This window comes from Bufo bufo, chromosome 7, assembly GCF_905171765.1.
Source record: "Bufo bufo chromosome 7, aBufBuf1.1, whole genome shotgun sequence".
Classification (NCBI taxonomy): Eukaryota; Metazoa; Chordata; class Amphibia; order Anura; family Bufonidae; genus Bufo; species Bufo bufo.
Window position 1 is genome coordinate 167565641 of NC_053395.1, and position 144179 is coordinate 167709819.

General features: G+C 41.7%; 1 protein-coding gene across 6 annotated transcripts; it reads left to right on the forward strand.

Annotated features, from left to right (window-relative positions):
- The first annotated feature begins 2257 nt into the window (after window positions 1-2257).
- COL6A3 (collagen type VI alpha 3 chain) lies at window positions 2258-109887 on the forward strand. Of its 6 annotated transcripts, XM_040439885.1 has the most exons (46): window positions 2258-2449; window positions 30388-30513; window positions 38473-39072; window positions 42310-42909; window positions 47101-47694; window positions 51571-52173; window positions 55045-55626; window positions 59077-59691; window positions 60134-60733; window positions 61172-61777; window positions 63219-63824; window positions 64374-64720; window positions 64940-65018; window positions 68302-68447; window positions 68558-68650; window positions 69340-69393; window positions 69509-69580; window positions 69677-69703; window positions 70029-70073; window positions 71499-71552; window positions 72068-72130; window positions 74081-74146; window positions 74934-74987; window positions 77751-77786; window positions 78342-78404; window positions 78494-78556; window positions 78908-78970; window positions 79379-79441; window positions 79614-79664; window positions 80047-80082; window positions 81041-81103; window positions 81243-81305; window positions 81393-81425; window positions 81507-81543; window positions 82099-82110; window positions 83003-83496; window positions 85079-85175; window positions 85446-86144; window positions 86268-86370; window positions 87501-87589; window positions 88613-88903; window positions 89379-89459; window positions 94695-94865; window positions 98608-98658; window positions 107115-107288; window positions 108901-109887. In XM_040439885.1, the coding sequence occupies exons 2-46, from the start codon at window positions 30417-30419 to the stop codon at window positions 108939-108941; spliced, it is 9477 nt and encodes a 3158-aa protein (XP_040295819.1). In that variant the 5' UTR covers window positions 2258-2449; window positions 30388-30416; the 3' UTR covers window positions 108942-109887. The 6 variants fall into 6 exon arrangements, with proteins under 6 accessions (XP_040295819.1, XP_040295820.1, XP_040295821.1 ...); XM_040439886.1 differs by lacking the exon at window positions 94695-94865; XM_040439887.1 differs by lacking the exon at window positions 55045-55626.
- Window positions 109888-144179: the final 34292 nt, after the last annotated feature.

Consider the following 144179-nt stretch of genomic DNA (forward strand, 5'->3'; position numbering starts at 1 on the left):
TATCGTACCGATAATAGCTTTGTGTGAAGGTACCTTTAGTAAAATAGATAAATAAACGGCGGATCGGCAGGGCTGCTGGGAGCGGGACACCAGTGAATCTGATATTGATGACTTATCATGAGGATAGGCCATCAATATTATATTGCTAGACAACCAATTAAACTACATGGGGACTAAAGATCATCGTAGCAATCATTTGTCCACATGCAGAGGGGATTATTGTGACATGCCACCAAATAGTAGGAGGAGCAGTCCAACAACTACATTATCTTATGTGTATTGCAATTAGAGATGAGCGAATTTCTAAAAAGTTCGATTCGGCTGATTCACCAAATTTCACAAAAAAATTTGCTTTGTGATGAATTACTTCGTCACAAAGCGCATTCTTTTGTAAGCAGCGGGTGCAATGACAGGGGGCTGCGATAGCGCCGTCCCCGTCATTGTACCTCTCAGATGTCACGTTCATACATGATCGCGGCATCTGAGTGTAAAATTAACAATAAAGAAAAATTAAATCAAACTTGCCGCCTCCATTTACTCGCGACGGGCCGCCAGCCTCCATTTTGCTTGAAGATCTCGACCGAAATCCCGTGTGGCGCGAGATTACATCATCACGCCGGCCCGGCATCATGACGTCATACGTCACCAGCCAGCGTGATGAAGTAATCTCGCGCCGCACAGGATCTTCAAGCAAGATGGTGACGGCCTGCCCATCGTAAGCCAATGGAGGCGGTAAGTTTGATTTAATTTTTCTTTATTGGTAATTTTACACTCAGATGCCGCGATCATGTATGAAGGCGACATCTGAGGGGTGCAATGACGGGGACGGCGCTATCTCAGCTCCCTGTCATTGCACCCGCTACTTACAAAAAAATGCGCTTTGTTACGAAGTCACAAAGCAAATTTTTTTGTGAAATTTGGCGAATCAGCCGAAACGAACTTTTAAGAAATTCGCTCATCTCTAATTGCCATACACATAAGATACTGTAGTTGTTGGACTGCTCCTCCTATACATATGCATGCTTGGATTGGTCAAGTATGCTTATGTAGTGAATGGGAAGAGGAGAGAAAGCTGCAGCCAGACACCTCCGTCAGTGGCTCCGTCATTTGGCGTGTTCGGATGATTATGTGTATGGCCAGCTTAAATGGTTTGTCCAGGATTGTGCTGTTGAAGGTCTACCTTCAAGGTAGGCCAGCAATATCTGATCTGTCGGGATCCGACATCGCACGCCCGGGTTGCTCCGGAAGCTGAAGCCACAACTACGCGGCTCTGTTCACGGTGTAGTGGATGTAGCTGGTTACTGCTCCGATTGGAGGGATTGAAAGCAGCTTCAGATTGAAAGTGATTCGGTAACCAGCTCCGTCCACTACACAATGTACACAGTTGTGTATTTCCAGCACTAGGGCTGCCCCAAACCATCTGATCAGTGGGGGAGGGGTGTGTCAGTCCCCTGCTGATCAGATACAGTATTTATGGGCTATCCTGGGCAGGGGCCATCAATAGTAAAATCCTGGACAACCCCTTTAAGGAGCGGAACCACATATAACAATGGAGGACACCAGAGATATTTTCTGAATGTATGTACCGTATCTTTTCGAATTCCTCAGAGTTCGCATGCATTTGAACATTTTTTTCACAGCAGTAGTCAAAATGTGCAAAGAAATAGTGTAATTGCCAAGTTTTGTGAGCTTCCTGCTGGACAATTTCAACTCATTCACTCTGAAGGGAAGACAGTGACTGCAGAATTAAAGCAGAGGGGGCTGGGAGAGGAACCCAGGACACTTAATACACAGCTTATCAGACAGATAACTCTTATCTCACTTCCATCTTGAGTGTCCATTGATGAGCAGTGAGGATATGTTCATGTGCCCTGGAGTTCTTGTCTGTAGGACCTCAGTGCTTACTTCTCATGGTCATTTGGCGCCGTGACTCTTGTACTGTTATGTTTTATTTGCAGAACCTAATTGCAGCATGTTAGCACATCTTCTCCAGTCTGGCCTGTTTATTTCCACCAACGGTTAGACAATTCTGTCCAGAACAGACCACCTTGGTTTTGCTTCATTTACGAAGTCAGGGGATTTGGTGGTGGTTATGATACATAAGTTCCAGAACGGTTTGAGGGTTAAACATAAAGCAATGACTTCAGCCTGTGATAGGAGCCAGATGGGGAAAGTTTTAAAAGAGGGGGCAGGTTAGAGGGAAGGTGGGGGGGCAGGTTCAGAGGGGGAGGGTATTTTGAACTGCTTCTCATTTGGGCAGGGATTGTGAGGGACTGGCTTTCTCTCTTTCAGTCCTGTGCTGCTTCCTTCAATCTCTGCAGCTGGACGCCTCTACTGTCCTTCCCATTACCCATAGGAGAAACTAGCATCAGAGGGATCCTGCCTGAGGAACATGACTGGCACACAAGTGTGAAGCTGACAAGTTATCTTCTATCGCTTCAGCTCAGGGGTATGATAAGAAAATGTATTCTAACTTATATAATATAGCCAATAACCATTTCAGAACATACGCATTTTCCTCAAGATGATGCATGTATTTTACTAGAATGAAGGCGCAGACTCAGCAGAGATGCTCCAATGCTGAGGTTGTCAGCTCATCCTTATATTGCAGGTATATCTAATGCATTATTTTAACTCAGGTATCAAAGTGTGCAGACTGTAGACATCAAGGAGCCACAGTGGGAGTGCAGGGAATGAGAAAGAGTCAGACAGTCAGACTGATATCAGTATAATGCAATATAGCACAATACAATAAAGAACAGTAAAGAGATTGTAATCATTGTAATCTAGTGTTGTATAAATTGATCATACACAAGTGTTCAAAGATCAGGTGTAGGTCCAATATCTGCTATAACAGGGCTTGTACCCAAGTGTAGTAAAACGTGGTATTTGATACTCTGTTACATTTGGCCAAATGAGGTTAGTTTTGCTATGAGCTGTGCAATGAGATGGTTAAAGATGACAAGATGCAGAGCCCGGGAGAGGGGAGGAATCCTGGAGACAGATGTCCGGCTGGCTTCCATTAGTTCCTCATTGCCATGTGGGTGTGTCTGCTCTTCTAGGAATCACTTTTGTAGGCTTTGAAATGCAATCTAAATGAGTATTTTCTCCTAATGCTCTGCATTTCGATGGTTTTGTCATCTGCCCTATATTAGGACTGGCTATATGTTGTAATTTATCATCATCATCTACCTGATTAATCATCGTCATGGCTTCCACACTTTTCTGCTTCTCTTCTCTAATTATTTGGAGGTGTTTTGTGTTTTACTGCTTGTCACCGATCAGTGTATCTTGCACATTTGGTCTATGCTGCTTTTGTTTATTTGTTTTTTTGTCATTTTTTTCTGATTGTCTTGTGCTCATGTTTGTGCTTGCATGTTAAGCTTGTTGCATTCAGTTACGGTATCTATCGCCTATATTTTTCATGTATCACATAACAGACCACTTTGGGACAATTTATGGTTCACCATATTACAGGACTACAATTTGCACCACTGCCTAACCACCAGATATATGTTTTATTTGCTAAAACACATAGTCTCACAGCAGTTGGTCAACCACAGACTGCCTACCTCAAGTCCACATAATTATACATCGGTACACTGTTAGTGTATGTGGTCCTTGATTGAAACTCTGTAGATATATATATATATATACTGTTTCTCAAGATCATAGGTCCCCATCCTTTTGTTGGTCATGAGCCACTTTCAAACACATTGGGTGGTGTTTGGCCACAATGAACATAAGAGAGGAACCTACGTGGTATAGGTCTTACCCTTGTGCCAAGTTCTAGTAATACTTTGGTATTCATGGTTCCAGTAGAGAACAATATTACCTGTAGGAACCACCAGTTGGCGAGCCACACCTAGGGGGACATGTGGCGTCGAGCCACTGATTGCTGAACACTGCTCTAGATAGATAGCTATATAACATATATAACATATGCATAGGGATTTTTTTTCTTTACAATGTCTTGAATCATTGCTTTGCAGCTGCTGCAATGTCTCTGCTTTTTCTTATTCTATTTCGGTGTGACTCCGTTTGACAGCACTCTTACATTGTTTACTATCTGGTTTTATTCATGTAAGTTCATGTTAACTGTTTGACTTTAGTGAAATCCACTACCTCATGCACATTCTACATGTTGATTGCGGTTTAATAAAATGTGAGATGGCCCCATGATACACACCCTTACTCTGTATACAGGGGTGTGTCTAACTAGTCCACTGCCTCATATGGAAAACGGTTTTAGCTCCCCTTCTGGCGGGAAAATGATCGTAACGTTTTAAGTTACCATCATAAGAGCCATGTATTAACATTGCATGCTTTTATGATACCAATGGACCAATATAAGTTAATGTCATATTACTTCTCACCATTCCCATTTCGACACTGTTGATATTAGAGTAGCCTGGGCATATCTTCTACAGCCTGGAGGTACCCCCACATGTCTAACACCTTATGGCACTGTTTTATTGGTCCCAGCTTGCTAAAAACCATTGGTACAGAACAGAATCTTTTTTTTTTATGGTCAGTGGCATCACATTTTGTTACCACTGTATCTGGTTGAACCTTGTCATAGGCTACTCAGAAGAACCCTGGCATCATAAATCATTGGTGGGATTGGAAATATGAAAAAGGTTGAAAGGGCAGTCCTATAAATGATGTGCGATGCTACTTTTTAAAGTTGTCATTGTAGGGTAAAATAACAGATCTCTGTAGATGCATTATTTTCTTAGGGTTTCTTATTGAACTTATGTCTATTTCTACATTTCTTGGCAAGTTGTATCAGGGTATTATAGTCAGTGAAATCAGGAGGATAGACGACTATAGACCAATGGTCCCTAACTTGTGGCTCTCCAGTTATAGCACGGCTACATCTCCCAGCATGCCTAGACAGCCTTCTGACGTATGGGATGACAAGGATATACGGTATATTACGTTATCTTCTTGGCCAGAATAGATTGGTTATTAAATATCTGGATCCATATGTGTCCTCTTTTATACATCTTTATCCATATGTTACATGCTTACACGTTATGTATGTTACTTATACTTTAAGGTGACATACTGATAGGGAACTTAGATTGCGAGCCTCATTTGCGGACAGCTTGATGCTAATGTCTGTAAAGCGCTGTGGAATATAGTAGCGTTATATAAGTGCATTAAATAAAATAACTATAAATAAAGTGGGCGGTTTGACATATGACATGACTACTGTCCATAAAAATGGAAGTCATAGTTATATTTTAAAATTCCCGCCTTACAAGTTGGCTCTTTTGACCAGCCGTGTAAACCAGGAGCTTCTGCCAACAAGACCGCACCCATGCTGGTGTAACGTCCTTCTGCTGATGTCATCATAGGGCTCTGGCAAAGCACAGACATTGCTATGTGGACAGCTAAAAGTACAAATTAAAGTAAATTACCAGGACCACTAAAGGAGGTGATAATAGGTAATGGTAGGTAATATAAATATTACTCATGCTCAGTAAGTAGTGAGAAAGGTAGGAGCACTGAACACTTTCCGTTTTTATATGGCAGTAGTATTGACCATATCTGAATCCTGTGAATCTGAGCCAAGGCTGAAAGTTTTCTCCAATACAGCGGTATGTACAGAACACAGGATTGGGTATACACATCACGCAGGATTGGATATACATAGAACACGGAAAGTGGCATAAATAGGACACAGGATTTAATATACATAGAACACGTTATTGGATATACAAAAAACACATAAGATATACATATCACAGGATTGGGTATACACAGAACACAGGATTCGACATAAATAGCGCACAGGATTGGGTATACATATCACACAGAATTGGGAATACACAGAACACAGAATTGGGCATAAATAGGGCACAGGATTGGGTATACATAGAATACAGAATAGAGTATACATAGAACACAGGATACGGAATTCATATCACACAGGATTGGGTATAAATATCACACAGGATTGGGTATACACAGAATACAGGATTGGCTGTACATATAATACATGATTGGAATACACGATACAGTATTGGGTCTACAAACACCTGATTGTGTAAATACAAAGCATAAATGGGTTTTACAAATACAGATGCTTTGACTGTAGGGATTTGTAATATAAATGAAAATTTTAAGTCACAACTGTCACTTTTTCCCTGGCCTGACCAATGTCTATGTCTCACCAGTAGACCGTGAGAGCGAGTACACCACACCCTGGTCCACAAACAGCATCATCCTACCTTACTCCCACTCTGGTGACTGCACCATCTCTTTTTACATCAAGGCCACAAGGTTTTAGGAATCCTTAAAATATGATTCATACAATAAATAGAAATATTTATAGCATATACTTCTTCTAAAATCCATGCGAGTCAGTGTCACAGGCTGACCACTATACTGAAGTATGAATTCATATTTGGAACTATTCCTTTACAGTAACAGTTTAGTTTTATGGTTTTTTATCCAGTTTTGTCTTGCTGGTTATGGGCAATTACAGACATCTAATTGTCCAGTGAAGGACAATTTGGGAACTGCTGTATGTCCATCATACAAACCTGTGTTGTTTGTCATTCATTCCAACAACTTCCTAACAGATTTATGGAGCTGAGAGTTTTTGGCATTAATAAGCAGAGTAGCTGCTGCCCTGGATTTACTAAATCAAACCATGAAATCCTTACACCCTTGGGCTTATTGGTCTTTCCATCACCTCAGTGACTGCCAGATTCACATTTCTTTTTATATTCATTACTCGATAGTTTGCGTAAAAGGAGGTTTCCTCTTACAGAATTTTATAAAGGGTTAATTGCTGATGAGTTAAATGTTGTGATTTGTTATATCTGTGTACCTGGTAGCATCATTTGGACAGTGAAGGTGCATTTACACAGCATTCCTTCCCGACAGACGGCTGCTCGTTCAGTGGAGGAGATCGCTGTATTTACACGCAGCGATCCCCTCCACAGTATGAGGCTGAGAGATCGCTCTTGCAATCGCTTGTCCTCATACAGCTGCATTGTTTCTGGGCAGCAGATCGCTTTTTAGACACCACGATCTGCTGCCCAGAAGCGATAGTTTATGTGCCTGCACTAACGTAATCATTTCAGCCAATGAACGAACATTGAACTCGTTCATCTGGAGATCTGCCGCACCTTTACGCAGATTGTTCGGAACGAGCGTTTGAAGGATTATTCCTGATAATCTAACTGATTGTCTGGACGTGTAAATCCACCTTAGGGGTTAACCACCTTGGCTCATCCTGTTAGATTGCCAGGAGATGTACCACGGTCCGCCCCCTGGTTAGTCAGAATAAAGAGTCTAGCTGTGCTACAGTGAAGACCTACATGTGCAAACGCCTCAGAACTTGTTGTGAGCTCAGAGAACCTTCAACTCAGAGACTTCTATAGCCAAAGAAGCAACTTTATTACCAAAAGTGCTCCAGATAAAAGGAAAAGTATTGTACACATTTATGGCAGAGAGACCTTATCACGGTGAGAGGGAGTATTGCTACATTACCCTTCCACATTTTGAGACAGTTTGGTCAACTGTATCTTAAGTCTGCATCAGTCCAGGAATTTGCAGTGGCATTTACCAAGCACCTCATTGCATGCCTCAGGTTCGGTAGAAAGACTTTAGAGAGACAGAGAGAAGGAGTACTACAACCTCCATCATTATTGCTGTCCATACACTGCTGTTGGGGATATGTGCCTTGTTGGATATACTACTCCTCCTATTATACACTTTAATAAAGAGAGACTTATTTATAAATACCAACTGGCCTGGTTAGTGACTCCACCATTTTCTGGCCATTGCACCTGCTTTCTGGCCCTGCACCCAGACCAACACCTAACATCAAGGGCACTCCAACTACCACTAGGCATAAGCCCCAATAGCAGGGTGTGCCCTCAGAGAAATAAGTGTGTGCCCTTCAGTCATTGCACGACCCCAGGGAGAGCTAGAGGGGAGATTGCCACTGTAATCTGCAAGTCGTACAACCACCCTCAGGGCCACAACCACCACTCCCTTCGTCTGCGCACTCCTCAGCATGCCGCTGCACATCCAAGATGGCTAAATGGCTTCTCAGACTACCTGATTCATAATGTGCATCGATTGTCCAAGACACGTCCTGCTTGTCCAGCTCTACTGTTCGCATCCCATGAGCAGTGCTGGCCACTCTGAGGGCATCAGGTAGTCTAAGAAGGAGTGCAGCCATCTTGGATGACAGAAGAGGAATTCAAGAATTATCACATCTGCAACTAAAAAAGGTGTAAAGGAGGTCACCATATAAGTGTTATACTGTGTTATACACCATATAGTGTTCGTTCCCCAGGTTGTCTGGATGATCACTTTTTAAGGGTCAGAGTGGCGTTATCAAACAAAAAAATTGTTACGTTCACTCACTGACGCAAAAGACCGGCCATATCTGCACTGTGTAAATGAAGCCTTGTAACGAGCTGTGCACCTGCCTGATCATCACATGACCAGGACTGAAGTAGACACTGAAGGTTTCAATTCATTAACAGCAAGCAGAGACATTGATAAGTGTAGGGATTTTATAAAGAAACCACGATAATTAATACATCTAGAGAAGATGTTCTACAATGTGTCCATTTTGTATCTTCTCTATATTAGTGCTGGAACATGTAGCCCATATATCTGTAAGGGTTAATCTTCTTCGTCGTTGGAGTATCGTGTGCGGGGAAGTCAGTAGCTTTCCATAAATGGAGAGTTTTTAAGGGCAGAGAAATGCTGGCATCAGAAGCAGACACATCAATTCTGTATCGCAGACACCCATGATAACTCCTTCTTCGCCAGACGTGTATAACAAAGCAGAGGATATGTATATGAGGCACCCATACCAATAGAAGCCATAGAAACACCTTGCTGCTACACTTCTATATGTGCAATTTTACATTATGTGTGCTACGGAACTATTCTGTGGCAATACTTACTGAGTAAAACCCTGTCTCCGTCAGCTTCGTATTCTTCTCGATAGTTTGTGACTGTAAAGGATTACGGGACGTTTTTTAGGTGATGATGTAATGGATCATGTCATCTAAAAGCTTGAGGGACCTATGTGCTTTATGTTGCAAACCATCTGGTTCCTGTTCATGTGCAGTTGTAGTTCCAATTTCAGTTCAGCAGGGGGCACAATTTCATTTCACAGTCTCTCTCTCTCTGTCAAGTCAGTGCCTGGTGGAAGTCTCAGCTTTTTTTATTATTTCACATCTGTTTTACCAACGTCATTAATAGAGGTGGTGGAAGCCACTGATGTAGGAATTAGGGCTCATGTACACAAACGTATTTATTTTTCGTGTCTGTTCCGTTTCTGTTCCGTTTCTTTTCTTTCTTTTTTAATACATAAGTTGCTCTGTGTGCATTCCATTTCCGTATGTCCATATTTCCGTTCCGCAAAAAAATAGAACACGCCCTATTATTGTCCGCATTATGGACAAGGATAGTACTGTTCTATTAGGGGCCAGCTGTTCCGTTCCGCAAAATATGGAATGCACACGGACGTCATCCGTATTTTTTGCGGCTCCGTTTTTGCAGACCGCAAAATACATACGGTCGTGTGCATGAGCCCTTACGGAGAGGAACCCACAGGGATGCTGCCTGTACAAGTATATGGAGTTGAATTCAGTCCTTGCAGAGTTTTCTTCTTTGTGTCCAAGAGCTTCTCCAGGTCCCTAATTTAATGTCACTTCAGGTGACACGATCGAGACGCTCTGTCCTGCTTCGTAGTCAGTCTAGTGCATGAAAATGGGTGGTAATCAGAGGAGCACTCTTCAGTTCTTGCTCATAACTGTTAAAGGGGTTGTCCTGGATTTTAGCCAAAATGGCTACAAGTAGGGGATGGGATAAAATAAAAAAAAGAATACTCATCTGTCCCCTGCAGCTCCAGCACCACCGCTCCAGTGGTACTTATTCTGCAGTGATAACGCCCACGTGGCCTCTACAGCTATTCAGTGACCTCTACCATCAAGAGAATGGGGACCGCGTGTTCCACCATTTGAATAGAGTAGTGGTCACCTCTGCAGGTAGCCGAGCACTTGTACTCCTCCGGAGTCCTGGGTTGAATGGAGCAGCGCAAAGCTGTGACCCCTGTATCCAAATGGTGGACATGAGACCAAGGTAGTACACAGATTTTATAGAGTCCCCTTGCCCCATCCAGTTTCGTAGTACGATTGTAACAATCACTCCCAGGCAAAGCAAAGCACAATGACCCAGACTCCTGATGAGTTTATGTTTTTTTTTTTATTAAGCATAAGAAATTTTAAGTTAAAATGTAATAAAAATGTCGAGCTCCACCTCACCAACTTTATCTAACTTCTTACATAGTTACATGGTTTAAAGGGGTTGTCTCACTTCAGTAAGTGGCATTGATCATGTAGAGAAAGTTAACACAAGGCACTTACTAATGTACTGTGATTGTCCATATTGCTTCCTTTGCTGGCTGGATTCATTTTTCTATCACATTATACACTGCTTGTTTCCATGGTTACAGACCACCCTGCAATCCATCAGTGGTGGTCGTGCTTGCAGACTATAGATAAAAGCACCAGCCTATGTGAGCTCCCATGGTCCCGGACACCAGAGAGGTTGATGTTTTTTCCTATAGTGTGCAAGCTTGACCACCACTGATGAATTACAGGGTGGTTGTAACCATGGAAATGAGCAGTGTAGAATGTGATGGAAAAATGAATCGGGCAGCAAAGGGAGCAATATGGGTAATAACAATACATTAGCAAGTGCCTTGTATTAACTTCCTCTACATCATAAATGCCATTTGTTGAGGTGAGACAACCCCTTTACTAAGGTTGAAAAATGACATAAGTCTATCAAGTTCAACCAAGGAGTAGGTGAGGATGTGAATTTTAGAAAAGGGGAATGAGACTCAGATTTCTACACATTTTCATAAGCATTAATGTCAGTTACTTTTAATAATTAATCTACGCCCTTTATGAAACTGTCCACCGTTCCTGCTGTGACCACGTCCTGAGATAGACTATTCCACAGGTTTACAGTTCTTACAGTAAAAAAGACTGAACTTATTCTTCAGTGCCCCCATCTTTTGGGGGGATTACATGGAATAGCTTTTCACCATCTTATTTGTACGAGTCATTTATATAGGTTAATTATGTCCCCCCTTTGATGTCTCTTGTACAAAAAAAGAGCAAGGATTTAACAAGGTAAAAAAATCTCATTTTATTCAATATAAATCACATAATCATTACAGGTGAGACTTAAAAGGGACAGAACATGGAGACTGGGCCACAAGAGGGCTCTGCAATGTGGAGAATCACAATGGGGGATAATGTGACCATATACAGCAGGTAACAGACAATTAATTAATAATTTGTCTGTTACCTGCTGTATATGGTCACATTATCCCCCATTGTGATTCTCCACATTGCAGAGCCCTCTTGTGGCCCAGTCTCCATGTTCTGTCCCTTTTAAGTCTCACCTGTAATGTTCATGTGATTTATAATAAATAAAATGAGATTTTTTTACCTTGTTAAATCCTTGCTCTTTTTTTGTACAAGTTGCAGTAAGTTGGGGAGTGAGGATCAGTTTTTGGGTTATTGTAGGCTCTAACCCCCTTTGATGTCTCTTATTTAGACTAAATAAATTGAATTCTTTTCTGTGGTGGAAAAAGTGGAAAAGTTGCTTCATAAATATGGCGCTCATTCTGACCACGGTATTTCTCAATGTGTTCATGCCAGACAACTGGAATGAATATATTGATCCATCTTCTTCCCTTCTATCATAAAGCTAACTGCCTGCAGCCACCACTAGGGGGAGCTCAGTGCTTAGGAATTTGTAATGTTCTCATTGACTTGCACTGAGCTGCCCCTAGTGGCAGCTGCATGAAAATACAGTGTTTTCTTAATGAAAAGATGTTATTCAGTGCTGCACGCACACCCACCTCCCCCTGGGACCCATAACAGTTGAGTGGTCAGCCTACATGGAAGGTACACCACCGCACAAGACCCCCATTCTTGTGATTGGTGGAGGCCCCAAGAGTTGGACCCCTGCCAACCAGACACATCCCTTATCCTGTGGATAGGAGATAAGCTTTTGTAATGAGTCAACCTCTTTAATGTCATGTGAATAGATTATGGGGGAAAAAAGACCCAATAGTGATAGATAACCTCAGATTTTTGCAGTCCATGGGAATACATTGGCACATATTTACTAATTTGAGAGCACCAACATTTTGGTGTAATTTGAGACAAAAGGTGGAACAAATTGACGCATCTGTGGAACAATTTGACGCATCTGGCTTCACAAGAAAAGGGCAGGGGCCAAGAGGTGAAATTTTGCGCCAAACTTGAGCCATAATTCTGGCGTAAAATTCTGTCTCGAAGTACACCAACCAATAATTGGTATGGTCAGAGAAAAAAGTCTATCCCTGCACCAGATGTATCATCCAGCCTGAGCCCCTGTGACAAAACTGGTGCAGGTCTAGACAACTTGTCTAAGCTTGCACCATCTGCAGGATTAGTAAAACTGCCCCATTGAGTCAAATTTAACTCATGACATTTGATTTGAACCTTCCCCCCCATATGTAATTTTATCATACAAGTGCAGTTACAGTAGCATATAACAAAAATCTGAGTGGAGCCAAAACCTCAAGTACAGTGTGTGCGTTTCAATTCTCATTTATCATGAGTTAAAGGGGTTTTCTGCAATTTTTTTATACTGATGACCTATCTTATCCTCAGGATAGGTCACCAGTATCTGACTGGTGGGGGTCCGACACCGGAGACCCCCACGATCAGCTGTTTAAGAAGGCACTGGTGCACCTGTAAGTGCCGCGGCCTTCTCTTTGCTCTTCCTAGGCAGAGTGACTATATGTTCATCGTTCACATGGCCTAAGAGCAGCTCAGCCCCATTCAAGGGAATAGAGCTGAGCGCTATACCAAGGACAGCCGCTATACAATTTATGCCGCTGTGCTTGGTGAGCAGAGAGAAGCCAGCAGCTTGAGGGCAACTGGAGCATATTTGATTTGTGCAAATTGATTCAGATACTACAAATAAACTTTTTTGAAAAATTCAATGAATGAGACACAAAACAAGAAGTTTGCTCATCCCTAATCCACAATGTGTGAACCTACGGGCCCTTGTATTTGTGTTATTATCTATTATGAAGACTAAAAATTCTTAATAATTTAACTGAGTCATGATAGAAAAAATTATAAAAAGTAATTTTAAAAAATTAGCAACTTTAGGTATGACTTTGGAAGCACCAACTGAACACAATATTCCCCTTGATTAATTCTACAGGTTGTAATACTCCAGGATATCTAGCAGCCACTTGACGTCCTGCTTGCATGAACACCATTTGACAGGAGCACAGTGCCTTCTTAAAACAGCTGATCGGTGGGGTTCCCAGGTGTCGGACCCCCACCGATCAAATCCTAAGGAAAGGTCATCAGTATAAAAATCTTGGAAAACCCTTTTAAGGGTTGACTGAAGCTCCATCCTATTCATACTGCATGCTACTGAAGCACAGAGATGGAATTGTTTCCACTATATCTTCTCTAAACATGGTACCAAGTCAATTATTACAGTATAAACCCGCACTACAGATAAAAGTAACATGCCGTTCCTTAGCTTTTCAGTACTTTGCTGATGCAGTACATTACTATTAGCTTTGGTCAAGCAGGCTGACTGATGACGTACTACACTACTGGACTTAGTGCAAGAATTTTGATGTCAGATGTGTCAAAAATTATTCTGGTAGTCATACCATTTAAACTTATTTATCAGTAATGAAGTACAATAAAAAATCATATTACTTGCAGATACATTACACAAGAGAAACACAGAAGGTACTTAATGCTAAAATGGCTAAACAGCCAAATCCTTTCCCCCCTAGAAGCTTGCAGATTGTAAAACTTGGACCAAGCGATTTATTCTAATTAAAAAAAAGACATGACTTGTCACCGACATTCCGTTTCCAGTGCTGAGCTTCCTTCTGCTCTGCTTCTGGTCCCCGCTGGACCGGAAGTGTGTTGTGCTGTCTACATGTATGTCACTAGGGCCAGCCAGTGTTTGTGAACTGTTAGGAAACTACAGATAAGAACTACAGATCCAAATGATTCAGTGTGAAGCAGAAACATGCCTGCTAGGGTTGACTGATACCTACATGTGCAATCTTTTTAAACCTGATGCCTGCTGTTGGAGCATCCACTCATGCACACGTGTGCTTTTTGACTGTAATATGGAGAAGAATATGGAACTGTATTGTATCACATGTAATATTGGTATACTGATATGGATCCATGTATCTATACCATATCCATGACACCTTTCTCTCAGGTCAGCTAGGATTAAATAAAGAAAAGTTTCTCCTATCCAAGAGCATAGCTATAAGGAGTGCAGAGATGGCAGCCACACTAGGCTCTAGTGCCAAAGGGGGCCTAAAGGCTGTTCTGTCATAGGAGAAGACTCCAGTATTATAAATCACACATGGTAAATGGCGGCCCTGTAACAGATTTTGTATTGGAGCACCGATGCTCTTATCACCTCTGGGAGGCGCTCATGAGTTACTCTGGACCACCATTACTCTCATTTATCACTTCTTAGTAAATTGGGGCTCAGTAGACTGTACTCAGGAGTTTACAACCATTGACTAAACTGTGCTGGGAGTGAAGGGGTTATCCCATCAGCTGGAGATGCCTTTGTTTAAGAAGCATTAATGCCCGGACAGATGTCTTTAATGTATGACTAATCCCTCTCGACTTCAAAATTAAATGTTTATTACAAACATTTTCACAAGCCAAATCCACTGAGACCCTTAACTCTATTAAATAAATCCCCCACATAGCACTGGTAACTGACAGTAACAAGTAATAGTAATAACATATGTATGTTCATTTACACGCAGGGGAACCTACACTATGGCACCAAAAATGTGAACAAAAATATTGTCCATATAATTATTGCAGAAATTTGGGGGGATTGTAATGAAACAGTTGGCATTACAGACATCGTCATCGCTGTCCCCAGTGGGACTCACCATCTCAGTATACCTTTGGAGTAAAGGGGGAAACTCGCATAAGCACAGGGAGAACATACAAACTCCATGCAGATGTTGTCCATGGTCAGAATTCAAACCTAGGACAGCAGGGCTGCACAGCACCAGTGATAACCACTGAGCCAGTAGGCTTTCCATCACTGGGGCAAAGTTTCAGTTCACTGCAATTACTCTGTATTTAAATACCTTGGCCCAGGCAAAGTGGCTTGTTGGCCTGATGACCAACCCTCATGGCACATGACCGATTGCCCCCATTCTCCTAGCTACACACTGGTACAATCTAAACATCACTCCAATTGGGCATGATGATCCTCCCTTATCAGGCTGATGAACGTCATGGTAAGGCCGATCTCTCTTACAGATGGTTTTATTCACATTTTCATCCTAGTTTCTGTTTGATGGAAACCATGGTGCAGTGCAGGAACTGTCCTATGACGGATACCACCGGTGTCTCCTGCAGGGCATTGACTTATTAAGGGTCTGCAGGGTTCTGTATGTCGTATTAAGGGTAAGAATAGCTATCCCCAACTTTTAATGACCAGAGAGAGTGGCATATTAGGAGGTTCCCATTTTTTTGTGGAGCCATGCCTCCAACCACATCCAATCTCTAAGTACACCTAGTCAAGCTCAGACCCTATTAGGTGTATTCTCACAGTGCTGAACATTTCAGTTGGTAAAATCGGGTCATATAAGCCCACCTCCAGGAACGCCCTGAAACCGCATGGAAATGCCCACTTATGGGTGGTGTTTGCATAAGCCCTGCACATTTTTGGCCCGGGTCAGCGCAAATTTGCCGAGATTGTCTCTAAAAATAAGGAACAGTCCTGGCAAATTCAGGACAGTTGGTAACTATGCATTCACACCATCTTATAAAGACATTAAACATAGGAAAAAAACACTGCATGACTATCTCAAATATCCTCTAGTCCTCGCTTGCCTCTGGAAGCCACATATCCAACCACTGGATATCATCTTGTTAGCAGTGCAGATAAGAGTGCCACATAGTCTCCCACCTGATATGACACTGAGCATGGAGAAAGGCAATAACGCACTGGATGGTACATCTGCCAACACAACAATCCAATGCCCAGCGAGTATTGTCCACAAATATCGAATAGGACTTGTGCATTTATTTTTTGCGGCTCACTGTATAGGAAAACACATCCACAGGATAGAGAATAACTAATAGATCGGTGGGGGTCCTACCTCTGGGACCCCCACCCTGTAACCTGTGGAGCCTCCAAAATAAATAGAGTGGCTGGTCAGGCATGGGCACGGCTGTTCCATTCATTTCTATGGGAGTTCTGGAGATACCCAGTATAGCGCTCAGCTGTTATCCTCTATAAATTAGGTGCATTTCTGGATTTCAGTTACAACACTGGGGCAGATCCAGATAGGCATAAATGAGACAAACTAGACAAATTAGATAGTTGTAATGGGGCAGATTTTAAATTACTGGTTTGTTCTTAGCTTGCTTATAAAATGGTTGTCATGGCTGTAGATATAGATGACGTATCCTCAGGATAGGTCATCAATATTAGATTGTATGGGGTCCAACACCCAGCACACCCAGTGATTAGCAGTTTTGGGCAGCTGCTGCACCTGAAACTATATAGTATACAGAGCATCTCCATACACTGTATAGTTTTTCAATGCGTGTCCCAGCTGTTAGACCCCGATGAATCTAATATTGATGACCCACCTGAAGATAGGTCATTAGTTTCTGTTGTATTGACAACCCGTCTAACATGCAAAAAGCTGTATTCTATAGATTAAAATTTTCTCTACGCCATCATATAAAATTTGGATGATCAGAACATTTGTCTCACTGCACAAGAACAGGGCCCGATTATTGGACCAACTAAGTGCTAGAAAATTAATAACAATAGGAAAAATATATAGAGAAAAATATAGAGAGATATGTTTAATGTATCAGTTGCAAAAATTGTGGTTGCTGAACTTGACATCTACTGTATGTGCAGCTGGATGCCGAAGGACAGCGCTCTATGCCACATGTCCTAAAAAGGAGAGAGGACTCTCCAAGGCCACCAGCAGTGTGTTTACTGGGAAATCCTCACAACTTTTCAGGAAAACTTACAGGAAGTGAAAAATATTTAAATAAAGATTTGTCAAAGTCAACATCTATGTGATGGGAAGGTTTACATTCACAAATTGTCACCATGTAAACATAAGGAACAGTTCTTATTATTATAGGGAGAACATGAACCTGGGGATGAACTTCATATGTTACGACCATAGAGTAATAGACCGTAGACATCGGCATAGATTGACATCATGGGGATGGGGTTAATGCTTGTGCTGGTTGACTCTAGCATGCCTTCCAACAATCCTAGCCCTAGTTTTGGCATAAGCTGAGCCCCAGAGTGTCTCAATTTGAGCAAAAATTCACCAAAAATAAAACATTAGATTTTTACACTCTACTCACCCTAAAGTGAACCTGTCAGGTGCTATCCTATTCGAGAGCAGGATATGATAGAGGGAGAGAAGCTGAGCTCTGTGATATATGGGTTGGTTATACAATTTGGAGTAGGATTATTGAGTAGAACGGAGAGTAAACCCCGACGGGACTCCTAGGAGAGACAGTAAGAGTCCTAATGACTAAGAGCTCTCTCTGCATCAGTGTGTGGACACAGAAGGCTGCCAATCATCCTGTCTGGGCAGAGTAATCAGGACTCTCACTGTCTCTCCTAGGAGTCATGCCACAGTTTACTCTGCCACAAATCATATAAACCTGTATATTACAGAGCTCAGCTTCGCTACCATATAGGGCAGCAGAAATCACTTTACAGCTTTGCTTTAAAGTGAATAAAAGTGGGACTGGTTTACTGGGGCAAGTTGTGGTTTACAATATACTTCTTTTTCACTACAGTAAAATAAAATACAGTAAAATAAAAAAACACTCTTTTGGTATACATTAGAGTGTACAACTGGATCTTTTTACTACTGACATAGCCCATAAATGTCATGGGAATGTCAGCAGTGTATATATTTGTATGTGATTGTATACTTCCACATAAGATTTTTCACACACTCCTCCTTGACTACACCTAGGTGGTCTCGCGTTCCCATTTCAGACTAGCTTGAAAGCTCTGGCTTGTGTTTTCTTTCAGCACCATACTAATAAATTAAACGACTACAGAAAGATTACCAAAGCAGCTGCTTCATTAAATACAGCAGTTACTAGATGACTAATGACACTTGGTATATGCTAGAGAATCACACACAAAGCTAAAAACTTTAGCTTGGGTTTCAGATTTCAGGCCCAAAAAGGTAAAATGCATTAATGGTCAAGCTCTGGTTGAAAGGTTTTCCCTTTTTGATGTAATATAACTGCTGGAGAACCTATGATGGCAAGAAGAGTGGCTCAACATCCCCCAATTGCAGAAGGGAGGTAATTGCACATATGGGGCACACACAGACCTCATATGGCCCTATAGAAAAACTTAGTATGGGCCCTCTTGCCCCATCTAGTTTCTCAGTATGCATGTGTCAATCACTCCCAGGCAATACAAAGTGCAACGCGCTAGATTTTAAAAAAAAATTAGTTTAGTTTTATTAAGGAGAAATTTCTATAACAAAAATGGTAATAAAAAAGTCACATGTGGCCTCACCCACTTTATCCAACTTCTATATCAGAAAAAGTGGAACAGTTACTTCACAAATATGGTACCATATTTCTCAGTGTATTTGAATCAGAGAACTGGCAAAAATACATAGATAAATCTCCTGCTTCCCATCTATTGCAAAACTGTCTGCCTGCCGTCACCACTAGGGGGTGCTCAGTGTATGGAAATGAATGCAGTTGCAAATGACTGAATTAGAAGCTGTAATAATCTGTTTGCACTGAGCTCTTCCTAGTGGCAGCCGCATGGGAAGGATAGAAGGAGTTCAGTGCTGGGCTCCCTCCCCCCTGTGGCCCCATAGCAGTTACGTGGTCTGCCCCCACTTATGGTACATCACTACCTTATAACCAGTAAAAAAAAAATCTACTAGGTCCTCCTTGCTGCCTCTGCTGCCTCTGTGTTCCGGTCCCCTTGCTCTTTACATCCGGTGGCTATGGGCATGGTCACATGCACCACTCCAGCCAATGACTGGCTTCAGCAGTGATGATTTAGCCACAAACCGCACATCACTTCTGAAGCCAAATGTAAACAGTGCAGGGAACGGAAGAGGGAGACAGCCGGGGCAGTGCGGGGGGCCAGAGTGACGTGAAGCAGGTAAGTAGGAATCTTCTGTTTCAGGGGGTATGCTGTGGATACTTGATAAAAAATAATTATTATGGGTTTACACATAGGTCTTTGAGGCAGTTTTTGAGCAAAATAAATGTAATGAGCCCAGCAGGAGATGGAGCAAAACAATGGTAGTGACAGTGGCTCTGGCTGTAATGGTCAATCACAGTGGATTTCCTCGCTCCCTAGGGATGTGCAGTGAAAGGAGGGCACACCCTTCCTTTCCTTTTGGTATACCCAGGTTCTGGGGCATCTTCCTGATGGTATTCGGGGTGCCCGTTATGTTAAGTGTTTGTATGGGTTCAAGTGAGGGCTTGGAGAGTCTATTGGCCAAGTGTATGATACAGGAGTCAGTAACCAGGCCAGAATTAATAGAATAAATGTCTCTCTTTTTGTAGTGCAAAATAGGAGCTTTAGTTTATCCAACGAAAAAACACAGTTCCCACAATATGCAGTGCAAATTTCCCCAGATGGCTTTGTATGGATTTGACAAGGATGGAAACTAGTGTATGCTTTCCTCTCTGTCTTTTATTATTATTATTATTTATTATTAAAGCGCCATTCATTCCATAGCGCTGTACATATGATAAGGGGTATACATACAAAATACAGACAAGTGCACAAAGCAGGAACAAGACGAGTTACAAACTGGTACAGAAGGAGAGAGGGCCCTGCCCCTGAGGGCTTACAAGCTACATGGTATGGGAGAAGGACACAGTCGGTGCGGGTTAAGTTGGTCATGGCAGTATAGAAGCAGCAGGGTCACTGGTTGTAGGCTTGTCTGAAGAGGTGGGTTTTCAGGTTTCTTTTGAAGGATTCCACTGTAGGTGAGAGTCTGATATGTTGGGGTAGCGAGTTCCAGAGTATGGGGGATGCACGGGAGAAATCTTGGAGTCGATTGTGGGAAGAGGCAATAAGAGGAGAGGAGAGAAGGAGGTCTTGTGAGGATCGGAGAGTGCGTGTGGGGGTGTATCGGGAAAGTAGCTCAGAGATGTAGGGAGGGGACAGGTTGTGGACTGCCTTGTATGTATTTGTTAGTACTTTGAAGTGAATTTGTTGGGCAATGGGGAGCCAGTGAGGGGATTGGCAGAGGGGAGAGGCAGAGGAGTAATAGGGTGAGAGGTGGATTAGTCGGGCAGCAGAGTTGAGGATAGATTGCGAGAGTGCTAGATGGAAGGCCACAGAGGAGAATGTTGCAGTAGTCTTTCTTAAGTCTTTACCTGCGGAATCCATGGCTGGCAATCCTACATTGTGCAATTGAGTCTGTAATTAGTAACTAAGACATACTGATTTATTAAAGCTACAAATGGTCATGTCCAAGTGTTAAGGGTGTCTTACTAGTATTCCCCTCACTGCACTAAAGTCTAAATAGCTAAGGTAGCAGGATACCTTATTGACTCCAATTCTCAGCCATGCAGATTTCTGAACTTTCTTGTTTCTTTCTGTCTTTTTTCCTTTCTGTAGAGAGATCAGTAAGTCTCTGTAGCTTTAGTCCAATCCGGTGGGGAATTTGGCACATGGAGTTCCTTGCTGGAGCTCTGTAGACTCAGCTGGGGGCATATCTAGGATCCACACCCAAGCTTTTTGCAGAGCTGAACCAGGATTGTTAAATCTGGCTGGTCCACCCATACACCACCATACTTTGTATACAGAACATAAAATGACATTTAATTAACATGACAAGCATTAAACTGTAAAAAAGAAGTTGGCTGGAAGGGAATGAAAGACTTCTCCCTCCTACTGGATCCACTTCTGGCTTTTGCTAAAAAAAAAAAAAAATACCAGAAAAAATGTGTAAAGTGAACCCATGAAAGAGGTCAATGGAATTCATCAAGATCAGTGAGAATACCTGTCATTGCTCTGGTAATAATGGAAACCATAAAGACAGAGCCTAACAAATCAACTTAGATGCTGTATTTTATGGTGGAGCTCCAATAGTAAAACATTCTTCTCATAAATCTTGATTTTCATTTTTGCACTTTGTGGTATTCAAGTTACTACAAGTTATCCCCCTTCGGCTGGATAAGGGATATCTAACTGACCACAGGAGTCCGACCGGCTGGATCACCACCAATCCTGAGAACGTGGTTCCCGTTTTCCTGTCCTAATGGAATAGTAGGTCAAGAGTGTGCCATGCACTCTGTTCATTCTCTATTGGACTGCTGGAGATAGTCAAGTTGCTGAACTTGGCTATCTCCAAAGTCACACAGAGAATAAATGGAGCCTCAGCACACATGCTTGACCTGGCGCTCCAGAGGAACAGAACATGTTCTGTTCCATTGATCAGGGGGGGCCCAGATGTCACATCCCCCATGGATCAGTTAATTATATCCTATAGGGAATAACTGTAGCAACTGGAATACTCCTTTAAGCTCAGGCTGAGAGGCAAATGGCCGAAAGTCCCATTTTCATAAAGCCAAATATTATAAACAGTAATAAAAGCAAAAATAGCATTTTTTCATTCATTCTTTTTACCACAGAACATTAAGTATTCATTAAAAAAATATACTAACATTGTGCGGGTTGGAATTTGTTCAAATAATTTGGCTTTTTGTCTTCTGGGAGCTTAGGATCACAATGTGCCCAAAAGGAGACAGCTTGAAGCACTGAGATCTGAAGCTGGCAGAAGGACAATCATAAAAAAAATATTCCAATAGCAGACTTCTCCCAGACCCTCACAAACACATGTGCAATGAATCAGCCGTCCTTGGGAACAGCTGGCTCTAGTTTGTCCCTTATCTCTTTGAATCTGACAAGCTTCTGATCTTCTCATCTGCTGAGCACATTGTATGAAAAGTATGTAGAAGACAAAGCGTGAACTTTGAACATATAGTCAGATCCTATGATTGGGATGTTTGGATCAAAGTAAACTAAGTTGCCAAGAAAATGATGAGACTGATTATTGAGCTAATGCCAAAGCTTTGCTGTTCCTTTTTTTTCAGTGACCATCAGACAAATTAAAGTACTTAATATTCATTAGGCTGTAATATGTCTATGTCTAGTATGGGCTGATTCACAAAACCATGCTTGGTCCGGGAAACATGGCCCATATGTCTGCCACATCTCCCAACTGACTGCATCATAGTGATTTATGATACAGTCAATTCCAACCCCTTTTAAGCACTGACATAGCTAAAAAGTCAATGAAGTCTCTAAACAGTGGAGGAGAAGTTGGGGCTAGAGTTGAGTGAATAGTTTTGCCAGTTTTTTTCCCTGATTTGCAATTTTTTTCAGTCCAGAGAATAGAGTATCAGAATCATTTCACCTGTTATTTTCTTAAAGGGCATCCGTCAGCAGATTTGTACCTATGAAACTGGCTGACCTGTTACATGGGCACTTGGCAGCTGAAGGCATCTGTGTTAGTCCCATGTTCATATGTGCCTGCATTTCTGAGAAAAATTAAGTTTTTATGTATGCAAATGAGCCTCTAGGAGCAACGGGGGGGGGGGTTGTTATTACTCCTACAGGCTCAGTATTTTCTACAACTGCCGCACTATCTCCACTTTGACTTTGGAGAAGTTAAGGTGAAGTTTGATCATGTTTACACTGCCTGGTCCTGTGAAAGTGTAGAGGACACAGCAGTTTCAGAGATAGCTGACCCTCTAGGAGTAACGGCAACGCCCCCGTTGCTCCTAGAGGCTCATTTGCATATTTTATTCAGCAATGCAGACACATATGAAGATGGGACCAAGACAGATGCCTTTAGCTGCCATTCGCACATGGAACAGCCACATGGTCAGACACATTAATAGGTACCAATCTGCTGACAGATGCTCTTTAAATTCACCAAAAGTGAATCTCTTACTCTTCCAATGGACCAAATTTTATTGGGCATAAAAATATACTCAAGTGTAGTTAGTGCCATAGATAGTTAGCAAACAGTACCTAGTAGCATGACCAGCAGAGCAGGCATTATATTAGGCATTAATTCAACGTGTAGGACAAAACATTAAAGTAGTTGTCCGGGCTATCCCCCGTTAAGTCATCAATATCAGATCAGCGGGGTCCGACACTTGGCACCCCCGCCGATCAGCTGTAAGATGAGATGGCACGCGCAGTGTGCACATGCCGTGTTCCATCTCTCTTCCTGCTCATTGCTGCTGTCTATGGCAAAGACCATAGACAGCAGCAGCAGACAGGAAGAGAGAAGGGAGATGGTACGTGCTCCATCTCCTCATACAGCTGATCGGCGGGGGTGCCGGGAGGCGGACCCCGCCGATCTGATATTGACACATCAATAGTAAAAGCCAAGACAACCCCTTTAAGTGCCCCCGTTGAAAAACCATTAGAAGAAGAAAAAATGTCCGGAGCCTTCTGATGATGAATGCATTACATACAGTAAATTTATATGATAAACTCATCCCGTGAACAAAACTGCAAAATAAGTTTGTAGCCAGACTATGGAATTTCAGAGTCACTTGGATGCTTCCCTTTGGATCAATCCAGCAGTTACTGTCCACACGACATAGAGTGTGTCATGGAAATGTGTGTTTGTACACAGTTTTTATATCCTCTGTGTAAATGTTTCCCATCTAGTCTAAATGTATTTAACAAAGCAGTAGAATTAAATCTTTGTTTATTGATTGAGGGATCCTGTGGTCAGAAGAAGAAATTAAGATTTAATTTCTTCCGTCTCTTATCAGCAGATGGTTTTTATTTGGGAACGTCACAAAAAAACTGAAAGAATTAGTAGGCTAAAAATGTACAGGCAATAGCCACTATGTAGCTCTGTCATTTCAATGTCTCCATCACCAGCTGTGACCTCCAGAAAACCAAGCACTTTGAGGCTACTTTCACACCTGGCGTGTATTCCGGCAGGCTGTTCCAGCAATGAACAACCTGCCAGAAATTCTCCTGATCCGCCACTACTGGATGGAACCCCAATACCCGCCAGCACCATTAAAGGGGTTGTCTCATTTCAGCAAGTGGCATTTATCATGTAGAGAAAGTTAATACAAGGCACTTACTAATGTATTATTATTATCCATGTTGCTTCCTTTGCTGGCTGGATTCATTTTTCTATCACATTATACACTGCTAGTTTCTATTTTTGCTAAAAGAGATTGATAGCAGGTTCTTAGATTATCTCCTCATCTAGACCAAAAAGTGGTGATTTATGTTTGCTGAAAAGGTCAAAGGCACTGGCTCCGCCTCTTATCCTATATCTCAACTTGGAAAATTGAGGGTCTGAATATCCCATTGAAAACAAATAATCTTTTTGGATGGCCCTTTTTCATCCAAGGCTATGGTCACGCCTGATTTGACATGGATAGACATGCATGAAATCTAGCCACATCAATGTGAGTTCCATCGATGTTAATGGGGTTTTGACAATCCTGCATACATGCATCATAACATTTCTGTGTGCATTCTTGGTGCCACTGTGGAAAAAGTATACAGTGGAAATAAGTAGCATGCTACTTATTTCTGCAGACTCTCCATGGAAGAGCAGAGGTTTAGCCCCGTAGAGTGACAATGAAGCTATTCCTTGTGTGGATCCACATCCGCAGCAGATATCTGAGGTTCAGCTTGACATTAAGGTTCAGATTTTAATCCAACCCATTTGAACATACCCTAAAGGCACTCCGTATCCAATTTCTCAAATACTACTACTCTAGTTTAACAAAACATGCAATGCAACAGCTCACTGCAAACCAAATAAAGTACAAAAATGCATAATAATTGCTAGTGCTATACTTATAAATTAGAGATGCTTGGCAAATCATTTTGTACAAAATTATTTGAGCCCGTCTGCCGCACGTCAAGGCGATCTCTGTAAGACGGGTTCCTAACACTAAATTCTACCTGTTATGTGCCATGACGGCTACCATACAATTCAGGGAGTGTTGGTTCCACATGCATGCTGGGCCTGCTTTAATTTCTCTCATTTTTGGTGCCAAAATGGCCTCCATTATATCCTACCGAGTAGTAGGATATACTGGTTAAGGGGTCAAGTAAAGTTGGTGTGTACCCTCCACAGCTATATTCTTTAAAATACATAGGTACTAACACACTCGATAAATAAATATCCCACAAAATCATGGCTAAGTGTTAGATCCCGGCTGCCCTCTACCTTGCTCTGGCGTATGGAGCTGGATATGTGCTATTGCAGTTAATACCACTGACAAGGCTTGATGTAGCAAGACTATGTGTCACCCATGAGCCACATCCAATCATGCTAGCAAGGGACTTGGACACATTTGTGGCTGCTTCTTAGCCAACAGGTCATCTGGATAATTATTGTGGAGACTGAAAAAAGTTTCCAATAATTACAGTGGGAAACACTGGACTTGTCCTTTAACTATCCAAAAAACTATGATGTTCTAAGACTCTTGGTACGACTCTCAAACAATATTTTATATCTTCTCTGAAGTTTTAAACCCCTATTCATCAACTGGATCCATTTCTGTTCCATAAAATGCAGGACGTAAGCCTAGAGTCAAAAATTCCATTTGCAACTTTTTATTAACTAATTTAGTTCATACTGTATTTGGCTCCTTACAGTTACTTTACAAGGACATTCTTGGGCAGGCGGATAGCATATGCTTTTAATGACACATACCAGCCATTAATTGTATTTTCCAAGGGTTGTAAATTAGATGTCCATATGGAAAGCAGGCCCACAGTCCCAACAATATGAAGACATTTCTAATTTTGAGACGTGTGAATGGTTTGCGTTGGCGGATGAGTAGGTTGAGGTAATGTCATATCCTGGCACAGAGGCAAGGAACAAGGCAAAGTGACTGAGCCAGAGCCATGGCACTTGTGGAAGAACAGATTTACTCCTACTGCATTTTTGTCACTATGACACGTCCATGTCAGAAACACCTCAGTTAATCAGGAGGATATGAAGTCTTCATGGAATATCTTCCATTTCTACTGGGCTTAAATTATGATGGAATTCCAGTTGTCAAGTTATGATACAAGTTACAATATGAGTGGTTAGCGGTTGAGATTGGGAAGTGTTGTAGGGTGCCTATAGAGCTTCAATATCTATTGGCAGAATGATTCCTCCCGATCCCCCTATACACACTCTACTCGACCAAGCGTGCATGTCTTCTGAATCCAGAGAGGGGAGTTAGCCGCTGACCTGACTTATCTGAGAACAAAAGAATACAGTGATGAAATTCAACATGCCCAATCCTTTCCTCCTGAAATCAGGAGGTCAGGAGGCCTCAATTCACATAAGATAGACGAAATTGGCAGGGTTTGTGGACTTTGCCCTAATGTGTATGAGTTGTTTCTCAGCAGGATGTTTTTCTGGAGTTTACTGGGAAAATGATTGGATATCCATTTCCTTTACTGTCCAGTTTTCTGAATGTTAGATGCATGATTATTTTGCACATCCATACAAAGATTAGGAAGGAAAATAAAATTAAAATACTTGATTTTTATATATACAATTTTACCTTTTAAAATTTTCATCAGTTTTGTATATTGAAGTTTCTACCATAGAAAAAAAAGGAAAACCTGCAACAAAGCTCCGAGACAAACCAGAGGGCAAGGGCATTCTGCTACTCTACTAAACTTTTTATTTTATTTTCAAGACTCTCTTAGGCTGATATCAGATGGTTGTAATAATGCCGTCACAGTATTTTAACCTTCTATTAGGGCCACAAGACCTGAACGGCTTCCTGCGGTTCTGCTGATTGCCATAGGGTTCCATATTAATCTAAGTTAGATTTCGAAGCTTTGTGGCCATGACACAAAGATTCAAATGCAGTAATATTGTGCCTACATGAAACTAACCTGTGCTAAGTTTACACTTCATAGGTTTAAACGGGTTGTCCGAGTTCCAATTATTCAATCTAGCGCCTCTGCTCCTTCCACTCTGCCGGGCAACAGCCATGATGTGATGCTTTGAGTGCAGCAGTGATATGTCGTATACTGCTGCAGCCAATCACTGACCTCAGTGGTGTATGGCACAAGACCCCTGAGGCCAGTGATTTGCTGCAGCGGTATATGGCATATCACTGCTGCACTCACAGCATTAAATCATTGCTGCAGTCCGAAGGTATCGCAGCTTGGCCCCATTCATTTCAATGGGACTGAGCTGCACATTGGCCAAGTGACTGATGAGTATGAGATCACTGGCCTAGGAAGAGGCAGCAGGGCTCAATGGAGATCCGTGGCCTCTTCAATCAGCTGATTGCCGTGGGTGTAGTGAGTTAGGGACTGAGGATAGTTCATCAATATTATGCTCCCGGAAAACAGCAAAAAACTTAGTGAGAGATGGAGGTTTGTGTTTGGTATGTCATCGCTGATGCTAACTACTGACATAAATCCATATTACTTATTTATTACTTCTTCTAAGTATCTGATTTTAAAAGACCTTCTTCTGTCTCTGGCCTGATATGTCCAGCATGTGCTATTACTCATAGATATTAGGAGCTTAGTAACAGTCAGTCTTCCATTCAATACTTTATATTCCTCTAATTAATACCAGGTGTTTATGACTTTTTATACATATGCAGATATTTTTAGCATGTGTTAGGTATAAAGAAAATCTTCCTTTTCTGGAAGGCTCCAGTTACCCGCTGAGTGAACATGTGGCAGATCTGTGGCCAAAAGAATTAGGCGGCTTAACTAATTGACGTCATCAAGACAGTCTTAACTCACCACGTAGCGTAGACAGGTTACAATATGGATGATTTATGTTTGTATTTCTGTTAGGTATTATAAATGTCAAGCATTTGTATTAAAGGGGTTATCCAATGCTAAAAAAAAAGCCCCCCATATGCCAGTGCCCGCCTGTGCCGCTTCTGGTCCCCGCACCACCGCTGCTCCTTCTCCCCGTGCCCGGATGAAGACATCCGGTGTTGGGAGGAGGAAGCCAATCGCAGGCAGGGACGGGGACGAGCCTCTCTAGTGTCACCCATGATGCTAGGGAGGCTGGTCCCCGTCCCCTCCTGCTATTGGCTGCCCCCTCCCCCAGACACCGGATGTTTTCATCTGGGCACGGGGAGAAGCAGCAGCGGCTGTGCGGGGACCAGGGAGCGGGGAGCGGGGTAAGTATATTCAGTGTGGGGGGCTCGGCATATGGGGGAGCTTTTTTTAGGATTGGATAACCACTTTGACCTGCCTGTCACGGGGTTTCGAAGGTGCACTCGGTCCCCCATCGCCCGCAGACCTGTTGCTTAGCTTTGGGAATGAGGATCTGTGTTTGACCTCATTCCCAGGGCGGCTTTACTAGCTGGGTGGCTCCCTGCTCCTAAGTCTGCCTTGAGCGCCGAGCTGATTACTCGGTGCTCGACTGGTTGGTCTGTCGGTCATGTGACGCTGGCCACGTCACATGACCCTCACTCCACACTATAAATACAGGCAGCCTGCTGGCTACAGGTTGCCTGTTCATTTCTAGGTTCCTGGCTATTTGTTGGACTACTGAATATTTACCTGATCCTGTTCCCTGACGATCCTCTGCCTGCTCCTCTTGTACTGCGCATACATCCTGGTATTGTGACCTCGGCTCCACCTGACTACTCTCTTAGGACTCCTCTTGTACTTCGCTACTCTCCTGGTATTTGACCCCGGCTTCTCCTGACCATTCTTTGCTTAATCCGTTGTACTGCGTAGCTCTCTTGGGTCTGACCCGGTCCGTTCATGTTCCGTATTTTGTCTTGTCTGTCTTCCCTGCACATATCCTAAGTTAGGGACTGCCGTCCAGTTGTCCCCTGTCATCAGGACTCGTGAGGCAAGTAGGCAGGGCCAGGGGTGAGGGTATAGCGCAGTGGTCACTACCCTTCCCCCTGTGTGTGTGTGGACGTGACCGTTACACCTGACATCAGGAAAATAATTTCCAGTCCACTAGCATCATGTTATAGAGCAGGAATAGCTGAGCAGATTGATATATGACATATAATCTGTATGATCCAGACAGAGGACATACAGAGGTAGTGGTCAATCACTTAGTAGGACCGCCCACCGGACTCCTAAGCATAGAAAGAGCAGGGATTTAAATGAATAAAATACAAGTTATACTAATGTTTTCCCCACAGAACTATATATCAATCTTCTCCTTTGGCTTTTAAACATGCTGCCTGTAGAATAAACCCCATGTTCAATGGACAGATTCTTATATCTTATAAAAGATGCCACTGGACAATTTGGGAAGTTGGATGTCAGCATGCCCAATGTTTTTGTTCTCAAGTAGATAAGCTTCTGCCAGAGGTGTCTGGCAATGGCTTTCTATCCTCTTCCTGCTGAAGACACATGCATGCACGACCGCCAGCAAACATCTGTGTAGACTATATGGCCAGCAATATGATTAGAAAAGTGAAGAATCTCCACGGTTGGATGGACTTTTGTGACCTATTCACTATTGTAGCAGACAAAGAAGTGCTGGGCAAAGGAATGTGGCTGGGCTGAGGGCCTATGCAAAGGAATATGTCTGGGCTCAGGAATTATGGAAGGGAATATGTCTGGGCTAAGGGCCTATGCAAGGAAATGTGTCTTGGCTCAGGAGATATGCAAGGGAATGTGTCTTGGCTCAGGACCTATGCAAGGGAATGTGTCTTGGCTCAGGACCTATGCAAGGGAATGTGTCTTGGCTCAGGACCTATGCAAGGGAATGTGTCTTGGCTCAGGAACTATGCAAGAGATTGTGTCTGGGCTCAGGATAACTAAGGGCTCAGGGGTTGGTCCTCCACATATTTCCGAGAAACCCCTCTAAAATATTGTTATTACTAATAGCATGTGGGCAGCCATGTTTTTGGATAAGCAAATATTATAGTACTAAAGCAATTACTACAACAGGCTTTAGCAAGAAAGGAGAATGTTGCTTACATTACTGGAAAAATATAGCTTTTTACCCTAACTTCTGCTTTTCCAAATCCTAGACAAACAAATCTCACCATTGGTTCAATTTAAAACTATCATCTAAAAATGTAAATTATATTGTCTAACTTTAAATAGAGTTAGACACAGTAAGGGCCTTCTTTGAATTTTCCTTAAGGGTATATAGTATATTGTATATTGACAAGTGCTGGCTTGGTTCCTATAACAATGGGTTTCCTATTATTAGTGAAAGTACATTGTGATACATGAAATAACACAAACATGTTTGAATTAACACATTACCATTATTATTTTTTTTTACAGTTTGAATATCTGGTGCTTACTTACCCCCCATGCTCAAAATGAAGGAACATCGGGTCTTGCCACTATTGGCTTTTTTGTGCCTTGTGTTCTCAGTGATCCACCGGATGGATGCACAACAGCTAGACGGTAGGTGTAAAGTAATCAGATTTGTCATGTGGAAAAATAAGGTAAGTTACAAGTAGACATGGCACTTCATAAAAAAAATCAAATCATCACATAAAAAAAATCTAATCACAAAGCCATAAATTAACAAATATACACACAATGATAACACAGCCATATCACAATATGTATAACATTTTTTATCTCAGGGGATTTTACTGTCTTATATTGGCCATTTTATATAACAGTCTATGCTATTATTCAGCTAAGAAAGGGTAGGTTGACGTGGAGTGTTTTGGAGGTTTTTCAGCTAAAGCCAGAAGAGGATTCAAAAGGAACTGGATATATAAAGGAAGGACTTATGCTCTTTTCTACTGGATTCACTTCTGGCTTTGACTGAAAAACCTGCAGGAAAATCGGCCTGAAATCCTGTTCCAAAAAACTGAACCTACCTTCACATAGTCGTGCTTCCAAAGACTGTTCCTTCAAATTAATTAAAATATGTCATCTGCTCAACATCTGAATCACATTCTTAAAGGGGTTCTCCATGCTTTACCTTAATTCTGTGGATTAGCTAGCCTGTGGAAAAGGTCTGTCATGCAGCCTTTTCCGCAATCTCGGCTGCCATCACATGACTGCTTGACTGTCTGAGGGCTTTTCCGCTGAAGTCTTAACCAGATATGCTCCTGTGTCCCACATAATGCACATGCAGCTGAACAGGATGAAATGGGAACCTCCAGTGGAGACTTTAGAAGAAGACCACGCAGACTGGGAACTTAAAGTGGCCCTGGAAAAAAATACTAAAAGTGGCCCCGTTTTGTAGTGGCCAGCAATACCATATTGTGTCACATAATACCACCTCAACAGAGTGAAGTACCACACAGTCCATCACAAAATACTTCCAGCAGCACAAAGTATATCCCCAAAAACTTCCACTGGGCATTGGCCCACCTGGAAATTTCCCTGTAAGGTTTATGGCAAGTTCACCCCTGCCGCAGCCAGTCGAGCGGTTACATGATCACAGCTGAGATTGCGGAAAAAAGGCTGCATGACAGAGGGGTAAGTACTAATGAAATGTTCCCTCTTCCAAAGGTTAGCTAATACACAGACTAAATGATAAATGTGTTTTGAAACGCATAGGGTCTATTAACGATAAGGATAGCTAGTTGTATGGGAGGGTGGGCAGCAAGCTTTCCTAGATCAAAGGGGTTTTCTGAGATTTTTTAATTGATGATCTATCATCTGGATAGGTCATCAGTATCAGATCGGTGGGCGTCCGTCGCCCAAGACCCCCCAGATCAGCTGTTTGAGGAGGCACCGATGCTCACAGTAGTTAAAAAAAATCTGAGAAAAATCCCTTAGCATAGCAGACCCTGTCTAAGCAATATAGTTCATTCATATGATCCAAATTGAATCAGCTCACGTCCATCCACTATATTGGTGCACGAACACAGGACTGGCTCCCAGATGATATAGGGAAAATAGAAGTTTCTTCAGGACTCAGATAAAATCCGTCATACGTTATTTAGACTTGAAACATATCCATATGCCTCTAGAGTAAATAACGTATGATGGATTTTATCTGAGTGGTGAACAAACTTCTATTCTCAATATATAGGTTGTTGGCAGAAAAACAAAAGGCATGCCCTTCATCAGGCTGGTTGCGTATTCATGGGGGTGAATGGCCGGCCATTCACCCCCATGAATACGCAACCAGCCTGATGAAGGGCATGCCTTTTGCCCGAAACATTGCCTCAGTTCTAAAAAGGACCACTATGTCCGGCTAATAAAAAGCATTTAATCAATAGTGCTGTCTAAATTGTTAAACACTTACCTGTTCTAAGAGGTGGAGCAAGGAACGCACCAAGACGTGCACCCAAAACCCGTCAGTACTAGATAGAGTGCCGTGATCACTACGTGATTCTAATATCTGCTTTTCTGTAAGCATACTGAATCCTGGAGAACCCCTTTAATGAAACCAAAATGGTTCTAACTTCTAATATTTTACATCAATTCATGGTCAGACCTTTTAGCTAAAATCACCCACATTACATTTATATTTCTGATCGAGACATGGCTTGTATTAGAAATGATTGACCAATTACAGTTTAGACTTCTCAGTGCAAACAGTGAGGGCCACCAGCTCAGATAAGCAATTTCAAGACTGGGTGAAAACGATTTATCAAAACTGGTGTAAAGGAAAACTAGCTTAGTTGCCCATGGCAACCAATCAGATTCCACCTTTCATTTTTCACAGCTCATTTGGAAAATTAAAGGATTAATCTGATTGGTTGCTACGGGCAACTAAGCTAGTTTTCCTTCACACCAGTTTTGATAAATCTCCACCATTGTATCTGTTAGGCGCTGTTCACTATTCTGGTGGCATTTTCTATCTTCTGCTCCACCACAGGAGCAGAAAAAAATAAAATGACGGGGTCTGTCTGGGTGTCAAGGTGTCCATCATTTCACCATATAAAATCATGTAGCGCTATATTTTTCTGGCAAATATAACTGTATCTCCTATGAAGTCTCCAAATGTGGCCTCCAACATAGTTACGAACAGAGTCTTAGATGGATAAAATATCAATTTGAAGTTCCTGGGCCCCAATGCATAAGCTGTACCAATACAAGAGGGACCTTTTGGGCCTCAAGACCACCACCTCTGCACATTCTATAGTTACACCCTGGTCATGGACTCTTATTGGCCAAAGCATCTGTAGATTTGTGGACAACAAATGTGTCCACAAACATGAGAGCAGAATAAAGATGGGCGTTACGATGTCTACTGAAAAAGGTCATTAAATCAAAGAACAGCACTCTGGCATGGGGTGCAGAGAATTCCATAAATGACATAATCTCAACTACATGGTCTCAAGGGCATTCTCAGACAGTTACCACCCATTTTCTTTACACACATTAAATAATGTTTTGGAATATACAATCGTCAAAGTCCTGAAGTTAGAAGACAAGTTTTAAGGTCATGCCTGAAGCAGCATGTACTTATTTGACCTCTTATTGAATTTATAATTCTATGAAGCTTCACCTCTTGGTAAACTTCACACTCAATTGCCATGGAAATTATACAATTCAAATCATGAGGTAGCATAGACAGCATTTAGGCCAACTATATAATTGCTGAGGTACACATGTTCCAAACTACTTGTGTCCAATCATACCTTTCACTTACACAAGACATGCTATCTGAATATGTTAGATGCATGCTCACCACGTGGAGCACATTGTCTAAAGATTATCGAAAGGCTGGAATTGGTAAAAAGATAGATTTTTCTATGTTTTATTGCATATTATAAATATTGACTATTTTGCACAATTGGGTTATTTTTCATAATACTTCATGAGATCAGTATGAAATTCCAGCCACTCGAAAGTGTTTAAATGTTGTTTATGTATTTTATACAGTGATGACTGTACATATCCAGTCCAAAGACTACCCAGAGGCAACGCATCTTGACTTCATGCTCTGAAGTTACTTACCACACACATTTTATATAAATGAACAGCATTTTCCAGCAGCAAAAAAAAAAAACAATAGCAGTTAAAAATATGAGTTGTGCCAAGATAAATCTTAACATGAAGCCACAAGAGAGTTCTCAGAATACTCAGATTTTTACTTCTCAAAAGCTAAATATAGTCTTTAATGCTAAAAAAGTTGCATTAAAACATGAACCATAGGTGAATAATGTCTTATCAGTAAGATTGTTAAACCTCTGGTTAAAGGGGTTATTCCATGATTAATGTAAAAATGAAAATCAGACATCATATAGTACATTACAACCTCTTTTAAACAAAGATAGAACCAGCTCTGTACCTCACATGGATCCAGAGATCTCCAATTCATTGCTTCAAATGTTCTTCTAGATTTATTTCAAGCTGGTAGCTCAGGTGGCATGGCCTTTTTCACAGGGTTTGTCCTGTCTGCTGCAGCTGGTGGCAGTTGAAGGATAGAACTGTGCATGTGCGTCCACCTGAAGATACAGATACATTCTATTGAATAACTCTGATCCAGGAGCTGGTTTGAAAAGTGTAGAATATTTTTAATGGCACAACCCTTTTAAAATGTCTTATCAGTAAGATTATTAAACCTCTGGTTAAAGAAAGGAAATATACACTGCTACACTTGTAGTAATCCTTATAGAACAAGATTAACATCACACACTTCTAGTAGCAGTACAATTAGGTATACGTACATTGGCCAATGGTCCTCTTGAAATGTTTTATCTCTAACATAGATGCTGTATAAAGTAAAATGATGAGCGTGTGGGTTGCCGTAGAGGGCTTGGAACATGTCTGGTCATCACTGGTATCGTCATATATGCCTTAACATGATTCTGCATTACTTGTTTGAATAATTGCTTCCCAGATCTACCACTGACATTGAGTGGCTGATATAAAGAGACCTGAAAATATCTAAAAAAACATGCAACTCTAGGGAAGGAGCCAGCAAAGCATTTTCTCATTTTACTTAGAAACCCTTCTTCAGGGTTGAGTAATAGCCCAACAATGCAGCTGAGAGTTATAGAGAAGCAAATAGAAGGTCAGGAATCGGGACAGGAGACAGACAACCCATGATGTAAATTCACATTTAAAGAAATTATGCAGGCGTACAATACTGATAACTTATTGTCAGGAAAGGTCATCAATACCTGACTTGTAGGGGTCTGACCCCTGGCACCCAGGACCTGATCCGCTCACAACATACTAAACAGCTCTGTACAGTGTATAGTGGCTGTGCTTGGTATTGCAGATCAGGCGCATTCACTTGAATGGTACTGAGCTGCACATGTGTGACCGATCAATGTGACATCACTGGCATAGTAAGAGGCCACTGGCATGAAGAGGCCACAGTGCTCGGCTGAGCGCCATGGCCTCTTCAAACAGATGATCTGTGAGAGACCTGTGAGCTGGATCCCCATGAACATGACCTATCCTGAAGGTACATCATCAATATTCTACTCCTGAAAAAACTCTAAAACCTTGCTTGTTAAGTATGTTAGGTGGGTTTTACCAGAACCTTTCCAACTTTTATTTTTACAATCTGGCAGATACAATAGTCTAAAAAGTAGGGTAGTGAGGATCAACTCCAGGACTCACCTGGCATTGATTGATATCACTTTTCTAAGAAGAAAAGGGAAGAGGACATCTTACTATATGTCCATAGTTTCTGGACTTTAGGTCAAGAATTTTTTTGTCACCAACACAAACGAAAAAGTGAAAGGTTTGGTGATCATACTGAATGCCATTGTTTTAGTGCAACTCGATAACTGAAGTAACTGCATGGATACATGTATATATTTTTCTAGTAACTTTATGGCCAGAACAGAATCCTTTAATGGACCACTCTGTCATGTCAGATGCTCAATGCTTTGTCAGACTCCTCTGGCAGCTCCTATCCAAACAGAATGCAGAACGCTGATTTTAAATGTTGCTGTCATGTAATGAAATGTTATTTTGTGCAGTGGATGTAAGGGATATTTCATTATTAATTACTTTGTTATTTTCTGGGTGTCATATATAGTAATAATCATGCACACAAGACCATAATGTACTCTACCTGTTACAAGATACTGGGCCATTTACTAATGCAGAAATGTATATTTTTGTAATCAAAATGTGACAGAATTCTGGCATAATTTGTGGCAAAAAACTGGCATACATGTTTTGCATCAAATTAAAGGGGGAGTTTACCATTCCCCCTATTTCAGTTTTCAGACGTTAAAAAGTCTACTGAACCTTAACATAAATCAGATACCTGCTCCGGCAGTGCAGGGACCCATCAAGACCAGTGCAGCAAACTTACCTCCTAATGCCCTCTAATACTTTTTTGTTTGTGCCAAAATATAAAAAGACATGTGAAATCACCTTATGAGTCTATATAGCAGAAAAATATACCACAGGCTAATGCATTTACCATCCAAAAGTCAAAAGGGGAGATTTATCAAGAGTGGCTTTTGCAACACCAGTCTTGATATAGTTAGCAAAAGTATGAGATGCACCAAAAGTATTAAGAGATGCACACCTCTGTATAATTTTGGCGCATTTTGGCAGATCCATGCACCACAATCTGAAATTTTTGCCAGCTGGCATAGATTTCAGATATTATCTGTGCTGGTCCTCTTAGGCCCCACCCACAAAAGTGACAACCGTGGTGGAGAAGGAGAAAAAAGTCACAAATGTTTTCTCAAAACAGGGCTTTTGTTACTCCGCAAATCGGATTCAGGGGATTTGATAAATCTACCCCAAAGTTCTGCTTATGCCCATCATTAGTAAAAGATTTAGGCACAATGGAGGTCATTTATCAAGAACAACATTTTGCCAGTCTTGATATCCCCCTATGAGCCACCAGAAGATACTCTTAATCTATGATGAGGAGCAGGCCTCATCTTAAATTAAGTGCATCCTCCGGCAGTTCATGCACATAGAATGAGATCTACGGCAGCTCGTAGCTGGCTTATAATTTGGTCATCATTTACACTGGAAGTCTGGAGTAAATTATAATATATCTACCAGGGCTGATGGATCCGTCCCTTTTTCGAGAGCGGCAAGCGTGGTGTAAGCATGCCACTTTCACACAAAAATTTGAGATTTGAAACTTTTTTTTATGCCGGAAAACTAGCGTAGCGGGAAGATAAATGACCCCCCAATGACTTAGATACAGCACCGCCACAAGTTGGCATAAAAGATCAGCAGCGTATAAGTCACCTGACTAGTATGAGAAGATATTGGATTGTGCCTTGAAGGGTGAATGCTAAACCTTTGGCACGCATTCCAAGTTAAGGGTGTAGTAGACAACCCTGATCATGCACACGATTGTCTTTCCCTCCCAAGAATCGGCCGCTTGCTGTGGAGACCACCGCTATTACATGCAGCATCTCCCCTGCAACATGGAGAGGAGCGATCGCTCGTCCCCATGCTCTTCTGTGGTTGGCTGAAGGAGGCAGATCATAATTAGACAGCACGATCTGCCGTCTGCAAATCCTGATCTTTCAGCATGCTGAAAGATCTGGATTGCCTGATGAACTAGCGTTTGCTTGTTCATCTTGCAATCAGCGGTAGTATTACACTGAAAGATGATCTCTAACGAGCGTTCATAGTAACGAAAATCCGACCGTCTAATATAACCTTTAGTCTGTGTGCTAATTGGTCCATTCCAAAAATACTTTACAAACCCTTATAATAGCATAAGCCCATGACCAGTAAACAATTGCAGGAAGGATATGGGGAAGATTTATCAAAGACCAGCGTTTTTAGTATCCCCTGCAGGCATTATAACTTAGCATCCTCTGAGAGTCAATGCACCTAGACAGAAATCTATGGTAGTTCTGAGCTGCCGTAGAATTCTGTCTTCATTTATGCCAGAAAAGTGCCGTAAATGAAGATAAATGTGCTGGGCTCTCAGGCCCCATCCCTACCCTAGCCATGCCATCTTTTCAAAAAGTGGCAAGGGCAGCGTAAAAACAGCATTTGTAAGAAAATTGTATCACAGTGGTGTTTAAAATTACACAAACATGGTGTTTGTAACTTTTTTTTATTGCCATAACAATAGAGTAAGGGACATGCTTTCCACCTAAAAGCTAAATTTTGGCAAGTTTCTGCATTAGTACATGACCCATAAAATCCAATAATTCTATTTGTCACTTACGTGACATGGGAAATTGTGAAAACGATGTATATGATCCCAGTGTCTCAATACACAGCATAGAGGGTCCAGAAGTGGGAGCACCTACAGTAAATGTCCCTTGCATTCATTGCATCATGTTTCTTAGTGCGGTTTCAGAGAAACATGTATACACGATACATCTGCATGGTACCACTGCACTTAAATTAACACTGTCACGTTTTGCATTTCTTTCTCCTCTATCATCTTCCTATTTTTTTCTTTTTGTTTTTTTTTTTCCTTTCACATTTTCCACCTCTTGTCATCTAACTCCTCATACACTGCCCCTGTTCCATCATTAAAACCAGACTCAGCTGATTTGGTTTTCCTCATTGATGGCTCAAACAATGTTGGACGCACGGGATTTAACAGCATTCGTGACTTTTTGGTGAATTATGTGGAAAAGCGGTTGGAGGTTGGAAGGAGCCGGATGCAAGTGGGAGTGGTGCAGTTTAGTGATGATGTCAAAATAGAGTTCACTTTGGATGAGCATACTACCAAAAGCAACCTTATTAATGCCATGAAGAACCTACAGTTTTCTGGTGGAGAAGAGGCAAATATGGGGGCTGCTGTTGAATATGTGGTGGAACAGATGTTTAGCGCAGCTGGTGGCAGCCGAAGGGATGAAGGAGTTCCACAGTCACTGGTGGTGATCACTGGTAGTCCATCAAGTGATGATTTAAGAGAAGCCGCCAATGCTTTGAAACTTAACAGTGTCATCACATTTGGCATTGGCGTCACAAGGGCAGACAACAGCGACTTGCAACAGATTGCAACTGATGGCAGCTTTGTATTTACTACACCTCAGTTCCAGGCTATAAGTCAACTGGAGGATCAAATTATTCCATACATTGCTGGGGTAGCTCAAAGGACCATAGTCTTGCAGCCCCCAACTATTATAACAGAAGGTATGTAGGATGTCTGGTGACATTTTGGTAGATGCATCTTGAATCCTAGAATATGGTAAAATCAAGGTAGTAAAATGTGAGGCCTATAAGTGACGTGTACATTAAAAAACTGTATAAAGCAATATTTCAAATGTAATAGGAGTACATGCTATACTAGTAGATAGATCATTCCAGGACAGTGACTGTAATAGAAAGTGCATAGACTTAAGAGCAGAGTTCTTGTCCCAGGACAAAGATTGCAATCTATATACATAAATATCCATGCTCACAAAATTTACTTGGTAGAAGGAACTGCTTGGCACAGGAACAGTAAGCATGGATGCCCTTGTGCTTGCTAGCAAAATCGATGTGTGCGCTGAATGCAGCAGGAGTGGCCGTCCAGAGCTAGGGGAAACAGTAGAAGCTGAGCTAAACACTCAAGTTAGTGTAATGGGAGCCGCTTTCCGTTAAACTGCTGAGGTACAGGGCACAGCGGAGTGAGTTTGGATGAGACGGCTTCCTTCTCCGCTCTCCCTCCACCCATATCTCACTGTACATTCCTATATTATGGAGAAAAAGAGGCAGCACTCCAAAATCAGGTAAAGAAAAAGTGGACTCCTTTATTCACCCATGCTTCTGCAACATTTCAGCTCAACTCAATGGAGCCTTTGTCAAGCAATGTGGCATGTGCCAAACAATATATATATATATATATATATATATATATATACTTGTGTCAGTAATCACATAAAGTGGATAATAAATCAATTATCAAAATACAGTATAATTATATCACAAAAAGTGTTTAAAGGGAACCTGTCATCAGCATAAAATAGTGACAGAAATGCTGATGTCAGCGGTGTGTCACTCATGAGCTAAAAGTAAGTGGTTGCTGAGAACCAGCATCATAATCATTGCAGCCCAGGCCTGGAAAAGAGTCAGATCTACCTGAGAAGAGTCCTGGTTATCCATAATCTCCTGCTCTCTCACCCATCAGCTGATGATTGGCAGTTCTCTTCTACAGAGAAAGGGAGACAACTAGGTAGAAGCCTGTCAGTCATCAGCAGGTGGGCGGGAGAGCAGGAATTCATGAATAACCAGGACTCTTCTCAGGTGGCCGTGACTCTTTTCCAGGCCCAGTCTGCCATGATTGTGATGTTGGTTCTCGGCAACCACTTACTTTTAACTTATAAATGACAGACCGCTGAAATCAACTCACCTGTCTCTACTTTATGATGACATCATGGTTAATTTAAAGGGAACCTGTCATCAACTTTATGCTGCCCATATTAACGGCATGTTAATATGGGCAGCATAAAGTTGATGACAGGTTCCCTTTAAATTAACCATAATGTCATCATGCATATCTCCATATCCCAGTGGAATAATTGTACACCAAAAATACAGTAGTGCTAATCTTGATACAGGTAAGGGTTAAGATTAGCACTACTGTATTATTGGTGTACATTTATTCCACTGGGATATGGAGAGATGTATGATGACATGATAGTTAAACACTTTTTGTGATATAATTATGCTGTATTTGATATTTAATTGATTGATTATCCACTTGATGTGATTATATACATATATTGTTTGGCACATGGCACATTACTTGACAAAGGCTCCATTTAGTTGAGCTAAAACGTTGCATAAACACTGGTGAATAAAGGAGTCTACTTTTTCTACACTTGATTTTGCAGTGCTGCCTCTTTTTCTTCATATTATTGAATTATTGGATCCTGGTCCGTGATCTTGAGAGGCATTGCACCCATTAATTTTTTAGTGTGCTGCTTATCTTTTTGTAATATATATATATATAAATTTAATAAATGGCAGCACCAACCTTTTGGAATGAAAAATTGGGTGCAAGCTCCAATAGGAAAAGCGTCCTTGGATAATAGAAAATAAAAAATAGAGCAGCACTCCAGTGTGGTGAAAAAAGAAAGCAGTTTTTTCACCCAGTAGTGACGCGACGTTTCGGCTCCAACATGAAGCCTTATCAAAATAATACTATTGTAGGGTAATGCCAGTGAGTAGATACACAATAGGTGGGAAAAAAAAGTTGTCCATATTAGACAAATCTTTTAAATCCACCAGTTACCCTCTTAAATGTCATTAGTGCAAAATACTACTGGTATTACACTACTGGTATATGTGGGTCAGTATGTACAATATAGTTATACAAGAGGAATTGAGCTACAAAAATTCACTTCTGTAAAACTTAAATAAAAAATGTTGTGTCCACCCTTAAATTTCCTTGAATTAGCTTCAGTAACTTTCACATTGGCGGCACAGCTCTGGCAGGCTGTTCCGGCATAGAATGTTGGGAAATTGGCCGGACAAAAACTGTTCTGTGTAGTGGTTTTTGACCAGCCAAATCCCAGCATATTTGCCGTGTAGTGGTCGGATCTCCGACGTTATAGCCGACGTGCCTTCTGTCAACATCTGGGAATTCCAAATCTCTGCTGGAACAACCTGCTGGAGAGCTGTGCCGCAAATGTGAAATTAGCCTTAAAGTGGTTATTTTAAGAAAATTACAGCATATCCATAGGATAAATTTTGGATTGCGAGGGGTCCAGCTGTTGCCCCCCCCCCCCACAATCCCGAAAATGAGGGATCCCTGAGTAACCTCTCTGAATAGAGCAGCAGTGGGCATCGTGGTTCACAACGCTGTTCATTTTTCTATAGGACTGACAGAAAGCTGCCAACACTGAAGTCCCATAAACATAAATGGAGCAGTGGAATGACATAGACACTATGGCTCCATTCAGAGAGATGTTCACTCCCGGGAACATGGGGGTTTCCACTGGTCAGACCCCTTGTGATCTAGTATGTATCACCTATTTTGTGCAGAGGAAATCTGATAATTTTCTGTGGGATAATCCCTTTAAGGACTTCAATTTCTTACAATAGAAATTCAATATAATAGGCAACATGCTGGAATAAACCTTGACAGACTGTAAGGCACATCACAACCACTGGGTGGCGGCACATAGGCAACTTTAGCGTACACATCTCCTGACAGAGTATCAGAAAATCATGCTGTTTTTTAAACATGATCATCTTGCACCAAGAGGAACGGTAAGGAAGGACACATCTGTATTTCTGCTTGTAAAAGGAGTTATTCCAACAATAGAAATGTATTGAAGAAATGTCATTTATTAATATATTAATAAATGTTGAATCTACTCATTCATTTTTTAAAATTATTTAATATTTATATTAATATATGTTGCATCTGTTTTTTTTTTCCAGTTACGGAAGTCAACAAGAGAGATATAGTGTTCCTGATGGATGGTTCCAGTGATTTAGGAGGGCCAGGCTTTTCTGCAATCCGTGAATTCATTGTAAAGATAGTTAACAGGCTGGAAGTTGGTCTTGATCTTATTAGAGTGGGATTGGCCCAGTACGGCAGAGATGTGAAGCCTGAATTCTACCTGAACACTTTTGATGCTAAGAAAGATGTAGTTGCACATTTGAAAAAAATGAGGCTTGTGAATACCACCCCACTAAATACCGGTGCTGCTTTGAGCAATGTCCAGAGAAATTTCTTTACTGCATCTGCTGGAAGCCGTGTGGATGAAGGAATCCCACAGCTCCTGGTTGTCATAACTGGTGGGAAATCAAGTGATGACATTAGAGATGCGTCAATAAACCTTAAAAGAGCAGGAATACTGACATTCTCAATAGGTGCTAAGAAAGCAGAAGAAGCCGAACTCCAACAGATTGCCTTTGACTCTACTTTGGTTTTTCAGCCAACTGAATTCAAGCCAGTTCCTCTACAATCCATATTACCCCAGGTGCTTGCCCCTTTAAGAACCCTCACAGGAGTTGTCACTGAGGGACCAACTGAAGGTAACAATTCAAATACATCATTTCAATAGATTGCATTTAGTACTTTACATTGGATGTTTATAGTTATCTACTATTCTTATCTTGCCCTCTGTTTCATGTTTTCCAAAAGTTTTAATAGGGCAGTAAACATTGTGGATGGCTTGGTTGCTGTGGGCAATCAGACCATTTTTTTGATGAAGGAGACCCAATGGTTTTAGGTCTAACATTCTGTGCTAATTATATTTGTATTATATCATTATAGGGAACTGAATGCATTCTCTTTCTCTCTCTTGATATGGAGCTTCCAGTTCCTTGCATAGCAGTTAAAGGGGTTGGCCACTTTCTGGTTACTGTTGACCAAGTACTTATTGGCCACTTTCTGGTTACGGTTGACCAATGTGTCTGCAAGATGATAATATGTCACTTACTAGTATAGTCTTTGTTAAAATTCTGTGGCACTTTCTATATACCATAAGGTATACCCCCTTGTTTTCCAAGTCTGTTTGCTGTCCACTCAGAGGTCCTATAAAATGGCCGCTGATGGAGGGTCATGTGATGTCTCCTCCATTCAAATTCACTGCACCTACCATCTGCACTTGTACTGATGGGAGTTTAGTGCAAATGCAGTGTGTGTGAATGGAGGAGACTGAGTGATGTGTTTGGTCACATGCCCCTCCATCAGCAGCCATCTTAGGGACAGGACCTCTATGCAGACAGCATAGAAGATTTGTCTGACAAAGGGACATGGCTTGGCTCTACAAAATGGCGCAGAATACTAACAAAGGTTATATTAGTAAGTGTCATATATGCATATTACAAAGAGATTGGGAGGTCGATGACAGTTCTTCAGAACCCCCAAGACAGGGAACAACACAAGAAGGTGGGCATGACCATCCCAGTGCTTGACACCTTTCCATTCCATTACCCACCCTATGAGCACCTTCTATTCTCTCCTTTGGTCTTCTTGAGCTACATATAGATTGGTCAATAGTAGCCAGAAAGTGGGCAACCCATTTAAATGATGCAAGTCTAGCAGTCTGCTACTAGAGGAGCTTACTGCATAGTTTTATTATAGAGTTTATTTTATGTTATAAACTCTTTGGCTCCATCTATTGGTGACTGAAGGCAGTCAGAATTGTATCACATAACTTTACAGCTAACCATGGAATATAGACTTCTGTTACAAAGCAACTGAGCTACAAATTCCAAAAAGACAGAGTATGAAGTGAATCAGCACAGAATGTTTGACCTATTTAGATCCAAACATAAAATGGTGTTCAAGGGTGGGCATTTACTTAAAAAGGACCCATCATTCTGGAACATCTTTCCTTATAACTCTGCTTTGTGCCATTCCTCTGTTATTCCTCATAGACAAGTATGAATAAATTGACTGCTGGTTGTTGGGGGTGTGCCCCTAAAGACAACAAGACTGTTCAGTCTGTGTCAACTGTTCAGGACACACCCCTTTGGGAAGCAGAACCGTAACACCTAATTGTTAATGTATCGATAAATATTCAGCCACAGTAACAGAGAAAAGCAACTATACTCAGTTATGAGAAAGCATGCTCCAGAATTGTTATTTCTTGCAGAGCACTTATTAAAATGGATGTGTGAGGAGAGGTAACAGGTCCTTTTTAATTGTTCTAATACCGAGAAACGGACAATTCATACATTCTATTCCCATGATTAAAGAGGTTGTCTAGGATTAGAAAAACATGGCTGCTTACTTCCAGAGCTTCACCTCTGTGCACGGGTTGCGTATAGTATTGTATTGACTTCAATGGAGCCGAGCTCCAATACCAGACAAAACCCATGGACAGGGTAGACCATTTTTCGAAAGGAAGCAGGTATGTTTTTATAATCCTGGACAACCACTCAGTGTGATCAGGTATCTGATCTGCAGGCAGACTGATATATAGTTTTGTAGGAATAGACTAAGAAAAACTCATTTATCCATTTAAATCTCTGCTCTTTTTGGACTTAGGAGTCCAGTGGGCGGGCCAAGTGATTTACAGCTTTCCCTGTTTGATTGGGCATACTCAACTAAGTAGAACCACCAATATTACTAAGGACTGAGCTGAGAATTAGCAAAGATTTAAAGTTTTCCCACAAAACTATACATCAATATGCTCCGCTCCTTCTGTTCTCTAACATGCTGCCTGCAGATAGTATTGCAAGCAAAATGTGACGGGTTCCCTTTAGCTGTGGGATCTATTTATTCAGACTGAAAATGAACAAACATATATGTCTTTTCTTTTATGCTTTTTTCCCCTGGCAAAATAATGTGCGCTCAGACAGAATATATGTAAATCCATCTATTTCATCTGGGGTTGTTAGATTTTATTCACCATTCCGTATGAGCCATGGATCCTGTCATATTAAATCAAAAAAACTTTTTACAAAAAAAGTTGAAAAATAAAAAAACTAAAGCCCTTTAGGAGAGGCCTTTGCGACTACATAACAACTATTTATCACAATGTTATATCAGTGCATGTATACTGATATCACGCTGCATGGTCCATGTTCAGTCCAGTGAGAGCTACTTAGTGAGGACTGCATTTTTAACAAGCATTCATACTTGGCTGTTTTACGGATCCATGTTGTATGCATCTGTAAAACAATGCCTATAGACTTTTAGAGAGTTTTTTTTCCTTGTGGATTCTAGGAGAATCCATAAAACGAGTTCCTGGCACACTCCATTGCATGTATTACATGCAATGTTCCCCAGGAGCATCACTTCTAGGAGAGAATATGGTGCCTCATGGAAGCAACAATTAGTATCTTCATGTCTATAATATGGACCCTGTGTGCAGCCATATAGGGTCTATGTATGTAGAACTGCTGTGTGCATGGATTCTTAAAGAATGTCTTCCCATGGCATAAAATGGCATAAATCAAAATTTAGTTAGGCTATAAATTAGTTATATCCTTAAACTTTACCTAAAAAATATTTTTGAAAAGCCTTAAATTGAACTATAAATTAGTAATGTCTATTTTTGAAAGCCTAAAATGTAACTATAAATTAGTTATAGCTATTTCTGACAACTTAAAATTTAACAATAAATCAGTTATATCGATTTTTGGCAACTTTACAGATTCGATAAAAAGGCTTTCTTTTTTCCCCAAAAATAGCACCACTCTTCTCTATGGGCTGCATCTGGTATTACAGCTCATTTCCATTTAAGGAAATGGGTTTGAATTCCAATATCAGACATGTCCCATAGATTAAAGTGGCATTGCAAGTAGCCAGAATAGAAAATCTACCTTGTTATACAGTGAAATGGGAGCAGTATGTACTTCACTGCATTATAAAAGGGTTTGTCACTCAGGGGTGTAGAAAAGTAAAGTGACCGCCCCTGCAGTTCCCATTACAGTGCCCATATTGTTAATTTCCCAGGTTTCCAAGATGTAATGAAACATATAAAAATATGAATACAATTTGAAATAACTTGACAGAAAAGGGCAAGTAAAGGACTTACATAGGAACATTTGCTATATTTTGGGATTATTGCACTTTAATTATAGTAAAAAAAATTCCCACTGATGAATAGTCACCTAGAAAATTATAGCATGTAAGATGACAAGAAAACAAACTTGAAACATGCAGCATTAAGCCTTCTCAGCTATCACTACGTCTCCACTATTTTCTTCAAGTTCCCCTTTTCTTCTGCCCTTTTTTTCTTTCCTACTTCCCATAGTGTCCTCGCTCTTCTTGACCTCTTCCATCTACTGAAAAATATGTTGCTATTTTTATTGTGTTTGATCATTGGGATGTACAATGGTATGGTATTTATTTAACATTCCCATTATACCATTCCATCATGGAACATTCTGACGTGTTGCATTGAGTTTTTGCCACTTCTAGTGTTGTTTATGATGGGGTGCTTACTACTAGAAGTCAACATTGTTGACTTATAAGGCAGTAATACCATTTTTACATTTTAAATATAGTAACATACTACACTTGTTATTTAGTATTTTGCTATGTATATGATTTATGATGCAGCTGTCTGTAGATGGAAGCATAAGTTCCCAAAACTAACTTGACTCAGTGGTTCTACCTCTCCCTCTTAATTCTTTTGCTTGGCCTATGAACATTATTAAGAGTTATGTGTCTACATTATGTATACACATGCATTCTACAACCTTGCCTTGCTGATTTTGCTGTGATGTCATGGTTATTGTTTTCTGTATCCCCCCAACCAACCACAGTACTTAACCAAAGAGATATCGTCTTCCTGTTGGATGGTTCTGTCAACGTTGGAAGTTCCAACTTTCCATTAGTAAGAGACTTTCTCATCAATGTAATTAACAACCTTGGTATCAGCAGTGAAGGCACTCGAGTTGGCCTGGCCCAGTTTAGTGACACCCCAAGAACTGAGTTCTATTTAAACACACTGACCTCAAAGCCTGAACTCATTGAGCGTTTGGGTCAGTTAAGAGTCAAAGGGGGGAATGTCCTGAACATTGGCTCCGCACTTCAATTTGTTATCCGCAACCATTTCACCAGAAGTGCGGGCAGCAGAATAGAGGACAATATACCACAGCTTCTCGTGGTTCTGGTGGCTGGAAAGTCCTCAGACAGCATACAGGCTGCTGCTACTGAACTCATCAGATCGGGGGTACTGACCTTTTGTGTCGGGGTTGAAAATGCTGACAAGGAAGAGTTGGGAAGAATTGCTTTTAACCCAAGCCTGGTTTATGAGGTTGATGATTTCCGTTCCTTGCCTGGCTTCAGCCAGCAGCTACTAACACCCATTACCAGCTTCGTTAGAGGAGAAGTTACAGAAGTGACAGTGACTACAGGTAATTTCACAAACTTTAGTATTTTGTTTGGTAATTTATTAGGTTACCCTTTCTTGAGAAATCTCCTGGTGAATGACTTGCAGGTTCTTCTGTTGGGTCATTGTTTTAAAGAGGATCTGTACCCTCTCCAGTGAGGTCAGTTTTAGCAACCATTTGCATCAACCCATGTAATACCGATTCTGGAACATCTGTCCTTCTGTTTTGCCATCCCTTTATTATTCCAGCTAGAAGCCTTCATTGCAAGCAGCTAATAATTCTAACAGGAATAATAAAGAAATAGCACAGCATAGAGTTATAAGAATAGATGTTCCAGAAGTGGTATTATATGGGGGATGCAAGTAGTTACTAAAATAGACATGTCAGGAGACGAGACAGTTTCTGTTTAAAAAACATTGTGGAGTAGACCCATATGTATACTGTAACATACCTACACATATGATACTTGTTTATTGCACTGCTTATTGTTCATTTTCTAAGTACTCAAGAAGAAAACAGTTAAAGGGGATTTCTTACCAGGATCTTAAAAGACTATTATCTGCAGTAAAATACATGAGTAGTGCTGCTGATGAGACCACATCACAATTTTTTACCTTCCTACTGCCCCCCGTTCCCCCACTGTCAATGCTCAAAACTTTGCTGAAACATATTGTCAGGGCTGCTGTGCATGCGCAGAGGAGTCCTTTCCATTGTGTTAGCACAGCAGTCCGGACTGTGTATTTAAGTGCCACGATTGAGCACTAACAGTGTGGTAATGGGGGGCAGGAGGAAAAGAAAAATAGCAATCTGGGCACTCTGCAGTACTTCTCACGTAATGCTGCCGATAGTTTAAGATCATAGTGACCGATTCCCTTTAAACCAAAAATAAATTTTTCACATTCTCAGTTTCATATCAGAAAATACAGATGAGAGATTTATACAGATTATATGCATTACCACATCTAACTATAGTTCACCAATGACATTTAACAGGATATAGTTTAAATTGCAGCATTACAGTATTTTAACTTAATATTTAAAATGTTTGACCCTTTAAAACAAGGTCAGTTTCATATGTCAATGGCAATCATTGAAAACAGATTTGCTCTTTATCATCCAAATTGGTCAGATTAAGTTCACAATGTAACTTTATATGAGTTAAAGCTCCTTTTTTATTATTTACAGAGCTCAAAATCTACTGTAGTAGCTCTAGAGAGTTAAAGGGGTATTCCAGGTTTAGATGTGTAAGTTGTCTTCAGAATGCTCCCCCCAGTGTTGGCTACAAGCAGTCCGAATTGTATCATTTAAATGGGCATATGCCATAAATTCTAATAGATGCAGGTCCCAAATCTGGGACCCCTATTATTTTCTAGAAAAGCTGACCCTCCTGGTGAAGCAGCCAATGTGAACAAACAGATGACCGCACCTATATGGTTTTCTCAATTCAGTTCTTTTGGAAGTCCTAAAACAGCTGACCAAGTCCACTTGGCTATTGTCAGACCTCCCAGAGAAGTGAATAGAATAAAGCTACAGGGGTGTTTATTTATTCACAGAGGCCACATCACTAGATGGGACCGGGGTTAAGGAACGGGGACCACCATTCTCGAGATAGATGCAGGTCTCAAAGTTGGAACCTGCATCTATGAAACATGTAGGTCTTATTTGTGGATGTGGCATAAATGTCTAAGATTGGAATACTGCTTTAAATGATATGTAAAAAGGTGGTTAGTCTGCACTTCCCAATGTGCAGCTGCATGTCTCCATGGCGGAAAGCACAAAAGGAAAAAACAAACACAATGCAACAGCACCCTGCAAACACAAATGACAACATATTTAAAATAATGTCACACTCACTATAGAAATATATACCAGTGCTAATGCTATGCTAATTATATAAGTGTTAGATTCTTGGCAAATACAGTGCCTGTATAGCATTAGCACAGGTATATATATTTTAAAACGAGTATAGCATTATTTTAAATATTTTCCCATTTGTGTTTGCAGATTGCTGTTGCATTGTGTTCATTTTAGCTTTAAATTATATAATTCTGAATGGCTGCAGCCACCACTAGGGGGAGCTTTCTGCAAATAACTTATGCATTAAATAAAACAATATGCTATAGGTTCCCAAGCTAATCCTGGTGGCTGCTGCTTGTGACCAGGATTGTATGATTTAACTTTAGGGCTAGTGGGAAGATTTGGAGTTGTACATCAGGAAAATAAATCTCTAACTACTAGAAAGATATACTGTATGATGAAATGAATCAGCGGTTTCAATCTAAAAATAATATGGTGTTAAAAAAGTGTCCATTCCCTGGTCTATGGCGAACAATGTTCTGAGGAACACAGGAAATGTATGTTTTGCTTTAGTGTTCAGTTCTTACTTGCAGCAATTCAATGTCAGACACTCTCCAGTATCACATAACTTATTTCAAGAAACAAATACAAGTTGATGGAAGTCAAATCAGCTAGATCATCGTTTTCAGAAATGTCACCAAGTACATATCTCGCGCTCAAAACTACATCATGATATGGTGGTGCTTGGAAACAGATATATTGTACAGTGGTCGCAGATATTCTAGGATCCATGTCATCACAATTTTCTGGCTGGTCTTATGTAAAAGAATGTTCAGTGTTTAATTTTATAATTTCTTTATGCATTGTCAATGTCAATTCTATATATTTTAATGAAATGTATATTTAGCATGTTATTAAGATGCATCTGCAGGATCTGGTGTTATATGATGAAAAAACAGTATAGAATGTACAGTACATTATTATTTCCCCCTCATTGTGAATAAAATAATAGGTCACAGGCTGCTTGCTTTCATACAGAAGATAACTCCTAATATTCTTTATAATTATTCCATATAACACACACCTCATCTGTTGCAGGGCCTATTTTTAAGCTTCCTGTTTCGCATGTATGGATATGAAGCACCCTTATACTTTTCATAAAGAACATCTGCAGCAGCAGTATTTTATGCTCTGCATTATTAAATTATTGGGCTAAATGTATCACTTTTATAAAAAGATAATATTTTATCGACATTTTATTTTAAATAACCTTTTCCACAGAATTTACCCAAGTCAGTATGCTTGCTTTATGAGTTTACAAGTCAACATAAGAACAAAGGTTCCTGAGATGGAGAGGGCTCTGCATTGCCTGGGTTATAAACTTTTAGTACTATACTTTACAGGAGTTGTATACTATTTACTTGAATGGAACTGAGCTGCAATACCAGATGTGGACAACATGAACAAAACTCGTTCCATTTCTGGAAGAATGCAGTCAAATTTTTCTAATTTCCTCTTGATTAGTTATTGAAAAAGCAACTAGGAAATTCCATCAATGTCAGATAGGTGCAGGTCCCACCTCTTGGACCCACTCTTATCTCCAGAACAGGCCCACCAAAAGGGAGAGGAGCTGCACATGTGCAGACACCATATGTCCACCGCTATGGGAGCTTCAAAATATATCCAAATGCTGGACATAGTGATGATTGGAGAAGTGGCCGCCATCTCAATTCACTGCTTCTGAGTGCGTGCTGCACATTCACCATGTGCTCTCTGACGCTTCAGGGGTCTGTTCTCTAGATAGGAGCAGGTCAGTGGTGGAACCTGCACCTATCTGACATTGATGGCATATCCTTATTGACAGATGGGCCAACCTCTTTATAGATCTATGATCCAAATATTGTTCTAAATATGAAATACAGAGGAGGAAATCATGGGATAGCTAGCAGAAAGGTTAGCATGGCAAGTATCCACTCTGCCTTACCCAGGATATTTAGATACAGAGCTAGGGCAGCAAACTGAATCTTTGCCTTTGGTAAGGTAAAGCTTGGATCGCTACTAAAACATTCTCTTCTTCCTCTTCTCTACCATTTCTTTTAATAGCGGAAGAAGATGTCAAGCAGGACATAGTGTTCTTGATTGATGGTTCAGATGATGCCATATCTGGTTTCTCATCTCTCAGGAGCTTTGTACAGAGGGTGGTAGAATACCTTAACGTTGGTCAAGACAAAGTACGCATTGCAGTTGTCCAGTACAGTAATTCTGCTAGGCCTATCTTCCTTCTCAACGCCTACTCAGATGAGCAAGATGTGATAAGAGCTATTCAAAGTATGTCTCCGATAGGGGGATCCCCATTGAACACAGGGGCAGCCCTAGATTATGTGACTAGCAGTGTTTTTACTCAGTCGGCTGGAAGTCGAGCAGAAGAAGGAGTGCCACAATTCCTGATCCTGCTGACAACTGGAAAGTCTAGAGATGATGTGAGAAGGCCTGCCACTTTTCTCAAGGCCTCTGGTGTAGCGCCATATGCCATTGGTGCTGGTTCAGCTGATCGGACAGAACTTTTATCTATCTCTTTTACTCCTGACTTTCTTCTGTATTTCCCTGATGTATATCAGCTGGAGAATGCTCACCAAACATTTTCCCAAAGTATCAGCAGAATTTCCATCAGTGATATAAGAACTATAGCACAGACAGTGGCAACTGGTAAGAGCAATCAAGTGATGTTTTCATACATAGAGCAACATCAGCATAGTCAAGATATTAATATACTTTTGCATTAGTGGTTTAAACACAGTATGCACAACACAAGAAGAAATCATAGATTCTTAATGATATGATCAAACATTTTGCAAGTCAGAAATTTTTGTCAATTTGTAGACTGATATATGGCACATGCAGAAATAGTTTACTGGATTATTCATGTAAGTGTCGCTCCTCTCATGTAGTATATGTAGTATGAACCATCACCAGTCTGATGTCTTAAAGAGTTCATGTAAAAAATCAATTTTAATAAAGGTCTTCTGGTAGTCAGTACTTGCATTCCCGATAAAATAATGATTCTGGAGCTCTTTCTCTCAGTACTCTAAGCTGTTATTTCAGGAAATGTATGAAAAACACTTTGTTCTCATCTTGTTCTTGGTTACATCAGATGTACGGTATACCTCCAATTTATGCCACTGTATATGTATACAGTGGCATTCAACAGCATTGACTCTCATTGCAATAAATTGTGCCCCTCTGTGTTTTGGACATGTCTTATGTGTCCTTCCTCATGGCCTGTACACTGAAAAAGGGATGTTGGCAGAACCAAAAGTAAATATGCTCTTATTTAAGAAAAGAAAAACTGGTTCTCTAGTACCGCCTATTGGATAGCTACCCTATGAGTCAATGTTTGGCCCTTTAAACAGACCTTGAAACAATGACTTGTGAAATAAGCCAAAACCAGAATCTTTCCCATAAGAAAAAGATACCTTCAGACAGTTGTTTTTCCCCTTATCAGGGCAGAGCAGGGAACTCCTAAGAGTCCCCATTCCAACTGGGCCATCTCCACAAGAAGAACTATAATTCCCCAGATACAACCAAAAGCATACACTGGGTACATGGGAGTCCATGGATACATTTAAGGTATACAGTATGTCATACTCTCAATGAAAACCTTCAACAAAAATGAGATGTAACCTATGTACACCTTTGGGGGCATTTTTTTTATTATTGCATTGTACTCATTTTGTGCTAAAAATATATTTTTTTTAATTGGTCTTTATTAAAAATATGGAGCCCTTTTTTTCTGTACATAGCTGAGATGCTCTAGTAGCTTTTCTGTCAGTTGGGGAACTGACGGGCTCCTTATATCTCTGCTTTCTGACACTCATTATAGCTCAGTTCTTATCTTACTGATAAGAATGTGGCTTAAATAAGGGGTTATGACCTCTTAGTAGTTTAGAGATAAGGTTTATTAGATGACTGCACAAAGTGAAAGTACTAGTCACACTAGTCTAACACTAGTTAGATAAACAGTCTATTGAAAAGGCAAATGGTAACACTAAGTTGTCAATTTATTCATACATTTCAAGAAAGAATAGCAAAGGTGCAGCACAATTCAGTTTTAAGTTGCCCCCCCCCCCCCCCAGGTTCCAGATGACTTTTCCTCACAATAGATCATCAATATCCAATCAGTTGGGTTCTGATACCTGGCAATGCCGAAAATTATCTATTCCCTGCAGCTGCTGGTGATAGAACTACCACTTTGAATGCAGCTGGAAATATGGTCCAATTGAAAGTGTAGGGTCAGTGTCAGGTTACAGTAGCTCAGCTTCCATTCACTTGTAAGGCTGATTTGCAGTAACCTGGCACTGCCACTACACAGTAGACTGAGCTTTCTGCTTCCAGCTCTGTTTAGTGGTAGTCCCAGCACCAGCGGCTGCAGAAAACATATGACTGGTGGGGTTGCCGGGCGTTCAAAATTGTTATTTTACAGGGAATGCAAATATGTGCTAAAACAGGTTGTCTTTAATCTAACTTCTGGAGATGCTTCAGGCTATTTAAAGCTGCCAGTTGATGAGAGATTAAAGGGGTATTCTGGTAAGAAAAAATTATCCCCTATCCAGAGGATAAGGGGTAACTATTGGACCGGCAGGGGTCCTACCACTGGGACCACCATCGATTACAAGAATGGGGGCCCCTTGCCCCCATCAGGCCCCCTGCTGCTCCCCTGAAATGACCAGAGAGACTGATCACACTTCTGGAGATAGCTGAGTACAGCGCTCACCTGTCTCCGGAACTCCCACAGAAATGAATGGAGCAGCTGTGCGCATGTACGACCAGCAGTTCCGGTCATTTCATGGGAGCAGCAGGGGGCCTGGCGGGGCCCCTTTCTTGTGATCGGTGGGGGTCCCAGTGGTAGGACTTTTACCTACTGGAATACACCTTTAAGGCCCATCTGCAAAGTTCCTAGCAACTGGACCATAGTACCTCTCCTATAGCTTCTCCCACTGTCAGTTGGTATGCTTCTTAAGTGGAGCTACACTTTAAACATGGCCTTGCATTGTTGTTAGATGGTACTATAATTGGATTTCTTTTAAAATCACTATTACTTATAGCTCCTAAATCAGGCAGTAGTCTCTGCATCTGGTTTAGGCCTCATGCACACGACCGTATGTATTTTGCGGTTAACAAAAAATTAATATGCAAAAAATACGGATAACGTCCGTGTACATTTTGTATTTTGCGGAACGGAATAGCTGGCCCCTAATAGAACAGTACTCTCCTTGTCCGTAATGCGGACAATAATAGGACATGTTCTACAGTATGTTTTTGTGGAACAGAAATATGGACATACGAAATCAGAATGCACACGGAGTAACTTCTGTTTTTTTTGAGGACCCATTGAAATGAATGGTTCCGTATATGGTCCAAAAAAAACCACGCACAGACACGGTAAGAAAATACATTCGTGTGCATGAGCCTTTACAAAGTACTGTAGATGATGGTGGTGTGATAGGTGTGATTTAAATAGAGTTAATACATTTAGAGAGTTTGTTTAACTTTTAATCCATTTGGTGCCTCTTTGTACAGAAACAGAAAGCAAAAAAGACATCTTATTCCTGATTGATGGTTCGACCAATGTTGCTGGGAAGTTTCCTCTTGTTCGAAACTTTGTGTTAAACATCATTGAAAATCTCAACATTAGCCCAGATGGCACTCGTGTCTCTTTGGGTTTAGTCGGTGAAAATGTGAAAGTGGAATTTAAGTTTGACTCCTTTCAAACGAAAGGCGAGGTAGTCAGTGCAGTACGAAAGCTGAGATTCACACCAAGCAAGGAGCTCAACCTTGGAGTTGCTCTGGATTATGCTCATGACAATCTTTTCACACCCGAGTCTGGAAGTAGGATTCGAGAGAGGGTACCACAATACCTACTCTTGCTGGCCGCAGGCAAATCTGGAGACAGCGTAGATCAGGCAGCAAATACATTAAAGAGAGCTGGTGTGGTGACATTTGCAATCAAGGCACAAAGGGCTGAATCTGAGGAACTTGAGAAGATTGTTTTGGCACCGCAGTTTATTTTGTCCTCAGAATCCCTGGGAGATCTCTCCACAATACAGTCACAATTTATTAATCTCATTAAAACCATCTCAGTGGATGTGCCAACAGAAACTTGTAAGTACTTGAATATGTGCATTGTGGAAAGAAAATTAGTTATTCCTAAATGTGTTCTGAGAGCAATGTATTGTACAGTTACTAGATCCTTAAAAGTCTACTACAGTCTCTATGGAATATTTTCATAGACTTCCATATTTCAAGCTTAGCATAGACTCCAATTATTATTATTATTATTTATTATTAAAGCGCCATTCATTCCATAGCGCTGTACATGTAATAAGGGGTGCACATACATAATACAGACAATTGCACTAATTATAAACAAGATGAGTTACAAACTGGTACAGAAGGAGAGAGGGCCCTGCCCGTGAGGGCTTACAATCTACATTACTTGTCTGGTAAAGGTGCATCACAATGTCCCTGACCAAATTGGCATTAGTGCTCATACAACAGAGAACTTCTGCATCCTTCTGATCATCAAAACAAAGTCACTCGATAACAGTCCCTCTATTTTCAGAACTGATCATAGAGATCAGATCAGGATCAGTTAGTTGAATAAGAGAACACCATGATGGCTGCGTGTACTGTTGATGTCACTTCCTACATTTCAGGGGCTGGGAGTTAGGATCAGGTAAGTATGCCATGGCATGGCTTTCATGGGGCACCTAAGTTAATATGATTTAGCTGTGATTCACAGAGGAAGGCACTTTGTCAGCTGTTCATGGAGACAATATGGTTTGCCTTCATATGGGGCATTGCGGTAAATGCTCTAAGGATAGCATTATTGCGTCCACTCATATGACATTGATGACTAATTCTTGTGGACTACTGTGCAGGTTACTTCTATGGTGGCACTTGGCTATCACTGTAAAAAGGGCCACATTAGCTAGTTCTTCTACAGGGTGAGTACAAAAGTCGCAGGACACCCTTTCACCCTATCTCTTGTGGTCCAAAATGTATCAACACAGAAAGTTGCAACAACAACCGGTAATGTTCCTCTGATGCATAGCTATTTGACGTGTTCAGTGTGTTGTCCCTGGTGCTGAACACAGAACAGATATTGCAAATCTAATTGTGGTAATCCATTTCTAAGAAAAGTCTGGTTGTCTTTGATATGCTACATGACCCCCTTCCCATTGGAAAAATTGCCATTGATCCAATATGGAGGCTATCAAGATGGCGGCAATTTTCTGGACATAGTCTAAAAGATAGCCCCCGCACCCATTACTTGCTTGGTATTCAGATATTTAATTTTCCCTTTAGTTTCTGAAATAAAAGAGTGTCCTGCGACTTTTGACTCACCCTGTATACGTAAAGGGCACTGTGAATGTCACTCTTTGGGGGTATGGTGATGTCACTGTTATGAAGCACTTTGGCTGTCACTGATATGGTAATGTTGTAGCTGTCACTGTTATGGGGCACTATGGCTGTCACTTTCACTGGGATGAGAATGTTGTTATCACTGCTATGGTTCTGTGGCTATCACTTTCACTGGTATGGAGTGCTGTGGTTGTCACTGTTATGGGCTGCTCTGGGCGTCACTGGTATGATGTTGTGACTGTCACTTTCACTGGTATGGAGTGTCACTGTTATGGTGCATTGGTTATCACTGTTACAGGGTGCTTGTCACAATTACAGGAGCACTATGGCTGACCGTATGTGGACATGAAATGATGCAGTAGGAGGGAAGCATTTATGTATATTCGCTTAAAGCGCCAAAAATTAGCTTGCTAGCTCCATGCTTTGAAGGGGTTCTCCCATTACAACAACTTATGCTGTATCTGGAGGATAGGCGATAAATATCTGACCACAAAAAAGAGGTCCCATGTTGCCACGTTTGAATAGAGCATCTGTTACACATGAAAGCTACCGCTCCATTTAGCTCTATGGGGCTTCCAGAGATAGCTGAGCGCTTGTAGAGATGATTAGAGTGGTGGACATGCATTAGTGTCTGCTACTCCATTAAAACAGGGGGTACAAAAGCCTTCAATCTTGAGATGGACAAGCTTCCATTGGTCAGACCCCTGCCGATCAGAAACGTATCCCCTATCCTGTAGATAGAGAATAAGTTGTTGTAATGTTAAAAAGCAAGGGGTTGTCCCCTTACAACAACTCATGCCCTGTCTAGAAGATAGGGATAAATGGCTGACCACAAAACTGAGGGTCCATGTTGCCCCATTGGAATGGAGCAGCAGTCACTTAGGCACACTGCAGCTCTATTCAGCTCTATGGGGCTGCCGGGATAGCTGAGTGATTGTGCTAAGCTATCTCCAGCAGTACCATAGAGATGAATGGACACACATGAGTGTGTGCATGTGGAACTCAATTAAAACAGGGAACACAGGCTTTAATTTCGAGATCAGCGGTGGCCCAATGGTCAGACCCCTTCTGATTAGAAACGTATTCCCTATCCTGTGGAAAGGGTATAACTTGTTGTAATGGGACAACCCTTATAATGTAGTAATGTTGAAAAAACATAACATTTATCGACTTTTTTTCCCCAAGTACTTAACAACTCCATCATACTACATCTCCTTTTGTGCCCTAATTATCCCTAAAGGAAATCCATTAAGCAAAATCTGTAGGACATTTGTGGAATTAAAGTGGTTTTCCAGGATTTTTTAACTGAAGACCTATCCTCCGGATAGGTCATCAGTATCTGATCAATGGGGGTCCGATACCCAGGACCACTGCTAATCAGTTGTTTCAGAAGCCATCTGCGCTTGCAGTAGCACTTGAGCCTTCTTTCAGCTCACCAAGCAAAACGTCGTACATTGTATAGCGGCTGTGCTTGGTATCATTTCAATGGCCCTGAGCTGCACCTAAGCCATGTGACCAATGAATGTGATGTCACATGGCCTAGACCCTAGAGAAAGCTGCAAGAAGGCTGTGGCGCTAGTGCAAATGGTATTCCCTTCCCAAACAGCTGGTCGGCAGAGGTCCTGAGTTTCGGACCCCCACCAGTCAGATATTGATGACCTATCCAGAGGATAGGTCATCACTTAAAAAATTCTGGGAAAAAACTTTTAATTTTTGCAGAGCCCATTGACAAATGCAGTCCACAAAAGAGTACAAAAAAATTGTTTCAAATTCTGAAAATACCTGTAATTTCCAATAATTCATTTCATGTTAAAGATGATCTAAGATGATCTATGTATACAAATACTGCAACACTTATTAATCCCACTTATTAAAAAAACAAAACTTAAGATGCATCAAGGACACAGGACTTTCTTACCAATGGCATTGAAGACCACCTGGAGTCTGTCTGTATTTCAAAAAGGGTACAGTACCAGGCAGCTGGTGAAATAAATGAAATTTTACATTACTTTATTTGTAAATGCATAGATTACTATGAAACATACAATTTCTTCTTGAACATTGATGTATGTGCAGTTTTCCAAACCAGAATCAAACTTCTGGAGAAAAAAAAACCACTTGTTTTCTGTAGATATTATAAATGTATGGAATCTGGATGTGTAATTTCTTGCTCTCTCATAATTCTAGATGATATCAACAAAAGGAAGGATATTGTGTTCTTGATTGATGGATCTAATGATGGCAGATCCAGCTTTCCCTCCCTTCGTTCATTTATTCAAAGAGTGGTTGAAAGCCTTGATGTGGGTCAAGATAGAATTCGTGTCGGAGTTGTTCAGTATAGTGACACCACGCGACCCAGTTTTCTGCTAAACGCTTATCCAGATCGCGAAGGAGTTCTAGGAGCTGTCCGACAATTAGCACCTATTGGAGGATCCCCACTGAACACAGGGGCAGCTTTGGACTATGTCACAACAAATGTGTTTACTAGATCAGCAGGCAGCCGATCAGCTGAGGGAGTGCCCCAATTCTTGGTTCTGTTAACCACTGGCCGGTCAAGAGATGATGTCAGGGGGCCAGCCGCAGAACTAACAAGATCTGGTGTTATTCCATTTGCCATTGGAGTCCGCAATGCTGATGCAGATGAACTGAGAACCATCTCCTTCATTCCTGACTTTTCAATTTTCGTTCCTGATATCAGCCAGCTGGGCACTGTTTACCAGACTTTCACAACAAGAGTGTCTGAACTTCAAGCAGATGATATAGAAATTCTAAGACAGTCTCGTCCTACAGTAACTTACCAAGGTAGGTCAGACAATTGCAGTCATATATGTTTACCAGTAGGGCATGTCAACATTCTTGTTAGGTTATGCATAGCTATACATTATGCATACTATGGTGGTCCAGATGTGATATCAAAAGGTTGAACATGAATACAGTATGTCCATTTGAATTATTTCCATGTTGACATTCATGGCATATCTACAGAATATGCTATAAATATCCAGTAGGTCAGGATTCTACCCCCCCCCCCCCCCGCCCCATCTCACGGCTGCTGTGAATGAGGAGATGGGGCTGGAAGTTCTGAAAATACATTGGCATGTTTATCGACCATTGATGGCATATCCTGTGGATATTCCATACAATTTGAGATGGGAATATCACTTTAAGCTGTAGACTGAAAATGATGCTGAAGCACATATCATTAACAATGGAATAATTTTTTACTTTGTGCAATCTTTTATAGCTGCAAAGAGAGATGTGGTGTTTCTTGTCGATGGCTCAAAGGGCGCAGCCCCTGAGTTCAACAATGTGAAAGGGCTTATTGAACGTCTTGTAGCCACAATGGATGTCAGCCCAGACACCACCCGTGTAGCGGTAGTCCAATACAGTGATGATCCCAGGGTGGAATTTTTGTTAAATGCGCATTCTACCAAAGACGAGGTTCAAAGTGCAGTGAGGAGAATACGACCAACGGGTGGATCATCAGTAAACACTGGAAGTGCCCTGGAGTATGTATCTAAAAACATATTTACAAGGCCATCTGGAAGTCGTATAGAAGAACAAGTCCCACAATTTCTTATTGTAACCTCTTCTGGACCTTCATCTGATGATGTTGATGAGGGAGCAAGAACAATTAAAGAATCTTCTGTGGTTCCTTTCTTAATTGGAAAGAATGTTGACAATGAAGAAGCTATCAAAATAACTTTTGGTCAAAATTTTATACACTCTGTTTCTAGTTTCCAAGAACTGCCATCATTGGAGCAAAGACTAATTTCCACTGTCACTAACCTTAATCAAGAAAAAATAACTGAGCTTATTTTAGGACAACCAGGATTTCCTTCAGGTAATACTCTTATAAAATTGCTCCAAGGAAAATAATCAACACACATGATAATACCATATGATAACAGTAGATTCACAGATTCAAGATAATCTATTTGTTCAGCAAACATCATAGGGAACTCTTGGGACACAAAAAGAGAAATGAGAATAGAAGCAATGTGTTTCTTTGTAAATATAGAACAAGTGGGGTTTATTAGTTATCTATAGGTGCCACTTCAGTGGCAAATTTTAGGATTTAGCAGGGAATTCAAACTTGATACATGATGCAATGACACAACCTACTTTTGCATGTACATATAATACATACAACTATGATCGAGAAGGGAGAAACTTAGGTTTATCAATGGAGAAACTAGGGATGGTAAATTAATATAATGATTACTACATACTAGTACTATAATTTGCATGTCACCATCTCAATTTGTATTTTTTTTCATAGAGCCTGATCCTGATAGACGGGATGTTGTCTTCTTGGTAGATGGTTCAACAAGAACTGGTCCTGATGGGATTGCCAACATTCGGGATTTAATCTTGAAAGTAGTACAAAACTTTGACATTGGGCCTAACAAAGCTAGGGTAGGCTTGGTTCAGTTCAGTAACAATCCAACCACTGAGTTCCTTCTAAAGGCCAACATGAACAAGCCTGCTTTGATTCAAAGCATTCGCCGTCTGCGACACAGAGGAGGGGAACCACTGAACATTGGGAAAGCCCTAGATTTTGCGGCAAAGAATCATTTTATACCATCAGCTGGGAGCAGAATAGAAGAAGGCGTACCACAATTTCTGGTTCTTCTTACTGGTGGAAAGTCTGAAGATGATGTTGCTGGGGCAGCTAGAATACTTGGTGCTAATAGGATCAGATCTCTTGCTGTAGCCAGTGGCAGTGCTGACAGGAATGAAGTGGCACGTATTGTATCAGACCCACGTTATCTCTTCACTGTGAGGGAATTTAAGGACCTACCAAATATTGAAAGCACTTTAGTCAGGTCTTTTATAAGTCCTGTTGATCCAACTTTGTCACCACCAGTACCAGAACAACCAGGCAGTAAGTATTCTACTATGACATATGCAATTGATAATGCTACATACCGGGATGGACAATATTACACATAATTACCCTTCATACAGGACTTCTAAGTAAAGGTTAGAAATAATTCCATTACATATGTAGACAATGTCCCAAAACACCTATCATGTAAAATACTTCACATTAAACTATCACTAGCGCTATTTCTAAAAATCCAAACCCTGTAATTTGTGAAATTTCAAATTTAAAAAATGTCAACAAATTACTTACCAATAGCCTCTTCTTCTGTGCTAAAGTATGTTTACTTCATTTTTAAGTTACAAAATAATTAAAAATAAAAATAATTGTACCGTACAGTTAATCAGGTTAGACTGCAGTCTAGTTACAGTGTTCCGTGTTTGACTGTCTAATATAAAAGAGACTCTTTTAGCACATTTTGCCCTACCAAACCACTCACACCATTAGATAGGTGCCATGAAAGCTACTTTAAACATACAGGGGAACATTTATAAAGACTGGTGTGGAGGATGCGCCAAATTTTTTGAATGGCACCGGCCTCTTGTAGATTTGTTGCATCCTCTGGCAGACTGTGCGACCGTTTAAAATCTATGGCAGCCTCCTACCTGCCGTAGATTTCTGTCTTTATTCACATCGGATAAAAATAGTAGAAACATCACGCCAGAGAAAGTAATAGAAACATCATAGAGAAAAAAGAGAAAAACGTATTTGTACTCCATCTCGGCAGGGGTCAAACTGTAAAGTGTCATGAGATTTGGAAAGTAAATCTTCCTAAACACCACTGAATGATGCAACAGAACGCTAAAGTTGCCAATGAAGACCAAAGCATAGTGGTTTGCGAGGATTTACTGGCCAAACCTTAGGACACTTTTCAGCTTTTACAACGCCGATAGGACACTTGCCAAGATGGAATAAAACTTCATATTTTCCACTAAGCTATCACTGTAAATGACAACATATGTATGTTTTAAACCTGCCTTATTGCTCCTTTCTACCAGTTTGAGCAGTTTGGTAGGGTAAAATGTGCTAACAGACTCCACTTATCAAAATAACAATAGAGGCATAACATGAAGGTCCTGGGCTAAATGCAAAATCTGAACCATGTGCTGTATATAAAATTGGTGTCTTTGTGTCCCAGATGACCTTTTAGGCACCCTGAGACCTCAGTGTGACTGGCATTCCTCTGTCCATTGCAGTTACGCTCCTGAAACAAAATGTGATAGGTTGCTATTTGAAATACTTCTACCTGTTTCCTTGAGCAAACCCATTCTATGATATTGATAGAAAACTTTTAGCTAGTCAGCAAAATGTTTTTTTGACCTTTATAGTAGGGTGAAGAAATCGACACAACTGCCAGAGGGCACTGCCTTGATTTCAGTTTTGACATAGCAAATCCAAATGCCTCATAACTAGCAAACACAATCTCTCTGTATTGTTTCAGCTGGCAAGAAAGAAGCCGACATTGTTTTCCTTGTGGATGGCTCCATAAACTTGGGACGGGACAACTTTAAAGAGGTTCTTCAGTTTGTGTCAGGCATAGTTGATGCCCTTGTGGAGGATGAGGAAGCTATTAAAATTGGACTGGCGCAGTACAACTCAGATGTGACAGATGAGTTTTTCCTCAAAGATTACACAAACAGGGACCAAATCATGGATGCTGTAACAAAAGCTGAATATAAAGGAGGCCGCCTGGCCAATATGGGCACAGCTATTCGCCACTTGCAGGATAAGCACTTTGTAAAACCAGCAGGCAGTAGAATTGACAGTGGTGTTCCACAAATTGCCTTCATTATCACTGGGGCAAAGTCTGTAAGTGATGGCCAAACTGCAGCACAAACTTTGACTAGTAAGGGAGTCAAAGTATTTGCCATTGGTGTGGGAAGTATAGATACTGATGAAGTTTCCAAAATAGCAAGTGATTCACCAAGTGCTTTCAGAGTCCCTGTTGTCCAAGAGCTTTCAGAGCTGAATGAACAGATTCTAATAACTCTTGAAACTGCTCTGCAAAAAAGGAGCGTTTGTCCTGGTGCGGCAGAAGCTGTTAAAGGTAGGTAGTCTTCATTTTTTCACATTGAATTGATTTTACATTTCAGTTAATAGCCATGGTTTATAATATAAAGTATTAGCTGATGTCATCAAGCCATTGTGAAGTAGGTAAATCTGGATACTGCAAAACACGAGCACCATAGCTCCATCAGTCTCATTTTATCCTCTTTAATCCAAGGATCTGTGGAAGTCCCAGAGGTTGGACCCTCTGATCAGAAAGTGGTGTCATATCCTGATGATATGCCAGGACTTTCTGTGATGGAAATAACCCTTTAATATCAATCTATCCACCTATCACTAGAATTGTACTCAACTATTTCCGTCAGCCCATTAGACATTGAATTGGATTATGTATCACCACTGTTTAATTTAAATTCTTCCAGAATGGAGGACTTGGGACCCCTGCTCACATGATCTGTGGGGGTCCCAGTGGTCAGACACCATCCTGTAGATATTGTGAGACTCAGAATCCTAATTCATTAAGTGTAGGTTACTATTACACAGTTGGTTATAAGAGGAATAGTGAAATAACATTATGATTTGCTTGCAGAGTGCAACCTGGAAGTGATTTTAGGATTTGATGTGGATATCAGCGCTGGGCAAAATATCTTTAATGCTTACAGAGGACTCGAACCCAAACTGAGACAGATACTGGAACGCATTTCCAACATGCAAAAAATAAGCTGCAGCGGTGACAAGAAGCCTACTGTGAAAGTTGCCGTCTTGTCTCAGGGAAGAACAGGTCCAGTTGAGGCATTTGATTTTTCAGAATATCGTCCAGAACTAGTTGAAAAAATCATCGCAACGGGCACACGTGGGCCATATGTGCTGAATGGGCGAACTCTACAAACATATCTAAACAAATTCAAGACCTCTGGAGAAGACACCAGTATTAAGGTAAGAAATCTGACAGGGGTTTAGCAATGCTATATTGGGGTTAAGTCCATGATATTGCTATAATCTTTCTGTGTGGTTTTCATACCCAATCATTCATCTTACAGTGCCTTTGTACAAAGTATCTTTAAGTATGAAAAGCCAAGTTTGACAACCATTACATTATAAATTAATCCTTTTAGTGATTTTTTGAGCTTTGACAGTTGTTTGTTTTATGTACAGGTGGTTATCCACATAACCGATGGTGTTGACGCAAGCATGTCTGAACTTCAGCAAGCATCTGCATCTCTACAGACTGCAGGTAAGTGGCTGTTAAAGAGAGCAGTGGTAGCAGTATTTGTGCTTGTATTTTCCTAAAATTTGCGTCAATAAATGGAGATATTCATGGCTTGACTGAATATATATACTGTATATATATATATATATCAACATACTAGGCAAGCCTAGATATAAACATATGGTTAGTTCAACCAGTCCTGGGATCGCAGCAGAATCTGCACTGGGTAGTGGACAAGTGTTCTCTGAGCTAGACTTTTAGAAACAGTGGCTGGTGAGTCCAGTGGACTGTATCTCCTCTGCATCTACAGGGTGGGCCATTTATATGGATACACCTTAATAAAATGGGAATGGTTGGTGATATTAACTTCCTGTTTGTGGCACATTAGTATATGTGAGGGGGAAACTTTTCAAGATGGGTGGGGACCATGGTGGCCATTTTGAAGTTGGCCATTTTGAATCCAACTTTTGTTTTTTCAATAGGAAGAGGGTCATGTGACACATCAAACTTATTGGGAATTTCACAAGAAAAACAATGGTGTGCTTGGTTTTAACGTAACTTTATTCTTTCATGAGTTATTTACAAGTTTCTGACCACTTATAAAATGTGTTCAATGTGCTGCCCATTGTGTTGGATTGTCAATGCAACCCTCTTCTCCCACTCTTCACACACTGATAGCAACACCGCAGGAGAAATGCTAGCACAGGCTTCCAGTATCCGTAGTTTCAGGTGCTGCACATCTTGTATCTTCACAGCATAGACGATTGCCTTCAGATGATACGAGATGTGCAGCACCTGAAACTACGGATACTGGAAGCCTGTGCTAGCATTTCTCCTGCGGTGTTACTATCAGTGTGTGAAGAGTGGGAGAAGAGGGTTGCATTGACAATCCAACACAATGGGCAGCACATTGAACACATTTTATAAGTGGTCAGAAACTTGTAAATAACTCATGAAAGAATAAAGTTACGTTAAAACCAAGCACACCATTGTTTTTCTTGTGAAATTCCCAATAAGTTTGATGTGTCACATGACTATCTTCCTATTGAAAAAACAAAAGTTGGATTCAAAATGGCCGACTTCAAAATGGCCGCCATGGTCACCACCCATCTTGAAAAGTTTCCCCCCTCACATATACTAATGTGCCACAAACAGGAAGTTAATATCACCAACCATTCCCATTTTATTAAGGTGTATCCATATAAATGGCCCACCCTGTATAAAATTGCAATGGTAGCAATATGCTGTTAATGAATTTGGAAGAAGGAGAAGTCTGCAGCACAAATGGCTGAGTTTGGGAAAGGAATACTTCAAATCAATTCTTTACATGAGGTTCTAAGAGCACTCTGAAGCTTTAAAAAATTTTTTTTACCAAAAGTACCATAAGTCACCTATGTTTTTTTTCTCACAATGCTCAAGTTACACACATAAAAAAAAATTGCTGGTTTACCAAGTCTGTCTTAATATTTGAAACCTAGAAGTTTTTTTATTTAGAACAATGAGCCATGCCACAGTCAGATTGCCCATAACTGCTTTGCACATATACCTAAAGTTTTAAACATTTATATAATATACTTTACTAGGGAAATATGTTTGTAAAGTGTCTTATTAGCATTGCTAAGGAGAGTGTGTCTTCAGTCTTCAGAATTTTACTGAGTGCTGAAGGTGCCTGTTTGTAACAAGTCAGATAGCCAGGGTAATGTGCAGTGATAATTAAAGCACACGTACAGTACATAGTCAGGGACTGGGGTAGTGACAAGAGGCAGTAGAACTGAAGACTGAAGACTCACTCTCCTTAGCAATGCTTAATTAGAACGTTCCTAAGGCTAGTTTCACTAGCGTTAAACATTGCAGAAAGCAGCCTGTCGGCAATGTCTGGATCCAGCATTGCCAGAAGCTACCTGATAACCGCTGGCCCCATTAACTATAATGGGGACCTGCAGAGATCAGTGCAGCGATTCTCGGCATGTTTGCGAAAGGGACCAGATGGCAATGCAGTTTCTTCTGGCGTGGTCCAGAATGCAGAGAGCACTAGTGCTAAGAGTGCCAGTGTGGAAATAGCCTTAGAAGACTTGTTACATCCTGTTTCTAGTACTAAGAAACATCTTTCTCTAATAAAGTTTATTAAAAAATGGTTAACATCCCTGTCCCTGCACTATATTAAAAATAAACTCAAACAACAGATGCACTTTAAAGGGGAATTTATTAACACATGTATGCCAGAAGTCACATATTTTCGTGGCAACCACATTTTGAGCAAAAATTTGCAAGTGCTTGCTGGTTTGGGCTTTCACTGTCACAGTGATAGAGTATAGTGGGTGGGGCTTAATGAGAAGGTGTGGTCTCCATGGCCAGAAAAAAATATCATAATTTACACAAAATTGGTATAAATTATGGTGCAAATCAATGCTTGCTTATAGCAGCTTTTCAGGCACATGAATGCCCCACAGATGGGTCTAATTTATTAAGAGGTACAGTATGCACCCCTTATTTCAGTGTACCTCAGATTAAAGGGGTTGTCCGCTTTTATTATATTGATGACCTATCCTCAGGATAGGTAACCAATATCAGATTGGCAGAGATTCAACTCCTGGCACCCCTGCCGATCAACTGTTTGAAGAGAAAGCAGCAGCATTTAATTCAATGGGACAGCTCCTTCCTATTCACTTGAATAGAAAGGAGTCATCCCATAGAAGTGTTTGGGATGGCAGAGTTGTAATTACACCTGCTCGTCGCTGCAGTTGCTGCTTCTCTTCAAAAAGGTAATTGGCGGGAGTGCTGGGAGTCAGGTCATCAATATCAGATTGGCGGGGATCTATCCTGAAGATAGGTCATTAATATAATAAAAGTGGACAACCCCTTTAAGAGCATATTAGTCTTTATGAACAAAATTTAGTACTTAGTGACTATAAAAGGAGCAGTTAGGGGTTGTTAACACCGTGGTGTTTACCACACTATTTTGGAATGGATAGCCTTGCCGATATTTTGTTGAAATCCCACTGGCTGCTGCGTCCTTTCTGCTTCCCATTAATTTCAAAGGGAGTCATGCCCCTTTTCAGCATTGCTGTGGTTTTTAGCCACTGCTCAGCAATCCTCAGTGCTGCATCCAATTGAAATACCCTAAATTTGGAGGAAGAAAGAACATGCTTGCCAGTGAGATTTTGACAAGATTTTGGCAATGCTGTCCACTCCAAAATTCTGCTGTAAAATCTGCCGCTTGAACGGCCTCTTACAGTAACAGATTATAATAGCTCTGGCACATTATAAGAAGAAACTGATCCTGACATTAAACCATGTATTTTTATAGGAGTGAAGGCTTTGCTTTTTGTGGGAATGGAAAACGCCCCCAGATTTGATCAAATAATGCAGTTAGAATTTGGCAGAGGATTCACATACAATAACCCACTGAGATTAAACCGCGTGGATCTAGATTATGAAATCGTTGAGGAATTGGTGAGTACAGCTTTTGCCATGCAGTGGACAATAGAAAGGCACTGTTAATACATTGAACAAACTGTAGATATAGTTATAGCGCTGACTATTATTTCATGTCTGAATCGCAGGATAATGTTGCAGAGAAAGGTTGCTGTGGAGTTCCTTGCAAGTGTTCTGGAGAGAGAGGTGATGTTGGACCTCCAGGTATCAGTGGACCAAAGGTAATGACAAGGCTAATTCTTGCATACATTTTGAAGGAAAGTAAACATATATAAAAATAAAATCCTTGCACATATTCTTAATTCCCCCCCAGCCTTTCAGTTCTACTCAATATCCTGTATTAATGAGAGTTGCCATATCTAATAGTACACGTTTTACTAACTGGAAAATAAAATCTTTATCTTTATCTAACATCTATTATACAAGATGTACTTTACAAAGTATAATATTTTTGCAAGTATTCCATCAGTAACACCCCGAACTGAGTTGGTGAGTTTGATTTTGAAAAATGTAAACCCACCATATCCCTCCATTCAAAATCACACTTAAGGTACCCATACACATTAGAAGATAGTCACCTCAAACCCCCCAAATTCAACAAGACCAGCCAACTTGTGTATAAGGGTGTCCTGACCCTTTCCCACTGGCAAATGTAAGCATGCCTGATCCTTTGTTTTAGTCATGGCCTTAAGTGTTTCACTGTACGTATTCCACATTTACTCACTGAAGGTATATTAATGCTCTGAAGAGCCTGCATGTCTATGTGGAATAGCGATAGGTTGAACAGCTACCTAAGGTGTATGGGCACATTAAGACAAACTATAACAGTAAAATGGGCAGACTAGAAGAACAAAGGATAAATGACTGATATTTAACTAGATATGTAAAATTCTTGTCTTGCATTTTGTAGGGTGCACCAGGCCTCAAAGGCCACCAAGGCTTCCCAGGAGAAGAAGGTGGATCTGTAAGTAGAGCTATTTATCACTGTATCATATAATCCTATTAAATTTCTATATTATAAATGAAAGTGTAAAAGAAACCAATTTGATGAAACATATCATGTGTGGTTTCTTCTTTAGGGAGAGCGTGGTCCTCCTGGTTCAAATGGAACACAAGGTTTTCGAGGATGCCCAGGTCAACGAGGGTTTAAGGTAGGGTGATCTTTTTTTATTGCAGCTGCATAAAAAGCAACCTAAGTATTAAGTTTATAAACCTGACAAAAAAATTGCTTTTTGTCTTTGTTTTAGGGCTCTCGTGGATTCTCTGGAGATAAGGTAAGGGAAACTCTATAATAACATCTTCATAATCTGTCCAAGCTAGGTTACACAACACATGTTCCTTAGTGGACAGAAAAATATTCAGCACATATCAGTCTGGCAAACATACATTTAACATACACTTGTACTGTATATTGTAAATGAGATGTTGATTTTGGTTATAAAGTATGTCCTTGCTAGCGTTATTATGATAAATGATAAGTTGGAATACATTAGTTAATTATACTTGACTTCTAGGCTCATTTTAAAGTATAGTATAAGTATAGAATATTTGTGCATAAATACACGAAGCTTGATATTTTAATGTATCATTTCCCCACAGGGTGAAGTAGGAGAAATCGGCTTAGATGGCATCGATGGGGAAGAAGTAAGTTATATACATGAATACACTAAACATGTCTTTTAAATTGCATTACAAGAAGATAATAGGTTAGGTAGATCTGGGTAGAATAGTTATAATCGCATTGCACAAAATTTGATTCCAGTCCGATTTGGCCAAATCAGTTCGATTGATTCGATTTGGATCCAAGGATCTGCCAGAATTCTCCAATTGGCCTTAAAACTTGTGTATGACACTCTGAGCTCTACTATGACTCAATTTTTTCTCTCTTGTTTGTCACGTTTATATTTTGTTTAAAAAAAATTCTCCCTCATTCTTAACTCCTCCGTACTTTTCTCTCCATCTCTTGCCAAAATTTGTCCATATTAAATCACCAACATTTTTACAAAATTCAGGTCAAATCCAATTTGTTTAAAATGAATTTGCTTATCTCTATACATGAGGATTTATTTGAAGTTTTACCCATGCAAAATTTACACTTTTTTAATAAATTGTTTTATTCAACAGTTTTCTAAAAATACTTTTTTAAATACTCAACATGGGAAGGGTTGAGAGGGGGTTCCCTATTAAGGTGGGGGTACAATCACTCATGTAGTAGTATGTCAAAGTCAGGTCATACTGTGGCTAAAAGTACAACATAAGCAGATTGTGTTACTGGCTGTCCCAACATATTTTGAGCCCAGCTGGAGTTCAAGAGAAATCTATGGTGTTGGAAACAAACATGGCTTAGACTGTGAAAGAAGCTAACAGACAAATATTACCATTCTAGAAGTGGGAAAGCCATGGGTAGAGTTATTAAAAATAATTTTACAAAATGGTCTGGTAAATGTACTTTTCATGTTCTTTTGTAAAGGGCACATACTGGAGGGGAACTTGGAATGAGGGCATGCAAAATAAGACAGTCTCCAACAAAATTTCAATTTTGATGTTACATATCAGAATAACTCAGATATGGGTGATTGTCTGCCAAATGACTGTAAAATCCCTACAGTATTTTTCACTACAGAAAATTCATTGGTCCTAACAACATCATATGATTCACTAGTAGTATGCCATCTCATAAAAGATCCATATATCCCAAAGCAATAAATTGCATATTTAACCCCCAGACACAAATCCTGAAACCTCAGATGTTGCACTCTTGACATAAATCATATGTTGCATTGCGAACAAGCAATACATTTCTCTATGTTTAACATCAGAATTATAAATTTGAAATAGTGTAGGTAGACTTTCCACAGAAAGAGGTAGCTGTGCTGGTGACCACTTTACATAAGCAAAAGGGGTCTGGGGATAAATGCATGATATAAGAAAGTCCCTTTCATTTTATGTTGTAATTGTAATTGTATTAAAGAAATTAAAATAGAACAAAGTGCTTTTCACACATTATTGCACCTCCAGATGTAAATACTGTATTGCAAGCAAAATAAAGTGCTTATTCTTCCATTTTAGGGTAAAAGGGGTATCCCTGGATCTGCTGGAGACAGAGGCAGTGCTGGACCTCGGGTTGGTTATATTGGTTTCTACTTCTTTAAAACAATGGTGTTGGTAATTTTGTAGCCCTATCATGTTCTGGTTCACTCTAACATTAGTGGTGTCCACCAGGCTTTTGATGGCAAGAAACAAACAGACTGTAATGCTATTCTTGCCATCAAAAATACCAAAACACTGATGGAGTCCTGATGAGATCCAATAAGATTTGACCTTATTCCCTCAAACGTAATGTTAAATGCAATAACCTTTGTATATACCAGTACTTGTAAGGCCCATCTTCATTTTCTTTTTTTTTCTGTTACAAAAATAAAAGCATTTTAGCAGGGTGGGTGGGGTTACGAAATCATCCCACTCCACTGAATAGAGCCCAATGTATATCCTTTTCCTGACGTATATATGTTAAAAGAAGAGTTAAAACATGATTTGAACAGAGTCTAATAAATACCCCTGAATATTTTTACTCTTATCAAATACATAACTACAATGCTTTATCCTTTGCAACTGAGAATATTATCATTATAAAATAGGGTGAAAAAGGTCTAAAAGGTCAGAGAGGAGAAAGGGGAGATCAAGGACTTCGAGGTGATCCGGTAAGTAAAGATCTGGTTTGCTGCTCACACTCTGATCCTCCAAAAATTGTAGCTTTGTATCTGCATTACTCTTGTCACTGAATATTTGGGATTCTGACCCCTTGGAATACATAACTGGTCTGTAATGTGACTTCTCGGTCATTTCTGAGCAACTGTTAATACAATGAGTCAAATCCTACTGCACTTAAAGGGGGTATTCTAGCTGTTAGAAGTTATCCCCTATCCTATCTGCTAGGACCCCCACAGATCACGAAAATGGAGGCCCCATACCCTTGGAGCAGCTGGTTGGTCAGGCATGCATGCGGCCCCTCCATTAATTTATATGAGAATACCGGACATAGGAGGGGCCATGCATATGTGTAACCGGCTGCTCCGTTCATTTGAGGGGGGCTGCAAAGGGTACAGGGGCCATGTTCTTGTGATCCTACCGCTGGGTCCCCCACCAATCCAATAGTTTCCCCCTATCCTGTGGATAGAGGATAATGTCTAACAACTGGAATACCCCTTCAAGTATGTCTCTGTTTTCATACATACCATGCTTTATCGGACATCATGCCTATGACTTTCTCTGTGACTTCTTACATGCTCTACCATATGGATGAATCCTAACAGAGACCTATATATTGCAAGATAACATAACATTATAAGCCCCAAAAACATCACCAAAGTTTCAGATAGAAAACAGAATATTATTTTACATAATTGTAATTTGGTGCATTGCTTTGAAATGTTATTGGACCTGCTCAAACGTTTTACCCATTGGTTTAGAATAACAAGGATAATTGGAAATCTCCTCATTACTAGTGATGAGTGGCAGGGGCAATATTCGAATCCGAGATATTTCGCAAATATTTGGGTGAATATTCGTCATAAATTCGCCATTATTTTCTTTATTGCGAAAATCGAGAATGTAATATGCACAATACAGGCGTGGGTCACTTTTGCTACATTTTTCAAGTGCAAGAAGTTTCCTGAGACTGAAGAAAATGGTTGGCACAGCAGAACATTACAATAGCTTTATATGCAGATAGAGTCCATAGTGGGTGGTGCAGTCATTGAAACTGGCCAGGCCATACATGCTCAATGACACCCGGCGATAGAAGTTCTTTTAAAGATAGATCTTTTTTCCACTAATAATGTTTGACTGAAAGATCTTTTATCTATGAGATGAAAACTTTAAACATGCTTGACTTCATTTCAGAAGCCAGTGGTCAGTCCGGTCTAGTTGGCAAAGCGTTGGTTCATTGTTAAATTTAACCAAACAAATGAATGATCATTTTAATTAAAATCATCTATTATGTCCAACTTTAGACTTTAGTACTGTGTACAGGTACTTTCAATTTCATTTACCAAAGTCTGTTAACTGTTTGGATAATCCATCTTTGTAGGGAGGGTTCCCTAATGATAAGCTGACCACAGGGTGTCCCACTGCTGAGAACCCCAGTGTACCATCATAAATTGCATGAAATCCAGCAGCGAGTGCTTTATTCCTTTGCAGAGCCACCACCGATACGTGAGTCCGGAGAGGAAAGAGCTTGTCTTTGTAGCTATTTTGTACTTTGGAGGTCCTGAATGGTGACAATGCCCACCTTTTATTATATCAACAGTTCCCAATAAGGATGCTCATCATCCAAAAAGTGAAAAGGGAAAGTCTCTTAAATCGCTGCAGCTGTAGAAATAAACCTAAAGGAGTTGCTCAGATTGAAGGTTACTGAATGTCGAGCAAGGTTTCTCAAACGTATACACTCTACTTTTTTAGCACAACCGTGGCGAATTTTGATTAGTAAATCTGCGGCACTGGAGCTTCTTAAATGTTCAGTTTGGTCTGCATTGAAAAAACTACAGCGCTCACCTGACCACCACGACTACTGCAAACTATGAGGCTGACAGAAAAAAATTATATGATTAATAACCTCTCATCATTTTTTATCTTTGTTATTTGTGCTTTAGGGCGAGTCCGGAACAGATTCCACTCAGAGAGGACCAAGAGGTCCAAAGGGAGAGGCAGGAAGTGTGGTAAAGTATCTCAGTATTTCAAAGTCTTCTAGCTACTTATTTGTAATTATAGTTTAGATTATAGTATAATAATATTGATTAAGATCATCCTGCCTTAATACATCGACTGTTGTAACTATATGTGAATTGTGTTGTTTTATAGGGGTTCTCTAGGCTACAAATATTGATGATCTATCCTCAGGATAGGTCATCAATATCAGATCACTGGGGGAGCGGCAGCCCAAACAGCTGGGATGATGAGTGTCGGACCCCCACCAATCCAGAGGATAGATCATCCATAGCAGCCTGGAGAACCACTTTAAAGCACTAGTTATATGTGTTCAGCATGAAATCTCCCAATGTAGGTGCCAAACATTAAGGCCTGCTGCAGGCCACCATATGCCATACAACATAATACATCACCTGTAGGCCCCAATGTTAAAAAAACACATAAAGCATGGTAGACATTTTTTTTGCGGTGAACCACTGTATATTAAAGCGCAGCCGCCCACACTTTCCTATACAGTAAAAAGTATTCACTTTTTCAACAAGAAAAGGCTTACAGTGAATGTGAGGGGGACGCAAAATAACACATTTTAAAAACATGTATTACAAAGTTTAAGGAACTATATGAAGTTTTACTGCTTTTTCAATCCCCTAAAGAGAATTGTGCACAGACTTGAAATAAACTATTTAGCATATGGTTCTCATTGTTTTCAGTCTTTTGATGGTAAAATTAGAAAGGATACTTAATTAAAGACTACAAAGAAAGGCCACATGATGTACTACAGCTTATTTTTATTAACAGGGAGAGCCTGGAAGTGATGGCATCTCAGGAATAGCTGGTGGTCCAGGAAAAGCTGTAAGTAACTGATAAACAATTTGGTTCCTGCTTGTGGTTAATGTATGGATATATATGAGTAAACACTCTTTGGAAAAAAAATAACCCAGAAATGTCAGATTGCTGCTAATTGTGCGTGCAGTTATGTCTCACAGACAGATGTGTATATGATCACAGGCGTTATTAGGCATGGGGTCCTGACACAAGAGGGCGTAAAAGTGCTTCTCTCACTGTCCTATACTAAGGCTCTCAGAAGCTACTTTTGAGTAGTGTATGTCTTGGAGAGAGATTGATGACTGCTAAACATGCCTCTACATCGCACTCAAAGACATTTTGCCCAATTGTCAGATTTTGAGAACGGGTGCTTCATTGGAAAAGCAGGATGGTCATTTTGACAAATTGCCAGTTAATTAGACCATTCTGACCAAGCTTTTGGGAGGCGTTGTGAACAGGCTCTGGACAGCCTAGACAGATCACCAGTAGAAAGGATCATTTGATCTGCCAATAAGCATGAACTGCTCCCACAGTTTCATTGTCCATCATTCCAAACACATTTGGAACCTTCATTACACATCCTTGTCTCTGCTCGGACCATTTCCAGATGCTTAGAAGAAGGAAGTTTGTTTTTATGGTGTCCAGTAACTGTCCTGCCATTAACAACCAGTCACTGTCACCTTCATTTGCATGGGTGTCAGGAATGAGAAACCTGAACTGCTAGAGACTGTAACCGTATCATCTTTAGCGATGAATCCAGGTTCTATCTAGGATCCGACATTGGTCGGTTTCAAGTATGGAAGCCCCTTAGTAAGCACTTCAATCCTGCTTTGGAGTAACACACTGCCCGAATGCCAGCTATGAGCTTTATTTTTGAATTTCCAGCTTCTGCCATTAATTATTATACATTTTCCAGACTGTGAGCAGCCATGTGCCTCCCACTAAGCCCTCACAAAAAACTGGTGTGCACTGTGTAAAAGCTCAAAACGTCACACAGTTTTGTGTGATGGCATGCACCAAAATTTGTGTCTTTTTCATGCCACAAAAATAATTTGATAAATTCCGCTCGCCCGTTATTCCTGTGGGTCTATATCAGTCTTCCATCATACATACAAAAATAGCAATCAGTTTTTTTTGTATTGTATCATTTTCATTGCATTTCATTGCATTTTAATAGCATACTTGAAACAATTTTTCTGGTGTTTTTGAAGTCCTATAATGAGGCATAGGGTAACCCCTCTTTCCTGCCATATGTAGAGCATGAGATATTTAAAAACAAAAACACTGAGAGTAGTAAAAACCCTCAAAAGCAATAAAAATATGCTTCCAGAAACTAAGGTTTCTATGTAGTGCATTTCATAATGCAGTGTAGGCTTTAACTTAAAGGGAACCTGTCACCGGGATTTTGTGTATAGAGCTGAGGACATGGGTTGCTAGATGGCCGCTAGCACATCCGCAATATCCAGTCCCCATAGCTCTGTGTGCTTTTATTGTGTAAAAAAAACGATTTGATACATATGCAAATTAACCTGAGATGAGTCCTGTCCCTGACTCATGTCACATACAGGACTCATCTCAGGTTAATTTGCATATGTATCAAATCGTTTATTTTACACAATAAAAGCACACAGAGCTATGGGGACTGGGTATTACGGATGTACTAGCGGTCATCTAACAACCCATGTCCTCAGCTCTATACCCAAAATCCTGGTGACAGGTTCCCTTTAAGAAAAAAGTGTGAAAAGAGTAGTGTTGTTAAAATGGAAATCTAGTAATGATACTTTGAATAAAGCAACAAAATAAATGAAAAATACCCCAAAGATGTATGACACCACCTTTATGGTACCGCAGTATGGTATTTTTCTCTAGAATCATTGTTAACCTCGATAAGAGACGTAACATGCCACATTTTTCTCTAGAATTATAGAATTATTATTATTTATTATTAAAGCGCCATTCATTTCATAGCGCTGTACATATGAGTCATTATTAACCTCCATAAGTGTTGGAACATGCCACATATTTGCATGGATTCCATTTGAATCTGCTTTTGTATGGTGCAATATGGGCACATAGTAAGTTATGAGCACATCACGTATCCTTATTGATATTACTGTTATGGAAAGCCGATATATAGTCCCATGGTACTTTAACAGATAGTAGTAGCTAGAGATCTAGAATTGCCCCCATTTATTCATACACAGGCTGCTTGAGATAATTTACTCCTTGATGTGGTAAAGCTATATAAGCAAAAACTTGAAGAATGAGACATGCTTTACTGTTTCGAAAGGTCATATTGATTTGTATTGTAACGAAGCTCACATATTCCCCAAAGTACTTTTGTGTTTACAAACAGATATACGCCACTTTTTAGCGTATATCTGTCACAGATTGCTGTGCAAAGGTTATTTGTGATGCAATCTGCGACTTTTCCTCGCTCACGCCAGGTCTAAAAAAAGGGTGTGTGGCATGGGCGGGGAAGGTGGCGTTCTGGCAGGCCAGTCTCATTTATAATTTTCTACGCCTGTATTAGGCATAGAAAATGTATAAATCTACGCCAGCAATACTCCTTTAGCTGGCAGTGGATACGCCAAAGTCATCCACCGCCAGCTAAAGGTGTATTAAGACCGGTGTCTAACATGCCAATCTTAGTAAATTACCCCCTATTAGTTTAGCTTATAATGCATTGTAGTAATTTAGACCTCAATGTAAGTTCTATATCGGATTAAGTAATTAGTGTTGAAATAATTTTTAATCCGTTATTTTTTTCCTGTTGATTTTTTCCAACAGGGGGCTCAGGGTCGTAGAGGACCTCCTGGACTTAAGGTAAAATGAATAAACACTCTACTATTTAGTATGAAGTGTATCTTGCTGTTGTTATTTTGTATCATTTTTGCTATGTATCATACTAAGGGTGGGTTCACACTAGCGTTAGGGATTCCATTATGGCTTTCCGTTGTAACATGGTTATAACAGAAAATAACTGAATGCCCAGACAGAATGCAAAATGGAAGCTTTTAAAAGGCATTCCATTTGCTTTCCACCCTAATAGAAGTCTATGGGAAAGCATAACGGATCCTTCTGGGTCCCATTATTCAAGACGGAAAACAAAGTCCTGTCGACAGGACTTTGTTTTCCGTCTTGCATAACGGGACCCAGACAGATCCGTTTTAATTCCCATAGACTTCTATTAGGACGGAAACCAAACGGAATGCCTTTTAAAGGTTTCCGTTTAGCATTCTGTTATAATACAAGTCTATGGGCATAAGAACGGATCCGTCCTTCCGTCTTATGATTTCGTTATTTTCTGTTATAACCATGTTATATGTGTGAACCCACTCTAAGCAGTACATATATCTTCCAAAACAATTCTAATTCTAGGGTAACAGAGGAGGTGCTGGTGCTGCAGGTGGAGTTGGAGAACAAGGTCTGAGGGGTCCTCAGGTAGGCAACTGAAGGTCAATAGTATCTTAGATGTTCATTCTTAATTAAACTTTTGACTATTTACGGGTATGTATCTATTTCATTCTCAGGGTTCTCAAGGACAGATTGGTGCCCCAGGCACAGCTGGCGAGCAAGGTCTCCCCGGAGCCCGAGTAAGATTGCTATTTCTGCATTGTAACCTAATTCATAGTAACAACCTTTGAGAGATGATGCTAAAAACGAATTTATATGTAATGGCACTGGTGTAGAATGCATACTGCGAGTATACAACATGCAATAATCCTAGAAGATAGAGACTAACAGATTTTCCAGAAACTTACTTTGAAATTGTAATGAACGCTTTTATCAGCAGAGTGATGCTAGATTATTCACATATGTTTTATGTTCAGGAACGGTAAGAAAGAGTCTTAAATAGAGATTCTATGTTGGGGAGGGAATGCAGAGGGATTAGTCTGATAGGAGCCTTACTCTGACTCATATGATTTCTCCTTCTATTCCCAAAGGGAGCAGGAGGTACTGCTGGATCCATTGGTGATCGAGGAAGACCTGGACAGCTTGGTCGCAAGGTTTGTATATCCAGCTGCTGTTTCCTTTATCATCAAAGTCACAATCTCTCTCTGTATAATTCCCTCAGTTCACAGACAGTATATAGTAGAGCAACGCTATCATCTATAGTTTTCCTTCCCCGATATATATAAAACTTCTATACACTTCAGTGGAAAGAACCACGCTCGTGCGCAGCTACTTCTCCTATATGTGGCCGTGATAGGTGGTCAGGTGGCGTCTGGGTCCCAGAGGTGGGATTGACTCTCCCACCACCAATTTTATTCCTACCCTGCTCATAAACATGCAGTGCTCTGATTCCTGCCTTTTTTGCATTGGAGAATGATTTTCACTGTCAAAATAAGAAATTAGTAGGCACAATATACTGTTAAAATATATTTAAGAGGATTTTCCATTATTCTATTCCAAAGGGTGAACCAGGAGATATTGGAGTCAAAGGATCTGAAGGACCAGTTGGACCACGTGGAGAGACAGTGAGTTGACTTGTTTAAACACTGGACATTCTCAATTTTTCATCTTAAAGATTCCATGTATGTTACTGCGGATATTTGGGCTCAACTGACTTTTAATGTAATTTCCTGTTCAGCAAGAAGTCAGCAATACCAGACTTACACAAAATTAACCTACCAGCATTTTTTATTATAGGGAGATGATGGACGAGATGGGGTTGGAAAACCAGGACTCAAGGGCAGAAAGGTAAGTCAGAATGTGTTTCCATGTGGTTTTTATGGAAAATATTCCTTTCTGGACTGAGCTTAGCATTTACATATGTATGTGTAGATAGTAAACTGTGCAACTACTTAATACTTTTGGTAATGCCAGTTAGCTCAGTGAGGACTGGCAGTAGAAAATCAGAAATTGCCATGCTTGTTATTATGCTTGCAAAGGATTACATTTTATGTGATTGAAACATGCAGAGTTTCACATTATTAAAATATAACATTTTAATTAATAAATGAAAATCCTCGACCATTTATTTTATGTAGTTATACTTTATGTAGTTACTTACTATTCTGTACTATTTGGCTTTTAACCTTGTTTATCTCAAAAACTGAATGTATTAAATTGTCTTTTTTAGGGAGAAACTGGATTTCCCGGATATCCAGGAGTAAAGGTAAGGCAAAGTTGGGCAAAGTTGACTGTTGCTCTGTACACTGACTGAAAGTTATAATTTATAATCTTTCTATCATTGCAAACAAAGGGTTAAGGTAGAAATAATGAATGTGCTGCTGACACCAAGGCACATATTAATGTATGTGAACTGTACCCACTTCACTATTGGGACCTGCGACGCTGACATCAGAGGCAACGTACTAAAGCTTTTTATATATTTATTTACATATCAAAAAGGGGTTGTCCGAGCTTTCTTGAAAATCTTGCTATGTGCTGACTTGTGGAGGGAAGATAGCCTGCTCAGTACTTAGCTCTCCATCACAACTCTGATTCCACCATCCCTGCTGAGCCAAGAGAACTTCTCTTAAGGTTTTTTCCGTGATTCTTTAACTGATGACCTATCCTCCGGATATCCTCTGACCCATGAACATCACGTCACATAGTCTAGAGAAAGCTGCAAGAAGGCCGCGGTGCTACTGCGAGTGATGGTGCCTTCTCAAACAACTGGATAGGTCATCATTTAAAAAGAAAAAAAAAAACTTGAAGCTTGCCATAAACTTAAAATTTTGATCTTCAAAAATGCGGCTGGGGGTTCAGTCCTATGAACTATCCCAATAGCAACGTGCCAGACTAAATTGGCAAATCATGGAGGCAGTTTGCAAGAAACACTCACAGTGGGCTTACACAAAGTAGCAAATAATTGACTGAATTTGGCCAGTCAAGCCATCCACTTGTATCTTCTTCAGCCAACCAAGATTGAAAAAATCCAGTCTGACAGATCACATTTTTGGGAGACTGTAGTCTACCTTCTCAAATTATATTTTATTTTTCAGATTTGCAATTGGTGAATAAAATATTTTTGATTCCTTCAGATTCATAGGCTTGTCTACCATTTATACTTATAGTTAGTCATGCAGAAAATTGCAATAGCATCCAAATTTTTCTCATGTATTATTCAGGGAGATCCTGGAGATAGAGGAGAGAATGGAGATCTTGGACCTAAAGGAGGCAGGGGCCGCAGGGTAAGTGTGAATTCAAGTTTTAAGGTTAAATGAACTACAGTTCTTCCATTAGTAATAACCACATTTGTAGCCCAAAAACATATTTAACTAAAATTGAGTGCTTAATGCCACTAAACAAATTATCTTACTTCATCTCCAGGGCAATGCTGGTAATTCTGGTACATTGGGTGCTCCAGGAGATCCAGGATATCCAGGACCAGCTGTAAGTCAAGAAGATCTGAAATGCATATCTGATATCAAGATAGATTGTACAAAAACCAACATTTACCAACAATGCTTTATTTTCTAGGGTCTGAAGGGAGAGAGGGGAGGCACAAGAGATGTAAGCACCAAATCACAGAAAAGAGGGAGACAACTTTTCAATTGAGGAAACATTACTTATATATATTTTTTTCTTTTACAGCATTGTGCTCTTGTAAAACACATCAAGAACACTTGTCGTAAGTATTTCTAACCATTCTGTATATTTTCTTGGGGTATACCCTATACAACTCCCAACATGGTTGGAGATCATTGTTGTGGATGATGTCCTATCCCAGCCACTAAAGGGGCAGCACTGGGGAATAGTTGAAAATAAAGAACTGAGCAATACCTACCTACCTGACCTAGTGCGCCACTCTTGTTATCCTGGCCAGGTGCAGTTTAGCTGTAGCGGGATGTCATGCCAACAACACATGATTTCTGCAGCCATTCACTTGCTTCAGCAGTGCACTGTAGAGGCCAATAATTGGGCAGTTGGTAAACATAGCACTGACGGGAGAAGTGGAGTGGCAGAGTGGCTCTAGTAGGTAGGTATTGTTCCTTCTTTATTTTAGGTTATTCTCCCCAGCATTGTCCGGTTTATTGCCTAAACTAGACAACCCCTTTAAGCCAATTAGTTTTTGAAGTAGTTAATTTGTTTTCCATGGTAACAAAGTAAATTATGCTGGTTCAGGTTCTAATGATTTATTTTTCTTTTTTTTCTATGTTGGATGATCACCTCTCTCCTATCACAGCATGTTGCTATGGTAAGATTTTTCTGAGTTTTGACAAAAACATTAATATTACTAGTAAGATGGTGTGGTCCTGAAACCCAGTTCCTCTTTACTGCGCAAACCCAGTGCTGAAGTGTTTAAATGGATAGGTGATCTTGCATATGTGCAACACTGGGGTTGTGCCATGAGGAGGAAACAGGGCTCTAGGGATCCCTGTTCCACTGCTGGAACCCCCACTGATTATACACCTTTGGCTTATATTGTGGCTAGGTGATAAATAACTTACAGCCATCATTCTAGTACCCACTAGTTGAATCTTGGATATCGAACTAAGATTTGGATTACAAAAATAGCAGGTGTCTATGTAGCTCACATGATCCCTTTAACGGCCAAATTAAATTCAATTTAGACTTTACTCCCCGGTAGATTGTACAGCACAAACCAACACCAATCAGTGGTACCCCCTTAGATGAGACACACGTTTCTGCTACTAGTTTGTCCTAACTTTGTGTGCTAGATAAGGGGTATTCAGGTTGTTAGAAGCTATCCCATATCCACAGGAAAATGAATAACTATTGGTTGGTAGGACCCCCAGCGATCAAGACAATGGGGGCATCAATGGGAGCGAATACGCTGTAATCGGTTTTCTCCAGAGATGAATAAAAGCATAAACCTGAGCATAGTGCAGCATATGCACAGTGCTGTTATGCACTCATTCAGTCATATGTGAATTGGTCGAAGGTGCATATGAGTATTTATTTAGTAGTTTTCTTTTGTTTTTTTTGGGTAATGGAGTTAAAAAATTGCCCAATAATGAAGCTAGTGTGAGATAAATCAATTGAATATATTACATCACTTGCATGCTATGTTCAGTAACTTTTTGATTCCAGTGTAAATGGATTCTGAACATTTCTACATTCCGCAGGTCCAGCAGAATGTCCTGTGTACCCCACTGACTTGGTTTTTGCCATTGACACCTCTGCTGACGTGAACCGCAACCAGTTCAACAACATGAAAGATGCCGTTTTGAGAATGGTTAACCAGCTCACAATTACAGACAGCAATTGTCCAAGAGGAGCTCGTGTGGCTCTGCTCACCTACAATAGTGAGGTCACCACAGAGGTCCGCTTCTCTGAAGGCCTGAGGAAACCAGCTCTGCTTAACTTGATTGGAGACTTGCAGCTGAAAACTAATTCCAAACAGAGAAGCCTGGACACAGTTATGTCGTTTGTGGCACGAAACACATTTAAGAGGGCACGTGGAGGGTTCCTGGCAAGAAAAGTGGCTGTTTTCTTCAGTAATGCCCCAACTAGAACCTCAGTGCAGCTTAATGAAGCTGTGCTTAAGTTATATGATGCCAATGTGGCCTCTGTTTTCCTTACAAATCGAGATGACAGGGTGCTGGGAAATGCTTTGAAGGTGAGTATTTCAAATTTGGAAACTATTAGCATTTTTAGAAAAAGGGAATCCAATCTACCATCATTTCCACACTGCTCAAACATTACTGAACGTTGCGGCATTTCAGAGAAAACATAGGGGTCTCTTTGTCATCCATAGCAACAAATCACAGCACAGCTTTCATTTTGAAAAATGAAAGCTGTGCTATGGTTGGTCACTATGGGCCAATAAAAATAGTTTTTTATTTAGACATTTTCAAAAATCCTCCCCTAGTTTTTGAAACAAGCTGGGCACATGGCAAGAAACCAGGCATGGAGAGAAATTTGCTGAGCTTCCTGTCAACTTGACTAGCAAGTATCTCAGTATTTTCATATGAGTATGGTGGCCTCTTCTCTCCATGCCTACTGCTTTTAACTTGTTCCTGGCTCTTTTGTAAAACTATTGGGGAACTGTATTAAGGCCGGTGTTTTCGGCAGCATGGAACTGATGACATTTCTCCTTTAAAGATGCTGTCCAGCTCTTTACATGTGATAGCCTGTCCTCAAGATAGAAAACCGCGTACTGTTTGGCGGGGGCTGACACCCCGCACTCCTGCCAATCTGCTGTTTCACAATAGCTCTGGTGGCAGACATCAGAACTGGAACTACACAGCTCCATCTACTGTGCAGTTGATGGAACTGGTTTTCTGAAGCACTGCTGTTCTACACTTCACAGAGCTATGTAGTTCTGTCACTGACTACTGGCACCGGAGCTACTGCAGAACAGAGCATTGGTGTGAGCGTGGGTTTTCGGACCACCACTGATCAGATAGTGATGACCTATCCTTAAGGAAAGGCTATCACTTACTAAAAGTTGGACAGCTGTAGGACTCCACCAAATGAGTCTATTCATTTTAGAAATACAATTAGAAGTTCCTAGATGAAAATAAATTACAATTAGTTGGATGTTCCCAAGTATAAGTAACAGTTTTTATCTGTATTCTACTTTTTTGAGATGACTATCTAATATTTAATTGAACAACGGTTTTCTAGAGGAGTGTTCTTTCCATAGACTATGGCCAGCACACATAGGATATGATGGAATTGAAATACTAGTCACAGAAAATCTAGTCTAGATATAAGGATGGTCTTCTCAAAGAGATGGTCATTTGGAAAGGTTTCCCTATATTGGCCTGATGTGAGAAGACTTTAGAAATAAGATATAGTATATGCTATAGATTTAGGGAGAGTTACATTGAGGATAACATTTTTATTTTTTACAACCTTATCTGCTGTTAAAATAGTCCACCGATTCTCTCAATCAGTCACTAAATATATTATCAATTTTTTCTATTGCCGGCCTTTAATGTAACTACATGTTTATATAGCAGTATCTGTGATATTAGTTATTTAAATTAAATCCAGATCCATTAAGGCACCAATAATGATTACTGGTGATGTTATTATGCCCATACAATCAGTTTGTTCAACTTAACTGGCTGTCAGAATTGCATAATGGAGCAGAAATCTAAGGATGTAGAGTAATTCTTAAAATAAATGTTCTCATTAAAAACATGATCATTTCTACTTTCCCCAGTAAGAGTTTTCAAATGTATGTCTCATAGGTCAATAACACAGAGGTGGGTCAGGCTTTTGTACTTGGCACCGGTGCTCAAGTTAATGATACCATACGCCGATTGTTCTCCTGCCATGTGTGTCTGGGTAAGCATAACTTTCTGAGACCATTACCTGGATTCAGCAAACATTTTGTAATAGATCATGATTTCTAAAGTTGTATGGGTTAGGTCGGAATCACACACAATTTTTTGAACCAAAGTCAGGAGAAATATAATGATAAGACTAATACTTCTCAATCCTCTGTTTGATTCAAACAAAAACTGCCACAAAAAGTGTGTGATTCCGGCCTAAGTTGTGCGATGGATATTTTACATGCTTTTTATATATTTTGACTCAATACTTTTTTGTCCATAGATATTTGTGATCCACCTAGTGAATGTGGAGTCTTTGTTCCTAGAGGAGACGTTCGTTTACGACGCTCAGCTGCTACTGATGTAGACATTGACCTAGCCTTCCTACTAGACAGTTCAGACTCTACAAATCCAGCCCAGTTTGGAGAGATTAAGAGATTCATATCACATGTAATAGGGCAACTGGAAATTAGCTCAGAACCTAAATCTTCTTCTCATCATGGCCGCATAGCTGTTCTCCAACATGCCCCCTATGAGCATCAAACCAATGCCAGTTTCCCACCTGTGAGAGTGGATGTTGGACTGACTGATTACACAGAGAAAGAGAAACTTCAGGCATTCATCCAGACGAAAATGACACAATTATTTGGAACACGGGCTCTGAGCAATGCTATCAAGTACGTTGTGGAGCATGTGTTTGAGAGTGCACCCAACCCCAGGACCATGAAAGTAATCTTCCTCATCCTGACTGGAGAAGTAAAGTCTTATGAGCTTCAGCAGCTTCGTAAAGCCATAAATGAGGCCAAATGCAAGGGTTACTTCTTTGTCATCCTAAGCATAGGGAAGAAAGTGAACTCTGGACAGCTAAATTCATTGGCTAGTGAACCTCAAGATGTTTTCTCGAAGAAGGCCAACAAGGCATCAGAGCTTCATGAAGACACTTTGATGCGATTCGGGTTGCAACTACCAGGATTCATGAGCAGTAAGTACAAAGAAAATACATGTACTCTTTACCTGATCCTCATTGGAGTCTTGACCGTAAAGTAAAGGTAATACATAGGGTATACATAATGCTTTATGAGTTTCCTATTCTCTTTATTCCTAGGTGAAAATGCATTCCATCTCTCTCCTGAAATACAGAGGGATTGTGAGTGGTTCCAGAATGATCGCCCTGCTAGCACTTCACAGGATGTGACTACTGATGATGGGTATGTAAATATTCTGTAATAAGTAAACCAGGTCAGGATAGGAGGGGAGACCTAATACCCTGCAACAACAGAAGATCAATAGATTTCCTTCCACTAGAGCTCTTTTTCCTAAGAGTAAATATAAGTAATAGATTCGGGTACTAGGATGTACAAAATAAGATTATGATATAAATAAGAAAGGAAGAACCTAACCATACTGTTATCAAGAAAACAACCTTCACTACAAAAGATCTTGTAATATATGGAGAAGGTAAAGCTGGCTATACACATTAAGGGGGTCATTTATTAGGACTGGCGGTCTAGACGCCAGTCATAATAAGCTCTTGCGCTGGCAGTGGATCCGCCAAAGTTATATAGAGGCGCCAGCCTAAATCTAAGCCAGCTAAGGAAAACTGACTTTGTTGCTTGTAGAAACCAATCTGATTTCACCTTTTTTTTTCAGAACTCCTTTGGAAAATGAAAGGATCAATCTGATTGGTTGCTAAGTCGGTTTTCTTAGTTTTGATAACTCTCCCCCAGAGAGTTGGAGATTAGCCCAATGAAGTTCCATTGTGTTTAAAGAGGACCTTTCACTGCTCCTGACATTCCTGTTTTAATAGCTCCATGCATTCCCCATGTAATATCAATTCTGGAGCATCTATTCTTCTGGCTCTATGTTGTGCCATTCCTTTATAATTTCAACTAGAAGTTATGAATGAATTGCTATTAGCCTTCAGTAAGGGTACAGAGGGAAGGTAACCAGTTGGGGGCGTGCCTGTCCAGACTGACTCTATCCAATCAGTGCTGCCATTTTCAGACTGTGCAGGTACACCCCCCAACTGGTTACCTCCCCTCTGTACCCTTACTGAAGGCTGATAGCAATTCATTCATAACTTCTAGTGCAAATAATAAAGGAATGACACAACACAGAGACATAAGAACAGATGCCCCAGAAATGTTAGTATGTGGAGAATGCATGGAGCTATTAAAATAGGTAGGTCAGGAGTGGTGAAAGGTCCTCTTTAAAGAGTAAAATCAGAGATACAAAGACATACGGCCAACCTGCTGATCTTAGCTTTTACACTTGACTTTTATAATTCACTACAGGATGATACACTTTTATATGATCTATCCATCTTTCTGAATGACAGGTCACAGAATGTAATAGTACCTGAAGAGCTGTTAACCAGTAGAAAGCCTGATGTCACGACAGTACGTGCAAGCACTGAGACACCTACAGGTAACTGCTCAACACTTACCTTGGAGCCTAAGAAACACAATGGTCCTGATTTATCAAGACCAGCACATGCCTCCTCCGACAGTCGGTGTGTCAGAATGAAATCCACTGCAGCTCGGCGTAGATTTCAGTCACCATTGTTGCCAGTTTCTGTTTATAAGTGTGCGCCAGGAGGGGCGGATTGGCCATAGACCTTACAGGGAAATTTCCCGGTGGGCTGATGCCCAGGGGGCCGCCTGAGCCCTCCTAACGGCCAGCCAATGAAAGTTTTTGGGGATGATTTGTATTGCTGACAGTATTTTGTGATGGACCATAGTATTTGGCCCTTTTGGGGTGGTATAATGTGCCACAATATGGTATTTCTGGCCCTGCCTTCCGTCAATTTGGACCCAATGACAAAACGGGGACACTTTTAGTATTTTTACCGGGGCCACTTTAAGTTCCCAGTCTTCCCCTGTGTGCCAGCACCAATGTCACCGTCCACACTGCACCCTTACCACGAAAAGGGTTGGGCATAGGGGAATGACCAATATAATACACAAAATACTGCTGCAGAACAAAATACACAGTACACCACAAAATACCACCCCGCTGCAGCATTCAATGCTATTACCATCCTAAGGATGTTAATACATTTGAATGCAGGAGGGCTCTTTCTTCCGCCATCCAGGTGCATAAGTACCAGCATTAATTAATGCTGAAAGCATCAGATTTTTATGTACGCCGGCCATGAGAAGGGCTTGGGAGGCCCCCTGGGCATTGTCCAAATTTCCCTGTAGGGTCTATAACCAGTCCACCCCTAGGGATAGAGCTGCAGTACCTTGCACCACCTTTACTAGGTATATGGGCCAAGGTAAACACTGAAGAGGCTGAACTGCTCGCATGATTGGAAGGGGACCCCAGTGTCAGACCTCCACTAATCTTGAGGATAGGCCATCAATGTCTTGATCCTGGAGAACACTATTATCTTATAGACATCACTACTGGTTAAATGAGTTTAACAAAAACTATTCTGCTTCTTCAAAGATCGTACAGTGACTACACAAATGGCAGCCCTCCCAAGGACTGAGCTGTTGGCGTCTGATGTAACAGACAGCAGTGTGTATCTGAGCTGGACCAGCGCTGACCCCCAGATGCCTCAAGTCTATGAGCTGAGTATCACCTCTCTAGATGACAACACTCTAGTCCTTAAACAGAATGTCACTGGTACTGAGAGACTAATTGGAGGCCTCAAGAGTGGACAGCATTATCAAGTCACCGTTACAGGGCAACACAAGAACCTCGGTCTGATCACCTACCAAGTAACATTTACTACTAGTAAGTATGACCGTCTGTGCTCTTAGGCCTCATCATTTACGGGATAGTTTAACAGACAAAATGGCTTAAGTGCAGTTGAGACTGTTAAATCAATAGTAAAACAAAACTTCGAAGATGAGGTCAGGGAGGATGACTCACTTACGATGATTTATAGTTTTCATTTACACATTAAGAATATTGCAGAGGTTCTTTTTCTAGGAAAATCATGTTGACAGAACTGATAGGATATTTCAGAAATGATGTATTTGAAGTGGTCAGAATATAGGTTATATTAGTTGTAGCCTCACCTATGGTGAGTTTGACTCTATAGTGGCATTTATCCCACTGTACAGATTACACCCTTCATATGTTACATCTATACAATGGTACACAGTAAGTCCAGCACAGCATTGTTTCCTGTTGCATGTGGTTCAATTGGAAGGTCCTGGTACACTAAAGTGGAATGCACACAAATGTATGAAATTCTGCATTACAGGTAATTCTCAGCCCCAGATAGAGGTTGTAGCAAATGAAGAAATGACAATGAACACAGAACCCCTGGATACCCCTGAAATAGGTGAGTGATCAAGAATCAGTCAAAATCAAAAAAAGTAACCTCTTGAAATGATCCAACTTCTTAGGACTAAGTGCATAAAGGACACCAACATAGAAGAATGTTATACACAGACATATGCACATGCGTTAAAAACATGCACAATGGTTATGATCCCTTATTTGGCATTGAGAAATCTATGTTAACCCTTGAGTATTATTTTAAGTTCAGTTACGTTATGTATTACTGCACATTGTTGCATTGGGTTGAGAAAAAAGACACTAATCCAATTAACGTTCCATTTTTCTCTCTCTTTGTATACATCCTAAATGTATGTTTGCTTTAGTAGCTGCTGCTTGACATTGAGTACTGCTGCCCAGTTTGCCAGTATACCTTAGTGCTTCCCCAGTTGTATTCCATTTCATATCTACACAGATATACTATTACTTTGGCCTAGGTGCATTACTTTACATATATCGACACACTGTAATTGAAAGCTACATTCATAGTTCTCTGGGTTGCTTATAAGTGAATATGGATGCCTGTATATACTTCAACACAAGATAACAATACATTTACATGGATTAGAATTTCTGAAAGATTCAGCTTCTTTAAATGTACAGTACTTTGGATTATTTGTAATATTGATGCTCTTATATTATCTGATATGATCTGCAGTTTACGAATTATATAATGCAGCAACGGACGGATTTTCCTGATAAGAAAGATATAGACATTTGTCGAAGCCATTATTCTCTACCTCCAAGCCCAAACATAGCTTTCCATTTTTAGGTTTAGGCATTTTGCAGTTTGAACTTGACAAACCCATGGACCAGAATAGAAGAAACACATACCAGTTGAATTTACTACCTTTATTGAAAGTGCTGTTCAGGATTCCCCCCCCCCCCCGCGCTCCACCATGAACCAGAACTGAGAGTCATTTTTTATAAGCATCACCAGTTCTAATGAATTCCAACTACGTATATTACATGGACAGTCATTTATCGGTATGGCCATCCTGTAATACGCTATTTGGCTCTTGACTGGCCATAGATTTTCCCGGCACAATCAACTGTTTGCCTGGCGTGCCGAGAGCTGGACCCAGGATGGTCAGATTATCTCCCCCACTGCTGCATTTTATAAGATGTCTATCATAAGACAACTGCTTTAATGGCGTTGTCCCAACTTGGCCTTTCATGGCTTAGATGGGAATAACCACAGTAACCGCCGGCCGGGGGTGGACGAACTTACAGAAACACCATAAAATACCTACTGTACTTACTATCAATACTACTATAGCTACTATTACTTTATATACTACATATTTTATGAATAGTGTTGGGCGCGAATATTCGAATAGCGAATATTAATCGCGAATATCGGCACTTCAAGAATTCGCAAATATTTAGAATATAGTGATATACGAATGTAGTAGAGTTAACACTCATGCTTTATGAGACGTGTTATCTAAACTAAATGCGTTAAGCGAACGCCTTCAATTGCTTTTCAATGGCTTTTGTTTCAATATAACGCAATGAGTTAAGAAATTCGAGTTAAGAGTTTGTGTGTTAACCCTGCTACATCTGTATATTCGTATTTTCGAATATTCTAGATTGTTTTTCCTCTGAACCCATGATCCCTCCCTGCTTCTTGCTTGTGGGCCAATGAAAAGGCTGCAATGTCTTTGTCTGAGCTTAGCAACATCCCTAGCAACCAATAGGAAAGCTGCCTACCCCTTACTATATAAGAACCTCCCCAGCAGCCATTGTCTTCAGTTTTATGGAGTTCTGAGAGAGAGAGAAAGCAGTGTCATTGCTGTGCTCTGTGCTTTGCTGTGTCGTTACATTAGTTAGTTAGTTTATATATATAATACAGATAGTTAGTGGGAGATAGTCAGTCTAGGTTATATCCTGATATAGTGTAGCTGATAGGTTCTGCTGTCCATACATACATGCTCCAGACATAGTGCTGTGATGTCACAACAATACTTAGTGCACCAATCAGTAATATGCAGTCAGACCTGCTAAAATGTGAAGTGATTGGCAATTAACGCAATCGCGAATATATTGGAGCACTCTATCTGCATATAAAGCCATTTTTAATGTTCTGCCGTGCCAACCATTTTCTCCAGTCTCAGGAAACTTCTAGCAGTTTGGAAAATGTAGCAAAAGTGACCCACGCCTGTATTGTGCGCGCTTTACGCGAATATTACATTGCCGATTTTCGCAATCCAAGAAAATAATAGCGAATTCTCGAATTCACAAATATATGACGAATATTCTACAAAATATTCGTGAAATATCGCAAATTCGAATATTGCCCCTGCCGCTCATCACTATTTATGAATACCTACTATTACTTTAAGTGATACATTTAAAGATGTTTTATGAGAAAGTAACACTTTATTGTGAAAAGTTAGGTTATTTGAATCCCATTTTTTTACTGTATAAAAATTTAAGGAGGTCTCCTATCTTGGCTTTTCATGGCCGAGATGGGAATAACCACAGTCCTATATTGTCTTTTTCTTAATGTATAAAAATTTTAAGGTGTTGTACCACCTTGGCCTTTCATGGCCGAGGTAGGAATAACCACAATAAGTTTCAACCCTGGATGGTATTGTATCCTGAGTAAGGTTACTTTCACATTAGCGGCAGCCTTCTCTGGCAGGCTGTTTCGGCAGGGGAACAGCCTGACGGATCAGTGCTGCTGCTAGTGCACCATGCCGCCAGAAGTCCGCTCCGACCCCATTGACGACATGTCTTAGTTTTATTCCGGACGCCTCTCTGCATGTTTGCCGTGCTGTGGCCAGAGCGGATTCCGGCAGCACGGTGCACTAAAGGCAGCACAGACCCGGAGGCTGTTCCCCCACCGGAACAGCCTGCCGGAGAAGCCTGCCGCTAGTGTGACAGTAGCCTTACAAAAACAGCCTAGTTTTCTGTGCTATGCTGTTTGCATAGCTCCCATTCACTGCTAAGGGATCTATGGAAATAATAGACCACTAGCTGCTCAGATGTTTCCGTAATATCAGCCAACAAGGGCTGGCACTTTGTGGTTATTCCCATCTAAGTTATGAAAGACTAAGGTGGGACAACTCTTTTAAATGTTTATGCATAAAAAAAACAATATAGTATTCAAATAACTTTTTAACATTTCACAATAAAGTGCTACTTTCTCATAAAACATCTCAAAATGTATATCTTTATATAGTAGGTATTTTATGAGTTATGTCTAGCTCCAACTTTTATAGTGCCACTGTGTAGACATGTGGTCCTTCAACTACTACTTGAACCAGGATCACAGAGGAACAATTCATTCCAAAGTCAAGGATCCAAATGCACCACCGAGTAGAATATGATGAACTTCCTCACATTTAATCAGGCTTATATGAGCAAACTGTCTGACCTTGAGCTCCATATTGTAGGATCTTTTGCACTGTGACTTTGCTGCAGACTTTGCTGCAGTAAAGCCTACATGAGATGACAACCTCAAATTGCATACAAATAGTCTTCTATGAGTGGTCTTCTGGAAGAAGAAGCTCAATATACATCAAATATAATGGAGTTGAATATCTGTCACTGAAACTGTGGTCTAAATATTGAGGTCTTCTTCTCTCTACACTGTACTGTATTTATGGTTTATGTCTTTTTGCTCCTCTGCCTGTGTAACTACTTAAATCTATAACTCTTAATCCCCAAGACTGGTTAATTATTTGTTATTTAACCTTTTTCTTATAGGCAAAAATATACAAAGAGCAGGCATGAAGACTGTTTAACTCTGATGTATAGTGCTTCATTCATAATCATAACCTAATGTTGTCTCCATAATAACTGCTATACTTCATCCATCCAGGCTTCTCCTATACCTTTTTTTTCTGTCAGCTGGCGATACTGGTTGGTCTCCTTTAACGGTATACATCAATCTAAGCAGACATGACACATGATTAACATTGTACTTCTCCCACTATTTTATATACATTATAAAGGCTACATTCACACGAACGTATTTTGTTTCCTTGTCCGTTCCATTTTTTTGTGGATAGGATGCAGACCCATTCATTTCAATGGGTCCACACAAAATGTGGACAGCTATCCGCTTCCGTATGTCCGTTCCGTGGACCCGCAAAAAAATAGAACCTGTCTTATTCTTGTCTGCTTTGCAGACAAGGATAGGCATTGTTACAATGGATCTTCAAAAAAAAACGGATGTCATGCATCAGTTTTTTTTTTGCAGATCCGCAATTTGCGAACTACAAAACACATACGGTCGTGTGAATGTAGCCTTAAGGGCATCTGTCAGCAGATTTTTACCTATGACACTGGCTGACCTGTTGCATGTGCGTTCGGCAGCTAAAGGCATCTGTGTTGGTCCCAAGTTCATATGTGCCGACATTGCTGAGAAAAATTATGCTTTAAAGGGCTTCTACCACCAGACGCCTGCGCCGTGCGCTTCTGTATTCGGCGCAGTGAGTGAATTGGTACGAGATACGGAGAAGTTTCACGTCAATCAACAGAAGTGGGGCGGGCTGGAGGGACGCGATGAGCGGCTGAAATGGTTAGTGGACGGAGCCCTGTAGGTGCTAATGACGCCCACATAGCACCTAGAGGCTCATTAGCATATCTATAAAAGTACGTTTTTAAGGTGAACGGCAGCAGACAGATAAGTAAGAACACTGTTATGGACTGCTGACACTAGTACATCGCTAGTGTCAGTCAGCTAAATAGGACCAAATCTGGTGGTAGAAGCCCTTTAATTTATGCAAATAACATTTCCGTTACACTTAAAGGCTCTGCTCTCTCTCTGCAGCTGCTGCACCCTCTGCACTTTGATTGACAGGGCCTGGCAGTGTAAATGTCATCACATCTGCCTGACCCCATCAACCAAAGTGCAGAGGTAGTGGCAGTTGTAGAGAGAGCAGAGTATGTATGTATAACGGGAACGCCCCCATTGCTCCTAGAGGTTCATTTGCATTTATAATTTTTCGAAGCAATGCGGGCACATATGGACATGGGACCAACACAGATGCCTTCAGCTGCCAAGTGCACATGTAACAGGTCAGCCAATGTCATAGGTACTAATCTGCTGACAGATGCCCTTTAAATACGCATTCGTGTAGTCTTCTGATACCTGGATTTTCTCTAGAAGACCAAATGTATACAGGTTACCCTATAATACATCATTTGGTCAACCCACAGGTATGCACATAGTAACATAGTCCACATAGTAACTTTCTGAACACTTTCTGAAATTCCACTTTAACAGATCCATGTGAGCTAGATCTGGATATGGGCACCCAGTGCAAGCAGAATGAGGTTAATTGGTTCTTTGACAAGACAAACAAGATTTGCACCCAGGTTTGGTATGGTGGGTGTGGTGGCAATGCCAATAGATTTGACACTGAAGCTGAATGCATCAATAGGTGTCAAAAGACATGTAAGTATCAGACATGGGGTATTTGCTACTCACTCACTCACCTCTTGTTTAATATTAACCACCAACTTTTAAAGCCCTCTCTACCCCACAGGCTTTGTGTTCCACAGTGGTCACAGGCAACTGGAGTAAAACAGTCAATGTGTTATTTTGTATTAATATGTTTTTAAAACATCGAATCATAGTCAACATCCAGCATTATAACTTTCTATTCTGTACTGATCACTTTTCAGCAGAAATATCATTATCATCTCATGCAGGCATACAACAGCAGGTAACACCTAAATATTAGTAACACAGGATCCCTCATTAACAATAGGCTGGTGTCAGCTTATATACTCCACCTCCCTGCACAATGATTTCTGCACAGGCCTCAGAATATGCCCACAACACTCACCTGTATAAGTCAATCAGTCATAAAGTCCCTTCCATTTTCTTGTGTCTATGACCCATGTGGCTTCTGTAAAGTATAGGTCTATATGCTAAAGAACAGGGAGTCTTGACATATTATTAGGCTTAGTGGCCAGCACACAAACAGCATGATTTTATTTTGTTTTAAACATAGTGTAAACAATGAATAGAAAACTGTAAAAAAAACATTCATCAAAAATATCTGTTTAACGCAAAAACCTGGTCTAACCAATAGCTTATATTCTGATTGCCTTTCAGTATTTTGCCTGTAGGAATGGATGGAAGGACATAATTGATTAAAAAAAAACTTCAAAAATAATAGAGTAATGATAATATTTACTAAAATGGTCCAGTTCTTGTATATAACAATGAAGAGGTCAATATATTGGGGTCTCAGCAGTAGTTAAGCATATAATCTGCTAATAGTATAGAAACATGTTATAGACCTCTGGTTCAGTGCATGTTGAACTACAATATTCACCTCCTCTTTTATGTCATTCTTTTAAAGTACTCATTAGCTTATTCCTTACATAAAAAAACATTGTGCTTCTAATTTCTAAATTCTTTACATTTAGCAATTTTGGGCACTTGCATTGCATAGGTCAAAGCATTGGAGGACACATAAGTTGGCAGAGTACTTCCACCAATATGCAAAACAATAAACTTCTAAATGTACCAATGCACAATTAAAAAAAATATATATCTCCACACAGACAACAGCCATTGAAAATGAAACATGAGAAAAAAGTTTAACATGAGAAAAAAAAAGTTTAACATGAAAAAATATTAAAAGGTTAGTGCTTCTTAACAGAGCTGTTGTCAGCACAATAGGCAGGAACACACAGACAGTGAACCCTAACTGGAAACCAGCCCGCTTTCCCTGCCTACTTGCAGGGCAAGCCCTAGGTGGCAAGTCCGCAACTGGTCGACATTCCCTACTCTGCTAGGTGCAGGACTGACACACACAGAGAAGAAACTACACAAAGACATACAGAAATGAGTTGGAACCGGGCGGACAATGCAGTACCAAATCAGACAGAGAGTATTCAGAACAGTCAAGTCAAAGTCAGAACCAGACATGAAACACAGTACCAAATCACGAGACAGAGAGCTGTCAAAGGCAAGCTGAGGTCAATCCAATAAGCAATCCAAAAACACACGGAACAGAACTGGGAGCACAGCTAGGGAGTGAAAACCTATCACTGGCTATGGTATCTGGCCAGGAAGGGGTTTAAATAGAGTCCCGAGTCCCAGGATCAGAACCTGATTGATCATGACTCAGTGCTCCATTAGTCAGAACACTAGCACAGAGGAATAGAGAAGCTGAGCAATCAACCCATTGCTAGTCTCCTCCAGCACACGCCCGCTGTGGGTAGAAACAGAGCATTGCATCCTGTTGCTAAGGATGCTGTCACATCACCTGGGGGTGTGGCTTCACAGCGCATCTTTCCCAGAGCTGTCACGGCAAAGCTAGAGATCTCACCGCCAGCGCCCGGACAACTAAGTTTGTGTCAGCTGTCTTGTGTATCAGTTTTGTAGTGGTAAAGCTTAGTTCACATTGCTTTTTAATGTAGCCCTCTAGAGGACTTTCCATTGGGGGTATACATCTAATTGCCCAAAAAACAATATTCAGAGGATTCATCTTTGGACTCCATTGACCTTCTTTCTATTAGCTTCTGGCTTTTTCACCGAACAGAATAAAGTGGTCCATTCCTTTCAATTTGAACCAGTAAAGTGAATGTACCCATCGCAGTATACATCTAAATACAGTTTTTGGGCATTCAAATGTAGACCCTGGAGAGAAAGTCCTGTGAAGAGTTAAATGCACTGTAAACCCAATCTTCTACAGGTGCTGTATATGTGCATGAGGCCTATACTGTATCTCGATGTGCCTCCATTGCGCCATGTTCCATCAGATGCTTTATATATGAAGGAATACAGTATATTCACATATACAGTACAGACCAAAAGTTTGGACACACCTTCTCATTCAAAGAGTTTTCTTTATTTTCATGACTATGAAAATTGTAGATTCACACTGAAGGCATCAAAACTATGAATTAACACATGTGGAATTATATACATAACAAACAAGTGTGAAACAACTGAAAATATGTCATATTCTAGGTTCTTCAAAGTAGCCACCTTTTGCTTTGATTACTGCTTTGCACACTCTTGGCATTCTCTTGATGAGCTTCAAGAGGTTGTCCCCTGAAATGGTTTTCACTTCACAGGTGTGCCCTGTCAGGTTTAATAAGTGGGATTTCTTGCCTTATAAATGGGGTTGGGACCATCAGTTGCGTTGAGGAGAAGTCAGGTGGATACACAGCTGATAGTCCTACTGAATAGACTGTTAGAATTTGTATTATGGCAAGAAAAAAGCAGCTAAGTAAAGAAAAACGAGTGGCCATCATTACTTTAAGAAATTAAGGACAGTCAGTCAGCCGAAAAATTGGGAAAACTTTGAAAGTAAGGGCTATTTGACCATGAAGGAGAGTGATGGGGTGCTGCGCCAGATGACCTGGCCTCCACAGTCACCGGACCTGAATCCAATCGAGATGGTTTGGGGTGAGCTGGACCGCAGAGTGAAGGCAAAAGGGCCAACAAGTGCTAAGCATCTCTGGGAACTCCTTCAAGACTGTTGGAAGACCATTTCAGGGAACTACCTCTTAAAGCTCATCAAGAGAATGCCAAGAGTGTGCAAAGCAGTAATCAAAGCAAAAGGTGGCTACTTTGAAGAACCTAGAATATGACATATTTTCAGTTGTTTCACACGTGTTTGTTATGTATATAATTCCACATGTGTTAATTCATAGTTTTGATGCCTTCATAGTCATGAAAATAAAGAAAACTCTTTGAATGAGAAGGTGTGTCCAAACTTTTGGTCTGTACTGTACATTATCCAACATAGCTCTTGATAGCAACACAATGAGGCTGTACAGCTCCATGCACTGCCATACAGGCTCCATGCAAAGTGCACTGCCATAAGCATGCGTTGATTTAGTCTTCTTACCTTTAACCCATACTAATTACTTCAATATAGATCTAATTTCATATTGTAGCCTTCCAAAAAGCCATCATTTCTTATCATTTCCTAGGTTGCTCATGTAATAAATTCTTTATGTTGATTTGGTAGTTTTGCTTTTTGTTTTTATTTGTTGCCATTGAGTAGGTGAAGGTAACTTTCAAGATCTACATAATCTTTTTAAGGACCCTTCTCCAGAAAAGCCATCATTTATCCAAAAGTCTAATTACCGTTTCACCTTCTCTTTTTTTTCCCTATGTTGAATTAATCTATTTGGAATTCAAAAATGTTTTATATTATTAATTTCAGCTGTTGAGAAAACCATGCAACTTCCAACGCTGGAAACTAAAGCACTTGCAGGTAATTTCAGCCAGCGTCCAGGCAGGAAGGCAATGTTCAGACGCAAGAGGCTTCATCCAGAAAGAACTCAACTTTTTAAAAAGAGGACAATCATGAATTAAAGATTCAATGTTTATGGATTTTGTCTTGAAGAAAGGCATCAGTCAGTTACCACTTTAAACCTCGAGCTAATTCTCCTGATGATACATAAATGTTCCACAGACATAACGACCACTAGATGATTCAACTTCATTGGTGTAGCTCAGATATACTTGTGCTTCTTTCTTAAATTGAAAAGAATAATAATGAGTTGGACACAAAATAATCATGAGATAGAATCAAGATAAAGAACAAAACACGCTTAAAAGGATTGTTCAGGATTGGAAAACAGGTTCTGCTATTTTTCCAGGAATGGCACCAATCTTTTATGCAGGCTGTTTCTGTTATTGCAGCTTATTTCCTTCAATAGGGATGATCTTCAATACCACACCTTTTTTTCATGGGAAAAAATCTAACCTTTTTTTTTTTCTAACGCTGGACAGCTCATTTAAAAAGGACCTTTCACCGATTATTACACTATGAACTAACTATACAGACATGTAGAGCGGCGCCCGGGGATCTCACTGCACTTACTATTATCCCCGTGCGCCGCTCCTTTCTCCTGCTATGCCCTCCGGTATCTCCGCTCACTAAGTTATAGTAGGCAGAGATTCCAGTCACTAAGTTATGGTAGGCGGAGTCTGCCCTTGTTCTTCTCTAGCGCTGGTCAATCGCAGCGCAGAGCTCACAGCCTGGGAGGTTATTTTCTCCCAGGCTGTGAGCTCTGCAATGCGATTGGCCAGCGCTACAGAAGAACAAGGGCAGACTCCGCCTACCATAACTTAGGGAACGGAGATACCGGAGGACATAGCAGGAGAACGGAGCGGCGCCCAGGGATAATAGTAAGTGCAGTGAGATCCCCGGGCGCCGCTCTACATGTCTGTGTAGTTAGTTCATAGTGTAATAATCGGTGAAAGGTCCTCTTTAAGTATAGAAAAGGGCCATTCCAAAAAAAAAAAAAAAAGACAGGAAGAGTCCATGATAGGAATATTAATAAACAGGGTGGGCCATTTATATGGATACACCTTAATAAAATGGGAATGGTTGGTGATATTAACTTCCTGTTTGTGGCACATTAGTATATGTGAGGGGGGAAACTTTTCAAGATGTAGTTTCAGGTGCTGCACATCTCGTATCATCTGAAGGCAATCGTCTATGCTGTGAAGATACGAGATGTGCAGCACCTGAAACTACGGATACTGGAAGCCTGTGCTAGCATTTCTCCTGCGGTGTTGCTATCAGTGTGTGAAGAGTGGGAGAAGAGGGTTGCATTGACAATCCAACACAATGGGCAGCACATTGAACACATTTTATAAGTGGTCAGAAACTTGTAAATAACTCATGAAAGAATAAAGTTACGTTAAAACCAAGCACACCATTGTTTTTCTTGTGAAATTCCCAATAAGTTTGATGTGTCACATGACCCTCTTCCTATTGAAAAAACAAAAGTTGGATTCAAAATGGCCGACTTCAAAATGGCCGCCATGGTCACCACCCATCATGAAAAGTTTCCCCCCTCACATATACTAATGTGCCACAAACAGGAAGTTAATATCACCAACCATTCCCATTTTTATTAAGGTGTATCCATATAAATGGCCCACCCTGTAGAACACATCACATCAAGCCGAGAAAAAAAGTGCTAAGTCTTAAAATGACCAGAAAGCACTTTAAAGGCCATCTGTCAGCAGATTTGTATCTAAGAAACTGGCTGACCTGTTACATGTGTTGGTCCCATATTGATATGTGCCAGCATTGCGGAGAAAAATTAAGTTTTAATGTATGCAAATGAGCCTCTAGGAGCAACGGGGGTGTTGTCGTTACACCTGGAGGCTCTGTTCTCTCTGCAACTGCCGCACCCTCTGCACTTTGATTGAAAGGGCCAGACAAGAATGATCACGTTTACACTGCCTGGCCCTGTCAATGAAAGTGCAGAGGGAGTGGAAAGTAGCAGAGAGAGCAGAGCCTCTAGGTGTAACGGCAACGCCCCTGTTGCTCCTATGGGCTCATTTACCTACAGTAAAACATCATTTTTCTCAGCAATGTGAGCACATAAGAACATGCAACCAACACAGATGTCTTCAGCGGCCAAGTGCACATACAACAGGTCAGCCAGTTTCATAGGTACAAATCTGCTGACAGATGCCCTTTGATAATCCACTGGGCAATGTCAGATCAAACACATTTCTACTGTGAAATTTTCTTTTTCCTTAAAGGGTAGACCCCAACGATATAAAGCAGGGCTTGTTTGTCGTTTTAATAAATGCTTTTATTGGAATACAGACTAGAATACCATATTTAAATAAATCAACTGTGTCTGATTTTATAATGGCATAGACCATTTTTGACTACTTATGGAAGGCTACATGAGTTAACAGTTCGGTTCTTCATATAAAGGAGTGTTTATTCCCATCCGCTCCTCTCCCAGGAATGTATTCCAAACATATTATAGTACACATATGTGTGAGTCTGCAGCTTGTTTCTAAAATATTTCATTAAAATGATTCATGGATCTGTTTCCAGTTTTCAAATGTTATTTGGTCCCAAGCAGATGCAAACTTAATAAAAAAATACATTGAAGCACATGTGAGTGTACAATACTTGGGACACAATGAACACTATGGGAACAAATAGGCAATCATGTAGCCAACACCGCAGAAAGGCCAAGAAAGTTGGGGATGTAAATTGTGAAACAGTCTAATAATCCAGCCAAAACTGTTGTCCATTTCCCATCTGATTTTCCATACTGTTATTTTATCTTTTACTAACATTTGTGGGATTTTGGGAATAGAAAATATAGTAACTTCTAAGCAAAGTTCCACTACAATTTGAGAATCGATAGACACTAATGTTTTAGTGATCCATTCTAACTTTGGTATTGTTATCAAGAAAAAAGAATGGAAAGAAAACCAATAGGTAAAGTCTATGGACACCTTTACATATTTTTTTTCTTTATTAAATTGCATATAAAGGAATTTTGGGATAAAAATAATTTTTCCATAAAAACTTGGACTGTTTGACTTCGGAGACCTGCATATATTCCATTACACAGTAGGCTCCGGAAATCCATTATCTAACAAATCCATCAGCCTGGCTATCTGATGGCTCAGTCCCCAGCCCCTCAGTGACCTCTTCTGATTGATCTAGGCTGATTTATGACCAAACATAAACGTTTGCTGTAATGTGACAATAATGAACCTAAATTAGGCAGAATGCATTTACTTTTGGGTTATCGGACTATAACAACTTTACCTAAAACAAGGTTTTAACAGATATCTTATATAGAAAACAAGAGCATATGGTTGGTAAAATGGTGGTTAGCAGTGTCAGATGAGATGTGATGCTGTTGGGAATCCAGTAGATATCTTGTATACAAACCTATTGAAAAGTAAAGAGAGATACGGTATATAAGAAAAAAAAACATAAATTCAGATATTAGACAAGGACACCTTTGTCTTTGACAGAGTTTTAATACTCCAAAGCATTTAGTTAACATCTGTAAGACATTTTAAAATGGTTGCTATTTAACACAAATTAACAGACTAATATTTAAAATTACAGTGGTCCCTCAAGATTCAATATTAATTGGTTCGAGGACGACCATTGTATGTTGAAACCATTGTAAGTTTAGTTAAGTAATCGGTTCCAAAGCTCCAAAATATCATCCAAGATAAGAGAAAATGAAGATTTAAGAAAAATAAGGAGATAACTAAGACAGATAAAACAAGTCCTTACCTATAACAGTCAGTAATAGCTTCTGACTAGCAACTAATACAGCTATTTTACCAGAGAAGTGACCTTGATTGGTTGGATCAGAGTCTGAGGCATTGTATGTTGAGTCTAGTTTCAACTTACGATGGGTCAGAAAAGACTATTGTATGTTGAAAATATTGTATCCTGAGGCCATTGTATCTTGAGTGATCACTGTAGAAAAAACAATCCTTTGTATTTTCATATACAAAAGGGATCTCTTAGACTCAAGAGACTTAAAAAATTTGGTTGTGTCTATCCTGTATCATCTGTTCAGGGAGTGCACTTTCTAGGAGCATAGTTGAGAAGAAGCTTGGCAGGACAAATGCTTTTTCTGCATAATTTGCCTATTGATATTGAATTGAAAATGAATGCAGCAATTGTATATTTGTGATAGGCACCAAACAACTGTAGATATTTTAAAAAGCAAAAAAAAAACACACAACATTGTCAAACAGAGAAAAAAAATTATTTTAATAGCATAAGAATTTCACCTGAATAAATGATAAAATATGCCCTTTACTTCACAAGACGTGTGAAAGGTTAACATAGAATTATTAATTCAAAGATACTTTACCTACAAAGTACTAAATAATATTTGTTTCATTGTGTTGGCCCATTCACAGACAGACATTTTGTAAACTTATATGACAAGGTATGAAGCCAATAAGAATATTTATTATTGGAGATTAAGCACTAAGGTCATATCTTTCAATATTTTAGAATAAACAGTGTTAGCCATCAGATAAACAACATTAGATGTAGAACATCCTATAGTCCTACTGTGTGTTGGGGATCCGGATCTTATCTGTTGTCATTATATGGGAACAGGTTTTGCATCTTCTTATATTACAGGGATGGGTTCCTTTTTCTGTGGTACATGGCCTTGAACTTGATCTGATCAGAATGTTCCTTAGATTTGGAGGTTGTCGGTAAGCTAGTAAGGGGGATCTGGGAAGATTGTTTTTAGTCGTTCATCCTTATGTAGGACATGATGTAATTTTTTTAGCAGTTTTCCTCAGTATCTCTAGTTGTGGGTTGTAGGTCACAACCAGAGGTACGTGCTGGTTCTGTTTCTTTTCATTGTATTGGAGAAGTTGACTTCTGGGGATCTTGGTGGCTCTTGTGATCTGATCTTTAATTGAAGCAGGATGATAGCCCTGGTGTAAAAATGTCCTTTTCAGATATTGTAAATGCTCATCCCTGTCTGATGGGCTGGAGCAGATTCGGTCATATCTGACGGCTTGACTATAGATGATGGACTTTTTAATATGTTTGGGGTGGAAGCTATCCCATTTGAGGTATGTAGGCCGATCAATAGGTTTCCGATACAGGGATGTCTGTATTGAGCCGTATTGAAGTTTTATGGCAGTGTCCAGAAAGCTGACTTCTGTGTGTGAATAGTTGAGGGTCAGGTTTATGGTGGGATGGAATTTGTTGAATTGTTCATGAAATTTTATCAGTTCATGTTCAGAGTCGGTCCAGATTATTAGGATGTCATCAATGAAACGGAAGTAGGCCGAGGGTTTTTTGAGGCAGGATTCCAAAAAGTCATTTTCCAGTTTTGCCATGAAGAGATTTGCATATTGCGGTACCATTTTACTGCCCATGGCGGTCCCAGTGCACTGTAAATATATCTCCTTGTCAAAAGAGAAATAGTTATGGGTGAGGATGAATTTGGTCAGTTGTAGTACAGACTCTGAGACGATCCCATTTGCCTCCAAGTATACTCGGCAAGCAGTTAATCCATCATTGTGTGGGATATTCGAATACAAGGATTCCACATCCATGGTTGCCAAAATTGTGCCTTTAGGGAGGGGACCTATGGTTGATGGCTAACACGGTACCAGACTTTTTCCATTTTCTTTCAAAATTAACAGTAATATGCAATTTCATAATCCCATATATACTCTGCCAAACTTTCAGTCAAATATATAAAATACAACAAAACTCTGCAATATGAAACAAAATTAAAAAAACAGGTAACATAGAGACACACAGCGAGCTGTGAATACAGTGAATACTGAATATTCATTGCTATTGATGTCTGCTGAAAGATGAAAGTTGATACAGTATTACTATGTAAAATCCACAAATATATAATATTTTAGCTTTCTATGATATTCACATGTTGACCACACTAGACACGTTAAAGACACTTTATTAGAAGTCAACATAGCTACTTTTGGTATTGGGATTGTTCACAATTTCAATAACACCATTGGTTCTTCACCAGTTTCTTCAAAGTATTTTCCATACAATCTCCATGACAGTTGAGCAAATGATGAGCAATGTTTGAGTGCCTACTGAAAGGATGTTCAGACATTACAAGATGATATGGGATGGACCATTGACAAGAAAAGGAAAGTTTCCTCCAACCACAGTCTGTCTTATATTAACTCATAATAATAGTTTGTATGGTTCTGAAATAGAGCATATGGGACGCATCTAATTGGTGGAGGGAATGGAGTCAACAATGGCATGTGTCCTGAGTGCTGAGTGCCAATGGGGTAGCCAAAAAACTACCTTGCCCTGGTTTGGGTTTTTAAATACAAAGCTAAGGTAGCAAACTGAATCTTTGCCGTGGGTAAAAAAAAAGCCTAGCTACGGCACTAAGTGTATTGAGCATCTCCTGACATTACGACATCTAGATTTGCAGACATATCCTCTCACATCATAACATGAATGTTCTACAACACAGTAGAATTTAAAGAAATCAGATGATAAAGAATAACAATGTTGTCTTTATGGGCAATAAAACCATTCAGTGTGACATATACTATGATCACAGAAAAGTTCTTGGATGTTGATACCATAGAGACCTTCACTATAATTCCACCTGCCATCTATATTCTTAATTATAAAGCACATCTCATCATTCAAGAAAGAACAAGTTAGAATAATAAACCATGATATATGGTCTTGTACCCTAGAAAGGGTCCATCCTTTCTTCTCTTTTGAAGTCTAAATGCTGTTTCTAGGCATACATAAGCCTACAGCTATAAATTTCACATTAAGCTCAAGTCCATATGTTTCTTTACCCAGAATTCCACAGTAAACAACTTATGGACACAGCTTTACCCCTACTTAAGAGCTTGATTGAAGTCCTGTGGAATTATGGGTAATAGACATCTGGGTCACATTATATGCTTTCACATTACGCTGATGGTGATAGTCACTTAGCAATTCGTTCATGTTTACCCAGAATTCCCTTGGGCGAGTGGGCTGCGCACTTCTTGGCCATTGGGCAGGTTCTTATTTAGCGAGCTAAAAATATCAACCAATTGTAGGAAAGGCAGAAATAAATTACAATGATGTAAGCTGGGGCTAATCTACAAACATGTGCTTCTTATATAAATCTGATATATTGCCAGGCGGGTCTTGACATCTACTGGAACAGGTCCAACCAGTGTGCATTGTATTATCTAGACATCTTAACGTCTTTGTGAGAAACGATAGTCTTTTTTTTCCGCTTTTTGTGTTCAAAGGATCAGTAAGGCTTGTTACTTTTTAATTTGAAGACAGCACATGTCGTACTATAATAAAAGGTCTAGTAGAGCAAAGGCATTTTTTTTAAAAAGTGACTGGAATTGTAGGTTTTTCTAACTACTGCCAGGAATGCAAGTGTTAAGTTAATGTAATGCTTCCAAGCCTTTTCAATCATTGTCGAACGGCTGCCATTTTCTGAAATGCTTCATTATTCGCTCTTGTTGGCAAATCTTCAGGATAGACAAGAGTGCAACAAGATACATAATCCAAAATGCTGGTTTACACTATGCCTTGCAAAATAGTCAATAATTTACTAAAGTGCAGTGATAAGCGGCAGGGGCAATATTCGAATTTGCGATATTTCGCGATTACGAAGATATAGCACTATATTCTAAATATTCTCGAATTCTCGAAGTGCCAATATTCACGATAAAAATTCGCGATTAGAATATTCGCCATCAACACTTCTAAAGTGCTCTTAATTCTCTGTGTCAAAATCAAGTATTGTCCTGACGGACACTATAGATATTCTTTGGAATGGCTCTTTCTTATGGTGTTAGTGAAGCTGCATTTTAAAGTTTTAAAGTTGTAATAACAATGCATTACTTAAATGGGTTGTGCAAGATTAAGAAAAAGTGGGGCACAAGTAGGTACTAATGTAAAATAACAATATAAGCATGACTTAATTGTTAAATTGCCTACTACTCTAGTACAACCATTCCTGTTCTCCTTCCTGGTCTTTGTTTACAGGGCTGCAATGTTTACATCACATTGACTGCTGCAGCCAATCACTGGCCTGGAAGGTAGACTGTTGTGGCTAGTGATTGGCTGCAGTGGCCACGTGTTATTGAAGTGACATCATTGTACAGCCCTGTAAACAAACACCAGTGGGGAGGATTGGACCAGTGGGCAATTTAACAGGTAAGTAATCCTTAGTTTGTAACTGTATGCCTGCCCCTAACTGTTCTCCAATTTTATTAATCTCGGAAAAAGTCTTTAAGGTTCTAGGCTACTGATTTACTTCCTTTGTGTACTGTTATATGTTCTCCTTTAATTATCATCTTTGTGACTCCCTTCTGTGTTTTTATCTACTTAAGATGTCTTCTCGTATTAAACAAAATCGTCCTTGTTTTTTCTAGTGGGACCTGAGGCTTGTAAACTGCCGAAGGAAGAGGGAACTTGTCGAGAGTTTGCACTGAATTGGTACTACGACTCAGAAACCAAGAGCTGTGCACGTTTCTGGTACGGAGGCTGTGGAGGAAATGAGAACAGGTTCAAAACACAGAAAGAATGTGAAAAGATTTGCATTTCAGGTGAGTAATGGTCTTAGTTAACTTTGTACCCAGCCCTGGAGTGTCCAGTGAGAAATATGATATTTACTAAAATGCTGCTTTACTTTAGATACTTTGGATTCTTCCTAAACCTGTCCGATCTCCCATGGCTATTATCTTTGACCTTTTTATTAACAAAAGGCATGGGTGACAGTAGAGATTGATGCATAAGTCAGTCTATACATTTATAGTTATAGATAACTCTGCAGCTGTTATTGGGTTTGACACAGAGACCCTCTAATAATGCAAATAGCAATCCGGCCAGCACTCAATCCTCAGTACACGCTGCAGAGGGAAGGAGCAGACTCCACGTATGCAGTAAAAGGTCCCAGCAGCTGTGTCTCGTATTGGAGAAAATCTGCTTTATTTCACATTCTATAAGTTACATCCAATAGACCAGGACGCGTATCGGCAATCTGCCTTTCTCACCTGTTGACAAAGGCAGATTGCCAAAACCCATCCTGGTCTATTGGATGTAACTTATCGAATGTGAAATAAAGCAGATTTTCTTCAATACGAGACACAGCTGCTGGGATCTTTTACTATCTAATAATGCAGTCATTCGCTCTACCATTCTCCCCTACTATTTTCTAAGGTAGATTTGGTAGGTTAGCAAGAAGTAGGGGAGATATGGAAAGAGGTATGATTGCATGATTATATTATACAGGACCAGACACAAAACTATAGGCTCATTTTATTGAAGACTATTTGATATTGCTCAGATATTGGATTCATAGGTCAGATTCATGTATTCATTGCTTTGAAGTGTTAGCATTTATGTGGTAAGATGGTGGGAACGTGCCAACTGGGCATCTGGTACAATAAATGGTGTTTTGGAATGTTTACATGGTCGATAGTTGTAATGTAAGTTGATCATCTCCCCACACATGTCATTATGATTAATAAATTGTGGTCAATGCTCAATAGAGTGTCTGTGATTGAAGAACGCTATCAAAAAAAGTATCAATAAATTAGTCATCATGTGACTTTTAAACCTCACCCACATTTTTAGACACACTCATATGTATCGGAAAAAGTGGTGCAGGGACTTTATAAATATGGCATTTGGCATGAAAATCTATTAGAATGTATAGTTAAAGATAAACTCCCACAAAACATTTTACTCTCTGGACTGTTAGAAAGGTGCATGATAGGAATTGTAGTGAAGGCAATCTTCTTACCAGTAACTATACTCATGAGTTGTCTACTCCCTTCTGGTTCTTAGCTATGTCATGTGACTGGCACTTTGACTCTCCCGCTAATACAGTGTCTCATGTGTGGACAGGAAGTCATTTTCTTTATTTATTGCTATCGCAGCCTCTATGTGAGTCTCCTGAAGAACTGACTTCCTGCCCACACCTAAGGTGCTGTGTTAGATGGAGAGTCAGGGTGTCAGTCACAAATACATTCATGGGTAAAAACAAATTACCATTGCTACATTGTACATCATGTAATTTTATAACAGTCCAGAGAATAAAAAATGTTGTGGAAGTGACTCTGTAATCCACAATGATAAAAATATACGTATGGTCATGGCAGCCCATTCTTAAGATCAGACCAATTAACTACGTTTTCTATTTTCTTTCATTTACAGCCTCCCTGAATCCTGCTGTAGTCTCTGCAATTGGAACATAAAGGTCCTGGAGTCGTACCTCTCCAGAGGAAACAGCCCAGGATGCACTGCCCCTCTTCTCACCCTATGCCCCTTACCAGCTCGCCCTCTCATAGGGTGAGGGAGGTTTTAGAAGTTTTATCAAAATGGTGCTAATTCATCTGTGGACACGGAGAAGACTGTGCTGGGAGTATTAACCCTTTCAGTGCTTTAGCTAGCTAGCATCGCAAGCCTCTCCATCATGTCATGTGGAGCAGTGTAGCTGTGCTGGTATCTGAGGCACTGAAAGGGTTCGCTGGTACTCTGGTCTTCCGTCAAACAGAAATCTTGTCAGGTTTTTAATGTCAGAGCCCCAAAAGTAGAGTCTAACCCAAAGATATCCTGCCCTTCTATATAACACCTGCTTCTTCCACCTACCTCCCTTCTAGTCTCTCCACTATCCCTTAAACTTGCAACCCATTTCCCACCATATATTTTACTTTCAAACCAAGTGCCTTCTTTTAATGAACTGTGAGTCCTTGTTGCCATTACAAGAAGCTGTATCGTTGGTAATGTAAGCAATTAAAGTCGCAAGTTCCTATCTTTATAGCACGGCACTGGCAACTATTTGGCACCATAATTCCAGGACTGCATGTCCCTTTGAAAGTGCCGGTGTTACCCTTCTCTACGTCAGCGTGGGCTTATAAATATTGCAGAGCAGTACTCTTTAGGTCCTTCTGGCCTCATAGGGAATGAAAGCTTTAGGTTTTACCACTTGAGATATACATAATGTAGCTGCAGTCATTGCAGACTATGCAAAGGTATACATTTATTTTGGGTGGATCTATTTTTGTTATTTGTAATTTTACACTTTGGGGTAGGGAAATTATTTGCTATAAATTTTAAAATTGAGATTATTCTTGTCTGTTTTTATTTTTATTTTAAAGAAGGGAGATACAAAGACTGAATAAAGAATGAAGAGGTGTTTAATCCGGTGTGTGTTTCTTTCTAACAATTTCGCAAAGGTTAACAAAATTGTCCTTTCTCTGTGTTGGCTGCTATCTCTGCGCAGTGATTGGGAACGGCCATTCATATAGTCCATCATTGCCCACTAGATAGCTACATTCAGATGTAGCAATCATTGGGGCTGTAAGGGGATGGACAATCGTTATTACAATCTTCATCCTCTTAGAGTTTCATTGTTTGTCAGCATCACATCCTTGTTGACATAAGACGATGTGTTTCCGACAAACTCATTTGCTCCTTTCTTGGGTTATTGGTGGCACATCTACATGGACCAATCATTAGGAACAAGCAGTCGGTTCTGAACATTCATTGCAGATAATTAGCCCAATACTCTGCCTGTGTAAATGAGTTTTTGGGAAGGAATCACACATGTTTTGGGTGCAGTTTTTGATGAATTTTTTGAGCCAAAGTCAGAAGAGAATTCTAAAGGAATGAGGAACACAAAGGTAGAACATGTACTTCTTCCTGCTGGACCCACTTCTGCCTGTTGCTAAAACAAATGCAACAAAAAATGACCTCAAACTGCATGATCGTTTCCTGATAGTCACATAATTTACATCCTGATATCTCATACTTGGCGCTAAAGTTATGGCTATTATAAATGCAAGTGAATGAGCCAATCCATTGTTAATTTTTACCCAATGGAACACATCTAAAATAACCCTAAAGTGTATATCTGCCTTAAAGTTTTTTTTTAAATATACATTTATGGCATTAAGCAGATAAACAAAAAACCTGACTGGTGGAGGTTCTAACCACTGTGACCCTCATAAGGGTTGTTTAACAGCAGTGCAGATTTGGATACTTTTTTTCAGCCAAATCCTTCCATTATATTTCCCTCTCACTTTGAGCCATTTCTGCCTTTGGTTAAAAAAACAAACAACTGCTGTGTTTTTTCAAAAAATACTGTGAAACCAGTTTAAGAATTAGAATAACCAGTCCATATTTCCCAAGTAAGCATGTTCAATTGGCATGTTAGGCCATAAATTATATAGTAGAAAAAAAAACTTTAATATATGAACCACACAAAAAGTTAGCCAAAAGAAAAGAGACTCAATGCCCTGAAATATAATCTACCTATGCTGAAACATTTCTGAACCATTACAATTAATATTTAACATAAAATGTGATTATAAGATCTTCATTGCAATCAAAGTGAACCAAATATAACACTGAAGAAAACCAAATTAATTGTACACATAAAGATATACTTCTATTTATTAAAATATTTAGAAAAAGCTTCAGCACAATCCAACATTAGGGTTTTCCAGGATTTTAATATTGATGGCTTATCTTTAGGATGGTCCAACTCCCGGCAACCCTGCTCCAGTGAGCACTGCGGCCTCCTCTTAGACCAGTGACTTCACCTTCATCGGTCACATGGCCTAAATGCAGTTCAGTCCTATTTAAAAGAAGGGGATGAGCTGCAATAACAACCTATCCAATGGGCAGTGCTGTGCTTGGTAAGCTGCTAGGAGGCTGTGGCACTCACTGGAGAACTCCTCAAACAGCTGATTGTTGGGGGTCCCAGATGTCAAACCCCTGATTTTGATGACCTATTCTGATATGAAACGGAAGCCACGGGCATGGGACTATCAACAATGGAATGAAGCACCAGTGAACAGGTAAGTGTCTTTCTATTTTTATATTAATTACATTCTGGGCCTTAGTTGATTTTATCATGGTGGTTGGACAACCCCTTAAATGTCCTCGACAGAAGAAATGTATAAACCATTGCTATAAATAAATGCTTTTATTACCTTGAGAAACTATTATTTTTACCAAAGATCATTCCCCCCTTTGACTTGAAGTATTTATGTCACATTTCTTCCTGTTGAGCTGCTTAAACTCATGGTTGTTGGTTTGCTTCACTGGATGAACATAAACATCACCCATGCCTTAGGTTCTGCCTCATTTCTATTAGATGATTATCAGGACTTAAGGATGTGCCTAATTTAGGATTGCATCTTGTCTTAAATTAGGCGCGTCCTCCAACAGTGCAGGAGATTTTAAAGACCAGTGTAAAACGCCATTGTTTGATAAATCTTGTTCCGTTTTTCTTCTTATATTGTTTAGTTTTTGTCCTTGAGCCATTTTTAGTAGACAGATTTACAGTTGTTAAATTGCTCCAAGAGCCACCTTCTGTGGTGATGTAGCTCATAAGACAGAAACCAGCCCAGAATAATGGAAATACCATGCACAAATGAGAAAGGCTTATGGGGGAAAGCCTTTCTTTGTGCCCTTACTAATCCTGGCTAATGTTCCTGGCTCTCCTCCACAGGCTGTTCAGACAGTCTGTGTGTAATGCTGAGGAGAGGTGGACATTAGATTAGAGATATCCACCTTCCACCAATACATTTCAAACAGCATTACATATCAACAGCAGTGGAGTGAAGAGGGAAGAGTGTGTGTCCCAGCATGTATATATGTCTGTTTGAATGTATGTATGCTGTGTATGTATATACATTTACTATGCAAGTATTGTCATGAAACCACCACCACCATCACTTTACAAAATCTGCCATGTTCTTGTGCCTGAGACATAGTCTGAATGAGGTTACTATGTTGGAATATCACTTTTATTCCTTTCTGAACCTTCCCAATTAAAGTCATTTTCAACTGAGCCGGTGTCAGACTGGGGTACTTAGGGCCCACAAGTGTAACTGATTCTGGGGGCCCACCTTAGGACTCCTGCACACTAACCTTTTTTTTTTCCATGTCTGTACCGTTCACTTCACTTCAATGGGGCCACAAAAAAAAAAACAACAACTCCGTGTGCATTCCCTGTCTGTATGTCCTCATGGCCGTTCTGCAAAATGATAGAACATGTCCTATTATTGTCCACATTACAGACAAGGATAGGACTGTTCTATTAGAGGCCGGCTGTTCTGTTCTGCATAATGTGGAACGCACAAACCCGGTATCTATGTTTTGAAAATCCACAATTTACAGACTGCAAAACATCCAATGGTCGTGCTCATGAGCACTTACAGTGATAACAGAAATATTAAAGATGAAGTATGATGCAGACATTCACAGCAATATGCACAAACATACATGTGGCAGAATTTACACATATATGGATATCCTGCACTTAAGTCAGTCAGAAACAAGACACATGCAGTGCACACCAATCATTAATTGGATACATGTGGCACACAAGAATCTTATACATGGCTCACATGCCACTGATGCATATGTCACATGCTGCACATACAGCACTGATACATAGAACATATATAGCACACACCAATCACAAATAGGAAACACGCAATGCATACACCAAGACATTTATGCCTAATCCTTTTAAGTGTAGCACACTTAAAGGGGTTAAAGGGGTTTTCTCACTTCAGCAGTTGGCATTTATCATGTAGAGAAAGTTAATACAAGGTAATTACTAATGTATTGTGATTGTCCATATTGACTCTTTTTCATCACATTATACACAGGACGTATCAGTGGTTATTACCACCGTGTAATCCAGCAGCGGTGGCCGTGCTTGCACACTATAGGTAAAGGTGTTGGCCTATGTGCACTTCCAGCCTTTCCCTACAGTGTGTAAGCACGGCCACCACTGCTGGATTACAAGGTGGTAATAACCACGGATACGTGCTATGTATAATGTGGTGGAAAGGAGGCAATATGGAATATCACAATACATTAGTAAGTGCCTTGTATTAACTGCATGATAAATGCCATTTACTGAAGTGAGACAAACCCTTTAACCCCTTTAAGCATAAATGTCTGTCATGAATTAAAGTTACCAAATCTTAACCTCCTCATATTGTACATAATGTACATTATAATTAAAAGGTTCATCCTACCATAATGACCTATTGCCTATTTACAGGATAGGTGATAAATATCAGATTGCTGGGGTCTGACTGCTCGAACACCCACTGATCATGAAAAAAGGGATACTGAGACATTCAATTACATTACTGCCAATCTATGTACACAAGGGTCTTAAGACCGCGTTCCCTTAATCATGGGGGTCCCAGCAGTCAGACCCCCATCAATCAGACACTTATCACCTGTCGTGTCATAGCTGTTGGACCTTTTCACATCCCCTATCTTTAAAGGTTTTCTTTGGGTGTAAAAAAAAAAATTAAAAGTTAAAAATCTGCCCCAAAATATGTGTCAAACTAAAATAGAAATGCTCGCCTGTTAATGGGCCTGTGTCCACTTTTCTAGTTATCCTCTATCCACAGGATCAGGGATAACTAAGTGATACGTGGGGGGCTGAACACTGGAGCCCCCACTGATCCCCCTTCTTGATTGAGTGGCAGGTCGAGCATATGCCCTGCCTCTCCATCCATTCTCTATAGGGTCACTGGAGATGGGAGAGTACAGTGCTGGCTAATTCCAGTGGTCCCAAAGAGATCAGTGGGATCAGTGGGGGTCGCAGAATCGGACCCCACTAATCATATAGTTATGCCATATGTTGTGGAGAGGATAACTTTAAAACCTGGACAACCCCTTTAAATCCTACACCACTCCACCACCAGTATCTCTTTACATGGCAGCAGTGATGCCTGTAAATACGGAATATCATCACTACCGCCATGTAACCCATACGTGTCAATAATGGAGAATGTAATGAAGAATTTTTCATTCATAAGTCCAACCCCCCTTTACAGGTCATAACCTTTAACAAAGCCCAAGCAAAGGTGCTAGAGGAGCAACGTGAGAAAAGGGCACAAACGGAGGGTCATAACTGAAACAGAGGCATTAAGGTGACCTGAGGCAGGGTAATAGTGGGGATCCTGGAGCAGGGGTAACTGGAGAAGAGGCAATATTAGCGGTGCATTTAGAGTAGGTGAATCTGGAGCTAGGGCATTTATGGGGGTGCACCTAAAGCAGAGGCATTAGGGTCGCCTGAAGCAGGGTAATAGTGGTGATCCTGGAGCTGAGGTATTAGGGGGTCAACTGCAGAAGAGTCAATATTAGGGGTGCATTTAGAGCCGGGACATTGGGGGGCATCTGGAACTGTGACACTAATGGTGGTGCACCTAAAGCAGAGGCATTGGGGGGACCTAGGGCAGAATCCCCCCAATGCCACTCTGAACTCTGCAGAGAGCAGCACACATACACAGATCTGAGTCTACTATAAACAAATCCCCTATTTCCAATTTACAGTCTCCTACAGCTCACTACTGTCACACACCTGAGAAATCAGCCCAGCACCACAGAGGAGTCCTTCTCTCTAGCAACCACAGTTTTCTGACAGCAGGGAGGGCAGGAGGATGGCCAGACATGTTCTCTCCTCCTTCACTGCCAGCAGCCCGGGAAGCTTAGGAGAAACTGCGTGGGCTCCTGTACAATTTATACCAGTAAGAGGCTGTATCACTGTGCGATATTGTTACCTAGTGGCTACAATAATTATCTCTCCTGAGAAACAAGAGAAATAATTACTCCTCCATCTTATCTCCCAGCACAGGAGAATGGGGGCCTACCGAGGAATCCCCCGCCTCCCCGGTGGGCCAGTCCGAGCCTGGATTTAGCCATATTGGCCCCTTTCTTTACATTATTCTTGCCTAGGGTCCTCCCTTGAGTAGTACAGTTATATTTACTTCAGTCCTAGTCATTTCCTATCTTTCCTGAGATCTAGTGATAAAATACACAATGATCAAGTCAAGTCCCATGCCCCTTACACTGCTGAGGTCAATGATTGGCTGCAGCCATGACCTGTGTGCACAGAACACCACCTCTGCACCCAAGAACACAAACCCTAGTGGGGAGGTCTAAAATTGGCGTTGGGAAGAAAGGGATAAGCCTAAAATCTTTTGTGATTTTGGCACAATTATAGAGGATGCCCAAGTTTTTAGTCCCCTCAGACAACCCCTTTAACATGCCAATAAATGCAACGATTTTGTTAGCATCAGATCGCAAGTACTAACTTTATGACAGCAGGTGAATAACATTTGCAGTTCATCAGTCAAACAATGGAAAAGGCATCATAAAGAACATAAGACTGGTATAAGACTGAGAAGAAGCAGGGAGGAGTGCAAGGTCTGAGAGGAGATAAGTAAAGCAGAACGTCAGCAGCAGCCAGCAATGATTTCAGGCGTACACTGTGCTGCAGACATGTGAGCGTTGCTTCGTTGATATAAAACAGGGACTTCTATCTGCATATGAATCACTGGACAGCCGGATGTAAAATACAAGGGAAAGTAAACTTAATCCATTCATTCACATCAGACACAATGGGGCAGATTTACTACACCAAATGCACCAGAATAATATCATATAATGTGGCAAAAAAAATGGCACTCGTGTATCTGTTGTAGACACTTTTTGCACCTTTCTAGACACTTTCTTTGTCAAGCTCAAACGCTTGGCTAGTGTTGGGCGCGAATATTCGAATAGCGACTATTAAACGCGAATATCGGCACTTCGATAATTCGAGAAAATATTTAGAATATAGTGATATATATTCATATTTTTGAATATTCTAGATTGTTTTTCCTCTGAACCCATGATCCCTCCCTGCTTCTTGCTTGTGGGCCAATGAGAAGGCTGCAATGTCTTTGTCTGAGCTTAGCAACATCCCTAGCAACCAATAGGAAAGCTGCCTACCCCTTACTATATAAGAACCTCCCCAGCAGCCATTGTCTGCAGTTTTTTGCAGTTCTGAGAGAGACAGCAGTGTCATTGCTGTGCTCTGTGCTTTCCAAACTACATTAGTTAGTTAGTTAGCTTATATATATAATACAGATAGTTAGTGGGAAATAGTCAGTGTAGGTTAGATCCTGATATAGTGTAGCTGATAGGTTCTGCTGTCCATACATACATGCTCCAGACATAGTGCTGTGATGTCATAACAATACTTAGTGCACCAATCAGTAATATGCAGTCAGACCTGCTAAAATGTGAAGTTTCACATATTGCGCCAAAATATGTGCATCATTAATTGCCGATTAGCGCAGTCACGAATATATTGGAGCACTCTATCTGCATATAAAGCCATTTTTAATGTTCTGCCGTACCAACCATTTCCTCCAGTCTCAGGGAACTTTGAGCAGTTTGGACCACGCCTGTATTGCGCGCTTTACGCGAATATTACATTGCCGATTTTCGCAATCAAGAAAATAATAGCAAGTTCTCGAATTCGCAAATATATGACGAATATTCTTCAAAATATTCACAAAATATTGCTAATATTGCTCATCACTGATGTTGGCTAAGAAGACCAGTTCCATTTGTCAATCTACCCAAATAGTTCATATGAGCCATAAGTATCTCATCCACTGTGGGTGACATGTGTACATGATATTTTGTGAATGTCAAAGTAATGGCGCAATACATTTGCATTAGGTAATAAGAAATGGTAACCGGATAAGTAAGAAAATCTGGGATATCAAGCGATTGCAAATGATTTACAGTAAGACACAAATAGGTCACTTAAGAGATCGAAAGCAGATGTAAGGCTTGGATTGTACAGATGGCCAGTACTGGGGTGGGAGATTGAGGTTAATTAAATATGCAACATAAAAACCCACATTAATTCACCTAATGAAGCTGGAACCTCAAATGATTATTGGTAAAGAACTTAAAGAAAGAAGTGCGAATGTGTATATAAAGTGCATGGCTCAATGCAGAGAAAAGACAGAGCAGATACGTAATAAGAAAGGGAGAGAAGAAACCTAATGGAAAGTATATGTGAACAAAAAACCTGGGAGCTTGCAAGGGGTTAAGACACAAAATATAAACTTGACTGTTTTCCAAAATCAGCTCATTAAAAAATAAGGCAGGAAACTGAGATCCCGCTATACATTGTTTTGTGCTTGTTACTATGGCAGCTGCTCAATAAAAGTGCAGGAATTTTTTCCTTTCTGGGGCTGCCTGTAAGAAATGTTAGGTTAACTCTTTGAACTATGTCCTCTTTTCCTATTGTGGAATCTACAGTAGAGATTCTTTCTGAAAGGTAAAAGTTTGAGCGTCATCGCCAAATCACTTCTTACATGATTTCTGATAAATGTGCACGTGACAAAGGGTTAACTATAGTTAACATATTATATTTTGCTATTTTAAAGCTGCCTCATCTGTTCTGAAAACATTTAAGAAGTCATTTTTCACTTACAGGGTAACTAGTCAGGTGACTTTAGAGAGGCAGTTTTTTTTTATTTCAGGAGGAGGGCTAATTTGTGCGCCTTTTCCCAGGAAACAGTCTCTACGCAAGGTGGCAGTCTCTTCAAAGTGAAACAGTACCCCCCAAGAGCTACAACAAAGGCATCTCATCCAGCCAGCCAGTACCCTGCCTGGTACTGACTAGTGATGAGCAGCATGGGCAATATTAATTTTTGCAATATTTTGTGAATTTTTTGACTAATATTCTCAATAAATTTGCAAATTCTAGAATTCGTGATCTCCAGTCATTATTTTCTTGAATGCGAAAATCAGCAATGTAATATGCTCGTATTGCGCGTGCAATACAGGTGTGGCTCACTTTTGCTACAATTTTTTCAAGTTGCTAGAAGTTTCCTGAGACTGGAAAAAATGCACAGTACAGTAATTCCTATCACACTACCTAACACCCTGCACTGGAACCTATCAGCTACACTATATCGCTATCTAACCTACACTGACTATCTCCCACTATCTGTATTATATATATGAGCTAACTATCTAATGTAATTAAATAAGGATCCAGATGACTCAGCAAAGCGCAGAGCACAGCAATGACACTGCTCTCTTTCTCTCTGAGAACTGCAAAAAAAATGCAGAAAATGGTTGCTGGGGAGTTTCCTACATAGTAAGGGGTAGGCAACTTTCCTATTGGTTGCTAGTAATGTTGCTGAGCTCAGACAAAGATATTGCAGCCTTCTCATTGGCCCACAAGCAAGAAGCAGTGAGGGTACTGACGAAAACAAAATCTAGAATATTCACGATTACGAAGATATAGCACTATATTCTACATCTTCGCAAATTCCCGGTGTCGATATTCACGATAAAAATTTGCGATTAGAATATTCGCAAAAAAACACTAGTACTAACAAGAAGCAAATATTCCTTCCCAAAACAGCTGTCTACAGATTGGTGTCTCCTTCTTTTACTTTGGTTAAAATACCAAGTCATGTTCCAGGGCACATTAATGGGATGAATAATGCTTTACAGTGTAGCTACCTAGAGGCTGCTTTAGAGATAACGTTTTCTTTCCTCAGGAAGAGAGCAAATGTTTATAACTTTTCCCACAGAGCATTGCTTTTATGTTTTTCCAGCTGGCGGCCTCCACAAGGTAAAAAAGTTCTCCCCCCTCCCCAGGAGTGTCATCTGATATAACGGTACAAATGTAGTTGGCTATGCACCGTGTTCTCCAAAATGGTGCCTAGACACTATAATTTGATGCCTCAGCATACGTGAACTAAAATTCATAAATTCTCTTATACAATGTAGAGCATTGTTAAAAACAATCAAAGAAACAGAAAAGATATACCGATGAACAAAAAGGTAACAATGTTTTGAACGTTTCACTTTCAGGCTCCATATCTCACCATCCACTACAGCTTTGAACGTGAAACTACCATAATTTTATAGCCAATCATCTTGGCTGTCTAATACATAAATTGGACTTGCTACTATTTAGCATATTATTAGTTATGCAGATTCTGTAACTGCTTGTTACTGTTTAGCTTCTAAAATTCTAACTTCTTATTGTTTTGCTAGTATTTTGTAAATCTATTTTTGGCTTTCAAGCAAGTCTCGAATGAAATCTGTTCCCAGGTCTCTTCTACATGTTTCCAATGTTGGTGCATGTTGGTCGACTCACTTGGGTACAAATACAGCTTTGTCTTTAACTCTACCCACAAGTGTTTGATTTGTGGACTGTGGCTGAAAATCCAGCACCTCTCCTTCATTGTCATTGACCCATTTCTTCGCCAATCTCGATGTATTCTTCGGGTTGTTGTCCTGCTATAACACTATGTTATCCTTTTCATACTCATAGTACTCGAGTGTATGAAGTAACTTGTCTTGTAGGATACTCACATAGCATTGGTCTCAGCACTGAGACCACCATCGATCCGGGTCAAGTATCCAACGCCTTTGGCTGTGAAACAACCCCATATCATCAGGCTTCCTCCACCGAACTTGACAGTTCCTTCAATTTCTCAATCCGTTACCCACCATTCCCTTGTTTCTTCCAGACCCATTTGCACCTATCAGAGCCTAGTCTATTGACTTTCATCTCATTGCTCTAAATCACCCGTTTCCAATCTTCTACTGTTCATTGTTTGTACTTTTTTTGGGCCACCATTCCAGACTTGTGTAATGTGCATCGCATGGTGCTTGCATGGATGTCTGTGATCTCCACTGCTGTGTTTGTCATGCCAGAACTGATAGACCCTGTGATGACCCAACATGTTGACTCCGATATTTTGCCTGGATGTCCACATCTTGGCTTTGTAATAGATGGACAGACTTAATTTCGTATTCTTCCAACTGACATGGCACTCACTCACTTGATGCAGTTGACAACATTTTCTTGCCCAAGATACCACTATTGATGAGCTGGGTGATGCTGTATCTCTTTTCTTGAAAAATCTTCATGGCTGCTCAAAAACTCACCTTCTCGAGCCTGCTCCTTTCCAGTGCCACTGCTCTTTCCCCTCAACCAGATGGCAGCCATGACATATTGTTTTAGCTTTTGCTATGATGCTCCATATTTTGTAAATGATCGCGGCAACCAATCACTGGCCTCAGTGGTCTAGGGCCGTACAGAACAGGGCCAGTGATAAGATGCAACGGTCACGTACAGTTTATGGCACATCACTTCTGCAGCCAAGCGGATAGGATGGAGCAGTAGTGGTGGATCAGGAGGCTTGGAAAGTGATTATATTTTGGACAAAAAAAAAATGAAACCGGTACAACCTTACACCCCCACTACACACCCCCAACTGGTTACCTCCCCTCTGTACCATTACTGCAGACTGCTAGCAATTCATTCCTAACTTCTAGTAGAAATAATAAACGAATAGCACAACACAGAGCCATAAGAATAGATGCTCCAGAATTGTTATTACATGGGGAATGCATGAAATTATTAAAACAGGTACTATATGTCAAGAGTGGTGAAAAGTCCTCTTTAATGCTTATAAAAGAGCTGGATCGTGACATAGGGGCCATTAAATATGGCGGATCTGGTGATCTCTATAGGGGGACACCCCTTTGCCTGGTTTTTCTTTCTTGGAGGGATATCTGGCTTTCACTGTGTGATATATGGTGTTTCACCATAACTGGGGCTCCACCATTATTTTGCATATGAATGGTATTAGTGTCCTTGGCCCTGCTGAAGAAAGGATACTGTGCTTCTTGAACATTTTGTTATTGTTCGGCACTTCTCTGTCTCTGGAGAATGTTTTCCAGTACAAGAAGTTATCTCCAGCAGAAGCTAGAACATCAGCTTTATAAAAACTATGTGACAGAACAGTCACGCATTGAGAAAATGATTTGTCTGTTGGCTACTTTACTAGAGTTGAAACCTGCTAAATAGCAAATTGCAAATGAAAACTATTGCTTTGACAAAAACAGTGTGGCCTAATGTTAACCCCTGTTTTGGGCCTCGTGAGAGTGACATATATCAGTCCAAGACAAAGGGAAGGGCTCTTGGGACTTCACCAGAAGGAGAGAAGACATGGATCATCTCCTGGAAAGAGCATTAACCGGCTGAGTATACCCTGGCATTGCATTGTATCTCTGCCCTTGCACAACCATATTTACCCCTTCCCTGCCCAGCAGTATCAACCCCTGTTGGTGTAACCCCTGCAAATACCCTGGCACTGCATTGCATCTCTGCCCTTGCAGTGCCAACTACATTTACCCCTTCCCTGCCTAGAAGCATCAACCCCTGTTGGTGTAACTTCTGACCTCCCTCCCCATTATTCCTGCATTTACCCCTACTTTGCCAACCCTGAAGCCCTGCTCACTGCCCTGCTATACCCCTGCAGCAGCCTTCAGCCCGGTGTATCTGTGGCCTGCATTAACCCTTGCAGGTCCCAGTAAGCCCTGCTACCCACAGTCCCCTGCACCTTGTATTAACCACTCTTTTGCCACTGCAGCAGTACAATAACCCCTTCACTGCTGCAGGTGTGTGTTTCTTATTTCCCCTAGGGATAGTCCAGTGATAGTAAGGGTGGGCTGCTTTTGTATGTGTGTATGTTAGTTAAAGTTTGTGGGGGGAATTTGGGGTTGTGTAGTGTAGTTAGTACTGTATTTTTAGTGCTATACTGATAGTGTAGTGTAGTGCGTCATTATTTAGTGTACCGTAGGAATCAATAAATATTGTGTGTTATTTGTACCTACTGTGTAGTGTGTTTTATTAGCGGTAGCTAGTTCAGTAAGGCGCATGCAGCTAGTTTGGCGATGAGTGTAAGGCAAAGTAATAGTGGTGATATCTTAAATTTAAGGTATAAATAGGTGGAGTCATCAGTAGACGATTTATCCTATTTATGAATATTAATTATTGATATTTGCATAAATATTGGTAAGTAATATTCTCCCATAACAGACCTAAAACTTTTTTTTTTTTTTCTGTCTGTGTAGCTGTAGGAGGGCTTCTTATTTACGGGACAAGTTGAAGTTTTTAATGGTGTCATTTTGGGGTACACATAACTTTCTGATTAACTTTTATTAACTCTTTCTGGGAGGGAGATATGAAAAACAGCAATACTGCCACTGAGTTTTCCCATTTAAAATTTTACAGGGTTTATTTTTTGTTAATAATAACATAATCTCTTTATTCTCTGGGTCAGTACGATTTACAGCGATACCAAATACTTTTTTTTTACTACTTTCATTCAATTAAACCCCCCTTTTTTTTTAAAGGAAGAAAATCTTTTTGCATCTCCGCTTCCCAAGACCCATAACTTTTTTTATTTTTTTTCTATGGATTTGTATGAGGGCTTGATGTTTGCTGGACGACTTGTGGTTTTCATTGGTATCATTTTGGGGTAAATTTCCCTTTTTGATCACTTGTTCAGTGGCAACTAAGAATAAATAATAACAATTCTATCATTTATTTTATGTAATTTTTTTTACGGCTTTCACCATAGGGAATAATTTACATGATATTTGTGTTGTGCGAGTCGTTATGGATGCAGTGATACCAAACATATGCGGGAGATTTTATTTTTGCTATTTTTTTCATTGAAAAGTGTATTTTCAATGTGAAAAAAGGGTATTTTTTGGGATTTTTTAAACTTTAATAAATGTTTTTATTTCTTTTTTTTTTACCACTTAATAGTCCCACAAGGGGACTATAACAGACAATATTATGATTGCTTTTAAAATACAATGCACTATCCCTATAGTGCATTGCATTTTAATGTCAGTGCTAAACTGACATATAGAGATGAGCGAATTTCTTAAAAGTTCTATTCGGCTGATTCGCCAAATAAAAAAATAAAAAATGCTTTGTGGCGAATTACTTAGTCACGAAGAGCATTTTTTTGTAAGTAGCAGGTGCAATGACAGGGAGCTGCGATAGTGCCGCCCCCATCATTGTACCCCTCAGATGCCGCGTTCATACATGATCGCGGCATCTGAGTGTAAATTTAACAATAACATTTTTTTTATCAAACTTACCGCCTCCATTTGCTCGCGACGGGCCAATCGCCGCCATCTTGCTTTAAGATCTTGGCCAAAATCCTGTGTAGCGCGAGATTATGTCATCACGCCGGCTTGCATGGTGACGTATGACGTCATCACGCCGGCCAGCATGATAATGAAATCTTGCGCCGCACGGGATTTTGGCTGAGATCTTCAAGCAAGATGGAGGCTGGCGGCCTTTCGCCAGCAAATGGAGCAGGTAAGTTTGAATTTTTTTGTTTTTTATACTATTTCAGGTTAAATCAATTCGCTGACGGCTTCTAGGCTAATTGAATTTATCCTGAAATTCGAATCGAATTCCACTTCGTAGGATTCGATTTGCTCATCTCTACTGACATTGATCAGCAGGCTCCACCAGAGAGACCTACTGGAAAACACTTAAGGCTGGCTTGGGGCGTATGCCAGGCCCCAGTCAGCCTTTACACACATCGGCACCCCGCAATTGCATTTGTGGGGAGGGGCGATGGGATACAGAGGGCGTCCGCTCCCTCTGTCAGCACTTACATGTGGCGGGCGCCATTGCCCATGGCATGCAACGGGTTAAACAGTCCAGATCAGCACTCCTACCAGTCTGAACTGTTAGAGCAGGAGCGCGGCTCTCATGTGAAAAGGTGGCGGCACAGCCTAAGGCCCCTTAGTGACCGTCGTAAAAAGGCGTATTGGTGGTCACTAAGGGATTAAAAAAGGATCCTACGAACATTCGTTCCTGTGTAAATAGGCAATGCTATCTTATAATGTATCTAAGCATTTTATAAGTTGGGAACAAACAAAATGTTTTGAAAATGGTATTCATGAGAATATTTATTTTAAAAAAAATAAGCAAGAACTTGAGGAGCTATCAAAAGCTATAGTCCAAATCATGTTCACTACTTTGCCTTAAGGCTAGTTTCACACTAGCGGCAGGGGAGTCCGACAGGCTGTACCGGCGGGTGAACAGCCTGTCGGATCCGTCCTGCCACTAGTTCACGTGTGCCCCCGGACTGCCGCTCCTTCCCCATTGACTATAATGGGGGCAGAGTTCCTGCGGCAGCAAGGCAGCACACGGCGAGAGGCAGCCGGACTAAAAGTATATCGCATGTCGCAGTGCGACACCATAGACTATCATTATAAAAATTGTCGCGCGACATTGGGGCGACAAAATGTTGCACAACAAATGTTGCAGTGTAGTTGTGCCCTATGTGTCGCACGACACATGTCATGTAGCCCTAGCCTAAAGGGGTTGTCTCATCGTGGATAATGGGGGCATATCGTTAGGATATGCCCCCATTGTTTTATAGGTGCGGGTCCCAGCAGCACCTATATCAAGAACGGAGCCCCGCAAGTGAAGGAGTATGCACTGCGCATGCGCAGCTGCCCTCCATTTATTTTCTATAGGGCAGGCAAAAATAGCCGAGCACTGGTTCGACTATTTCCATCGGCCGCATAGAAATGAATAGGAGCGGGGGCCGCGCATGCTCGGTACGCTCCTATTCACTTCTATAGGGATTCGGCTTGGTGATGGCCGGACCAGAGTCCTCCAGCCACCACCTTGCGGGGCTCCGTTCTCTCGATATAGGTGCAGGTCCCAGCGGTGGGACCCGCACCTATAAGACAATGGGAGCATATCCTAGCGATATGCCACCATTGTCCATGATGACACAACCCCTTAAACAAACAGAGCTGCATAACAGTGTGTCAGAGGATACTCCATATACAGGACACAGCAACGACTTAATTTAAAGTACATTTACTTATTCCAGTAAAGTGCAGCATCACAGTTTAACAGCACAAATCCATATGCATTATCCATAGCCATTGAGAAAAACGCAGCATCTGATTATAGTCCAAGAAAATACATCAGTATTTATACATTCAAAGAGCCAGTTCAGTTCAGGTGGAGAGGCAGCGTGTTCACACAAACGTAGTTTGCAACGTTTCAGGGGTCATGCCTGAGGAAGGGGGCATGAACCCCAAAACATCTTAGGCATTCTGTTTCCTGATTTGTTACAGTGAATTAAATAGAGACTAACCTAATGGTACGAGCCCACAGTCTAACTACAGTTCTGTGTTAACCACTGTTAACCTGGCTATTGAAAGTTATCTTCTTAATTCTCCGTATCCAGGGGCTTACCTATAGAGGAAGCACGAGAAATCCTCTGCTTTGGAGCCCGGACTCAGAAGGGGCCGACCCAGGAGGAGAACTAAAAGGTTTTATTGCCAGGGTCCCCTCAACAGTATTATACAGTGACAGTATATACAGTGTAGGAAACAGATGGAGCACCTGCCGGGCCTGGTCTGAGAGAGCGATCTTTACTAGACACAGGAGTTGCATGAAAGGAGGGGGTTGTGAAGAACTTACTTGGGAAGGGGGGCATCATTAAAAAATTTGCTGTGGAGCCCAGTCATTTCTAGTTACGCCACTGTGTGGATTGACACATTTCTGGAATATTGGCTGTGATGGACTGAACCGTCATTGGGGCTGCTGGGGCTAGCCTCCTTCCTATGGACTATGGACCCAGAACTATGGAGACCCTCCCCCCCCCAGGCTCATTATTCTACAAAGGGAAAAATGGGTAGTTTCCGCCTGTGAGTGATTACGTTATCCCATTGTGTTTGTTAATTGTATCATAGGTGGGTGTTGTCTGCCTGTGAGTGATGACGTTATCCCATTGTGTTGATTAATTGTATCACATGTGTGTGTTTTCTGCCTGTAACTCCATGTGATTGGTTTATGTAAAAACTGTCTCAGTCTTCCACAAGGTCCCCATGAGGAGTGTCCCTTGCTGGAAGACCTGCATGAAAGTCTGGCATGTAGCCTCATTAAAGTGTCCTGTTCTACCCTTCATGAAGTCTGGGCTCATGTTTGGGGGATTGGAGAACTACACTCTGGGGATTGCTATAATCATTAGTGATGGACGAACATCGGCCGGAACGATGCGTGAACAAGATCAAATGTTCCCGAACCACAAGTTCGCGGCGGGCCCCATTCACTTTAATGGCAGGCGAACCTGAAAAACCTTCAGGTCATATTTGTAGCCACCAAATACTTACAAGAAATGCACAAATCGTCCCACAACATGGACAGTGACATACCAGAGGGGGATCAAAGGCAAAAAATTCCACTAAAAATATGTATTTTAATCAGGGGCCATTTTTATGCGTCTTAAAGGGAAACTCTCAAAAATGTGCCATGCTGGAGCCTAGAAAATTTTTTTTTTAGGCCACGGGAGTACAGGCCCCAAAGATTAGGCATTTATCGGACAGAAAACATCAAGTGATTATGTGGCTGGAGGTATATATTAGACGGTCATTGGATATCAATTTTACTTCAGGGCAGTGGAGTACAGGCCCCAAAAATTATTCATTCAATGTATAGAAAAGAACAAGTGATTATGAGGCTGGAGGTATATTAGACGGTCATTGGATATCAATTTTACTGCAGGCCATTACAAATACATGTCAAATACATATGTTTAAAAGAGTTAAAAATGTTAAATTTGATTAAAATCATGGCTAACGAAATTCCCCCTCTTGAATAAACCCCAAATGATAATAGGTTGCATTCGATAACATGTGGTCATCACAGGTGTTAAATTCCTCTGAGGCCCCAACAATTAGGCATTCACCGTACAGAAAAGATCAAGTGATTATGTGGCTGTAGGTATATTAGACGGTCAATGGATATACATTTTACTGCAGGCCAGTGGACTACAGGCCCCAAAAATTATTAATTCATCGTACAGAAAAGAACAATTGATAATGTGGCTGGAGGTACATTAGGTGGTCACCGTATAGCAATTTTACTGTTGGCCAGTTAGATTACAGTCCCCAAAAATTATGCATTCACCGTACATAAAGGATCAAGTGATTATGTGGCCGGAGGTATATTAGACGGTCAATGGATATAAATTTTACTGCACGCCAGTGGACTACAGGCCCCAAAAATTATTAATTCACCGTACAGAAAAGAACAATTGATAATGTGGCTGGAGGTACATTAGGTGTTCGCAGAATAGCAATTTTACTGTTGGACAGTTAGATTACAGGCCCCAAAAATTATTCATTCACCGGACAGAAAACATCAAGTGATTATGTGGCTGGAGGTATGCTAGACGATCATTGGATATCAATTGTACTGCAGGCCAGTACAAATACATGTCAAATAAATATGTTTAAAAGAACAAAAAATATAAAATTGGATTAAAAACATGGCTAACGAAATCCCCCCTTGAAAAAAACCCAAATGATAATAGTTGAAATTCGATAACATGTGGTCGTCACAGGTGTTGAATTCCTCCGAGGTCCCAAACATTAGGCATTCACCGGACAGAAAAGGCCTTTTATGCCACTGTATTTACATAAGACAGGGACCATTATTTGTTATGCGTGATGGCGGATATGTGTGGGCTGGCATGAGGAAATTCAATTAAACGTGGTCATCACAGGTGCGCTGAACGTCCGAAAGGACAGGACACTTGACGAGGGGCAAATTGTGCCAGCTCTGGCCACAGGTCAAGCCTGCACACCCAGTAGTTAAGGGGTTCCTCGCTTCTCAGAGCATCCACATCGGCCATTAACCCGATGTAGTCGGACACCTGTCGGTCTAGGCGTTCCCTGAGGCTGGATCCGGAGGGCGGCTGTCGATGGGTTGTATGCAAGAATGATCTCATATCCGAAGTGACCAACACATCTTCAACCGCCCTCTTCTTGCATGCGCTGTAGGATTGGTAGTTGCAACTGTGGGTGGAAATTCCTCTGCCAGCGCCCGCAACAGCAGAATGCAGCATCTCTCGAAGCAAGGCCTGGAAATGCTGCATTATGACATCCCTCTGTAATGCTGGTAACATGTCCTCCATTTTGTGTTTGTACCGGGGCTCTAAGTACGTTGCTACCCAGTACTGGTCCTTGCCCTTTATCCTTTCATACGGGGGTCCATCTTCAAACACTGGAGCATGAAGGCCCCCATTTGCACTAAATTGGAAGCAGTGGATCACCTTGGCTCCTGCTCATCGCCCAGGAGAATGTCGTCCTCGGTCTTCTCCCCCCATCCACAGACAACACCAGGGATACCCGAAAAGTTTAAAGCCTGCTCTTCTTGCTCCTTCTCCTCCTCATCTTCCCAGGCACCATCCTCCTCTGACTCCTCCCCAAACTCCTGCTGACTTGTCTCAGATAGTGTAGCCCCCCTGGGAATTCATTCAGCATTACGACTTCCTCATCTTCCTGCTCCTCGATGGCTTGATCAATGACACAACGCAATGCACGCTCCAGAAAGAAGGCATAAGGTACGATGTCACTGATGGCGCCCTGGCTGCGACTGACCAGTTTGGTGATCTCATCAAATGGCTGCCGAAGTCTGCATGCATTGCGCATGAGCAGCCACTGGTGCGGTGAAAAAAAAACAAGCTCCCAAGAACCTGTCCTGCCGCAGAGTTCGTACAGGAAGTCGTTAACGTTTCTGCTGAAGCAGCCTATCAAGCATAAACAATGTGGAGTTCCAGTGTGTCGGGCAGTCACAAATCAGACGTCTGACGGGCAAGTGGTGTCGCCGCTGAACGTCAGCAAGGCGAGCCATGGCCGTGTAAGATCTAAAATGGCCAGAGATTTTCCTGGCCTGCCACAAGACGTCCTGGACCCTGGGGTATTTGGTAACGAATCGCTGCACAACTAAGTTCAGGACGTGTGCCATGCACAGCACGTGTGTCATTTTGCCTTGTTTCAGCACGCTCAGCAGATTGGCACCGTTGTCGCACAACACTTTACCAACTGTCAAATTGAGCAGGGTTAGCCACTGATCGGCCTGTGACCGCAGAGTTGAAAGCAATGCAGAACCAGTGTGGCTCTTGGCACAACAACCGCAGCACAGCATGGCAACGTCTTACCTGGCACGTTGAATAGGTTCTGGGGAGATGGGGAGGTGCAGCAGAAGAGGCAGTAGCAGTGGAAAAGGAGTAGTCAGCCAAGGAGTAGATGGAGGATGGAGTAAGAGGAGGAGAAGAAGAGGCAGGCCTGCATGCAATCCGTGGCGGTAACACTAAATCCACACATGTGCCACGGGTTGCATGCTTGACAGCCATCAGAAGGTTCATCCAGTGGGCAGTAAAAGTTAAGTACCTTTCCTGCCCGTGTTTGCTAGACCACGTGTCTGTGGTCAGATGTATCTCGGCACCGACACTGTGTGCCAGAGATACATTCAATTTCCGCTCAACATGGCCATATAGCTCTGGGATGCCCTTCTGGGAGAAATATTTCCTTCTGGGGACCTTCCATTGCGGTGTGCCAATGGCCACACATTTTCCTCCGAGTCCACCAGTTTATATGTCAGCAGTTGGCAGGCTAGCAGTTCTGACAAGCCGGCGGTCAGCCGTTGGGCAAGTAGGTTACCCGGCGTCATCAACTTTTTACGTTCGAATATTTGGGCCACGGAAGCCTGCCTTTTGCCAGATGAACGGCGGCATTGTGGAAGGTGGAGTGGAGGACAAATGTGAGGAGAGAGGAAAAGCAGATGGAGAAGAGGCAGGACGTGGAGCGCAGGGAGTGTGGCTTTGTGGGTTCTAACAGTGTTGCTCCCACTGGGCTCAGTGATGGGAGGCCAGGTGCCTTCGTAAGGCGGTCGTTCTAGGTGAGTGTTGGGCTTACCGCGACTTATGCGTTGACAGCACAGGCTGCAGATGGCAACACAATTGTCAGCATCTGACACGTTATAAAAAGCCCACACTGCGGAGCCATGTGCCGGCGTCCTGGGAGCGCCAGATGTGACCGTGTATGGTGGATGGCTCGCTGCAGATACATTTGCAGTCTGCTTTTTGCCTTCTGTGCACTGCGAGTTCTGCCTGCTTCTCCTCCTTCTCCTCCCTATCTGCTGCTCCGTCTCTCCCTCTGAACTCCCCTCCTCTTCCTCTCTTGTGGGCACCCATGTGACGTCCATCGACACGTCATCATCGTCACATTCATTAACACTTACATTAGAGATCTCGGAGTAGGCAGCAATTGCGGGGACCACCCTCCTTGGGCTGATCTGGGTACTTTCATCAGAACGCTGGGTGGCGGTCGTTGCTACCTCCTCTTCCTCATCAGATTCCAAGATTGGCTGCGCATCGGTAAGGTCTGGAAATTGATGGGAAAATAATTCCTCTGAATCAAGTGGAGGAGCTATGGTGGTGGTGGTGTCTTTGGGGGTGCACACAGCAGAGAGTGAGGAGGATGCAGATACAGAGGATGAGGAGGGTGCAGAAGCAGAAGGCTGAGTGAACCACTCAACCAACTCTGGTGCGTCCTTTGACATAATCGCATGCACCTTGTCCAACTTCCCACATTGGCTCCAGACTGGTGCACCTGCCCGACCCCTACCACCGCTGCGGAATGGCCTGCCTTTTCCTCTGCCTGTCATTTTCAAAATGACCCTGTGACAAAGTCCCTCTAGAAGAGCAGTATTTGTGGAAGCAGGTATATAGAACCCCTAATGAGTATTTGCTGGAAGCAGGTATATTAAACCCCTTAATTCATTTATTTTGGGACACACAAATGCTGCACATGCAGTATATATAAATTTTATTATAGGTGTATCACAACCAAGCTGCAATCAGTTTTTTGGGGGGGCAACTGGTATATCACAACAGTTGCAATTAGTTGTTCAAATAGCGTTTGTCCCTCTGTATAGCTGCGGTATCTCAGCAGAACCGCACACAAATGCTGCACATGAAGTATATATAAATTATATTATAGGTATATCACACCCCTGCCTCAATCAGTTTTTTTGGGGGGCAACTGATATATCACACCAGTTGCAATTAGTTGTTCCAATAGCGTTTGTCCCTTTGTATAGCTGCGGTATCTCAGCAGAACTACACACAAATGCTGCACATGAAGTATATATAAATTATATTATAGGTATATCACACCCCTGCCTCAATCAGTTTTTTTGGGGGGCAACTGATATATCACACCAGTTGCAATTAGTTGTTCCAATAGCGTTTGTCCCTTTGTATAGCTGCGGTATCTCAGCAGAACCGCACACAAATGCTGCACATGCACTATATATATATTATAGGTATATTACACCCCTGCCTCAATCCGTTTTTTTGGGGGGCAACTGATATATCACACCAGTTGCAATTAGTTGTTCCAATAGCGTTTGTCCCTCTGTACAGCTGAGATATCTCAGCAGAACCACACACAACTGCTGCACAATACAAATGCACTATATAGAAAGTATATTATAGGTATATCACACCCCTGGCTCAATCAGTTTTTTTGGGGGGCAACTGGTATATCACACCATTTGAAATTAGTTGTTCCAGTAGCGTTTGTCCCTCTGTATAGCTGCGGTATATCAGCAGAACCGCACACAAATGCTGCACATGCACTATATGTTGGAAGGCTGAAAAGTCAGCCTGAATTTGTGGGAGGGGCGTCTGACCCTTTTAAGTGCCGTCTCCCGTCTCCTCTGGGCGCTTCTGTTCAGATTCGCTGGATAAGGAGCCGCCTCGCATTCACTACTGCAGTCCAATTCATCCGCCGCTTGTACACCGCCTGTACGCGTCTCCAGGACAGGTAAGTTCCTTCCCTCAGTCCCGTCTCCTCCACAGGGCTCCTCCGATCAGCGCTCATGTGTTTCCCTCCTTCCGGTCGAGGGGGGTCGGCGTGTGTTCCAGCGTGGAACGCACGTGGAGAATCGCTGCCGGATTTGTGTGTTCAGCACCTATATGCGTCTCCAGGACGGGTAAGCTCCTTCCCTCAGTCCATCCCCTCCACAGGGCTCCTCCGATCAGCGCTCATGTGTTTCCCTGCTTCCGGTCGCGGGGGCCGGCGTGAGTTCCAGCGTGGAACGTATGTTGAGAACCACTGCCGGACTTGTGTGTTTTGAATTACAGGTGGTGTGCTAGTTTAGTACTGTGTCATTGCTGCCCAATTTTACCAGTGCTCGCTCCTCCCGGTTCCTCTATGCTTCCTACAGCGGCATTTTGCAGATCAGGTTCAGACACTGACATCGCTCATGATAGGGGCTTGCAGCTAAACCAGCTCCTCTATTCCTTGTTGTGGTTGCTAGGAGCTGGTCATACAGTGCAAAATCCTCACGATGGAGCGCATGCTGGGCTGTGTTTTCCATGAATACGACTCACCTGGGTTGAAAATACACAGCTTCAGCCTAGACACTATGCACAGTCACTGCACGCTGACCATTTGCCTGCCGTCATCTGTACTGATATGTAGTGCTAGCAGTGCCGTTCTGTATATGTATGTTCATATATTCATATGCTATGTTTTTCCTGTTTCCCACTGGATCGCCCAGGCTCATACCTACCTCTGTCTCCTGGATCGCCCAGGCTCATACCTACCTCTGTCTCCTGGATCGCCCAGGCTCATAATTGCCTCTGTCTCATGGATCGTCCAGGTTCGTACCTACCTCTGTCTGCTGGTCCACCCAGGCTCAAACCTTACCTCTGTCTCCTGGATCGTCCAGGTTCGTATCTACCTCTGTCTTCTGGATCGCCCAGGCTCATACATACCTCTGTCTGCTGGATCGCCCAGGCTGTCATCTCCTCAGTTATTCCTCCTTCTGACTCGACTAGATTTTGTTCTCCTGGGAACGGGTACGTTCGGTTTATTTATTATGTGTCATTACCCCGGGTCCGTCCAGGCCCTGTCTTTCACACTGTCAGTTAATCCTGGTTCGCCCAGGCCCTGTTCTTCCTTCTCTGCCTGGTACGTTCGGGTCTGGTCTCCCTGCAGGTCTACTATTCCGGGTTTTTTCCAGGGTCTCCCGCTGTCGGCGGATCCATCCAGGCCTTAACCTCCTATCCATTGCGATACTTCCCCATGATCCGCACAGGCCCACCTACTCTTTCACACTCGTTTCACCCAAGCCTGTCACATTGTCATCGCAACCTCAGGCTGTCTTATAATACTATTAAGCCATACTTCACAGTCCGAGCAGAGGTTCTATTTTTCCGGTACAAGCAGTCAAGGCTGCTCTTAGGGGAATCCAGAAGAGCGGGGATGCCCCTCCTGGCTGAAGACAGCCTGTCTCCGGCGAGATGTTTAGGAGGCTTTTTTCCGCGTTGGATGGACATCCTTTTGGGCACTCTTCTAGCTTGGTCATTAAGGCAGCTATGTTCCTCGGATTTTACGGTTTCCTTAGGCCAGGCGAGTTCACTAGCACACCTCCAAGCATCAGGGCTTGCAGATGCGACAATTGTCCTGGGTCCATGTCCATTTTTTCCTCCGGTTACCTTCCACCAAGTCCAATCAACATGGGCCTCCCACCGAGGTCATGTTTTTCCGAACTTCCAATGTTTGGTGTCCGGTCATGGTCCTTCAACGAATGCTAGCACTGCTGCAAGATGCTCCCCCTGATGGCCCGCTGTTGCCTTTCCATGGGAATTTCCTGTCTTCTGTCCAGTTCATATCTCTCATCAGGACGCTGGCTTCAGGTCTCGGTTATAACCCGCTGGCCATCACTGGGCATTCATTCCGTATTGGGGCTGCGTCCCGGCTCGCGTGATTAAAAACATGGGTCGTTGGCGTTCCTCTTGTTTTACGAGGTACATTCCAAACCCAAATGTCGAGATTTCCCAGGCTTTTGTAACCTCGTGCTCTGAGAGGAATTAAGTGTTTTTTCACTGCTCCGGTCTCCTCGATTCTTTTTGCCCACTGCTAGGTTTACCCTCGCTCCTGGCTCCCGGCACAACTCAGCCAGCTTAGGGCAGGTGTAGGTGCTTCTCCTCGTCATTTGCCTTTAAGCCTCTCCCATAAGTTGGAAGGCTGAAAAGTTAACCATGAATTTGTGGGAGGGGCGTCTGACCCTTTTAACCACCTCCGGACCGCTGTACGCAGATTCGCGTTCCGGAGGTGGCAGCGCTGCGCACAATCACGCATATACGCGTCATCTCGCGAGACGCGAGATTTCGCTCAAAGCCGGCCCGCGCATGCGCATCGCGGGCCGGCAAAATTAAAAGAACAAGTTCGTCACCAGCCTGCCAGCAACGATCATTGGCTGGCAGGCTGGCGATTTTCAAAAAATCCAATCACAAGTCATATAACAGATCATATTAGTAAATATGATCTGTTATATGGCTTGTCTGCTCCTGTGCTGGTCCTTTTCGTCGGTTGGATCCAGCACAGGAGCAGACTGAACTGTGAGTACACCAAACACTACACCTTAGCCCCAGATCACCCCCCTGCACCCCAATTAACCCTTTGATCACCCCTTTGATCGCCCCTGTCAATCACTAGTGAAAGGAAAAAAAGTGATCAGTGTAAACTGTCACTTTTTTTTTCCACTGGTATTGACTGTTAGGTTTTAGGGATAGCTTAGGCCCCTTGGTTAGGTAGTTAGCGTCAGTTAGCGCCCACCCCACCGCACCGCAGTCACTTTTATTCGCTGATTAGCGTATCGTATCTGTAAGTGATCAAAACTGATCACGGTCAGATCTATAATAGTATTAGTGTCACCTTAGCTCGCCCTCCACCCAAAACGCAGTGTTTGCCCGATCAGGCCTGATCGGTCGCCCACACGTGCGTTCACCCACGCCCGCCCCACCGCAGTGACAAAAAATATATATTTTTTTGATCTCTGCACATTCATTTTACACGCACTGCGGCGATAAAAAAATCAGTTTTGATATTTTTTATCAACCGCAGCGGCCTCTGGTACTTCGCTAGCCTCCCCTTTGTAAGACAGGTTTGCTTTTTTTCTTGGGTAGTCTCAGGGAATACCCCTAAATTTAGTAGTCCAAAATGTCAAACAGGGGGCATTCTTCTGAAGAGGCCTACAGGATTCTGACCCAGTCGGATGAGGAGTGGGAACCCTCATCTGACGAATCTAGCGGGTCAGAATATTAACCTGTGTAAAGCAGTGGCTCTCTGACCCAAAGTTCGGACGAGGAGGTTGAGGTCCCTGGCAGCACCAGGCGTACTCGGCCCCGTGTCGCTAGACCACAGGTTACGCAGGATCCGCTTCAAGAGCAGCAGAGTGGGGCTGTCGCTGCCGGATCACGTGGTGAGGCATACACCAGCAGCGCAGCCCTCCCTGGACCTAGTACCAGCACTGCCGTACAACATGGTGACGTGGCGAGCACCAGAAGGGCAGTTGAAGCTGGTACGGTGGCACGTGCAGTAGTTACCCCGTCGCAGCCACCGCACAGACAGGCCGTAGAGCCCCTAGAATCCCTGAGGTGCTGGCAAACCCTGATTGGCAGTCACCAACTTCAGCCGCACCTGTAGTTCCCCCTTTCACCGCCCAGTCTGGAGTTCGGGTTGAGACGGCTCAAATCGGTTCGGCCCTGGGATTTTTTGAGCTGTTCTTGACTGCGGAGCTCTTGGACTTAGTCGTGGCAGAGACAAACCGGTATGCCACACAATTTATATCCGCCAACCCGGGAAGCTTTTATGCCCAGCCTTTCCGGTGGAAACCAGTCCAAGTTTCCGAACTTAAAATTTTTTTGGGCCTTCTCCTCAACATGGGTCTAACTAAAAAGCATGAATTGCGGTCATATTGGTCCACGCACCCGATTCATCACATGCCCATGTTCTCTGCTGCTATGTCCAGGGCACGATTTGAGGCCATCCTCCGTTTCCTGCATTTTAGCGACAACACCACCTCCCGTCCCAGAGGCCACCCAGCTTTTGACCGGCTCCACAAAATTCGGCCCCTCATAGACCATTTCAAACAGAAATTTGCAGATTTGTATACCCCCGAGCAAAACATCTGCGTAGACGAGTCCCTAATACATTTTACCGGGCGCCTTGGCTTCAAACAATACATCCCAAGCAAGCGTGCCCGGTATGGGGTCAAATTGTATAAGCTCTGTGAAAGGGCCACAGGCTATACCCACAAATTTCGGATCTATGAGGGAAAAGATCAGACCCTGGAGACGGTCGGTTGCCCTGACTACCTGGGGAGCAGTGGGAAGACAGTCTGGGACTTGGTGTCACCCTTATTCAGCAAGGGGTACCATCTTTATGTGGACAATTTTTACACAAGTGTGGCCCTCTTTAGGCATTTGTTTCTAGAACGGATTTGCGCCTGTGGCACCGCTCGAACTAGTCGCGTGGGCTTCCCCCAACGGCTTGTAACCACCCGTCTTGCAAGGGGGGAGAGGGCTGTCTTGTGTAACGAAGAACTGCTCGTGGTGAAATGGAGAGACAAGCGTGACGTTTACATGCTCTCCTCCATTCACGCAGACACTACAATCCAAATTGAGCGAGCAACCCGTGTCATTGAAAAGCCCCTCTGTGTCCACGACTATAATGCGCTCATGGGAGGGGTGGACTTCAATGACCAGATGTTGTCTCCGTATTTAGTTTCCCGCAGAACCAGACGCTGGTATAAGAAGGTGTCTGTATATTTAGTTCAATTGGCGCTGTACAATAGTTTTGTTCTCTACAGTAAGGCTGGGAGAACACGATCCTTCCTCAAATTCCAGGAAGAGATCATCGAGAACCTCCTTTACCCAGGAGGTTCCGTGGCCCCATCCACCAGTGTAGTTAGCCGTCTACACGAGCGACATTTCCCCAGTGTCGTTCCTGGTACCTCAACCCAACCGTCACCCCGAAAAAGATGTCGTGTCTGTAGCAGGAGTGGAATAAGGCGTGACACCCGCTATTTCTGTCCTGACTGTCCTGACCACCCTGCCCTATGCTTTGGTGAGTGTTTCCGGAAGTACCACACACAGGTACACCTAGCATAGGGATTGCATCTCACAGGACAGGCACACAGGGCTATTAGGGCCCTTTTACTCACAGCTGCTGCAAACCTCTCCTTTCACCTGGGATAAAGTGCATAACGTACTTCGCCACATCTTTGGGCGATTTGCGCTTTGCACATTGTCCCATGGGGAAGGAGAGGTTTGTTCTATAAAGGTAAAAAAAACTAAACAAAAAAAAAATTACCGGTAAGTAAAAAAGTTAAACGTTCAGTTAGAAAAGTTAAAAAAAAGTTTCTATGTTCTGTTCAACAGTTAATAAATTTATTGCGTTGCGGCCTGGTTTTTTCTTTTTTGTTTTGTTTTTTTTACCTTTCAGGTGGACCAACCGATCGACTAGCTGCAGCACTGATGTGCATTCTGACAGAAGCATTGCGCTGCTGTCAGATTACACGCAAGTCGGTGTATGCGGCGCTGCAAGACGAGATTTCTCCTCTGCAGTAAAAGATACGTTTGCCGAGGCATATGAGCTGAGGAGGTGGCGGTGTTCATATACTTTGGCAAACACTTTGTATATTGTAAGAGAATGTCTGGAGTGGTAGTGGATGGAAGATATGTACCACCGGGGGTTGTGGCCCTGGTGGAGTAAGAGCAGGGTGGACAGGTTTCAGTTGTTGGTGTCAGTCTACACTGATCCTGGCAGGTTGGTTATCTCTGGCCTTAGTTGGGTAGGGAAGGAGTTAATCCTTCACTATGCTTGCTGGGTGTGGTCTTCCTGCTACACCCAGGGCTGTGGATATAGGTTTGAGGCTCACTGACTGTGGTGCGGCTGATGAAGTGTGGTCTCCTGTCTCACTGCAGGAAGCTGTATGGGAGGCTGATCGCTCGGTCGGGCTGAGCGCTGTAGTCCGCTCGTCTAACAAGAACTGCCCAATTGCTGCAGGCTCAGCGAAGGACCAAAAGAAGGGATCCTGTGGCCGGAGCCAATCCCTTGTCCAGGCCGACACGTGGCCTGTCTAACTTGCACGAACTTGGACAAACCCGCCCCATGACAAGGTGTAGTACTGACCACTGATGTGAGAGACTGTGTGAACAGGCACCAAGACGTCTGCAGCGTTTGGGGATCCGTTGTGGGAGGTGGGGTTTATGGACATTGCTGTTGTGTGAATTGTACAGTTTTGATGTGATGCACTGAAGTGAATAAAAGAGCACGGTTTGGACACAAAGCCTGTCTCCTGAGCCTCTATACTGCCACCGCTACCATCTGCCTACCAGAGCAAACCCCCACAATTGGTGGCTTCAGCGGGCAAACGGCAGTGAGGCTGAAAATTGTGCTGTTTGGACTGTATGTCATATATTAAGCCGGCAAGCTTTGTGGCTCCAGATAAGATGGAGGATGCCATTAGACACTTGGTGCAAAGTAATGAGGAGGCTACTCGGAGACATGAGGAAGCCCTGAGAGACCAGGGGCAGTTGAATAGTCTACTGGCCCAGCAACTGGCGACTATGCAGGAGTCCATGCGTGTGTTACAACAACAAGCCGTCTCGGGGGGAATCCTACCTGCTGCCCGGGATAAGGTGCGCTCAGCGTTAAGGAAGATGGGCCCCGAGGATGATATCGAGGCGTTCCTGATGGTCTTCGAACGCACTGCGGAACAGGAAAGGTTACCGGCAGAACAGTGGGCCGAAGTAGTGGCGCCATTTTTAGTGGGTGACGCACAAAAGGCCTACTTCGCCCTCAGTCAGGAGGAAGCCAAGAGCTATGAGAGGCTGAAGGGGGAGGTGTTGGCTCGTCTTGGGGTTAATACCTATGTGCGTGCACATCGAGTCTACCAGTGGGCTTTCTCAGAGTCCAAGCCTGCTCGGTCCCAGGCCTATGACCTGTTACACCTCGTAAAAAAATGGCTGCAGCCTGAGACATTGAGCCCCTCGCAGATGGTGGAACGTGTGGTGGTGGATCGTTTGGTGCGTACCCTCCCAAGAGCAATACAGCGCTGGGTGGGACAAGGTGATCCAGGCACCCTGGATCAAGTTGTTGGCCTAGTCGAGAGATACATGGCAACCCAGGACTTGGTCCGAGAGTCCGCCTTCCTGCAAAAGCCGAGTTCACTCTCCCTGCCACAAGGGGGACCTGAGAAGGGGGCTCAACGGCTTAAGGGGGGGGAGGTGATTTCCACTCCTGGGAGGCCAAACCTGGGGAGACGAGAGGCCCCGGGGATTAGATGTTGGCACTGTCAGGGCCTGGGACACATTGCTGCCAACTGCCCGAGGGCGGCAGAGCCCATGGACTGCGGGTTCGCACGACGGTCCTCCTTTTTCGGCCAGCCGGTGTATGTTGCTGCTTCGCTGCTATCCACTGATACACCCCCGTTGTGTGCCATCTCTATTAATGGACACCCAGTTAAGGCATTGCTAGACTCGGGGAGCTTAGTGACCCTCGTGCACGAGTCCCTGGTGGCCAGTCGCGGCCCAGGCAAGCAAACCATCAGGATTGTGTGCATTCATGGGGACCAGCGAGAATATCCTACAACCTGTGTGACCTTGTCTACCCTCGGAAGGGAGATACAGCAGGTGGTTGGGGTGGGGCGACAAATCCCTTACGCTGCCATCCTAGGTAGGGATTGTCCCCTGTTCTGGTCTCTCTGGGAGGGACGGGGTGCAGAGCCGGTGCCCGTTGATCCTGAAGAGGAGCTACCAGCTGTAGGGGTCACCAATAAGGAGGAAGAGTGTCAACCCGATAGCTTGTACCTAGAGAGGTTGGCTGGTGAGCCGGTGGCTGCCCCATCTGTTCCAGAACTAGAAGTATCCCGAGACACATTCGGGACCACCCAGCTCCAGGATCCTACATTGTCACGGGCCAGAGAAGGGGTGACTGTCATCAATGGAGTGGCTCAGCACCCGGGAGCCGACTCGGAATTTCCCCACCTGGCCTGTAACCAGGACCTACTGTACCAGGTCGACAAAGTCCGGCAAGAGGTAATAGAACAGTTGGTGGTACCCCAGCCATACCGCCGCATGGTATTAGACCTAGCGCATACTCATGTGTTAGGAGGACATCTGGGGGTCCAGAAAACTCAGGAACGTATACTGCAGCGTTTCTATTGGCCGGGGATATATGAGGAAGTCAGGAGGTTTTGCCAGTCCTGTCCAGAGTGTCAGAGGACCAGCCCCCAGCCTCATTATCGTAGTCCCCTGGTGCCCATGCCCATTATTGAAGTACCTTTCGAAAGGGTTGCAATGGACCTGGTAGGCCCCATTAACAAGTCAGCCAGAGGCCACCAACATATCCTGGTCATAGTAGACTACGCTACTCGCTACCCTGAGGCGATACCCCTGAGCCACACGTCAGCCAAGCTGATAGCCAAGGAGCTGATGGGTATGTTCTCCCGGGTGGGGATCCCAAAGGAGATATTGACGGACCAAGGGACCCCTTTCATGTCCAAAGTGATGAGGGAGCTCTGCAAAATATTAAATATTAAGCACTTGCGTACTTCCGTCTATCACCCCCAAACTGACGGGCTGGTGGAACGCTTTAATAAGACCCTAAAGTCAATGCTCAAGAGAGCGGTGGCAAAAGATGGAAAGGACTGGGACCTCTTGCTGCCCTATGTGTTATTTGCGGTGCGAGAAGTGCCCCAGGCGTCCACAGGGTTCTCACCGTTTGAACTGTTATATGGTAGGCATCCCCGAGGGCTGTTGGATATCGCTAAAGAGGCATGGGAGCAACAGCCTACCCCTCACAAAAGCATAGTCGAGCACATCGAGAAGATGCAGGACCGGATAGGAACAGTTCTGCCCATAGTCCGTGAACATATGGAAGCGGCACAGCTGGCCCAGAGCCGCGTGTACAACCGGGCCGCCCAGGTAAGGACGTTTAACCCGGGCGACCGAGTGTTAGTACTAGTGCCCACCGTAGACAGCAAATTCCTGGCCAGGTGGCAAGGGCCATATGAGATAAGAGAGAAGTTAGGCCCTGTGAATTACAGGGTATACCAGCCAGGAAGGCGGAAGCCCGAGCAGGTGTACCACGTTAATTTACTGAAAGCCTGGAAAGATAGAGAAAGTCTCCTTGGGGATGACCCGCGCTTTGTCTTGGCTGCAGAGAACGTCCCCGGCCCTACAGTGGTACCAGAGGACACCCCTGCAGTAAAGATAGGTAGCGGTTTGTCGACTAAGCAGACTCAAGAAGTGAAGGCGTTCATTAGCAGGAATAAAGACGTGTTCTCTGACCTTCCGGGACGTACCAATCTCGTCCAACATGACATTGTCACCGAGCCCCAGGAAAAGGTCAGTTTACGACCGTACCGGGTACCGGAGGCTCGGCGACAAGCCATTTCAGAGGAAGTAAAGTTTATGCTGAAGTTAGGGGTCATTGAGGAGTCTAGAAGCGAGTGGGCTAGCCCGATCGTTCTTATCCCAAAGCCCGACGGATCATTACGTTTTTGTAATGATTTCCGGAAACTAAACGAGATTTCAAAGTTTGACGCCTATCCCATGCCGCGAGTAGATGAGTTAATAGAGCGAATGGGTAAAGCCAGGTATTTCTCGGTGATAGATCTCACAAAAGGGTACTGGCAGGTACCTTTAACAGAGACAGCAAAAGAGAAGACCGCCTTTGTCACGCCGGAGGGGCTGTTCCATTATAGAGTGTTGCCCTTCGGGTTGCACGGTGCTCCAGCCACGTTTCAACGGCTGATGGATATCGTCCTCAGACCACATCTCCGGTATGCCTCAGCATATTTAGATGATATAATCATATTTAGCCAGGACTGGGAAAGTCACTTGTCGAAGGTTCAAGCAGTGATAGACTCGCTCAGGAAGGCAGGATTGACCGCCAACCCAAAAAAGTGCTCAGTGGGCCTGGAGGAAGCGAGGTATTTGGGTTATGTAATTGGACGGGGAGTCGTTAAGCCCCAAATAAATAAGATCGAGGCGATCCGAAATTGGCCTACACCCCTTACGACCAGGCAACTGCGGTCATTTTTAGGGATGGTAGGGTATTATATGCGGTTCATCCCACATTTCGCCACTATAGCTGCCCCGTTGACAGGACTCCTGAAAGGTAGGAAGTCGGTAATGGTTCGCTGGGATGAGCAGGCAGAAGAGGCGTTCTCCCGTTTGAAGTCGGCCCTATGCGGGTCCCCAGTTCTGGTGACGCCCGACTTCGGACGGGAGTTTATAGTCCAGACGGACGCCTCTGGAGTAGGCCTCGGGGCGGTACTCTCCCAGGAAATCAATGGTGAAGAACACCCCGTTGGTTTCCTGAGCCGCAAGCTCACCCCAGCGGAAACCCGGTACAGCGTGGTAGAAAGAGAATGCCTCGCCATCAAGTGGGCACTTGAATCTCTCAGGTATTGTGACTGACCACTCCCCTCTCCGGTGGATGAGCCAGGCTAAGGAGGGGAGCGCTCGGGTCACCAGATGGTTCTTATCCCTCCAGAATTTTAAATTCAGGGTTGAGCACAGGGCAGGTCGCCTGCAAGGGAACGCTGATGCCCTGTCCCGGGTACACTGCTATATGTGTGTTCACCCCGGTAGGATTGAACAGGGTCGTCAAGCCTTCAGGGGTGAACAAAGGGGGGGGGGATATGTAAGAGAATGTCTGGAGTGGTAGTGGATGGAAGATATGTACCACCGGGGGTCGTGGCCCTGGTGGAGTAAGAGCAGGGTGGACAGGTTTCAGTTGTTGGTGTCAGTCTACACTGATCCTGGCAGGTTGGTTATCTCTGGCCTTAGTTGGGTAGGGAAGGAGTTAATCCTTCACTATGCTTGCTGGGTGTGGTCTTCCTGCTACACCCAGGGCTGTGGATATAGGTTTGAGGCTCACTGACTGTGGTGCGGCTGATGAAGTGTGGTCTCCTGTCTCACTGCAGGAAGCTGTATGGGAGGCTGATCGCTTGGTCGGGCTGAGCGCTGTAGTCCGCTCGTCTAACAAGAACTGCCCAATTGCTGCAGGCTCAGCGAAGGACCAAAAGAAGGGATCCTGTGGCCGGAGCCAATCCCTTGTCCAGGCCGACACGTGGCCTGTCTAACTTGCACGAACTTGGACAAACCCGCCCCATGACAAGGTGTAGTACTGACCACTGATGTGAGAGACTGTGTGAACAGGCACCAAGACGCCTGCAGCGTTTGGGGATCCGTTGTGGGAGGTGGGGTTTATGGACATTGCTGTTGTGTGAATTGCACAGTTTTGATGTGATGCACTGAAGTGAATAAAAGAGCACGGTTTGGACACAAAGCCTGTCTCCTGAGCCTCTATACTGCAACCGCTACCATCTGCCTACCAGAGCAAACCCCCACAATATATAAAAAAAATCCCGGCAATGATTTATTCATCCACATCGATTGATGTGAATGGAGAAATCGGGTTTGCCAGGGCATACGAGCTAAGTGGGTATGGATGTTGGGCGGAGCTCCTATGTCCTGGCAGACGCCTTTCCCCTCCTTTTTTTTTTTTGGCAGAGATTTTTTCATCCACATTGATCGATGCGAATGAAGAAATCTGTGCCGTTAATTTTTTTCTTTCAGCCCAGAGGCTGAACGGAAAAAAAAAATCTCATTACCCGTATGCTCAATATAAGGAGAATAGCAGAAACTCCTAATGCTGGGCATACATGTAATGATTGTGGAGACCCTCAAATGCCAGGGCAGTACAAACACCCCACAAATAACACCATTTTGGAAAGAAGACACCCCAAGGTATTCGCTGAGGGGCATATTGAGTCCATGAAAGATTGAAATTTTTGTCCCAAGTTAGCGGAAAGGGAGACTTTGTGAGAACAAAATCAAAAAAATCAATTTCCGCTAACTTGTGCCAAATTTTTTTTTTTTATATGAACTCGCCATGCCCCTCATTGAATACCTTGGGGTGTCTTCTTTCCAAAATGGGGTCACATGTGGGGTATTTATACTGCCGTGGCATTTTAGGGGCCCCGAAGCGTGAGAAGAAGTCTGGTATCCAAATGTCTAAAAATGCCCTCCTAAAAGGAATTTGGGCACCTTTGCCCACCTAGGCTGCAAAAAAGT

Excerpts from the sequence above, each read along its gene's own strand:
- COL6A3 (XM_040439885.1), top strand. The coding sequence starts at position 30,417 with ATGCTCAAAATGAAGGAACATCGGGTCTTGCCACTATTGGCTTTTTTG. Across the intron at positions 79,665-80,046 it reads CAGGACTCAAGGGCAGAAAG|GGAGAAACTGGATTTCCCGG; the intron begins GTAAGTCAGAAT and ends TGTCTTTTTTAG. Across the intron at positions 81,426-81,506 it reads AGAGGGGAGGCACAAGAGAT|CATTGTGCTCTTGTAAAACA; the intron begins GTAAGCACCAAA and ends TTTCTTTTACAG.